The sequence below is a fragment of the Rhinatrema bivittatum genome, unplaced genomic scaffold (assembly GCF_901001135.1).
Source record: "Rhinatrema bivittatum unplaced genomic scaffold, aRhiBiv1.1, whole genome shotgun sequence".
In the NCBI taxonomy this organism is placed as follows: domain Eukaryota; kingdom Metazoa; phylum Chordata; class Amphibia; order Gymnophiona; family Rhinatrematidae; genus Rhinatrema; species Rhinatrema bivittatum.
In genome coordinates this window covers 1-132,015 of record NW_021820939.1, presented here as the reverse complement: position 1 = coordinate 132,015, position 132,015 = coordinate 1, and the positions used below count along the sequence as shown (strand labels likewise).

The 132,015-nt window shown below is 42.5% G+C and overlaps 1 protein-coding gene across 1 annotated transcript; it reads right to left on the bottom strand.

Annotated features, from left to right (window-relative positions):
* Positions 1 to 13,043: 13,043 nt before the first annotated feature.
* Positions 13,044 to 130,168, bottom strand: LOC115082306 (ankyrin-2-like; the record flags this gene model as incomplete). The annotated part of the gene is given in 22 exon segments (XM_029586537.1): positions 13,044 to 15,567; positions 26,400 to 26,491; positions 32,658 to 32,840; positions 37,134 to 37,298; positions 40,592 to 40,675; positions 41,182 to 41,274; positions 43,413 to 43,695; positions 53,991 to 54,270; positions 60,049 to 60,195; positions 61,577 to 61,708; positions 105,543 to 105,617; positions 108,548 to 111,737; positions 111,739 to 111,937; positions 111,939 to 112,968; positions 112,971 to 113,442; positions 114,444 to 114,632; positions 117,967 to 118,133; positions 118,855 to 118,918; positions 121,651 to 121,683; positions 123,566 to 123,688; positions 126,485 to 126,610; positions 129,935 to 130,168. Coding segments are annotated over 22 exon segments (7,545 nt in total), but the record flags the coding sequence as incomplete, so codon positions are not given.
* Between the last annotated feature and the right edge of the window lie 1,847 nt (positions 130,169 to 132,015).

Sequence of the window (132,015 nt, the reverse complement as noted above, 5' to 3'; positions counted from 1 at the left end):
ATACGTTGGAAATCCGATCGTTTAAGCCTCATCTTTTTTTTAAGTTAAAAAAAAAAATAAGTTGCGTTTTCCATTTAAGTTCAAAACGAATGCACACCCTTAGGATTTACACATGGCAAAAAAGGGCAGCATGATGCACCAGTTCAGGAAGACTATTCCAAGCACACGGCACAGCCAGGTGGAAAGCATGGAGTTTGGAATTGGAAGTAGAGGAAAAGGGCCCAGAGGGGAGTGACTTTTCTGACAAACGGAGTGCACGAGGAGGGGTGTAGAAAGAGATAAGAGGAGAGGTAGTGAGGTGTGGGTGCTGCAGAGTGAAAGCATTTGTAGGTGAGAAAGGAGCTTGAACTGTATGCAGGAGCAAATAGGGAGCCAATGTGAATGATTTTAGAAGAAGGGTTATGTGAGCGTAGCGACTTTGGCAAAAGCTAGGTAATGCAGCTATTTAGGACAGATTGCAGTGTAGAAAGATGGCGAAGCTCAGCTGAGTCAGATACTTGGACATTCAATCTAGAGCTTACATCATGTGATGCTATCAGATAAATAGTTCAGATGGGATTTTCAACTTGAAGTTTACAGGACACTTGTACATTGAATCTGAATCTGTTGAACTGTGCTTTTCCAGATGAACTATCTTGTTTGGATTTCTAGTCTGGAATATAACGTTGCCCTTGAGATAAAACTTTTGTCATATTTATATATACTATTTTGAGTTTGTATTACAACTTGGATTTTGGTTTGACTTTGCACTAATCATTTGATACAATTTGGGATCTTTATATGTAGGTTGCTATACATACAGAAAATTTTCTTCTAAACATTCACCCTGTGAGAGCTATGTTTATAAATTGCAATGTCATTGAGAATACATTGCCTTCCCAAGCAAGTCATTATATATATGTGTGTTTTCTTCTACATAACATAATTGAAGATTTCTTTTGAGCACTGAGACATACAGTTTAGTCATTCAGTATATTTTTGTATAAATTAACTTGTCTGGTGATCCATCTGTTTTCTTAGATACATATTTCAGGGGGATAGTGCTTGGACTATAGTGTGCTTTGAAGTTGAAATCATATATAGCCCTGCTCTGGGAATGCTGTATAACCCTGAAAACATTCCAGCTGTCCCAGCAGAGAATGTGCAGGAAGGAAAGAAATCTTGGATGATCTGGTCTATGAAGCTGAATTTAATGCACACAGGAAATAATTCCTATTGCACATAAGACTAGCACATAAGCAATTCATAACCAGACACGGGAGACAATGAAGGGCAAAACACAAAGAAACAGTATGTAAATCAAAGAGATACCTCTTGTTTCAGACTGCTTGGAAATAAGCAAGACTTTTGGTTCATTGCTCCTGGTACTTGTATATGCTTTCCATTGTTGTGAGTGAACAATTTAGTGGACCCTTGGTCCGACTGTGAGAGACAGGGGAGAGGTGTACTATAGTCTCTGGAGAGTGACAGGTCGGGAGGCGGACACCAGGCAAGAGCTGGAGGTGAGGTTCACCCTGGAAGCCGGTACTCCCCCCCCCCCCCCCCACCGGGAGGAGCCCGTAGGAGTCCAGCCGCTGGGACTTAGGTGGTTCACCCTGGAAGCAGGTACTCCCCCGGGAGGAGCCGGTAGGAGCCCGGCCACTGGGACTTAGGAGATAATGGAAGCTGGAGCAGGCAGGCAGGGATCAGGAGACAGGCAGGAACTAAAGCAGGCTAGGACTGAAGCAAGCAGGAACTGAAGCAGAACTGGTTACTAGGGATGTGAATCGTTTTTTTACGATTTAAAATATCATCTGATATATTTTAAATCGTGAAAAATCGTTAGAGCCGCGCGATACAATAACAATTCCCCCGATTTATCGTCAAAAAATCGTAAATCGGGGGAAGGGGAGGGGAAGGGGAGGGCGGGAAAACCGGCACACTAAAACAACCCTAAAACCCACCCCGACCCTTTAAAATAAATCCCCCACTGGACTTTTGGCAAGTCTTGTGGGGGTCAGGAGGCCCCCCCAAGCTGGCCAAAAATCCCTGGGGGTCCAGCGGGGGTCCGGAACGACCTCCTGCAGTCGAATCGTTTTTCCGTACGGAAAAACGATTCGACTGCAGGAGATCGCTCCCGGACCCCCGCTGGACTTTGGCAAGTCTTGTGGGGGTCAGGAGGCCCCCCCAAGCTGGCCAAAAGTCCCTAGGGGTCCAGCGGGGGTCCGGGAGCGACCTCCTACGCTCCTGACGTCGGGGGACAAAAAAACAAAATGGCGCCGGCGCTACCTTTGACCTGTCTATGACAGGTCAAAGGTAGCGCCGGCGCCATTTCTACAATGCACGGAGGTCCGAGAGTAAAATATCACACCGGGACCCTTCCTCTGGACCCCAGGTAATTTAAGGCATTTTGGGGGAGTTCGGGAGGGTGGGGGATTTATTTTAAAGGGTCGGGGTGGGATTTAGGGTTGTTTTAGTGTGCCAGTTTTCCCGCCCTCCCCCTTCCCCTCCCCCCACTGGACCCCAGGTAATTTAAGGCATTTGGGGGGGTTCGGGAGGGTGGGTTATTTATTTTAAAGGGTCGGGGTGGGTTTTAGGGATGTTTTAGTGTGCCGGTTTTCGATTTACACGATTTACATGATTTACACGATATTTAAAAAACCCAAACTGAGACGATCCGATTCCCTCCCCCTCCCAGCCGAAATTGATCGTTAAGATGATCGATCACACGATTCACATCTCTACTGGCTACTGGAACCAGACAGGAGCTGAAGCTGGACTGGCTACTGGAACCAGACTGGAGCTGAAGCAGGACTGGCTCTGGAACCAAGCTGGAACTGAAGCAGAACAGGTTACTACAAGCAAGCCAGACAGAAGCAAGACTTGGGCACGGAGCGAAGCAAATCTCAGGCAGGAACGGAGTTGCTAACGCAATAGCACACTCCGGGGCACGGAGCAACAGAGAACCGCAAGGAACCCCGTTGCAAGGCAAAGTCCTGGGCTCCGCGGCGGCCTTACATAGGCCGCGGCGTCTGACGTCATGGATAGGGTGGAGCTTCCAGTGGCGGGAAACGGCCTTCATAAGCGCGGATTGCGCACGCACGTGCGCCTAGGGAGAAGGCATCCAGGCAGGGCTTCTCGGTGGCGTCTCCCCCTCAGGGGATGCTGTGAAACAGGCCGCAGACCCTCGGAGATGGGCCGGGACCAAGGAGGTAAGGGCCTAGTCGCGGCTGCCGCGACTGGGACCGCAACATTCCATAGTTTGGTTTTGTATTCTAGAACAAGATTTTAAGCTGGTAATGCCTAAGCAGTTATTTATTTTATTTTAAAAAAACAACACTGTAACAGAATAAAAATGGTTTACAAAATAACACACCCAATAAAAACACAAGCTAAAAAATATACACAATCAGCCTGCTGACTGCCAACCACACAAATACCCCCAGCTTGCAAAACCACTCTTCTTCATCAACCACTCCTACAACAGACTTTATAATAATAAATGCTAAGAGTTCTGTGATGCCTTCACTACTATCACTAGGTCTATACTTCTTCCAGCAGAAGACATATGGAGACTGGAAGAGTAGTGTCTTGTACTAAACCATTTGCTCTGGCATTTCCCTCTAGGCATGCCTACAGCGGTGCAGTCCTTATTTCAGGTGAGGCAGCCTGAGGAATTTTTATTCAGAAGAGATGGAGCTGGGAGTGAGAAAAGTCCACTCTCTCATCTCTCTGGAGTGTGGGAAGGGGCACATTTTGCCTTTGTCCTTGTGGTTTCATATGTTGGAGTGAATACCGAGCTCCTCCTGCTGTTCATCACAACCCGCTTGAGATTTAACTACTCTGCATAATTTTGTGGCATCCGCAAATCTGATCACCGCAAATCTGATCATACCCCTTTCCAGATCATTTATAAATAGATTAAAAAGCACTGGTCTAAGTACAGATCCTTAATACACTCTACTGTTTACCTTTTTCCATTGTGAAATCTGACCCTTTAATCCTATTCTCTGTTTCCTGTCTTTTAACCAGTTTGTAATCCACAAAAGGACATCACCTGCTATCGCATGACTTCTTAGTTTTCTTAGAAGTCTCTCATGAAGGACTTTGCAGAACGCCTTCTGAAAATACAAACTTGTAGAAAGATTTTCTTGTTAAAAAAAACCCTGAGAGCTTTGGCATTAGGTGCTATCTTGTTGCTGAAGTTCCCAGGCAAATGCTTAATTAAATATGTGGATGCCAACTATGTCTTCTCTGACCCCATACAGTTGGAAATTTTTCTTCAAAATAAGTCAGGTTCCAGCGCATGTTGATGCTGTCAGTTAAGTTATTTAGGGTCTGCTAATGTTGATTGACTGAAAGTATTGTTCTCTTGACATTTTCTTTCTTGTTAACTCTCCCTTTGTTGTGGCTCAGTTATTTTAGCAGTTGTGCTTTTGTATGTTTTTCTTTTTCTTTGTTTTATTGATATGGTTTCTTCAAAGTCACTGTAAATTTACCTAAGTTAAGGTATATCTTGAATGTAAATTGTTGTGCGCCCTGTCCGCGCTCAGCCCATGCACGGGCCTGCTCACCTCGCTAGCTCCTCTGCAGGTCACGGGTCGGCCTCCCCAGAGGCAGCCGAAAGCTCCTCCAGGACTCGGAGTCCCGTGGTGGCGGTCGCCGGGCCTTCCACTGCCGCACCAGGCCTCACGCCAGGAGTTTGGCGTCCCCAGTAGCGTTGGCCATGTTCCCTACTTGTGCACGCGGTCCGCCCGGCCCTCTTGTAGGACCGGGGTGGGTCCTAGCTCCACAGCACACCCTGATTGAACGTACGATATAAGAAAGTCCCTGCCTGCACTTCCTTGTCTTGGCAATAGGGTCAGCACTGTAAGTGTACTAGTTTGCCTCCGCGTTCACAGTCTTGTTCCAGCCTTGTCCCAGTCTTGTTCCAGCGACCTACTGTTCCAGCCTTGTCCAGCGTCTGTCTGTCCTGTCTCCCCAGGTAGTACCCTTGGACTGTCTCTCTGGTACTGACCTCGGCCTGCTCCTTGACCATTCTGTTCGCTGCCTGGATCCTGACCTCTGCCTGCCTTGTGACCTCGTCTTTGTGCTGAACCATCTACTACCTGTACTTAACCTTGAGGCCCGCCTAAGTCCTGCCGGCCCCGGCACCTGAAGGCTCAACCCAAGGGGAATGTGGGCTGGTATAGGTGAAGCTCCAGTGGCTTCCAGATTCAGCCCACTCCTCCTGATGACGGTGGGGACCCATAGGCCCTTGCCTATGGGTTGCGTCAACCCCACCTCAGCCCAATGTTCCACCTCCTATGCAACAGGATGGACCCAAAAGCTGTATGTGAACCCCTGCAGATAGTTTTCTGCAGATCAGCCTTCTAGAACTGCAAGCCATCCATTTTGCTCTAAGAACTTTCTCTCACCTTTTTTGGGTCAAGAGTGTATTGATCTATACAGACAACTAAGTTTCTATTTTCTACATAAACCAGCAGTGAAGCACAGGCTCATATACTATCAGTGAGGAAGCCCTCCGGATCTTGTTGTGGGACAGTCACCACAATGCTCATCTCCTAGTGACCAGCCTTCTGGGAATCCAGAACATGCTGGTGGACCACTTCAGCAAAGTGTGGAAACCACATAGTGGTCCTTAGATTACAGATGATTTGTTCAGTCACTTGCTTAGGGTTGTGGATGATGTGTTCAGTCACTGAGGAATGCTGGTGTTTTAATCTGTTTATCTCAGAGGACAGTAGAATGTTCAAGAGGTTCTACTCCATGCTTCCAAGCAGCCTCAGATCAGTTGCCAATACTTTTGTGATAGGCTGAAGAACTAGTTTATTCTATGTATCTCCTCAAATTCCTCTAATTGCCAGAACTGTCATGAAGGCCCTTCCAAACAAGGTGAGGCTAATTATGATGGCACCAGCTTGGCAGGCAAAATATGGTATGCATATCTTGTCTTTCAATTTGATCTCTGATTCCATTGGGGAGCTCTTAGATTCTAATCATACAGAAGGACAGCAGACTCTGCCATTCCATCTTGCCATCGTTGGCCAACATAGCATGGATGTTGAATGCGGTTTCCTCCTTTTTCCTTCCTAAAGAAGGAAGAATGTGCTGATTTTGGAATAGCCTAGTGGTTAGAGCAGTGGACTATGAACCAGGAGATGAGGGTTCGAGTCCTGCTGTCGCTCCTTGTGACCATGGGCAAGTCACTTTACCCTCAATTGCCTCAAGTACAAAAACTTAGATTGTAAGCCCTCTGGGGATCAGTGGTGTAGCCACGGGTGGGCCTGGGTGGGCAGCTGCCACCCAATTTAGACCCAGGTCCACCCAACTGGCACCGGAACTGCAAGGCTGTCGTGGGATCCCATCCCCGCGACAGTGAAGAGGAGGACCCAAGCCTGGCGCGCCATCACGGCACACATGGGGAAGCAGTCCTGCAGCCATAGGGCTGACCAATCTTCCTGTTTGGGGGGGGGGGGAGCCATGCACAGCTTCCACTACCTCTTCCTCCCCCCAAAGCAGGAAGATCAGATGGCCTCTCCTGCTGCCACCGGCCTCCTGCTCTCTTCGGGCCTTACGGCTGACCAGCAGGAAGATCGGTCGGCCGTATGACCCGAAGAGAGCAGGAGGCCGGTAGCAGCAGGAGAGGCCAACTGATCTTCCTGCTCGGGGGGGGGGGGGGGAGGAAGCAGAAACTGTGCACAGGCTTGAATGTGTATGTGTGGATGAGAATGGGAGCCTTGTTGTTGTGTGTGGGTGAAAATCGGAGCCTGGGTGTGTATGGGAGTGAGAATGGAGTCTTGAATGTGTGTGTGGGTGAGAATGGGTGCTTGAATGTGTGTGTGTGTGGGGGGGTGAGAATGGGACCTTAAATGTGTATATGTGTGGGTGTCTGGGTTTGTGTGTGTGGGTAAGAATGGCTGCTTGGATGTGCGTCTGTGTGTGCATAAGAATATAAGCCTGGGGAGGGGTGAGAAAGTGAGAGCTTGTATGTATGTCTGCAGAGAATGTGAGCTTGGGGCGGGGGGAGAGCATATGAGAGTGAGAGCTTGAGTGTCTGAGGGAGTCTGTGAGAGAAAGTGTGTGTGTGTGGAAGGGAAGAAGACAGTAGTAGAAGAAAGACACTGAAAAGGAATTAGGAAATGAGTGACAAGGGAAAAAATGGGAAAAAGAGACCAGGACCAACTGATTAAAAAAATACAAAGATCAGACAACAAAGGTAAAAATATATATATATATATATTTTGAGATGTTAGCAATTTAAATATAATCAAACATACACAATATGTGAGGATTAATTATGTCTTAACATTTCATCCGTTTGTTTTTCACCTTCAGAAATTGGTATCAGACTGCGTGCTCAATCGCTTAGGCTCTTGCCCTATACAGAGCTACAACCTCTTTCATGATGGCAATGGCACTAGAATAGTAACTTCATTTACCAATTTCACTAATGTACTCTTTTTATTATATATGCCAATTTTTTAACTTTTTAATCGTTTTAAAAGTTTTTTACTTATCAAATTCATGACAACCTCTCCGCACCGTTGTATGAACTTGTCCCATAAATATCCAAATCAACTGCCTGACAGGCAGTGCTATCAACCAATATGTGTGTGTGACTGCTAAAATTCTACCCTCCCGACATTGCAATGTTTCGGCGGCACAGCTCGCCTGCTTCAGGGGATTCCTCCTGATAAGAGAATATGAAATACCATTTTCATTAGTACACTATTCACATTTACTGATATTTTTTGCAAACATTGTACTATTAAACATAGAACGCACATCCCTTTACTATCCATTGCCAGTTTTTTTAGCACAAAACTTACAGCGCACATGCGCTCAATATACATTCACCACCACTTCCTTATTTTTAAACCTCCCCCTGTGTGAGGACAGTAGCCCTTCAATTTTATTTTTAAACCTCCCCCTGAGTGAGGACAGTAGCCCTTCAATTTTGTTATTTGAGCAATTTAATTATGTCATCTTTAGGAATGTGCATTTCTTATATTTTTGAATTTTGCTCTTTCTTAAGTATTCAACCGTTCAGACATTTTAGTTTCTCAGGCTTTGTATTTTGGCTTTATCTGCATGTTTCTGTTTCTAATTTATAGTCTCTTATTTCTATATTAGGCAAGGGTCGATCTCAGTTTTGTCTGTGTGTGACAGAAATGCAGTATTTCTAGCATATAGTTTCTCTGTAGTAGTAGTCCAGCTTGTTCTATTATTCCAGTAGGTGATGTATTAATGTTCTAGGGCCTGGTGTAGTTATTTGCATTGCTGCTTTTTCATAAGGTTGCTGTTTGAATGCTGAGAGTCAGTGCTGTGATTGTATGGCAAGGTTCTAGATGCAAGAGTATGTGTTACTTCACAAAATAGCAGTGGAGGGTTATTTTTTTGCTGAGATGACACCAGAATTTGAATCTTTTTTTTCATGTTAGCTATAATGTGAATTGCCCTAGCTCTGCACTGCACCTGTTCTGATGATTAATTATATTTTATTGTATTTATGAAGATTTCTGGGTTTCTGCAAAGACGGTTCATGAAAGAATACATTAATTTTTGTTTTATTACATGATTGGATCTGATTGTTTTCTATACTTGAAATAATTGAAGTAAATTATTTTAAAGTTTCATACATGACACATAATGGATGTTGCAAATTACTTAGAAAGCCATTCTAGGGTGCAGTATATGGCATTATTTATCAATAAGAAAACAACTAGTAGGTCTCAGACCTGCAAGCCTACAGCCCACCCATGTTAACCTTGTGCCCACCCAAAAAATCAATTCTGGCTACGCCACTGCCGGGGATAGAGTTATACCTACAGTACCTGAATGTAAACCGATGTGATATCCCGATTGAGATCAAATGTCGGTACATAAAAATAATAAATAAATAAAAATAAAATAAATAAATAGAAAGCCTTCAGTCAGAAGATCCTACAGTTTCAAATGGAAGAGATCCTCAACTTAGTGTGGGTCTAGCCAGCTGTATCCTTTCACCTGTGGCCTGAGGAACGTGCTTCAATATCTGTTCCTTCTCTTGCCCTTAGGCCTCAGCACCTCTTCAGTTAAGGCAAATCTCAGTGCATTTGCAGCACATCACCAGCAGGATGAAAGGGCTCTGATCTTCCTCCACTCATTAGTATTGAAACTCATGAAAGGACTGTGGCATTCCAAGCCTCAAGTCAGTAGTAAACCCCCAGTGCCTTGCGACCTCAATGTAGTCCTTGCTCAATTTATGAAATATCTCTTTGTTGTACTCTATTTTGTGGATGACGTTTCTCACCTAGAATGTATTGTTTCATGTTGCTGTCACTTTGGCATAAAGAGTAAGCAAATTACAGGTTTTAGTTTCATATCCACGATACCTGCAGTTCTTTCATAACGGGGTGGTTCTATGCTCTCACCTTGTTCTTTCCAAAAATGTTATGTGCATTTTGCATTAACCAAATTATAGGTTGCTTACTTTTTTTTCCGAGACCACATGCACTCAGAGGAGAAGGGACTCTTCATTCCTTGGTCTGCAAGAACTCAGACTCACCGTCCAGCTGTTTGTGTCCTTTGATTCCAATAAATTGGGGCAGACGGTTGCTAAAATATTTCTGTCTTATTGGCTAGCGGACTGTATCATGCATTTTTATGCACTAGCTGGCTTACAGATTTCATACTTTGTCAAGGATAATCAAGGAAGAGCCATGGCAACTTCAGTGGCTCACTTCAGGGCCACTTCCATTGAAAAAATATGCAAAGCTGCTACTTAGTTGTTAGTTTATACCTTTAGATCCCATTACTACCTGGACAACATGTTCCAAAGAAACAGTAACTTGGGACAAGCAATTTTGCATAACCTGTTTACTCGGTAGTCCACTCTCCACTGGTGGGGTCTGGGTAGCCTCTTTCAGTAGTTGCACTGCTATGGAAACCCTCAGTTTAGGACTCCCCATGTGTAATGGCTGATTCATGTCTGCTTGTCGATAGAGAAAGCAAGATTGCTTACTTATGAACAGGGTTCTTCTTAGACAGCAGGATGAATCAGCCATACTTAATACCAGCCCACCTCCCTGGAGAGCCAACTACCTCGCTAAAGTTTAAGTCTTGAAGAGACTGAAGGGCTCTCGAGGCAGCATATGCATGCAGGAATTCCTGTGCGTGCTCAGTAAACTTTTATTGAGTTCTGAGAGTCGAGTCCATGTTGATGCCGTTGGCTGATGTCAGCCATGTGTAATGGTTGATTCATCCTCCTGTCTATGGAGAACCCTGATTACAGGTAAGCAAATTTACTGTCCTGTTTGTCTGTCTTGAATATATTGTAAGCTCCAACGAACACAAACTGTCTCTTATGTTTATTTCTACAGTGCTGTGTATGTCTAGTAAGGCTATGGAGTGGAAGAGTAGTCTAGTGGACTGTAAACTAGGGAAGCCAGGGTTCAGATCCTACAAATTTAGGTACAAATTTAGGGGTATAGGTAATAAACTGTAATAAGGGTATAATGTGTGATTGTGTGATATACCCAATTCTTGGGATATATATAGACTTAAATCCCCTCCCCCATTAAAATGAGCTGCTTTGCATGCATACAATTTTCAAATGCAAGCAAAGAAACTCATACCTATCTAATTCTATGCTAATCGAATAACACAACTTACCAGAGCCATGTTATTTGCCGAAAAGTTAGCTACAAATCAAAAGATATAGCTAACTTTTTCCCAGAAGATTGGAACATTAACGCATGTCCCAATGCTGCAGGGCTTCTATTTAAAGGACCACCAGCAGCGCCCCCTTCCATAGTGCAAATCCCCACCCCGGGGTTCTTATTAGACTGTGGCCTACCATCCTTTCACCTCTAAAGACGGCCCAGCAGAGCTAAAAGTCCAAAAAAAGATTTTACATTTGCGCGTCAATGCTTCGCCCCCTTCCCAAACCTCTCCCCTTTCCAAAAAATATCACCCCTCAGTTTAACCCCCCCAGAAGGCATCCCACCTCTCCCAGCCTACCCCCAAACACCTTGCTTCCTTAAAATAAGTCCCTGGTAGTCTAGTGGCTACCCTCACACTAGCTCACCCTCCGCACCAGAGATCTTCCAGGCTTCAGGCCAGTCACATCTTGAAAAATGTTGCCAATTGGCCTTTGTCTGATAGGGCCGGTTGGCACCATTTTTCAAGATGGTGGTGACTGGGCAGTGATTTAGGGGGTGCTCTGGGCTCTATGAGACACCAGGGAACTCTTCTAATGTATGGAGAGAGGTTCTGGAGGGTGGGGGGGAGGGCCACTAGACTATCACAGACTTAAGAAAGCAGGGGTTTCTGGGGGCTGGGCTGGGGGATGTGAGGGGCTTGGTTGCCTTCAAAAGGGGGAGGGGTTGGAAAGAGGAGGGGTGCAGGGTGTCACTGTGCAACTTTAAAATCTTTTTTTGTAACATGGCCCTGCTGGGAATCTGTCATGGTGGGAGGAGGGTCGTTTTTTGGCCTTTTAAGATGATGGCTGCCCCATGTGAAGAAGACTGCCATCATGTGTATCCTGTTTCCTCATGATATTTTTTCTCATGGAGTTTTTCTGTGAGAAAAAATAATGCAGGGAACAGATGTGATATTTTTTCGTGGATGAGGAAATATTCCACGGGAATACCCTACCACGGTGTTTTATCCCTTCCCATAATGAAATTTCACAGTTTAGTAAATGACTCCCTTAGATTGTAAGCCCTCTGGGGATAGGGAAATACCTACATTACCTGAAACTGCTTTGAAGTGCCTGAAAGAAAGCAAAATATCAATAAATAATTAATTTGTTAAATCATTATAGAAATATTAAATATTAGTAGAGGTGCCTAACATTGGCTTGGGTGATTTTTTTTTCCTGATCTGATATATTTGTTTCTCATAGGGAAGAGGAGGAGGAGGAAGACTGCGACTGTGGTCTGCCACTCCAATCTTTCTGGGTGAAGTAAGGAAATATGACAAAGGTGTCATCCCCACTGCTCTGATTCTCTTCAGGGATAGGAGTAACACTTGTCCCCGCCCTTCAAAAGACAGCTTTATTTTAAGATGTGAAGGACTCCCTTGTTGGAACATCATATTCTTTTCTTTTGAGGGGAGAGTGAGAGATGTGAAGGACTCCCTTGTTGGTGAAAAGCACTGTAAGCCGGATTTCAATAGATACGCGCGTAGCCGCACGTATCTTTTAAAATCCGGGGTTGGCATGCGCAAGGGGGTGCACATTTGTGCACCTTGCGCGTGCCGAGCCCTGCGTGTGCTGCCCGTTCCCTCTGAGGCCGCTCCGAAATCGGAGCGGCCTCAGAGGGAACTTTCCTTTCGCCTCCCCCCACCTTCCCCTCCCTTCCCCTATCTAACCCACCCCCCAGCCCTACCTAAATCCCCCTCCTAACCTTTATCCTGGAAGTTACGCCTGCCTCCGGGCAGTCGTAACTTGCGCGCGCAGAATGTCTGCTGGCGCGGCAGGCCCCGACACAGGCCGCTGTATCGGGACACTCGGCCATGCCCCTGGACCGCCCCGGACCGCCGCCAAGGCCCCAAACACGCTCCCGAGCCGAACCACGCCCCTGGCCATGCCCCTTTTTGCAAGCCCCGGGACATACGCGCGTCCTGGGGCTTGTGCGCGCCGCCGAGCCTATGCAAAATAGGCTCGGCGCGCGCAGAGGCAGATATCCTCAGGTTATGCGCGTAGCCTTTGAAAATCTGCCCAATAGTGATTTTTGGGGTGACGGGCAATCCAGAGAACAAGTCTACCCACGTGCAGATCACTAAATCTGGTTCAATTCATCATTAGTAATTAGTGACATTATTCCAAGCATGGCTATTTCTAAGGACCCTGTGAGCTACGTACACCAAATAAAATAAATAAAAGGGAACTGCAGGTGAACTGTGAAGAGATTTTCCAGTCACAGCAACTTTAGGCAAGATTTATTATTTATTAAAGGATGTGCATTACTGCTGCCCATATAGATATATGGAAAATTATCCAGTGCACAACAGGCATTGCTTTCTTTTGAAGACATACCTGAGCTGTTAGATGCTAACTCTTAATAAAAAAATGCTATAATATTTAGTTTAAAAAGGGTTGCATGTCTGCATTCTAACAGAACAAACCAAAAGCTTGCTTTGTTCAAGGATCATATGCTACTTCCTTTATATCCAAATCACCAACACATCCCTGTAACCACTTCCATCTTCATATTCTTCAACAGTAAAATAAATACCCAAAGCAATACTACAACATTTAACACATGTACATTTTATTTAATTAAATCAGCCATTGTACACATTGCAGCTATGTATTGTTAGTGTTGTATTTTTAAGTTTGTTTTTAACTAATACATGCCCTCATAGATATATTCAATTAGTGTTATCACCATGGGAACATGATGCTGATTCATCAACTTAAAATTCACTTTCTCACAGTACTCAAGTTCTTTTGATAACACAGCAAATTAAAAAAAAAAAAGAAAGAAATCAAAACCTGAAAATGGTGAATAACCATTTATGCTGTTACACAGACATCATCTGCACTGCAAATTACACAACAGAAAGGCTTTTTCTTGAGCCCGATCCAAGGCCAACCAAGGCTGTTCCTTGAGCTATGCTACGTCCTGAACGATCCATCATGGGGCCTCTCTCATTTTGGCAGCTAAAAAATTATTTTGTCACCTTTTTCAGCCAACACCACCAGCTCAGCATCTTGATTTGTTTTTCTTGCAGAAAACTCAAACCCAAGACATCCTCAGTCGGGACATTTTAAAAGAGCAAGTTCCATTGTTTTATTTTCCACATTTTGTTTTTTTAAATCGAAGCACTGAGTGAGTCATTTCTGTATAAGAGCAAAAGGCCAGATAGTTTTGAAAAATATCAACTTCTGAAGGACTGATTAGGCTTTCCCACCCCACCCTTCTCTTTAGATATACTATTCTTTATAACAAATAAAGTGGTTTAAAATTTATATTGTTTATATGTATTTATATATATATTTATATATATATATATATATATGGTATAAAGCTACACCGGGCCTACAACAAGTAGAATAAGGTATAGAAGACAGAAAATATTTCCTATTTTTTATATTTCCTTCTTTTGGAAAACAAAGTGCAGAAATGCTATTACAGTTGTCAAAGAATTAGTTTATGAACCATAAACAAACAACATAAAAGAACCTCAGAAAAGTGTAAGTTTTAGCCCTGACAAAAATAATACAAATAAAAAAAAAAAAATGGTAAGAAGTTGAAAACTGCTCGCTCAGTGCTAAGAAGGTTAACAAGCTGTTCATAAGATTACAAGAGCTTTCGCATTTTAATGCCACATGCATGTATCAGAAAAGAGACAATCCTGATGAACACAGTGAATTAGTTTCAGTGCTGAAGGTAGCTGACCGACCCTTTCTCCCATGTGGATAAAGTACACTGCAGTGGCCAGCAGAAAGTGTGTGGTTTGCTAAAGCAGTGATGAAAACCGGAAACTACTGTAGTTATAGCTGTTTAAGATACCCGGCCACATGTCCCATCTAACAGTTTATTATGCAAATGTACCATAATATAGCTGCTAGCAAGTTGGTTACCTAATTGCTGAACTGGAGTTTTATTTAGTTTTTGTTTTCTTCAGAAAATCTATAAGGGGCTGTTAAAGAGTCCATTAAAAAGCATGGATGGCTACAGTCTGCTGTCACTTCACTTTAATGGTTGTACACTTTGAAGTTATTCACCTGCCTCCTGGAGCCTAGAACTGTGATAGATCACAACACTGGAAGTCCTGTGGCCATTGTGGGCTTGTAGTGCACCTTTTCACTGGATCTGTACTTGAAGTCGATTGTGTTAGCAATAAGAATATATATATCTATATAGATATAGATATACAAATCTACATCTATATATTATATTTATATATTTAATTAATCACCATTCAGCCATTTCGCTATATCTTGCGTTCCGTGATGCTGGGTGTAGCCATGATAGACAGCATCTGCAGTCGTGTAAGTCCACGCACTTTAGCTATATACAGTTTACATCTGGAGATCCCTTTCACATTGTTGATGTATACAGTCATTTGAAGAGGCCTGTGGATGAAGTTGGCTTTTATAAATGCAGGTTCCCATTAGCTGGTGCAGAAGGAGAAGAACAACATGTGGCAATGTTAACAAGTTCCCAGTACATCACAAAGACAAAGATTTAGTGGATAAACCATCCAGATTAATGGATGCTATCTTTGGTCACAAATTAGCTAACAGTTAAAAATAAAAATAAGGAAAATCGATGAATTCATTGTATATGCAAAATTAGGAACGTCAATATCTTCCTGCGATTATATTAGATTTTTCGTTCTAGAGAAGAAAGTGAGCATTGCATAATGAATGGATATGTGTTTGTCTCGTGGAGGGATATAGCAGTTATTCATTTGGCATCTTGCTTCCAGTCCTCTTTGCAGAAATGACTAAGCAGCTGCTGTAGGTCATGCTGTAGGTCATCCTGTTGTAGGGCTTCTGGGACATCCTCCAGCTGTTCCACATGAACATGTTTTCCATGCTGGTCCTTCACCACAGTCCTCTTCTGTGTACTGGCCTTATTCATTATCGTCCTGAGGCAAGACAACATGGAAACAATCACTAGTCAGTTTTAAGACAGAAAATTGACTTTTGTCCAATCAAATATTAAGTAAATGTCCACAAAACCATTTCTTTATTGTACCCATTTCTAATTCTAAAATTAGGGAACACAATTACAGTATGATTAAATACTAGAGATGTGATTCGGCTGAACCTTTTGGTTCGGCCTTTGTTATCGGCCCACCGTGGGAAATTTTGTTTCCCACGGTTCGGGCTGTTTTTTTTTTCAGCTGTCCCGAACCGAAAAAAAAAAAACTGCCTCAACCCTTCAGATTTAATTAATTACAACTCCCCACCCTCCCGACCCCTCCAAAACTTGCCAAAAGTCCCTGGTGGTCCAGCGGGGATCCCGGGAGCGATCTCCCACTCTTGGGTTGTCAGCTGCCAGTAAACAAAATGGTGCTGGTGGCCCTTTGTCCTTACCATGTGACAGGGGCTTTCAGTGCCATTGGCCGGCCTCTATCACATGGTAGGAGCAATGGATGGCTGGTGCCATCTTAAAAAATGGTGCAGGCCATCCATTGCTCCTACCATGTGACAAGGGATGACCAATGGCAGCAATAGCCCTGTCACATGATAAGGGCAAAGGACCATCAGCGCCATTTTGATTAGTGGCAGCTAATGGCCCGAGAGGGGGAGAATGCTCCTGGGACCCCGCTGGATCACCAAGGACTTTCAGTAAGCCTTGGGGGGGGGGGGGGGGTCGGGGGGGGGAGGGGTTGCAATTAATTAAATTTGAAGGGTTGGGGTAGGTTTGGGTTTTTTTTTCCTTTAATGTGCCCTTTCTCCCCCTCCAAAAAAAAACGATAAGAAAACCACACGAAATTTCGTGGGTTTCCCTATCATTTCGTTGACCTTCCGAACCGCAATGAAATAAGAAATATCATCTATATTTCCTATTTCATTGCAAACGAATGCACATCCCTATTAAATACCTAATTGACCTATTTCGTAATGGATGAGCCACCTTGTCTAGCGACAGTCGTTAAACTGAAATCTCACACCTCCTACAACTATAGTGACATCCAAGAAGATAATTCCAGTTTGCTAAATATGAAGTTCATTATTTTAAGTAACGGAGCACCATTAAAACTATTTCAGTTTCTCTAGAGACTGTGCATGTTTGTTCCACAATGAGATTATTGTAATTATCAATATGTTTGGAGATATTTCCCTCTTTGGTCTGAGTCCTTTACTGGGGTAGTTTGGGCTGTCTGATACTTGCCTTCCCTTAATCTGGCTAAAAGTCTGGATGCAAGGAGCCCCACAGCACACCCACTTTTAGCTGGATTAGGGGTGTGCATTTCCAGGGATGTTTTTTGGATAGTTTCAAATCTACGCACTAGGAGGTGACTTTCAAACAACTATGCGTTGCAACATATATGCACATACCATACATGGCCACGCAAAGATCTATGAGAGTATTCTATAACTCGTACGTATTATAAAATACATGTATCTTTACCCTAGAACATATGCCCATATGTATGCTTATGTGTGAATTCATGCAATGCATTAAACACATGCACTTTTCCTACCTATTTTTTAAAAATATGCACACATATTACACATGCAAAAATAAGGCAGGTCTTATTTGCATAAAACCTGATTTATATGCGTAAACTGGCATACATTAAAACATGTGCATGAATAGGAAATTACCAGTTTACCAATTACACCACCAGTTCATCCATTCCTTCTCCAAATTACTGAGTCCCTCCTGGTTCTTCAGTGCCCTAACTCCCCCACCCCAGTTCACCCAGATCTCCCATCCAGGCAATACTACACAATAACCCAGCTTGATATCAATTCCACCAGATAATTAGCATGTGTAAAATTATGAAAGTAAGCTGCTAAATATATGCAGAAAATAGCAACTTACGTGCATTAAGAGAGAGAGATTTTAAAAGCCTTGTGCACGCAAAAACACATATGAGGCGGGGGGGGAGACATCTTTAAAGAATTTTAGTCCTTATAAGCGATGAAAAGGAGTTGATTTGTACAATGCAGCTATTTTATTTATTTTATTTAAAAGTTTTATATACCGACATTCATCAATGATATCAATGATAGCTAGCAGAGAATACAGTGCAAAATCAACTCGTTAGAATTTTCATCGCTTATAAGGTCTAAAATTCTTTAGTGATGTCAATTTTACAATGAATATCTCTGAATGTGTCTGTAACACCCCCCCCCAAACCCCAACCAGCCTCCCGAAAATTCACCCCAATTCAAAGTGCCCCCCCTTACAATGGTGCATATATTGAGTGTCAGGATGAGCCCTATAAAGAGGCTCTCTCCTCTCCCCATGTGAAAGACTGCAGACATCCACACATGAAGAGTAGTTTAAAACCTATACTTTATAAAATAGCACATTTATGGGCACATGGGCAGCCCTTTACAATCTACCCATTTCTGCTGGCTCCATTCCAGAACGCCCCACTTTTATGCAATTAAATGTAAGCATTGTGACAAGGAGGGTGTCAGGCAGTAGCTAATTTCTGTGTCTTGCAGGAAGCTGTTTGTGTTTTTTTCCCTAGGGGTTTGAAGATCCTTCTATTAGTCCTGCTATTTCCTCTGTGAGTGTGCCAATACCAGGTACAATTGGTCTGGCAGGGTTACCAGGTTTCTGTATTTGGGGGTAGCATGTACAAGGTACCAACAGAGGGGCTGATTGGTATCAGGTTTTCTGGTTGAGACTGTAGTTGCTTTGGAGATGCTATGGGCACCAGAATGGCACCACTGCATGCCACAGGTTATTAGGTGGCATAATTTCATACACATACCCCTTTCATGAACCTGCTCCTGATATTTCATTCTATAATCATTAACACCTGGCTTAGCCTGTCATCCACAAAGTGCTAGATTTAATTAAGGAAGCTCATTTGATTATATTAATTTGAATGACAGGAAAAAGGATCAAGGCTGGATATCTGGCAATTTAAATCAGTCAGATGCACCTACGCTACATCACTGTGCAAAAACTATAATTTCTTAATTACAAACCACATGGACTTTCTTCCTCGGCTCTTTTTGCCTGTTCTTTCACTCCATCTATTTATGCCTATTTTTGTTGTCTTTTGATGTGTATAATATCCCAATCTCTCTCTCTCTCTCTCTCTACAGCCCACTTCTATCCAGCCCATTATTTTTCCTATTGTTCCCTCTCTTCTTCACTCTTAGTTGTAGCTCCCCTCATTTTTACCCTTGCATCCCATGCCCACCATATCTTCTCTCACTTAACCCTTTCTCCCCTTTATGCTTCTCTATCCCCATCTAAACTTAATTCAGTTATGGCCTGGAGATTCTACTTCTGACCGTAGCTCTCCTATTTAAGGTCAGCAGCTCAAAAGGAACCTTAAAAGAGGAAAAGTTGCCACTTGTGTATGCACTGCTGTCCCTCCCACCCCCATCACAGTCCAGGAGAGGATGGAAGTGCATAAAAGAGAGAATCAACTATCCTGCTGCTTTTACATTTCTATTATAATATGTAATCTCACTTCTAAATGATAAAGGTAGGGGAAGATTTTAGAATTGGCGCGCGCAGGGTACATTTGTGTGTGCTACCCGACGCGCACAAATGTACACCCGATTTTATAACATCCGCGCGCATGTTAAAAAATCCGGGGTCAGCACGCGCAAGGGGGTGCACACTTGTGCACCTTGTGTGCGCTGAGCCCTAGGGGAGCCCCAATGGTTTTCCCCATTCCCTCCGAGGCTGCTCCAAAATCGAAATCGGAGCGGCCTTGGAGGGAACGTTTCTTCTGCTCCCCCCCACCTTCTCCTCCCTTCCCCTATCTAACCCACCCCTATCTAAATCCCCCCCCCCCCCCACCTTGTTTTCCATAGTTATGCCTGCCTCTGGCAGGCGTAACTTGTGCGCGCCGGCCGGCTGCTGCTGTGCCATCCCCCGGCACTGCCGCTGTGTCGGAGGCCTCTGTCCCGCCCCCGGACCGCCCCCGGACCAGCGCCCCCACCCACGACCCCGCCACCTTCCCGCCCCTTCTTCAAAGCCCCGGGACATACGCATGTCCTGGGGCTTGCGCCCGTCGCCGAGCCTGTGCAAAATAGGTTTGGCACGCACAGGGGCAGGTTTTCAGGGTTACGCATGTACGTTACACACGTAACCCTTTGAAAATCTGCCCCGTAATGTTTATCTTATGAAAAGGACCATCATATTCAGCACAGACGATCATCTTAGGTGATCCCTGAAGAAGGAAGATTTCTTCTGAAATCCTGCAGTGTCGGGTTGCCCATGGGTCTCTATACCAGATATATTCATTGCAGATATCTTGAAAACCCAACTGGCAGGGATCTTCCAGGCTAGCTTTGGGAACCCTGCATTACATGGAATTAATGTGTGTCAGTTCTATGGCTAAGGTTGCAACACTGCCCACGCTGGTGAAGGTGGTCAGACTTGGGTGCACTGTCTAGGTATTCTTGGGCCCGGGAATGAAGAAGTTGTCTGCTACCATTGCAGCCCCTGCCAAGAAACTGGCAGCACCAAGGATGCCCCATTGGAGGAGGAGTCCCTCCTGCCTTGGGCTGGTGTGAGGGTTCAAGGAGCCCACAGACATGCCAGGGATAGAAGATAGAAGACATAAATGGCAAGAAGGAAAACAAATTAAATGATAAGCTAGCGCTCTTTAAATATAAATTGCCTCTACACAGTGGAGATTAAGGGGCCTGATTTATATGGAGTTTCTCCTGTTTTGTAGCTATTTCATAGGTAAAAAAAAAATCTTTTATAAATCATGCCCTAAGGAAGGAGGAGGACTTTTGTGGTACTCTCATATTTTTGTTGTGAACAGCATTAGAAAATGTCTACACTGAAGGATCAGTTGCAAGCCTGTAATGAGATGTAGTTCAAGTACTCTTTATTTCTGTTTCTCTTCATCCAGATAGAACATTAACAATCCTGCATGTGTCTATGTCTAAGGGCAAGCAAGAGAGTTTTCCTTATCATCATTTATTGTATCTGATATACCACTTGTATATGAAAAAAAATCCAGTCAATTTACACAACTAGATTACATACACACACACACATATATATATATATATATTTTTTTTTAATGAAACATAAAAATATAAAAGGTAAATTTTAAAAGCCCAATACACCAAAACAGGGAGATATGCCCATGTCAGGATTTTAAAAGCCTCCTGGATATGTGCATACTTGCGACTACAGACACAAAAGTCTCAAAAAAGGGGCAGGGAATGGGCATGGTCTGGGCAGGGCATGGTCAATTCTGGATTTTAACTTGAAATTAGCACGTGAATACATGCACAGGCGCTTGCCAGGGTCCTCTGCCAAGTAACTTTACTTCTGCTATGGTTGACATGCAAGTTATAAAATAAGCACGCCCTTTCCACAGCTGGTCCTCACCTTTGGAACTCGCTCCCGCCGGACCTCCGCCAAGAACCCTGCCCTCTGGTTTTCAAAAAGAAATTGAAAACATAGCTCTTTAGCCAGGCCTTCCTGGAGAGATAACTCCTCTCACTAAGGCTCCCCTGGTTCATGTCAACTATAGACTAGATTCGTGACTCTAAGCCCTCTTATCCATACCGGCACTCCACATATCCCCCAGATCTTGGACTACTCCGGGAGACAAAGACTACAGGAATTTCCAATCTAACCACGGACCGTCACACAGCTACAAGTCACTTAGTCCCCCTATGACTCCTTTTAAGTTAAACACCTCAATGCACTCTGTAATCTTCCTCCCTCTTATCCTGCTCGCTGCTAAGTTAGTTCTCTCCTGGCATCCATCAGTTATGCCACCTTTCCCGTCCCGATGGCATTTTCCTTAACCTGCCCACTTGCTAAGTTAGTTCTCTCCTGTTATCCATCAGTCACCCCTCCTTTCCTGTCCCGATAGCATCTTCCTAAAGATTATTTAGAAGCTCCATTAGGCATAGCCCTTTGTTGCTATTGTTTATTGTTTATTATCGTTGTTACTGTTATTATATTATTACTTTATTTTTACTATTTTACGTCTAGTATTATTATATTGTTATACTATAGTGTATTCCTAATGTTCCACATGTCCTTTGTTTCCGCATCTTCATTGTAACTCATTTTTCATTGTATCCGCCGTTCAGTTTCATGTAAACCGGTGCGATATGTATCCTATACAGGAACATCGGTATATAAAAATTAAAAATAAATTAATTAATAAATTAATAAAATGTAGACAACTATTTTAAAATTCAATACATTCAAACCTTTTATCTTTAAACACTGGTAACAATTATATTTTTTCTCATAGGTATTTAAGCCAAAACTACTAAGTCAAATAAGTATTGTCTTTATATTCTCTTTATTTTATTCTATTTTATTCACAGCTAGTATTTTCAAGAAATTGAATCTTTGTATTAAACTTCTTTTAGGATTTTGTGGTACAGAGTCCTTTCAGATAAGTATCCTTTTTTTCTGTGTCTCTTTGTTTTCCTCTTATAGATTTTCTCTTTTTATGTTGTTTGCTATTTAGTTCTCAAAACACTGTTAATCTGGCCAGATCTAGTATGTCTTAGATGGTCCTTCTTTGTCAAAGCTCTAGGATGATGGTCTCTGTTGCAACAAGCATCTAAATGATTTGTTACGGTGGCAGTGGATGTAGGTCCTTTTTTCTGTGCATTCTCTTCTCCATGGTTACTGACTCCCAACTGTACAAAATCAATGCAAAGCCTAACTTCCTGATTTACTATGAAAAATAAAAAAGATAATCAGAAATTCTTGTCTTAAGTTTTACTTTACAGGAATAGTCCTTGTATTTCCACTCATTCCTTCTCACAATCTTCCTCAAATTTCCCTCTATTAAGGACAGGTATAATATTCTGCAGAAAATGTAACTGTGTTTAGTGGTAGTGCTGGCTTCTCCCATCTTCTGTAAAGCTGTTTCCTTAAAATTATATTACAGTCCTTGCAGAATTAGTTTATGATGGTTGCTTAAGTGAACTTCAACCTTAAGGTTAACTTTGAATGTACCGATTGTACCGCAGCTTAGATATTTTAAGCTTTTAGAAATATAGGGGCAGATATTCAAATGCTACTTAGCTGGATAAATTAGATTTATCAGGCTAAGTGGCTACCGCTGAATATCCGGATAAGTGGACTTAACTGCTAAATAGTTAGCTATAAAATAAGTGGGCAGTCAGTGAGCATAATTGGAAGGTGCTATTCTATTCCGGCTAACTTTACGGCTGGATTTCTAAGATCGCACCGGTTGTGAATCATGCGGTAATGTGGAGCGGGGGCGAAGCGGGGGGGCGGTGCCTGCGAAAGCCAGCAGCAATCACACCACCAGCGGTGTTATCACTGCGGCTTTTGCACCCAATAGCACCACCATGAAAGGTGGTGCAATTGGGCGTGCTACTCGTGGTGATAAGGGGTCTTAACCTTTTCACCACCAGCAAAGTTTCTGCAGATCGGCCCTGATACCGCCCCAACTCCTCCTCTTCCATGTCCCGGCGCTGCCCCCACTCCGCCCCTATCTAGCTATCGCATGCAAAAAGGGACTTTTCGCGTGTAAAAAGTCCCTTTCGCGTGCGATAGGGATAGAAAATGACCCTTCAGCCAGATAAGTAGCAATATTGAGCCTTATCCAGTTAAATTAACCGAGATAAGTTAGACATCACCACATAGCAGATCTAAATTAGCCAGATAAGCTTATCCGGCTAACTTAAATACTTATCTGGGTATTTTCAGCGGCCTTTGCTATGCTGCTGCATATCCTGGGTTATGTTAGCCAGATAAGCTTTATCTGGTTCACGTATATATAGCTGGATATATTTTAATATTGGGCCTTTATTGCTTTATGTTCTTTATTTGTTGTAATGTATTTTATATTTCATTAATGTTTAGGGTTTTTAAAATATGTTTGACTGTTATTTATTATTAACCACTCTGATGTTGTTTTAGAAAGGTGTGTTAGAGAAATAATAATAGTAAACTAGTTTAAATGTGATTAGTCAAGGCATCTTGCACAGTTGGATTTAAAAGCTGTTTGAGCAAAGCTCCTGGAGGACCAGACCATGAACAATTAATAGCTAAGTGGGCACAGGAGAAAGCCACTGCTGTTCCCTGGCATGCTCTAATCTATGGGATCTGTTGGGAACTTCTCAATTACCCAAACTTGTCATTGTGAGAGACAGGATTTGGGGCGCAATGGGACCTTTTGGTCTGGCCCAGCATGACACATCTTATGTTCTTATGGCTAAATTTGAATTTCTTGTTAATATATATTAACACATGGCAGTACGTTTGTCTGCCATGGGCAGAATATGAGCTTTATAAATAAATAAATAAACATGTTAAGACTATATCTCTCTGTCTTTCCTGTCTTTCCTATTCTCGAATTAAAGAAAATGAAAATTTAATAGCTGTACAGAAAGATAGGAGGAGTCAAACGCTACCACCAAAATACATTTTTATGCTCTGCTCTTTCTGTCAATGGTGCACCTCAACTTTAAAACCTGAATTTATTATTATTTTTTTTTTCCTCCTGCTCCTTGAACTTCCAGCTCAATTAAAAACTGGCCACTGTTGAGAGACAGATTAAGTTTTAAGATTTAGTATCATGCTTAATATATTTATTCGGGGGTGCTCAGTTCCATTGGACCATGGCACTATCAGAAGGGCATGGTCTCATGAATAGACCGGTGAACTCTGGCACTATAAGTTCATCTCTCTTTTGCCACTGATATGGTGTGGTCTTGGGCAAGTATATTTTTTCCATTGGTTCTAATTTCCCTAACTGGCTGTACTCTCATGCAGTCTGAAAGGCAGAAAAGTATAGCCAGGACATCCTTTCCAGAGTTATTCCTGAAGCGTTCAGTTGTCGTTTGTTGAGATTCATTTTGAACATGTCTACATCTATCTAAAACTGAGTTGATATTCAGTGCCACTTAGCTGGATAAATTTGGACTTATCTGGCAAGTGGTGCTGTTTCAATAATTTGTGCTGTGTTTTAGCAGCCACTATTTAGCTGGATAATTATTTACTGTATCATGGCTAAAATAACAGGCAGGATGAGGGTGTGTGCAAGGTGGCGCTACTTATCCAGCTAACTTACTGGGTCATTCATCAAGCCACGTTAGTGCTCTAACATGCGTTATATATCGCGCATATCGTGCAATATACACAATGTTTTGTATGTCCCCACACAGATACCTTTGCTCTATTACAATGGACCGTCTTTGCATGTGGATTTGCGATGCATGAATAATGCAAATTCACACAAAGAAGGTCATCACTAGGCAATTTAATGCAATATTTTATCGCAGCCGACCGAGAAGGTGGTCAGCCATGATAAAATAACAACATCTCCCTAGTAAGCGTTAGATGTGCAGCGGGAGGAGCCCGGGACCCTAATGTGGGTCCTGAGGCTCTGACGCACATTTAACGCCGCTGGGGAAAAAAAGGTGGCCCAAACGGGGATGTTGAGCTGGGGTCCGTGGTGACTAGAGATGTGAATCGTGTGATCGATCATCTTAACGATCGATTTCGGCTGGGGGGGAGGGAATCGGATCGTCGCGGTTTTGTTTTTTTAAATATCGTTGTAAATCGTAAATCGGGGAGGTCGGGAAAACCGGCACACTAAAACCTCCCTAAACCCACCCCGACCCTTTAAATAAACCCCCACCCTCCCGAACCCCCCAAATGTCCTTAAATTACCTGGGGTCCAGTGGGGGGTTCCCGTTGTGATCTTCCACTCTCTGGGCAATGGGTGTTGTTGATAGAAATGGCAACCGGCGCCATTTTGCTTCCTGTCCCCCGACGTCACGAGCGTAGGAGATCGCTCCCGGACCCCCGCTGGACCCCCAGGGACTTTTGGCCAGTTTGGGGGGGCCTCCTGACCCCCACAAGACTTGCCAAAAGTCCAGCGGGGGGTCCGGGAATGACCTCCTGCACTCGAATCGGTGTTGCGTACGGCCGGCGCCATTTTTGCAAAATATCAACACACCCGTGGCCCGAGAGTGGAAGATCACAATGGGACCCTCCCACTGGACCCCAGGTAATTTAAGACATTTTGGGGGGGTTCGGGAGGACGGGAGATTTATTTTAAATGGTCGGGGTGGGTTTTAGGCATGTTTTAGTGTGCCGGTTTCGCCCTCCCCCTTCCCCTTTCCCCGATTTACGATTTTTGACGATAAATCGGGGGAATTCCTATTAAATATCGCCTCTAACGATTTTTGCCGATTTAAAATATATCGGACGATATTTTAAATCGTCAAAAAACGATTCACATCCTTAGTGGTGACCCCCATTTCAACCTGGGGCTGCTGGTTAAGGCGGCCCTGACTCCCCTAAAATAAAAACAAAGTTTTAAGTATATGAACAACAGTGGCCCCCCTGATGTCCAAGACTCCCTCCCCTAGTCCCCCCAGCCTCCCCGACAGATCAAGACCCCTCCCCTTCTCCAGTCACCCTGCTAGCACAGAGTCCCCTGACAGATCGCCGGTTATATTCAGTGGAGTGGCTGCGCCACTAAATAAACTAACTAAGCTAGCCAGATATGTATATCTGGCTAACTTGCTCAGCCACATAGTGGCTAAATATAGACCCCACTGTGCTCTGGAGAAAGGTGCTATGCAAACAAGACAAAATGCTAAATTGTTCTTCGGGAAAAGAAGTTTTTCAAAGTAGGGCTCATCTTGATTCCTAGCATCCAGTCCAATATATTCAGGGATTTTATTTTAGATATCACCTAGCATCATTCTTTAAGCAATATACGTTTCTTTCCACATGCGTGTTAGTTAATTTTCCACTGCAGAAACAAACAGTCATGCCAATGCAAACCTTTTGAAAACTGATCCATCCTCTTTTTGAACCTCCTTCTCTATTAAATTGGGAAGGCTCACTTTCATATGACTGCCTGTATAACTCAAAGCCTACAGCAAAAAAAGTAACCAAAAGAAAGGATTACTGTGCTCAAACATTTTCACTGCAATTGTAATGAAAAGTACTGCTAAAAATTACATAAATTGAGGGTTTTATCATAGTTTGGCCTGGATTCACTAAGCTGCGATATCACGAGTTAAACAGCGTGTTAAATGCCGTCTATCGTTGTGATATCTTCATATCATGGCACTATCGCATGATTACAGCAGATGATGTCCTCCCACTATGGAAAAATTGCCTAATGCATGCAAAGCAGCTAATGCATAGGCAAACCTATAGTGGTAAAATGTCAGCCCCCCTTATTTTAGCACATTAAAGGGAGGTGTACTTATTTTCCTGAGGAAGCATCGGGCCACTAACTTGGGTCCCTGACGCTCCCACAGGAAAATTGAAAGTGCCAAAGTTTCCAATGCATACCTCCCCATACAGACAAAAAAGATCATGCTAGGGTCTTCAAAGACCCCCACCCACCCCCACATCACATTATGATGTGGCACTGCCCCTCCCCCAAATAAAAAAGATTTCAGCGATTCCAACTGCACAGTGATGGCTTCCTTCCTTCCCCACCCCCTCTCCATACAATGGAAAAATGCACCGTAGTTAAATGATCTTTCCCCCCCAACAGCCTCCAATCCAAAAAAATTACAATCCCTGGTGTCACGTGATGGGGCAAGGTCTGGTCACCATCAAATATCTCTTTTTGCATTGGGGGTGGGGGGTGGAGGAACTCCTAGATACCAGGGACTATGAGTTATTGGGATATGGGGGAGGAACGAGCTGGGATGGGGGGGGGGAAGGTCTTTTTTCCATTGTATGGGGAGGAGGTGGGGAAGGGAGGGCGCCATCACTGTGTGATTGGAATTGCTGAATTCTTTTTATTTAAGGGACCAGTGCCACCTGAGAAGGCAGTGGAGGGGTGGGCGAGGGTCTCAGGGTGATTTTTTTTGTGCCTTTGGGCCTCGGGCTCTTTAAGCGATGGCAGCCCCGGCCAAGTTGGGCTGTCATTGCATGAGAAGGCCCCTTACTGCAGCATAATTTTTTGATTTGTTTGTGCTGCAATAAAAAAAAAAGAAAATCGCACCATCTTAATGTGGAGTGGTCAAATATCACGGAGATGTCCTTCCTGCAATATTTGGCCTGTCCCTCCAGACACTATCAGGGTGCAATGAATCTCCTTCTTTGTTTGAAACTAATGATCTTGTGCCTTATGATATATGCAGTGGGAATATTACCTTAATAAGAATATGCCTGAAATATCCTAGTACAAATGTAATGGCACTGCAGATTTTCTTCCAAGCAAAAGCATTTGAAATAATCTGATGCCAGTTTAAACCTACAAAGAGGTCTGTTTTTAGCTCATCTTGGAATGGAGATCAAATACATTGTGGAAAAGCTCAGCACAGGTTAGGTATCAAATAAATAAAGGTATCCATGTGAAGTGCAAGAGCAGTCAGCTAAAGCAAAAGGAACCATTGTAACAGAAGGACAACTAATCTTTATATTAAGAAAGAAAGTTACAATAATAATAATAATAAAGAGGCCTGCAAAGTTTTACAAGATCAACATTCAAACGGTAAAAGATCTCAGAAAAAGGAGGACAAAGTAAAGTATCTGGAAAATCTGAACGAAGCTGAATACCCCCACAGAGGAAGTGCAGGGCAGGACTGAAGCTCGACTTCTGCCTATCCAAGTCCATTCTCTGCAGGTTGAGCACTTGCATTCTGGGGGCTGGTAGGGCCCCAAGCTGTGAGCTGGATACAGGCGCTAGTTGGAAGCTGAACACAGGTACTGGTTAGGAACTGGAGACAGGTACTAGCTGGAAGCTGGACACACACTACGGGCAGGGGCTGGATACAGACAGACTGAATGCAGGGACTTGATGGGGCTGGATACAGGATACATGGCAAAGACAGGAAGCAAGACAGGACTGGGACAAGGACAGGACAGGACAGGACAGCACAAGACTGGACTAGGCAGAACAGGCAACAGTAAACAGGGAAACCCAATAGGGCACAAGACTGGCTAGGAGAACCTAGCAGGCCCGGAGACTGCAAGGCAAGCAAGACAAGGCCCACACAGCAAGGCAAGGAGGCCTGGGAAGTCACAGAGCAAAGCAAGAGGCCACAAAGCAAGGCAGGATAGTAAGGACAGGATGGCCAGGTGAGGGAGCCAAGATGACTTGATGACAAGGCACCGAGGTATCGAGCAGACTGCATTAATTAGGACTGAGGTTGAAGCATGGTGTGACCAGTGAGGATGTGACTGGCAAAACTGTGCGTAAAGCTTGCTGGAGGCCTCTGCTGGTGCAGAGGTGTCAAAGCAGGTAAAACCAGGGCATGGTGAGGCTGCACAGCAGGCAAAACCGTGACAGAAGCAGGGAAGGTAGTCAGGACATCATAGACACAAATGGAGATAAAAATAGCTATGGCAATAAACCAAGGTTACACAACTTTATTATTTTTAAATTCAGTGCTGAGAAAAAAGTTTGTGAACCCCCTAAGATGGTTTGTATTTCAGTACAATTTACACACAAAATATGATTAGATCATAATCTACTGTTAACCCTGTCAGGGGAGAAAGATAACCTTATTGAATAAATAACTCAGACAAAAAGGATGTATTTTAATTATTTATTCAGCACAAAGATTCAACCATAAGTATCCTTGTGTGAAAAAGTATCTGAACCCTGCATTTGGCTACTTGTAGTGTATCCTTGAGCAGTTAAACATTTCCTGTAACTGTTCATCAGTCTCTCACATCATCCTTGAGGAATTTTGGCCCATTCTTCCATACAGAATTTTCGATTCTGGAACATTTGAGGGCTTCCTTGCATGAACAGCTCAGCTTCAGTTCATGGCTGGATGACTTGAAATAATACACTAGAATTTTTTTACTTAAAGTAGAATTCATGCTTTAATCAGTGATAGCAAGCAGTCCCACACCATGATACCTCCACCACCATGCTTGACATTTGGGATGAGGATCTTATTTTGGAGGGCTCTGTATGTTTTTCGCCAATTTAAACGCTTGTTATTATGACCAAAAAGTTCAATTTTTACTCATCTGTCCAGAGAACATTGTTCCAGAATTCTTGTGCATCATCCAGATGCTCTTTGGTATACCTGAGGTGGTCTTCAAGATTCTTTGCAGAGAGCAGTGTTCTCTTCCTAGCTATCCTCCCATGAACGCAATTCCATTCAGATTTTTCCTGATGGTTGATGCATGAACCCTCACATATGCCACAGTGAGAAAGGCCTGTAGATCTTTAGATGTTAGTCTGTGGTTCTTTGTGACTTCATGGATGATTTTCTGATTTGCTCTTGGAGTGATCTTGGCAGCACGATCATTCCAGGCTACAGTTGCTATAGTTTTCAGCTTTTTCCATCTGTAGACTATCTGTCTGACAGTGGATGGATGGAGCCCCAAATTTTTTAGAAATGGTCTTGTAACTTTGTGCAGACAGATGATCATCAACTACTCTTTTTGTAGCTCCTCTAAAATTTCTTTTGATTGTGATATGATGGGTTCCCATTAACGTCTATGGTGAGCACCAAACTCAAAATCTTTTGGAACTTTATAAAGGACAGGATGCCCAAACTCAGTTGTGCAGATTTACTCTGTAGGGTAGTTTGTTTGTCACTCTGTTATTTAAGCACCTGACTTTAACTAGCCAATTAATTGTGCTAAGGAAACTAGGGGTTCACCTATTATTTCACACACATGATGATTCTTAATTAATCTTATTGTTTCTACTTTGTACATTATTGTGTCTCAAGAAATTGATATGCTTTTTACTGCACAAGACTGAATTCAATTAAACAAGGGTATAAGAGTAAGAACTTGTAATTCCCATTATTAAACTTGGGGTTTACAAACTTATTTACAGATATCTGGGAAATAAGGAAATACAAATAAGGGATTGAAAGCATGAGAAGAAAAGATGAGGAATGGGTAGAGGGTGACAAAGAAAAAGCAGAAATGCTAAATACTTTTATCCAGTATTCACTGAAGAAGGATTGAAGAGGGATCATACATAGATGCCACGAGTACCTATGGTGACAGATAGGTACTACTTCATTTACAGAGTCAAGGGTTTGCATGGAATTAGTGAAATTGATAGTGGACAAGCCAATGGGGCAAAATGGGAAGCCTAAACAGCTTTTGCTTGTTCTACTGACAGTTCTGTTCAGTCTTTGGAGACAGGAGGTAGTTCCAGAGGACCGGAGGTGAGCAGACATTACCTCACTTCATAAAAGCGGAAACAGGAAGGAAGCTGACAACTACAGGCCAGACAGCCTACCTCTGTGGTAAGTACATTTATGGAATCATTACTAAAGGAAAAGACAGAAGAATATCTCGCATGCAAGAACTAGATTGTGATAAATACTGCTTGAGGTATTCAAATGTTTCAGTAAAATTTTTGACACTATTCCACCCAAAGGCTCATAAAGACACTGAGCCACCTGGGTATGGGTTTTTAACAGAGATAAATGGAATTAATTCTATAGAGAAGAGAATTATCAATGGAGTGTCTCAGAGATCAGTCCTAGATCCAGTTCTGTTGAAAATGTTTATACTGCAGACAGGGTTGGCTTCAAGGGTGCCATCACTTCAGGAGAGTGATGGTGATTTTAAAGCATGGCATCACCACTTAAGACGTACTGCAAAAGGGGATGCTGTCATCTGAGGTGCTCCGGGGGATCCTTTCTAGTCAGGGAGTGTGTTCTTCCTGCTGTTTGCACAAAACGCTATCAGTTCTAAAGCCAGCCCTGACTGCAAGGGGGTTGGTAGAAAAAGTTTGATTTTTGTAGATGATACAAAAATCTACAACAAAATGGACACTCTAGGCAAAATCTAAGAAAGAGTTAGAAGTGGTGAAGAATTTGACAACTAAGATTTATTGAAAAGAAAAGCATAGGCAGGTTCTTGTGGCCTGGTTTTGGCCTCTGTTGGAAACAGGATGCTTGGTCTGACCCAGCATGGCAATTTCTTATGTTCTTATAAAAGAATCTTTAAAAAAGGAATAATAAGAGCAGGAGACTCCATCCGCATCTCTACAATCACTGGACCAGGACAGGCTGGGTGTCTGAGAAGATGTTTAAAGGAAGGATTTTTCAGTAAAGTTGGGGACACCTCTACTAGGATTCCTGCACAGACGCTGGGAGCATTTATACAATTAAGATCACCATGGGCTCTACCCGGAAGTCTGGTAAAAGGACACCTACCTACCCAGAAAACCAGATGTAAATTCACACTTCTGGATAATGGACTTTAATTTATGAGCATTAATTAGTAAACTTTATTTTAACACCCGGATCTGGTCCTGTCTGAGTTCTAAAGCCTCTCACCTCATAGGAAACATCAAATGACTACACACACACTGGTGACCTTTTCCCATCGTCTGGGCCATGTGAGAGCTTCCACCCCATAAAACCCCATAAAAAAAGAGTCCCCCCCAGGGATTAAGAGTCAGAGTGGGATGGAATGGTTAGGCAGAACAGCCCCTGAAGAAATAAATTAGTTATGTGCCTTTAGGAGCAACAATCCTCCAGAAAAGGGATTACATATAAATAAATATTTCTTCATCAAAACGGTGAGAAAGATAAGGAATAGCATCCCAGTGGAGGTGATAAAGGCCAAAACAGTAACTGAATTTAAGAAAACATGGGATCCTTTGTTGCAAAGATGTGAGGGTAAAATCTTAGATTGGGTAGGCTCTGAGTTGGTGCATCAGGAAAGGGGCAGACAAGATCAGCCTCATATTGTATGTTGTATATTGCATTTGCCATCATATTGTATGTTTCTATGAAGGTGACAAACAACAAGGACAATTAAAAAACAGCAATTATATTAACCCATGCCCATATGCAGAATACAAAACAAAATAAAGTAGTGAGCTCTCCTTGGGGAAGAGGTGAGCGTTTTAACACAGGCAAACATTAGCTCCTTCAGCAGAAAGTTCCAGAGAATGCCTTGCTGGCATTTGGAACCAACCTGATTCCAGAAGCAACGAGCAGATCAGATCTCAGGAGGCAGGAGATATGAGCCAGATTCAAGTCTTTGCATATCAAGTATAAAATACAAACAGTGGCAGGTAGTTTTAGTAGTTCAATTAAATATTCAAAGCACAGGCACAAGACAGGGAAGGCATTTTACCTCTTCAAAGTCATCTTTGGCTGATGGAAGGTCCGTGACTAAGCTGGGGTCTCCCAGATGCTTTTCTGTTCTGTCTCCATACACCACAGTTTTCTTTATAACTTTACTGACTTTCCGTCCTTCTACTGGTTCAGAATGAAATTCTACATTTTCTGATAAAACCTTGGATTCAGAGAAAGTTACCTGGTAATAAAAGAATTTGATATTACAATACTTCAAACTGGGACATTCTGTAGTTTTTAGAAGTTTACAAATTTTTCTTAAATTACCTGCTATACCGAGTACTTCAGAAAATGCATACTGGCCATTTTGAATATTCAAAAAATGTTTTTTTTTACATCTTGTAATGCAACACGATGAATGTACCTTAAGGGTATTTTGCACCCACCTGCCTTTTGTAATGTTTGCTAGTTGCGGGGTGATCACGCAACTGGCAGCACTCACCCCAGGATGCCGATGGCCCTCAAAGAGGCAGGATTGCCGCTATGATGCCGTCTGCAACACTGCTTCCTGGGCTCCCTTAGGAATGTGTACCCGCAGCGTGGCACCTCATGAAGTCTCCGCGGCAGGAAACCCGGCTGCTGGCACTCATTGATGACGTCATGCAGCTGGGTATAAAAGAGCCAGCTATGCTCCACAGGATTGCCTCTGCAACAGGTCTCCCTGCTCAGATGCAGTGCATGTTGCTCCTGCTTTGGTTCCTGATCCTGCTTTAGTGCCTTGTCCAGCCTGCTCTGTGGCTTCCCTTCATCCCAGTCCTTCTTCAGTCTATTTGGCACTGACCTCTGCCTTGGACCTGGATCTCCCTCTTACCTGATGCCAGCCTCTGACCTCAGCTATGAACTGTTTCTATGTCCCGCTTGCGGCCTGCCTCAACCTCCAGCTAGCTCCTGGTAATTTTCTCACTGCAGCCTATCCAGACCTTGGCCTTGCCCCAGACTCTCTCTCTGTCCTGCCGGCCCCTGGAACCCAAAGGCTCAACCCACGGGGAACGGGACTGGTATAGGTGAAGCTCCAGTCTTGTCCCAGTCCAGGGCATTTTCGCCAGCTGTTAGCATGGGTCTAGAAGGTTCACCTACTAGGCTTCGTCAATCGTGCTGCAGCATAAGGGTCCACAGTATCCTTACAACTTTTCAATCTAATAAATATTTGAAATTATTCATGGATGCCTCTAGAGGAAAATATTTTGGTGCTTACTTCAAGGATACATGGTATACTGAGCCTTGGTATACTGAGCCTTGGCTTTCCTCCTTGAGGGGAAAGCTGAGATAACCAGAGAAATTACTTTCCTTGAATTATTGCCTATAATAGTAACTTTGACAGTCTGAAGCTCTGAGATAAGACATTCAGTAATATAAAAGTGGTGCTTAGATCTGACAACATGTCTTCTGTAGAAATTATTAACTGATTATTCACCAGAACATATGTGATAGTTAACCTACAAGGGAAATTCCACTGTTGTATCATAACCTTGTGCTGTTCTTGTGCCACTTTATTTATTTATTTATTTATTTATTTATTTATTTATTAGGTTTTATATACCGGGGTTCCTGTATGGGATACAGATCACCTCGGTTTACAGTAAACGTTAACTTTGCTCATGGGCTGTACATAGAACAATAGAAAACAAGAACAGTAGAAAACTTCGCTCGTAGGCGATACCAATACAGAAGATAACGGGAATTGGCACAAACTGATACAACGGGTACATTAACTTTGCTCATGGGCTATACATAGAGCAATAGAAGCCAAAACAGTAGAAAACTTCGCTCGCAGGTGGAGCAGATAACAGAAGAAACAAGAATTGACAAAAGCTGGTATAACGGGTACAATTGGTGCCACTGATAGGGAGGAATACAAGAACTGGTCCAGTTAGTATCTAGAAAGAGATAAATAAAGCAGGGGGCAGGTATTAGCGTAGGGGCAGGTATTAGAGTTGGATGTAAAGTAAGGAAAACAAAGGTGGGACCAGACTGGGGAAGCCCAACGAGGAAATGGAGGAGGGGTTACTACAAGAGAACGGCAACAGAACATTGCAAGAACATTGTTGACAAGCGGTCTTATTTCAGGTTGCTTGCTCCCAAGGCAATTATTTCATAATCCTCTGTTCCCAAAAAAGTTTGAAGGAATCTGATTTTTAATTCAATTTCTGATAATAGACTGAGGGGTAGATATTTTTTTAAAATGGACGTGGTTATTTTATAACATGCGCGCGTCGGTACACGCAGGCATGTTAAACTCGGCCTGTGAGGCTTTACCACACAGTATAGCTGACTTCATTCAGTATTGTGAAAATCAGGGGAGGAGCTGGAATGGCCCATCTCCAGTCTGGCTTGTGGCAGATTTCATACTAGCACAAAAAGTAAGGGATCTCATATACAAGTAGTTCCTCTCGACTATCTAGTATCGTATTTTTCTCAAAGATATTTGGGGGAAGGACCCAACTAAGCTATCTGCAATATTCAAAATTATTGGAGGGAGAGGAGAGGAAAAATCAAAGGTGCAAAGGGCTAATCACAGGCAACCAATCATACAATAGATTTTGGTGGACTTCTTTGTTACCCTTCCCAGTAGAGATTTGAATCGGAACCGGAATTGGTTCCGATTCTGGTTCCGATTCACATCGTGAATTATTTTTCGTGCAGCCCGATCGGGTTTTTTTTTATCAGCTGCGCCCGAGCCGATAAACAAAAAACCCACCCCGACACTTCAAAACAGCTCCCTTAGCTTCCCCTACCCTCCCGACCCCCCCAAAACGTCTTAAATTACCTGGTGGTCCAGTGACATTTAAGAGGTCCCGTGACATTTAAGAGGTCCCAGGAGCGATCTCCTGCTCTCGGGCCGTCGGCTGCCACTAATAAAAATGGCGCCAATGGCCCTTTGCCCTTACCATGTGACAGGGTATCCATGCCATTGACCAGTCCCTGTCACATGGTAGGAGCACTGGATGGCCTTCACCATTTTTAAAGATGGCGCTGGCCGTCCATTACTCCTACCATGTGACAGGGGCCAGCCAATGGCACGGATACCCTGTCACATGGTAAGGGCAAAGGGCCATTGGCATCATTTTTATTATTGGCAGCCGATGGCCCGAGAGTGGGAGATCGCTCCCGGGACCATCACTGGACAACCAGGTAATTTAAAACGTTTTTTTTTTGGGGGGGGGGTCGGTAGGGTGGGGGAAGCTAAGGGAGATGTTTTAAAGGGTCGGGGTGGGTTTAGGGTTTGTTTTTATGTGCCGTTTTTCCTGCCCTCCCCCGAAACGATAAGAGAACCCCATGAACAATTTTGTGGGGTTTTCCTATCGGTTTCGGGGAGCCCCTGATTTCTGATGACTTTGAAAATATCATACGATATTTTCAATCATCAAAAATACAATTCACATCCCTATTTCCCAGAATGTGCTTTAATGATTATGAAACAGCTCTGCTCCGTAATGTGGCCAGGCTGGCATTTGTGGGTGCATTCCACATAAGTGAGCTAGCTACTATTCCACACATGTAGCTGTGGCAACAAGCCTCCAGAAAGAATATGTAAACTTAAGTGCAGATCACGTGAGGATCCAGCTCCACATATCAAAAATAGATCAGCAAGAAAAAGGGATGGCTGAGGGGGGATATGATAGAGGTGTTTAAAACATGAGAGGTCTAGAACAGGTAGATGTGAATCTGTTATTTACTCTTTCGGTTAATAGAAGGACTAGAGGGCATTCCTTGAAGTTAGCATGTGGCACATTTAAAACTAATCGGAGAAAGTTCTTTTTTACTCAACGCACAATTAAACGCTGTAATTTGTTGCCAAAGGATGTGGTTAGTGCAGTTAGTATAGCTGTGTTTAAAAAAGGATTGGATAAGTTCTTGGAGGAGAAGTCCATTACCTGCTATTAATTAAGTTGACTTAGAAAATAGCCACTGCTATTACTAGCAACGGTAACATGGAATAGACTTAGTTTTTGGGTACTTGCCAGGTTCTTATGGCCTGGATTGGCCACTGTTGGAAACAGGATGCTGGGCTTGATGGACCCTTGGTCTGACCCAGAATGGCATGTTCTTATGTTCTTTAAATCATGGTAAATGGCTAATCTTGTGCACGGTCAGAAGCTTTAAGCTATTCATATTAATGAGACCCATGGTAGGCTCATGTTTCCTGGTGCATGCAGACAGGTTCCCTTTTGATTGATGAAATTTCAGTTTTAGCGGGTACTCAAGATGGGATCATGCCATCTTGAGCTATGAATATGACAGCATTCATAGGTCTGGGGATTACTGTCACAAAGAGGATAGGGCATTGGCAATCCAGCAGATTTATGACATATATTTGGAAGGGCAAGTAAGAAGGAAAAGTTTTTGGAGGGGAGAGACGCCAAAATTGCAATACAGTGGGCAGGATCTGGGGCATGGAGGGAGGTGGGGGCATCTAACATTTCCGCCTCAATTTTCTATTGTGGGTAAGGCTCAGGCTGTAGGAATACATCACCTCAGACTGCTCGCTGTTGCTCTTTAGCACTGTGCGCTTCAAGACTTTGGAGAATGCATCTCCTTCTTCAATAGTGATGGGTTCCTGTGGGGCTCCGTGTACAATGACGTCCTCTTTCTCTGTGCCATCTGGTGAAACATATCTTCTGACAATCTTCCTTGTGATCTTAGTGGGCAAAATGAGGGAAAATAAAATGCACTTTTCTCAATAAGTGTTTCAGGAACTGAAAACACCTATTTTATAAAACAAAGTGTTAATAAGTTTGGCAATTTGCACGGACATTGGCTAGACTGCCCCTCATTAAATGGACATTAACCTGTATGTACCTGGTCGTTTGTGCAGTCATTGCACACTTTTTGAATCCTCTTCATCTTGCCTATTTTATCACCCTGCCTGCTTCAGTACAACACTGTATAAAATGATTATGTTGTCTAAATAAACTATATACCTTTTCTAATGTATAAATTACTGTTCCAGGGTTTTTATTATTGTATTTTTTGACCTGGCAATCTCCTCCTGCAACTCTGGGCATCAAGCTCAAATAGAACTGGCTTCTATTAGCAACAGTGCCATAAGCCCTCCTTTGCAACTATCCAGGGCCTGTCCCTACTTTTCTTTATCCTTAATTAGCCCAGCCATTATAGTGATGGTCCTTGGCTGGCAGCTACAATTCATGATTTCTTCCACAATCTGGTGGTTACGACCAGTAGGTGTCCCCAAAGAGTGTTCCTATATTTGGGTGAATCAGTATTTGTGGGCATGACTGAGAGGTGTGAAGAGTTTCGATGGAGCATTTTTACTTTTTTTAGGCTGCGGTGAGAGGTTGTTTTTTTTTTTTTTTTTTGCTGAATATTTCCTGAATATCTTCTTTTCCAACCGTTGCGATTCAGATTGTTTTTTCCAATATTCCCCTCTATGGGTGAAAAGGTTTTTGAGCGATTTGAGTCCATGGTTGGTTGATTTGTAAAAACATCAGAGATTCAATCAATCAAATCCCATAAGGGTTTGAGGGGTAAAGGGAGAAACCCTTAACAAAGAATTAGGAAGGTCTACCTTAAACAGGAACCTGTTGACTCACTGTGAAAGCTCTACAGCTTAAAATAGACCAAGAGAAAGAAGGAAGTGTATGACAGTGGGATAGACAGCAAATAGCTGAAGAGTCCTTGGGTAAGGAGTCCAGGGAGTTAGCCCAAGCTAACTAAATCCCCATTTCCAAAGAAGCAATCCTGGCTGAGGAGAAGCCCAAACTCTACAGTTTAAGCTGTTAAGAAAAGCTGGTGCTTGATTGTAAACCAATAACTAGAACTGTTTGGGCTTGCTTACTGTTAAATGTTTTGTGGTCATGTGAGAGCTGGACTGTCACCTTTTGACAGGACACAGAGTGAACAAAATGCACAAACAAACCTGTTCAAACTGAAGACTGCTGTCTGAAAAGGCAACCTTTAAAATAGGAAAAACCTAAACTGGATTTCCATAAAGAAGGAAAAACTACCTAATAGCTATGTCTATGTAGTATTTCAGAGGAAAATAAAAAAAAAGCACCAAGCTCCTCGAGTCAATTGGGTAGCAGAATGAAAACAAAAATGTTCCTGATCCCATACATGCATCAGTTTTTCTTCTGACCTAAATCTGTTTCAATTTTCTTTTGAAAAGTGTTATTGTTGTTCTCATGAGCATCTCTGTTCTTGGAGTTTATGAGCTAAATATTTTATATTAAAAGTCAAAGGTAAGGAGTAAATTATTATTATTTTAATGCAAAGCTCTTTCCATAGAGCTATATATACCAACCCTAAAAATAAACTTTACACATATTCACAACAGTGCAAGTGGATCTGTTTCAGTTATTAAGGGACCAACATACATGTGATTAAGTGGGCCTTACAATTTTTTATTCAAAGAAAAGAAAGGGGCGGATTTTAAAAGCCCTGCTCGCGTAAATCCGCCCGGATTTACGCGAGGAGGGCCTTGTGCGCCGGCGCGCCTATTTTCGATAGGCCGCCGGCACGCGCAGATCCCCGGGACTCGCGTAAGTCCCAGGGTTTTCAGTCAGGGGGTTGTCGGGGGCGTGTGGGGCGGGGCCGATCGGCGCGGCGTTTTGGGGGCAGGACACGGCGTTTCGGGGGCGGGCCCGGGGGCGTGGTTTCGGCCCAGGGCGGTCCTGGGCGTGGCCGCACCCTACGGAACCGCCCCCAGGTCGCGTCTCGGCACGCTAGCGGCCTGCTGGCACGCGGGGATTTACTTCTCCCTCCAGAAGGCATAAATCCCTGGAGAAAGGTAGGGGAGGGGTTTAGATAGGGCCGGGGGGGTGGGTTAGATAGAGGAAGGGAGGGGAAGGTGAGGGGAGGGCGAAAGCGAGTTCCCTCCGAGGCCGCTCCGATTTCGGAGCGGCCTTGGAGGGAACGGAGGCAGGCTGCGCGGCTCGGCGCGTGCCGGCTGCACAAAATCGGCAGCCTTGTGCACGCCGATCCTGGATTTTAGCAGATACGCGCGGCTACGCGCGTATCTACTAAAATCCAGCGTACTTTTGTTTGCAACTAGTGCGCCAACAAAAGTACGCGAACGCGCCGTTTTTAAATATCTACCCCAAAATGAATATGTTTGCACAAAATATTTAGTGCTAGATGAAAAAAAATATTTTGCAAATATCATCTCTGAAAATAAACATTTTTACAAATTATTGGAACATGGAACTTTTAATCCAAATAGTATCTCGAGAATAGAAAACGTGAATATTTTCCAGTCAGAACTAGCTGTGCATTACCTTCTAGACAACAACCCCCCCCCCCCCCCCCCAAGATATTTTCAGCAAGGTGTCCCTATGAGCAGTGTCAGAATATAATTAATTTTGAATATAACATTTTTGTTGATTTCAAGTACAATTTCACATTTTGAAGTAATATAATAACGACAGTACCCAACTTTCAGCAAGCATCATTAAAAACTAGACACAACAACAGAGACATTTTACATCATCCATAATATTTGTTGTATTTTCAAGTTCATTACATGTTATTCTTGCACTTGAAAATTTAGCTTTAAGTAGCATGCATAACCAACCATCCAGTTTGTTACAGAAAAAGATGTAAAGAAAAAAAATTCTTGATAGATATGTTTGTCAACATGTTAAACTATGCTACACTTTGATACCCCAAAAGCTGGAAAATAATCAATTCTGATTACTTTATTTCTTAAGGCCCTTATGGTTGACGGAAACAACTTTCTCTTGATCTTTTCTCTATAGCATTCAAAGTTTTCCTTTTATTAAAAATAAATGTTAAAATGACTTCTTAAAGTAAAATAAATATAAAATTATATACATATATATAAGCACATCTAAATGAGTTCTCCTGGGAAAGGATGATCCCTATAGTTACAGCACTTTGTATGTGTGTATAGATTTAGAAAAGTTCCCCAGGAGATTTATAAAAGAATAATCTTTTGGATGTAGATTACGATACCTTCTTTACAACAGTGTGTCCATGTTCATCTGTATACTCTTCTTCTGTCACAGTCTCTGGTGGAATTTCAGGCATATCATCTCCCTGCAGAGAAGGAAGACATGCCACCAAACAGTGGTTTTGTGTAAATAAATGACTGTTTAAATGAGGAATATTAGATTGTTAATGAAACAAGTTTTGTCAAGGGGAGATGGTACTACAATGCAAGGCTACATAAGCAGGTCTACATACAAAGTGTCAAAAGTGTGCGCTATCAAGCCATATCATAGGTAAAATGGGAAATAAACATTAGTTGATCTCACAGTGCTGCAAAAACAAATAATGCATTTGGCCATTCTCTTTGAGTTAAGTTCTATACATATGCTGTGGTTGACAGTAGTGTAGCAAAGCACTACTGCACGGCGCATACTCTTCCACAAACATCCATAGAATAATATATTTCTAGTTAATAAATGGCCATGCAATCTCAAGTGAGCATGCTGACTTTGCAACTCCACTACCAGCCAGGTGACTGCCTGACAAATCTGATAGGTTTATTACAGGGGATCTAGGGCGCAATGGCCCCTGGCACAGGGACGTGCAGTGGGTACCTGAATAATCACCCGACGGCGAATGACCCTGGTGGTTACCATCTCATCCTCATCGGAGCTGGCCTCCAGCTCACCTAGTTCCTCTGCCAGCTCCTAGTGGAAGCATGGAAGCAGTGCACTGTTTATCATTGGCAGCTGTTACACTGTGTGAGAAAAGTACTTGCATGCCTTTCTTATTGATCACTAAGCAATGTACTTGGCTGTGAGAGGTGCCAATTATTTTTCTACAATAAGTAATAGGTTCCTATTCACAACAGTGTTTTCTAAAGCACAGTGGGACTTCTCCACTGCTGAGCTAATAAAGGGTATTGTTTTAAAATTCTCCTTATAAAACGGTAACCTCCCACCAAAACTATTTCATTTGCTTTCTTGTCTGGCTCATTCATAAATCTGTTTCATATAAAAAGAATTCCCCAATATAATCAGGCTTAATATTCTAGACTAACCAGTTGATTTCCAAAGCCCTACGCATGCCAAAGCCAGGAGATATGCGCGTGACTCGGCCCAGCATACGCCGCACGAGTTTTAGAAATCACGCAAGTGCGCGCGTATCTCCCGGGACGCACATAAAAAGAAATTTTCACAAAAAGCGGCAGGGCGTGCTGGGCCGGGACTGCACCATGAAGTCAACTCGTAAGCAGTTACGCGCACAAGCTGTGCCGGGGTCTCCTACTGCGTAACTTTACTTCTTTTATGGATGGCGTGTAAGTCATGTAATAAAAAAAATAGGCTAGTCAGCGAGGTTTTAAAGGTCAGGGTAATAGGGTAAAAGGGAGGCAAGTTAGCTAGGATTAGGCTTAGGAGTCCTCTCCTTAACTGGGGAGAACTGTGAGTGAACTGGGGAAAAGGGCTATTGTTCTGGTGAGTGTACCTACTAAAATATCCCCCGCATGCTTGTGAGGTAGAATTTGCATGCACATGTACGCGCGCTTATGTTATAAAACTGCCGCATCCATGTGTGCGCGCCGGCAAACGCACGCACGTGTGTGCCTGCACGCGGATCTTAATATCGACTTCTAAGGATGTGCAAAATCAGAATTTTTGGCTCACAGTTCCATACATTTGAAAAACTGTGGATATATTTGCAAACCCAATATGAGGCAGCTTTCATGATAATGCTGCAATTTATGACAAAATCTGCTGCGGGTCATGGAACCCATTGGTGAAAATCTGCTGCAGGCCTGCAGCACAACCTGTTGACCTGTAGCAGATTTTTACCGCAAAACTAAGCAAAATTTGTTGCAAATTCTTTACTACAAACTATGATAAAATCCACATGGGATTTCCACAGATGCCAATAGGGCAGAACTGTAACTAGTTTACTGCCTTTGCAAATTCATTTGTACGTTCATATTCTGGACAACAGAAATGCTGCTAGCTGAAAAAACCTTGTTGGAGACGAGCAATCTTCAGTGACAGGCACTGGAAATGTATCTCATTTCACCATTAACTTCCATATTCTGAGATGCTTAATCCTGATGTGCATCATGGGATCAAATATTTACTGGAACTGCACAGAACCATTGGTAGCATAGTCAGAAGAAAACTGTCAGCTGTATCATATTTATGCTGCTGATGTGCCTATTTAAAGGGGCACAGAAGGCTGTGTGTTTGGATTTTTGACATTGCAGGATAGATGTGAGAATTACTAACCTAACATGTATCAGCACTTAAACAGATTATTTTCTGTCCTGAAGAAAGCAAGAGAGAAAACTCAAGCATGTACTTGCTACATCAAACTATAAAATGCCACTGGACAGCTGATGGTACAGTTATGGAAGAGAGTGGAATGAGGTTCAGGTGGTCAGAATTAAGCATCATTGGATTATGATACTTATCAAACTGCAGTCCTAGTGAGTGACAGTAACAAAGTACTAATGCTTTCTAAACAGACTAGGCAGTTTCTGGTGGCCTATCCTAAGTGTAAACTTTTATGCCTTATTAAATAGTCCCTAAGTGGTTATGACAACCCAAAACTTGCCACAGATAAAGTAGCTTAATAAAACTGCATTGCATTCAGCTGTTGCTACCTGACTGGAGATTTTGGGATATGTCCTGCTTTTTTTTTTTTCCCCCAAGTGCCACTGCATCATGGTCTTCCATTGGAAGTGATTCAAAATGCCTAGATGGAGACAGGATTTGTTGTGGACCAATGCCAAGCTGTTTTAAAGATACTTGGAAGAATTTAAAATTAGACATAAAAAGTACATTTCTGCTGTTTTTATCTTTACCTTTTCAAATGATTCATCTTCATAATATCTCTCTGGATGTTCGTCAGCTGACTCTTCTATTAGAAGGTCACGTCCACTTGCAGACAAACCTTCCTGCTGGAAATTCAACACCTCAGGATCTTGTACAATGGGAGATGAGTCCTGGTCATCGGATGGGGTGTGAACATAAGGCCTCTCGTATTCTTCATGTCTTGATTTGAATTCTGCATGCTGTTCATTATGAAAGTCTGTTGCTTGCCTTGGCGCTGATGACTCTGATAATTTTCTATCTGGAGTTGTGGCCCTATGAAGAACAGATTCATGTCAGCTGACTGCTGTGGACACAGCTTCAGATATTTCATTTTCTCCTATATGAACCTCCTATCTCTAGAATAAATACTATAGCTAATCCTGAATGGCCACAATAGCAGGCAACAGCTTAAATGGAGTTGGCTGCAATATACTAGTATGTCTAGTCATGATAATGATACCCTGTGGCCTTGCTCACATGAGCTGTAAGCAGTAATTCTGTCGTTTCTTTTGTGCAAACCAAGCCAGGAGCGCTATGTTACCAGGATAGTTTGTTCTGATAAAGCTGAAACAAGTTTACATGTACGAATATCTGTGGTTTTATATTTATGCACTACAGATGGATCATTCCACAATAAATAAGCAACGTGTAATACTATATTTTACTTTGGACTAATTGCAGCACTGAATACAAGTAAGCTTCAAGAAACTCGGTAATTTTTGCAAGCTTCCCTACCTCATAAGTTAGCCCAGTAGGTACAACACTAGTTATCTACTACTCCTTTTCTCTTATTTATGATCAGCTGAATATAGTTAGAGCTTGTCTGTCAATGCAAACATTTTGTAAATTAACTCTGAAAACAGCCAAACCAACATTTTCAACATACTCTGTTGTATGTGTTGTCAGTGAATTAGTAACTTCAGAGGATTGATTCTAATAGGTGTTGGGCTTACCTAAAGGGAAAACTAATTGTTGTGCTCGTGCCTCTTCTCGCCCCTCGCTCCACCCTCTCTGCCTTGGATGCGACTCCCTTCGGCTCTGACGAAGAATGTAGCCGCGGCTTCTCTCCGCCTCTTGGTCCCAGTACCCCCCGGGCTGGCCTGACTCTACGGATCCGCCATGTTCTCGATGATGTAAGGGCGCGTGCGCGTGCGCGCGCTTCAGACTTTGTACCAGGAAGGGCGTGAACCTCGGGGGCGTCCCCCCGTAGTGACATCATCCATTTGCACTTTAAAAGGTCTTTGCTAACCTCTAACAAGTTAACAAAGAACTCCAACGGGACTTGCTTTGGCAGTCCACGATACTTGCAACAACGATCCGAGTCAGCCGGGGAACCCGTCCCCATTGCTCGGCCTTTTCAAACTTACCAGGAGTACCCGCTCCACGGGGGCTCCACTCTCTCTTCTTGATTTCAGATTGCCAGAACACTCAGAAGACTCCTCATTTCCTGGAAGCGATCGCGGACGTGAACACAGTGAGTTCTATTACATAGGAATCAGTACTCGCTCCACAAGGGCCTACATTCCTATTGCTCTGAAGACTCCCTTCCATCCAAGATGTTATCGCAGATACAGAGATCAAGAGTTACATTGGCAAGATTACAGATAAGAACCGGTACTTGCTCCACGAGGGCCCGTGTTCCTAGAATCTTATACAGACTCTCTTCTGCTCTAGAAGCCATTTCATATACAGAAATTGTGAGTTCTTATTACAGACTGTTTGTGGGAACTAGTGCTCACCTACAGCTCCTGTTCCTGAATGTACTAAAGACTCTCTGTGGCATAGAGACCATTGCAGACATCTACTATTGTGAGTGTACCATCTTGTATCCAGTATACCCTGTCTACTCACTACTTCTAGTCTCTCTCTACAGCTCAGCAACCCAGAGATTATATTTGAGTATCAGAAGGACTTCAGCCTTGCCGGACACAGCAACTCACTACTGCCACCCCTGGTGGTCCAGCTTCCAGTCTAATAAAGAACTATTGTGTATATCTCATATTCTAGCCTAGCCGGTGGTTCATCTCAGGATCTCCTCCTGGGGGAACTGTCATCTGCCATCAGCCCAGGGATTCACCATTTCCTTCAAGTGGTCATTCCTTTCACTATTGTCACCTTGTGGGAGCCAATCACTACAGACCACTGACTCCGTTCACGGAAGTATTATATAGACAGCTACTCCTCTTTCTCTGAGGCTTGCCAGCAGCTTATACACACACACAGATTGCTACTCCGTAGTGGGGGGCATGATAGATTGCTATCTCAGTAGTGAAGTACTATATACCTATTGCCAACTCCTCTTCCGTGGAGAGTTGATCCATAACAGATTGCTACTCCTTAGCAGATTGGTAACAGCTAGCTACTTCCTTTCCTTACAGGAGCATCTAACAGCAGTTCGCTAACAGATCTACAGATCCCCTCTGGAGGAGCAGGTCATGACATATCGCTACTCCTTCCCCTTTCAGGAGTACAGCAGAACAGCTTGCCAACTCCGCTCTCCTGGTGGAGTGAGCGACAGCAGATTGCTAACTCCTCCCCTCTGGAGGAGGCGAGCGTAACAGATTGCTAGCTCCTCCCCTTTTGGAGAAGGAGAGCGTAACACTAATTGGTTTGGAAAAATTGCTAAACCATCTTAGAAATAATTCTTTGAGTAATGTATTCATTTCAACAATCAAACAACAATAAAAGTTAACAGATAACAGACCCATAAAATGAAAGTTGAGAACTTGAGGCTCTCTCTTGCCTTAGGAGATAGCATGTTGCGTTAGCAGTATTGGCAACCAGGAGACGGAGATGCTGTAAATGTGTGCACTTAAGCAAAATGATACTGATTGCTAAGTGCTTGCAAAATTAATGTGGTATAACTCCTTTCTAGTAAGAAGATAACAATGGAGGTCAATAAGAGATGCACGGCACTATTTTAAATGCTCTTATATGTTAGACCGCAAACCCTAGAGTAGTAACAAACCTAACAAAACTCTGGCAGAATGTCTCCAGGTGAGATGCTTGTTAGGAATCTTCCTCTCTTTGATCTCAAGGAGCACATGGATTACCAGTCTCTTTACCCCTTAAACTAGGTAGTCAAGATACATTTCTGAGCCACATAAATAGCTTCAGCCTGAGGCATTTCTTTTTCATGCTGCCAAAAAGTTCATTATGCTTGCTGAATAGATATTCAACTCAGGCCCATAGGCATTGTGTGTGTGTTTGGGATGGGGGAGGGGGCAGTGCCCCCATCTAATGCTCCAGGCTGGTGCTAAGTTCGCCTCCCTTTTCCCCAACAGTAGCCTTAACCATTTCCTCCCAAACTAAACAAACTACAACTATGCTCTGGTTTTTAGCGCATGATTATTTGCACACCTTCCAACTTTGAAGAAGAGAGATCACAGTAAATTGCTGCACCAGAATTCATTTTGCACTGAAGTCCAATTTATTATTTCTCAACGAGAAGAGCCAGTAAGGGAATGAGTGACTGATAGAATGAATGAATGAATGAGAAGGGTGGCGGGGGGGGGATGTGATACAGGGCGAGTGAGATGATGCAATGGAGGTGGAGAAGGATAAAGACAGAAGAAGAGGCAGAAGGCTAAGAAAGTCAAGGCAAACGAGAGGGGGGTGATGAAAGAGAGACAGAGAAGGAAACATGAAGGGGTAAGTGCTGGAAGATGAGAAGGTATCAGACATATGTGGAACAAAGGAAGAATTAAAAAGAGGACACAACAGGAGAGGCTGTAAGCTATACGAAGATCCTGAGGGAAAGAGGGGGCAGTGAGAAACTGATGGGAGTAGAAGGAATGGGGGGGGGGGGGGGGGCAGAGACTTGGAGTCTCATCTGAGGAGGGAGGGGTCAAGATTGAAAAGGTTAAGAACTCCTGTCCTAAATAATATTCTATACCTCTCACATTTTATAAAGTTTGCACAAAACCTTGTGTTAGAAAATAAATGTAGCAGTAGTGGATTTCTTGGGGGGTAGGGAGAGGCACAAAGGCAACTGTATTGCACCAAATAGAAAATAACAAGACATTTCCCCAAATATAATGATTTCTTATTTGCCTTGAAGTTATTCTCATTAGTATGCACAGATATGGGAACAGTGAGATCCATCCAAGAAAATTCTAAAACTACGAATGAAATAGATGTCAGATCATATTAATACCCCTCATTGTCAAATCCTGCCAGCTGACTTTGCCCTGTTTCTTTAGCTCAGCTTCCTCTTCATGTGATGTGCAGCACAGGGCATTAGACTGCAGTGCAACTAGCCTGAACCCCGCCTTGTGCGACCTTGAGCAAGGCCCTAACAGTCGGTTTCCCATAAACAGAAAGGCTACAAATTTCAAAACTCTGCAGGTAGGAGAAATGTCTGTAGGCACTTTTACCTGGAGATTTTGCACCAGTCTTTGAAGGGAAAGCGCACATACATCCTTTTCTCTTTGAAAACTGCCCAAAGTGCCCACAGATCCTTGCACCTAAAATATGTACCTGTGCCCACATACAGGGTGGGCAGTTTTCAAATAGCCCTTTTATAAACATCCATCCAGACGGGTAAATAGCTTTAAAAAAAAATCACCCTCAAAACAGGAAATCCCTTTAATACATCTGGCCCTAAACCACCACTGGCTCAGTAGTGCAGCTGCGCGCTGAATATCTTGGCCAAGTTAAGCCAGAGAAGTTTATACAGCTAACTTGTGCAGCCAGATAGCAGCAGAATATCTGGCCCACTATCAGGCCGATACAGTACAGTGCGCTCCGACGGAGCGCCTGTGTGCACGCCGGGAGAGCGGGTATTCGCCCGCTCTCCCGCCGACTTTACTGAATCGGCCTGTATGTCTGGGAGACGGCCTCCCGCCTCTGATTTTAAGTTCCATTTAACTGCATGAATAGTCATGTTACATTTTATCTCTACCACACATCAAAGGAGATGCAAAAAATAAATACGGCAACTATTAAGCGAACTTAAAAATTAAAATGTATTTCATTAGAATAATATGGACTGCGTTTATTCTTCGCATCTCCTTTGATGTGTGGAGGACTATTTGGAGTGCAACTTTCCCTCTCCATTTTTCTGTGTTTTGGACATTTCATTTCTGTACATGACTCTCAGATGAAAAAAAATCTTGCCAATGGGTGTATTACTCTTCATAGCACTGACTTTTAAGGTTCAGCATCTCTGGGTTTATAGTTTTTTTTTTTTTTTTCATTCTTTATTTATCATTTTCAAATTACAATTAAGAATCATTGCTTTAGGCAGTTTACAAGACTTTGGATATAAATAAAATAAATTCAGGTAAAGAGTTCCACAAAAAAAAATAATTCAATATCCAATTCCTCTGGTGAAAAAAATATATATAATATAATGATTGTAAACTCTACCTATTAATTTCTAAGTACTATTCCAAGAAAATCAAAGCTAGAGTTAAGGGCATTGGAAAACAAAGTGAGAGTTTCTTAGGAATCAAATAATCAAAATTGGCATTAACATAGAACAAACTGGAACCAATCCTAAATACCCCTTAGTCAGCCGGGGAAGATGTAATAGGTCTACGGGCATCCAGAAAATGCCGGAGCTGCTCTGTTTGAAAAAAAATAAAGGATTTGTCTCCTTTTCTTAGACAACATTTACACGATACCGAAGTGTGAAAACATATCCTAGAGATACAACATCCTGCCTTAAAGAAAGAAATTCTTTCCTTCTAATTTGTGTGATTTGAGTTAGATCCGGATATATTCTTACGGCTTGTCCATGAAACATCAAAGGAAATTTTCTGAAGAAATTTCGCATCACACCATTCAAATCTTGGACAGTAATAAATGCTACAAGTAAAGTGTTTCGTTCTAGGACATCCATTTCAGAATTTTCTAGGAAGCTGGTTAGGTTCATTGGAATAGATGGAACTGGAACAGTCCCTGTAGTGGAAGGTCTGGTATTCAAAAACCTACAGAAATTTATTGAAGGCATATCTTCTTCAGTATATCCCAGGCCTTCCCTAAAGAGTCTCTTCAAGGTAATAAAAGGAATTTTGCCAGCTACCTTGGGGAAATTTAAAATACGTAAGTTAAGATGCCTGATGTTGTTTTCTAAGATTTCCAAGCGTCGGGAACAGGCCATCTGTTCTCTTACTACAGCTGCGTTAACAGCCTGGAGAGACTGAATTTTACTTTCAGCCTCTGAAACTTTATTATTAGTCTCTGTGGCCTGTTCCTGTATTCCAAGTATCTTTTGTTGGAAATTATAATTTAAGGAGTCCATTTTCTTTTCCAGCCTTTTCATAGACTGCCCCTGTCCTACCATCAAGTCCCACAGTGACTCCAATGTCACTGCCTCCGGTCTAGTAGGTGGACTAAGGGACTCACCAGAATCGCCGAATGCCGTTGTTACCGGGGATCCATCTACCGGCGCCTCCTCCTGCTCTCCTTCACCTCGGGAGGCTTCCAGGCTCGAGGTCCCCGAAGCTATCGCACCGGCAAAGCTCTCTCCTGCCTGCGCGTGCTCCTCTGCTCTCGGTGTTCTCCCCGAGTCACTTTCCACCCCCCCCCTTCGCACTGGCCGCGTCATCAGCCTGCGCCTGGGGAGCGACTCGGTCGGGGTCTCGCTGTGCCGGAGGCGGTCTGACGTCGGGGCTGAGAGACGCCTCGTCTGTTGGAGCACCCTGCTCTCCCCCGCAGGGGCTCAAGTCTGATTCATCGGTTCCCTCCTCCTGTTCCAGCTGGCGCATGAACCGTACGATGTCTAACTGCCCCGGAGGAGGTAAGGAGTCTGGTGGAAAGATCCTCACCTTCCCTTTTCTTTTGGAAGGCATAACTTGTAATAAATCACGAAAAAAGGGAAAACTTCGGGGAAGCAGTGTTCAGCGACGTGTTCAGCGACGTGTCTATGCCGCCATCTTCCCCAACTCCTGGGTTTATAGTTTTACCAACATTTAACATCATCAGTTGTATTCTGCAGAGCCCAAACCTGTTGCAGCATGCTTTGAATTCTTCTCCTGGAAAAGTGTGATTATAAATTAATGATGATAATGATGGTATGATTTGATATGCTGATACAATAACATCTAAAAAAAAAATCTGAACATATCTCAGTCCTTGAAATGCTGACTTTTGTTTTTATGAGAACTGAAGCCAAGACATTATTAAAGAGATGTTTTAATCTGGCCTCCTTACAATCTGGATTATTTCAAATGCTTCCCACCTTTTGTGGGTATAAAGTGGTAAAATATAGTGCTAGATCAGCTGCAAACTAAAAATTAATTGCAGCAAAGGAGTCAGCCGGACGACGAAGGGGTAATTCTGTAACATTGCGCATAAGTTAGCCAGTATAAATGCACATAAATAACACCAATTTTCAAACAGAACTTAAGGGGTCGATTTTAAGACCCACGCACGCACGTCCATGTGTGTGCTTTTCCCGGTGCGCACATATGGACACGCTGAATTTATAACATGCATGTTATAAAATCCGATGGCCATGCACGCATGCATGCCAGATTTTAAAATCCGTGCACGCATATGCGGTTGGCCCACGACATGCGCACGCAGGGGTGAGAAATTTTATAAGCTACACATGGAAATGCGATTGGTTGGTCCCCAGTTCCCTTCCAGTCCGCTCCAATTAAGGAGTGACTGGGAGGGAATTCCCTAACCCTACCCTTCCTACCTTTTCCCCTCTCCTCCCCAACCTCTAACCTAACCCTACCCAGCCCCTAATTTTTTATTTAATACCTACTGCTCCTCCAGAGCAGAAGTATCTTCCGGCGCATGCTTCCCTGGGACAGCGGCTAATAGCCCTGTCCCGGCCTACCCCTCCCCCCCCGCCCCACCCCTCCCTGCCAAGATCACGCTCCCTGGGCCACCCCTTTCAGCAAGCCCGGCACTTTGGGCGTAATGGGGGTTAACCGCGTGGCTGGGCCCATTGTAAAATATGCGCAGCATTTGCAAGGCCCGGCCATGCCCATAACGCCCAAATGTACGCGCGTGACTCTTAAAATCGGACTATATGCACCTAAATCTGCTTAAAAAAATTATCTGGGTAAAACTATGCATACACAATTGCACCTGCTAATTTGTGTGTGGAATTTTACTGAGAAGCTTTCCATGCGTATTTTTAAACATCTGCCCTGACTATGGGCCTCATTTTCTAAAGTATTGCAGGCCCCGCCTCCGGACCGTCCCGCCCCCAGACCACCCCTTTAGTAAAGCCCCGGGACTTACACGCGTCCCAGGGCTTTACGCACATCACCGGGCCTTTTTAAAATAGGCCCAGCTCGCGTAACCCTTTTAACATCTGGCCCAATATTTCTTTACAGAGAATGTGATGAATGCATGGAATGGCCTCACAGTGTAGGTGGTGGAGACAAATACAGTATCTGAATTCATGGGATAAATACAGGGGATCTCTAAGTAAGTGATGGGAATTATAATGCTAAATTAATTGGATGGATGGGCAGACTAGATGAACCATACAATCTTTTCTGTTGTCATATTTTTGTATTTCTAAGAATAAAACAGAGAATATCATAATACCTCTGTATTGCTCCATGGTGCACCTCCATATGTGCAATTCTGGTTGCTGTAGCTCATAAAAAAGATAGCAGAACTAGAAAAGGTACAGAGAAGGACGATCAAAATGATAAAGAGGATGGAATGCCTCCCCTATAAGGAAAGGCTAAAGAGTTTAGGGCTCTTCAGCATGGAGAAGAAACAGCTGAGGGAGGATATGAAAGTGGTCTATAAAATCATGAGTGGAGTGGAACAGATCAATACATATTGTTTGTTTTATTCTTTAAAAACTAAAAAGACTAGGGAACACTCCATGAATTTATTAAGTAGTACATTTAACACAAAGCAGAGAAAATATGTTTTCATTCAATGCACAATTAAGCTCTGGAATTAGTGCTGGAAGATACGGTAAAGGCAATTCACGAAGCTGGGTTTAAAAAAAGGATTGGACAAGTTCCTGGAGGAAAAGTCCATAAACCGTTATTAACCAAGTAGACTTGGGGAAAGCCACCGATTATCCCTGAGTGTAAGCAGTATTGACTCTATCTTCTATTTGGGATACTATAAGGTATTTTTGATCTGGATTGGCCACTGCCGGAAACAGGATTCTGGGCATGATGGACCCTTGGTCTGACCCAGTATGCTGTTCTTAAATATGTTTCTAGAGGATGAGCCCAATAGCCATTATTTAGCTGAATAGCCACATGTATCACCACCTCCCACTTCTGGCAGTGTGCAGTATGGAATTGGATTTCCTATTTCAGACTGACCACTGTCATTGACAGGATGCTGGATATGATGGACAATTATTATGACCCAGATTCTTAAAATCACTTTTTTTTTTTTCTACACATTTGCCGCTGTACCGGGGAAGCGAATCCTGGTGCGCGCAAGTTGCTACTGCTCTGTTGGAGCAGTAAGCAATAAAATAAGAAAAAAAAAAGGCAAGCGAAAGGGTTAAGGGTAGGGATTCCCAAACCTGTCCTGGGGACCACACAACCAATCGGGTTTTCATGATATCCACCATGAATATGCATGAGATAAATTTGCATATACTGAGTCTCCAAGGTATGCAAATGTATTTCATGCTTATTCATGGTGGATATCCTGAAAACCTGACTGGCAGTGGGATCCCCAGGACAGGTTTGGGAAGCCCTGGTTTAGGGGGTGGGGAGGAGAGGGGAAGGGGATGGGAGATTAGGGTAGGGAACTGGGGAAGGCCGCAATGCGTCACCGTGCAAAACTTGCATAATTCCTCCACCCCTTGTGCGCGCGGCCCAACGATTTTATAACGTGCTCGCCGGCACATGCACATGGACGCACACGCGCATGTATTAAAATCTACCCAATTGTGCATAAACAATATAAAACTCTTTGAAGTCCCCAGTAGAGGGCTGAACCATCCCAAGGCAAGGAACGAGACGTTTTCCTTCGCACATGAATACATGTGTGGGTATGCAACATTCAATTGTACCATTATGCACCTTTGGGAAGCAGGTCAAATTGTTCGATTTTTGAGTTGCCCAAGTTGAAATGACTCTATTAAAGCAATAGCACTAGCAAAACATTTTTGGGATATTTAAATCCATGGTTAAACAGACAAAATCATTACAATCCCCATTTCATTCTGTTTCAGGTTCTATATCTGATGAGATCTCAATGTACAAAAATTCTCAAAGCTCCTCCAGGTTAGGCACTCCCACCAATACAAATTTAAACAAATCAGAACTCTATACAGGAATCACACTGATAACATTTATGAAAAGAGCACATATAGCTTGAGAATAAATGCCTAGAAGAATATTGCTCAAAACAAATAGTGTGACCATAATAAAGGTGCCCATTCTTCCAAAAAAGCATGTGAATAAAAATAAAATATTCTAAGACAAGAAGAAAAAAAGCCAAGTTTAGAATTAAGACATGGGCAAGTGGATGCTTTGAAGAATTTTGCTGCTTCAACGCCCACAGCAATTTCAACTATACTGCCAAACACCTTATTTTTTTCTCTAAAACCATAGTCCTTGAAGAAACATGAGATAAACAATGCAAGGGCTTGCTTATAGTTTGAAACTTACAGACATTTCTGTTGTCCAGTTGATGAGCCTTCTGACATAGCTCGTGGCTTCCCCGAGTGCTGCACTGCTATCCTCTCCCTCTGTACTTGACGAGAGAAGTCGGACAATGACACATCTGCCTCAGTTCTTGGCATGTTCTCTGGCAAAGTGTAACTAACTGATATGTCCTCCTCAGAGACAATGGGAGGGTGATCAGGTGTCTCACAATCTTTAGACTCTGGACAAACCCCATCAGCCCTGTGTCTTGAGATGTTCAGCTCCTCCGTAAGTACAGAAAATCCTACAGATGAGAAATGACACAGTTTAATAACATCTTATATTTATATAGATGATGTTGGCAAATAAGTATCACTTGTTACACCTACCTGTATTTGTAGTACCTATCTACTGTGCTGCCACAGATGCTTCTAGATCTCTGATCATCCCCCTCACTTGCTCTGCCACTTTGAATCTGTTCTAAGTAAGCTTGAATTTTGTAATTGTTTTGTCTCTTATTACCTATGCTAAAAGTCTGTTCAAGATCTCCTCCAACCTCTCAGTAAAAAAAAACATCCCTACCCCTCACAAAAGTGGGTCCCACTGACCATCATACTGAGTCCTTTGGCTTTGCCAACATATTACTCTGTTTATAATTATCTTCCCATCTCTCAGACTGACTTGCTTGGTCACCAATCTTCTATATAGATCAGCATGGAAGGCCTTGCTGAAATACATATGTCACATTTAGTGAATCTCTTTGTCTATCAGTATGGGAGCCTCATCAAATAATTCAATCAGTTGTGTGGCAAGATCTCCCACTTTGTGTTAACTGTGTTGCCTAAAATCCCATAACTCACTGGCTTCAAATTGTTACATTATCCTATACTTAGTGATTCCATATTTCTGCTTACTGCTGATGTCAGCCTAACAGGTCTGTAATTGTCTGTTTCTTCTTTATTCCCATTCTAGTACAGCAGTACTACATCTGCTCTATTCTAGTGTATTGCAACCTTCCTTGTTTCTAGAGAGACGTTTAGTAGAGCTCTGAGGGGCCTAGCCAATACCTCCTTGAGCTTTCAGCACTGTAGAATGTACCCCAACAGGTTCCATTGCCTTGTCTGCTTTCAACATTGCCAGTACTTTGAATACTACCTCATAAAATGGTAGTATGTACAACCATGTGATGAAGTGGCTCCCTTACTTTGGTTTGAAAGATATTCCCAGAGGAAGGACTATAAAATGACAATAATAAGACCATATTATAGGCCACAAAAACCCAGGGCAAGGAAGAATTCTCTATGGACTATATCTCCCAGAAAGACCAGGGAGGCTATAGAACAGTTGAGCTTTCTGATGGTGGAGTTCCTTACTGTTGGAAGAGTGAGAACTCCAATCTTCCTGGAAGCATAGCAGAAGTATATAGGGAGAGAACCAGAGAAGAAATGGAGGAGGGGTGAAATTTCCCTAGGGAGAAGAGTGGTAAAACCCTCCTTGAGGATGAGGAAGGAGAAATAAAAGAGGAGCCAGAGGAGATGGAGGTGGAAGGGATAGGTGAACCCAAGGACATGGAGATAGAGACCAACTGAGGTCAGTATTGTTTGAAATTGAAGAATTTTCTTCATTTAGCCTACAGACTCAGAGGGAAAGAGAGTGTGGCTCAGAAACCTTAGAACAGTGTTTACAATGTTTGGCAATGTTCTTATTGAGTCGAGGGCAACAGCAGCCTCTAAAGAAAGAGGAGACCATGGAAAGCCAGAAGAGAAGTGAATTTTGTGGTTGGCAACTGCAATGTGGAATTGACAATAAGACTCTGTTTTGGCACTGTCTAGCTTCCCAGAGGGAGGATCATGACAAATGCATACTCCCTTTTATTCTCGGTCCATCACCCTCTCCTAGTATGGTATTGTGAATACTGACCAAAAGAATTGGTTCCAGAAACCTGCTTTTTTTCGTCATCTTCATTTTCATTAAACCTGTCCTTGCCCTTAATTCTGACTTTTAGTCTCTATCTTTTCACATATATCTCAAATGTCATCTCCTGTCAGATTGAGCAATGCACTCCTCCATTTCAGCTTTTGCCAAGCTATCTTCTAATCATGTTATATGTTGACTAGTCATACAAGGAACCCTGCAAAAATTATGCTTGGAGGTTCAACAAATTAACAACAATGCAAAGATTTTTACCATTGATAATATAAAGTTTAGTAAATAGAAAAGCACTGAGTGCTTGACAGCCTTTTCATCTATTGCATAACACAAGAACTGACTATGGCAGGATTCTAAATCATATTAGCAGGGTTGCTAAATCATATGAAACTCTAAAAGGTCAAAGAGGGGAAAACACAAGCCAATGGGCAAAGAGTGAGGTACAATGGTATCGGGTTTGGTTACATCTCTAACAGCAGCGATACAACTATGTTAGGCTGCCATGGTTATAACTCTAACTAATCTGGGATAAACTTACAAGGAGCAGTGGTTACAACTGAATAGAAGTGGTAAGACTATATCAGGTTTCCAAGAAGACTGGGTAACCTACATGGAGCAGAGGTTACTAACCTAACAGTGGTGATATTGTGCATCACGCTTCCAAAAAGATGGGGTAATCTATGAAGTGACCATTTTAAAACATCAATGAGCATATGGAAGCCAGATATTTTTGGACCATGACCGTGCTACTTTTGGTGGCTGGGAGGATGTTACAAAACTTGTTGGCAAGACATGGAAGGGGGGCTGGGTGCTAGATTAAGAACAGAAATTTCAACAAGTTCTGAAATAGTGCTTTTTCTTCTACTTCTCCTGGTAAGCTAACAGAATGTGGACATGCTTAAGAAACTTACGACATACTTCCATGTCTTATGGAAGATAATGGTAGGAACAGAGATGAGAGATCTAGTAAAAGATATGGGTAAGGGGCTGTTGCTATTGGTTTAACTATGTGAATCTATTGATTTAGGTTTTGGTTAGCTCACAGCAGCAAAATGTTGTTATTGTCAAGTTCCAATGTATATCATCATGTCTTCCATGTAGGCAGCCATTTTTTACTGGGTTTCTAAATATATCATCAGTTTCTGATACTTGGAACGATTCTCTTTTGTTATCCCGTCTCTGTAAGTTGGGCATTACATCAACTGTCTTTGCCTGGTTTACATCTTATCTAGGCAACTGCTGTTAGCAGGAAACTTTACAACAGGATAGGGATGTGAATCGTTTTAGGACGATTAAAATTATCGTCCGATAATTTTAATATCGTCTTAAACCGTTATGGAACACAATACAATACAGATTCTAACGATTTATCGTTATAAATCGTTAGAATCGTGAGCCGGCACACTAAAACCCCCTAAAACCCACCCCCGACCCTTTAAATTAAATCCCCCACCCTCCCGAACCCCCCCCAAATAACTTAAATAACCTGCGGGTCCAGCGGCGGTCCGGAACGGCAGCGGTCCGGAACGGGCTCCTGCTCCTGCATCTTGTCGTCTTCGGCCGGCGCCATTTTCCAAAATGGCGCCGAAAAATGGCGGCGGCCATAGACGAAAAAGATTGGACGGCAGGAGGTCCTTCCGGACCCCCGCTGGACTTTTGGCAAGTCTCGTGGGGGTCAGGAGGCCCCCCACAAGCTGGCCAAAAGTTCCTGGAGGTCCAGCGGGGGTCAGGGAGCGATTTCCCGCCGCGAATCGTTTTCGTACGGAAAATGGCGCCGGCAGGAGATCGACTGCAGGAGGTCGTTCAGCGAGGGTTCCGGCGCCTCGCTGAACGACCTCCTGCAGTCGATCTCCTGCCGGCGCCATTTTCCGTACGGAAAATGGCGCCGGCCATACGCGTATGGCCGGCGCCCTTTTCCGTACGAAAACGATTCGCGGCGGGAAATCGCTCCCTGACCCCCGCTGGACCTCCAGGAACTTTTGGCCAGCTTGTGGGGGGCCTCCTGACCCCCACGAGACTTGCCAAAAGTCCAGCGGGGGTCCGGAAGGACCTCCTGCCGTCCAATCTTTTTCGTCTATGGCCGCCGCCATTTTTCGGCGCCATTTTGGAAAATGGCGCCGGCCGAAGACGACAAGATGCAGGAGCAGGAGCCCGTTCCGGACCGCTGCCGTTCCGGACCGCCGCTGGACCCGCAGGTTATTTAAGTTATTTGGGGGTGGGGGATTTAATTTAAAGGGTTGGGGGTGGGTTTTAGGGGGTTTTAATGTGCCGGTTTTTCGATTTTTCGATTTTTTAACGATTTTTCACGATTTTTCACGATATTTTACCCCCCCAAACGGCAACAATACGATTCCCTCCCCCTCCCAGCCGAAATCGATCGTTAAGACGATCGAGGACACGATTCACATCCCTACAACAGGATTCCTCTTCACTTTTTTGCTCAAGACAGGAACTCCAGAGGGCTCCACCTTATCTGCCAACTTATTTAATATTTATATTTGTCCAATTTGCAAATTGTTAGCAGAGTTAGGGGTTGGCTACTGTCTTTAAAATGACATTCATTTTTCGTTCTAGTTGTATCCTCTATAAGTGATGACTTGATGACAGTATCAAAATGCTTAACTATAGTCTTTTTTGTCAATTGATGACTTCAGGATGATCTTGCAGACCCTTGTACTTTTGGGCATTAAGTATTACAACTCTTTGCATCTTGGCTTACCTAGACAACCTTGAAAGCTTTGTGAGTGGTTAAACTTAGTGATCATATTTCTCTGATACTCATGCTCTGTGCTGGCTACTGGTGTTATGGAGGCTAGAATTTAAAGTTATGATTCTTATATACAAAGCATTGAGTGGTGATATTCCAATGTTTTTGAACTGTATTAAAAATCTATAAGTCTTCTAGTTGTTTAAGATTTTCTGGGAGAAAAACCTTGCCTGTGCCTGTGCCCATGGTAAGACTGTCTGAGACATGAGCTCTAGGATGTATGTGGTGGCCAAGTCCAAGCTCTAGAATTTGAACCCTGATGAAATGAGATCTGAAACATGTTTACAAACTTTTAGGAAATGGCTTAAAGCTTTTTTTTTTACTCAGGCATTTGGTCTGAATAACATGAGGCTTGGGCAGGATTTAATAATTATCTTTAAAATTTGTTAAGCATTTCAGACACATGCTCAACCAGTCTAGATGCTGCTGCGGCTAGTCTATATAAATATGGCATAAGGTTTAATACATTTCAACTTTTTTTTATTTTATTGTACTGTGGTGAACAATACATGCAGTTTTTGCTTGGTAATCATCTCGCAGCATCAATGTAGTTTTGTTTATATGATGCCTGATGTTTAGTTTGTTGAATTTGTGGCACTGTATGAATGCTGAATTGTCATCTGCCTAGAACTGTAGATACATGGGTTACAAATCTTTTAAAATAAGATAAATGAAAATAAATGTGTTCATCTACCCAATCTGGCAGAGAACCAGAGAAAAGATATCTAGATGGGGCAGACTAGCTGAGCCAATTGGTTTTTGGCACCAGATTTCAACAATGTCAACGCTAACAGGTCAGTAGTGGTCAGGTTTTGTCCAACAAATTGATAAGTAAAGTTTGACTTAGCAGGCCATGGAGTAGCTGGAATGCAAGCAATAGAATACAACTCCCCAGAAACCAACCAAGTTTATGCTGACAGAAACACTACTGGACTTAGGTAGACTGATGTTTGGGTAACAGTTTCAGTTCTTGCAACTGTTCAGGATTATTACAAAGCTTGTGGTAAGACACTGGGAGGAGGAGATGGATGCTGGATTAAATATGGACTGTCTATGCTCATCTACTCAGGATGGTAGAGAACCAAAAAGATAGCTAATATAACTGACTTTGATAAGGAGCAATATCCTACCAGTAGTCAAGTTTTTACAGCTGGCAGCTGAGATATATAACTGGGTACACTGATTGGGCTAATTGGTCTTTATATGCTGTTATCTACGTTGTTGCTATGCATTTCCTTTCCCTTGCATCTGCAATCATATGTACTGTTCCCATCTAATAATATCAGCAGCTACACTTTCCAATTCTCAGGCTTAGTATGTTGAAATATACTGCCACATAGATGGCATAAGTAATGACAAGTGAATTAAATCATTTATTGTGCTTACCTTCACTATGATCTAGTACTACTGTTTGCTCAAGATCTGCATAGGTGCGATCAGCGTGCTTTTCGATGAGCTCCATGGCATATGTTTCCATTAGGTGAACAATATCCATTCGGTTAATCTTCGTAAGACATTGGATAAGACCTGTGTCTGTGATGTCACAAAGAGACAGTTGATCAGAATAGAGTTTCTCTGGCTGGTTTTATCCTTCCTGAAAAATGGACCAGCCATACTGTATGGGTGCCTGCTTTATCCCTGTACATGTTTACATTGGTATGCATGAGTGAACTTGCACGCCTAGGTTCAACAAAACCGTATATTAGTAATGGAAATTGTGCTTTTCAATAGAATGTTTTGATGTAAAATTCAAAGTTTTAAAGCTGATACACTTATAAGATTGTAAGATTGTCTAACACAGGAGTCAGCCATGTTTTCTAGGCAAGGAGATAGTGACATGCTGAGCCCCGCCTCCTTTATGGGGTGAGGGAGGCCTGCTTCTTTTGCAGTGGAGGGCTGCTGCTGAAATCTTTTAGCTCCTGTGGCCCTGTGCAGCTGAAGTGGGTGTTTTTTCAGTGAAATTCATATGCATGGGGAGAAGGGGGACAACAAAATCCTTGCTCCTCCTGCTATCCAGCATGCTGCTCATCTGGCACACTACCCCCCCCCCCCCCTCCCTCCGATGGCACTGCATTTTCAAAGCTCACAGGCTGGCACTGCAAATCATGCACACTGTAAAAAAACAAATGTGTGCAGTGCAGTCATCAAAGACAGAATGATGTCCCGGAAGGGAGGTCCTTGAGATTTTGCCAACCCCTGTTCTAAAACTTTGTGAGACAAGGAAATTTAACAGGAAGGTAACTTTGCTTAGCTTTGAATTACAGCGATTGTTCTTTCTCTTTCTTGTTTTGTTTTTTTTTTTTACTTAATCTATCTGGAGATATATCAACAGTGTAACTACCAGATGGTACTGGGAGTTATCAAATCGAGTCCTGCTGGATGGCGGAACTAATCTTCAACAAATTACCTTGGATTGGTGCTTTTACGTGATGCCGAAGGTATACAAATCCGAGCTTGCATTGTAGGAGATACTCCCATGATGGCACTTGCACATATCCTTCACTAACAGCTTTAATGAACAGGAGAATGTAGCTTTTCTGGAAAGTAGACTAGAAATTTTATGATGTTCTTTCCTTCTACCACCAGAGTCTGGATCTAGCAGATGTTACGTCTGTTTTGACTAGCTAATGGGCTGGCTGTGTGGCTCTGTTTGCAGTGCTGTGTGCTAGGCTAGGAGAGGGTCAGGCACACTGCAGAGGCAGAGCTCTTGGATTCCAGGGACCTTGACTAGTTGAAGAAGCGCTATTGAGGGTAAGTGGAGATCTCTCCCCCCCTCCCCCCGATCCTTCTTGGCTGGCAAGAGAATGTTTTTCCCAGGGGAATGCCCACAAAATGAGGGGAGAAAAACAGTGGATAAAAAGTGACTTGTTTGTTTCTCTGAGCCCCAGTGATGCATATCATGTACTGGTCTTACCCGTAGCATGTTTCCCATCCCTTTCTAGCCAGTACTTCAACAATGCGTGACTCTGGTCCTGCAAGGAGTTGGGATTCTCAATTCGGATCTGATGAATCTGTTCTTCCGTGAAATCCAGTTCCCGTGCTAATTCTGTTAAAGAAAATCCATTATTGGTAAAGTTTTCTTGATGTTATTTATCCTTTTGGAGAATAGGGGAAAGGAGACTTTATAGTAGAAATTCAGAAGTAGCTTAAACTTTCTGTGGTGCGTCAGACTGGATTACACTGGATCAGGCCAGTTTTTTGTAGTCATGTGGTACTGATTTCCATTTCTCTGCATATCTGTCAGCAAGGCACGCTTTCTAAGTACATTGTCAAATATGAAGCTTTGATTTTAAAGGTACCATTATTGACTATTTTAACACATACAAATACCATATATCAGTGGTGCTTAACTCCTTTGCCTGGGCCCCCTCTCTGTCTCCCCTGCTCAACAGGTTTGGTTTTCAGGATCACCAATATAGTTTGTGAATATTCATTTAAGAGATCCTGAAAAGCAGTCGGGAGGCCCATGGTCAAAGAACTAACAGTAAAATCTGCGTTTTGAAGGCACATCATCGTGGAACGAGGTAGGCACCCTTGCACCAGCCTCCGGTAGCTGGTTTTCACTGGAGACAGCGACATGTACTTCTATTTTCACAGGCAGACTGCTGCTAGTGCAAGAAGCTGGCAATCAGAAGTAGGTAGGGCTCCTGACTTGTGGATCTGATGACATGATTGAGATAGAGTGGACAATATAAGCAGAGATATATATATATATATGATTATTCTAATAAATAATAAATTATTCTTTACGGTAGCAACTCATATTAATTGTAAAATTAATTGTCACTATATTATGACAGGATTGGCATAATACAGTGTGATTAAAAATTGCCAGATGACAGAGCTTCATATATACAGCTAGATGAGAACCTGACTATGAAAAAGCACCTGTGAGGACTTCCGTGCTGTATTACAAACTCTAATCTTCTCCAACCTGGACTACTGTAACTCCTTATTACTCGGTCTCCCTGCAAGTATCCTAAAACCATTACAATTATTGAAAAATGCATCAGCAAGACTTCTGTTAGGAACTAGAAAATGTGATCACATTACACCCTCACTGATTTCTCTGCGCTGGCTGCCAGTTTACTCTTGAATCTATTTTAAAGTACTAACGTTAATATTCAAAACCACCCATTCAACACCTGTATGATCGGCATGACATTACAGCCACACACACCTCAGTGAACATTATACCTCACTGTCAAAAGACCAAGCAGCAACTGTACCAATAAAAAGAATAATTCAACACAATTAACAAATAGAATAACAGAAAATGGTTAAAAACTCATACAAAAATACTCCAAACACCCATAAAATATTTCAAAACAGACACATCAATTAATACCCAATAATTAAAACTACTAAGGATTTTTAAAAATTCCCTGCTCTCCATACCTGGGAACTTTTGATTTCCAGAAGCCTCAAAATTGTCATGGATTAGCAGGCAGAGACACACACACATAGACACACACACACACCAGGCAAGCTCCCATTCATCCTCACACTCCGCGGCCAGCCCTACTCACCCCCGCCAAGGCCATGTACCTGATCCCGTAGACGCAGCTGAGGAGGCCGCCGCCACCGCCCTCCTCTGCAGCAATCTGACGCTGATGCACCTTCCCCCACGGGATCCCTTAGGTGTGTGCGCGGCTCGCCCCAACCTTTAAAGGGGCCGCGGCGGGAAACTCACCTGTGGTCCCATCTGATGACATCAGCAGAAGGCCCTAAATAAAAGCAGCTCAGTCCTCTCAGAAACGCCTCAGCAATGGCTCAGCTCCGCTTGGATAGTGTGTTACTCCTGCTTCAGTTTCTGATCCGGCTCCGCTTCAGTTCCTGATCCAGCTCCCACTTCAGTTCCTGATTCCACTCCTGCTTCAGTTCTTGATCCAGCTCCTGCTCCAGCTCCCCTTCGGTTTGTCTCCTGGATTCTCCTGTCTGCTACCTGACCTGACTTCGGTTTGTCCCCTGGATTCCTTTGCTTGCTACCAGCCCTGATCTCGACTAGTCTCCTGGATTCTTCTGCTTGCTGCCTGCCCTGACTCTGGCCCATCCGAATTTGCATTCGCCCAACGTTCGCCTGGAACCTTCTCATTGAGACCTGTGCCTAAGTCCAGCCGGTCCCGGCACCCAAGGGCTCAGCCCGCGGGGAACAAGGGCTGGTAGTGGTGAAGGTCCGGTAGGGTGTCCGCATCACCCCGGACCACTTGCCAACAGCGAGGACCTACAGCGGTCTCCGCTCCCTGTAGGAAGCATCAAGCCCGCTTTGGCCCAAGGGTCCACATCGCAACATTATTACACACACACACACACAGCCCCCCCCCCCCCCCCCCCCAGGCAGGCACTCGTTTATTCTCAGCAGTTTTGGAACATGGAGGAAGGCTGACAGTTGCTCAGCAGTGCATTGTTTGGAGGGAGATAGCTGCTAAGAGTACTCACAAACCAAGGTAGTTGGAATGTCCCAATAGAGAGGTGGTTGTAAAATCTGAAAAAACCCAGATGAATTTAAATACAAAGCTCGGAGTGACTCCAAACAGCCTGTATCATCTGATAATAAACAGGTTGCGAGTGTATATAAAAACAGAAATACAAATAAAACTACTTTAAAATGAATGCAAATGCCAGAAATATGAAAAATAAGACTGGAGACTGATAGGAGGAGGATAACCAGCGAATAAATTATATCGGCATGACAGGACAGATTAAATTGATGGACGAAAATGTTAAGCAAGGCATAGAGTCAAGCAGGATAAAAGTTTTTCAGGAAACAAACTGCACTCTGGAAGCCTTATGGATCGAAATCTCAAGGGTAAAAGGGGAAGCACACAATAGTGCAGATATAATACCACCTGCCTGGCCAGGATGAAGAAAGAGATTGTAAAATGCTAACAGAGATTGGACTGGCTAGCAAAAATTTGCAACACAATCATAATGGGAGACTTCAATTGCCCGAGCATTGATTGAGAAAATGTCACGTCAGGTCATGCAAGGGATAGATGCCATCAGTGTCTGCTTCATACAGTAGCTGGTCATGGAACCGATGAGAGGGGGAACTATATTAGATCTAGTTCTCAGTGGAACGCATGGCCTGGCACAAGAGATAAAGATGCTGGATCTGCTTGGAAGCAGTGACCATAATGTAATAAAATTTGACATAATCACTGGGGAATGAATACTAAGGAAAACGACCGCAGTAGCATTTAACTATGATAAAAATGAGCATAAGAACATAAGAAATTGCCATGCTGGGTCAGACCAAGGTTTTTAGTGTTAGCTAAAAACTGAAAGGAGCAATTCATAAGGTTAAAAAAGGTGTGGACGTTGTTTAAAATTACCATCCTTGAGGCCTAGACATAACATATTGCGTGCATTAAAAAAGGCCGAAGGAAAACCAAACAACAGCTGGCATGGTTTAATACTGAGGTGAAAGACGCAATTAAAGCTAAACGGGCATCAATCAAAAATATGGAAAACAGACCCAAATGAGGGAAGTTAGATGTAAAAAAAAATAATTAAGCAGGCTAAGAGAGAATTTGAAAAGAACTTACTGTTACGGTTGGCCGGCCGTGGGTCAGCACTGCGACCAGTCTCACTCACCCCCGGATGCTGCCAGCCTCCTTTGCTGTCGATCTCGGTGTTGCCAAACCAGCACGCAACGCCATCATGCAACCCTTCCCCCAAGCTCCTCTAGGCACACACATGCCTGATGCTCTCACTTTTAAAGGGCCCATAACAGGAATTCAGCCTTGACCCTTTTTGATGACATCAGCAGCTCCCATATATTTAAAGGCCAGTTTGCAGGACAGCAACACCTCAGCATCAGGTCCACCTGCCTTGCAGTGCCTGTTGCTACCTCTGTGCCTTGTCTCTCTGTTCCTGCACCTCATCTTTCTGTCCAGTTCCTGTTTCGTTTTCCTGCCATCTTGCCTTGCTGTGCCTCCTTGCCCTCATGCCTTGCCTCGTCTCTCTGTTGACTTGCCCAGTCCACCCTGCCTTATCTTGTTTCCCGGTGTGCTGCTTTCCCTATCTCACATGTCTTGGTCTGATTCTCTGGTTTTGACCTCTGCTTTGGATTCAGAACTCACTCCTGGATTGCCACCTGCCCTGGCCCTGTACCCAAATACCATCTGCTCACTCCCTGCCCTGACCCTTGGCTGGACCTGAATACCATCTGCTTACTTCCTGCTCTGAGCATCACCAGTACCTGGATTCTCTCTGACTGCCCTGTAAGGGGCACTCACCTGCTGGCCCCTGAAATCCAAAGGCTCAACCCATGGGGAATGGAGCTGGTACAGGTGAAGTTGCAGTTCCAGTCTCTGTAAGGGTGTGCCCGCCAGTTGTTGGCATGGGCCTAGTAGGTTCATCTACTAGGCTGTGTCAACCATACCTCAGTCTAAGGGCTTACATCCGTGACACTTACATAGAGGTAAAAAGAAGTAATACAAACTTTTTCAAGTACATTTGAAGTATAAAGCCTATGAGGGAGTCAGCTGGGATGCTAGATGACCGAGGGTTAAAAGGGTTGGTCAGGGAGAATAAGGAAATAACTGAAAAATGAAATTAATTTGTTGCCTTTGTCTTTACAGAGGAGGATGTTAGGGTCATATCCACAACAGAAACATTTTTTAATGGTGATGACTCTGAGAGACTAAATGGAATCACTGTGAAACTGGACGACATAATAACTTAGTTTGACAAACTAAAGATTAACAAATCACCAGGAATGGATAGTTTTCACCCAGAGTTCTGAAGAGACTCAAAAATTAAATTGCTGGTGATTTGCAACTTCTCATTTAAAACAGCCATGGTACGAGAACACTGGAGAGTGACCAATGTGACACCAAGTTTTAAAAAGGTTTCTAGGGGTGATCCGGAAAACTATCGATTGGTGAGCTTGATTTCAGTGCTGGATAAAATAATTGAAACTATTCTTAAAAACAAAATTACTGACCACATAAACAGACATGGTTTAATGGGCTAGAGTCAACATGATTTTTACAAAGGGAAATCTTGTCTTACCAGTTTACTAATTTTTTGAGGCTGTAAAACATGCAGATAAAGGTGAGTCAGTTGATATAGTGTATTTGGATTTCCAGAAGGCATTTGGCAAAGTTCCTCATGAGAGACTCCTCAGGAAATTGTAAGGTTACTCGACTGGAGGCAGTGTTGTATCATGGATTGGTAATTTTTATTTATTTATTTATTTATTTATCGATTCTTATATACCGCGGTACGTATAATCATACATCACCTCGGTTCACAGTGAAACAATAAATTAGCAACAGGCTTTACATATAACAGGTTAAACAGTAGAACATAAAACGGCTACAGGCTTTACAAATATAACGGGTTATTATTATAATTATTTGGAAAAAATATATAATTGGATAAAAGACAGGAAACAGAAGGTAGGATAAATGGTCAGTTTTCTAAATGGAGAAAATTTGTTAGCAGAATGCCCCACAGGTCTGTACTAGGACTTTAGCTTATTCATAAATGATCTTGGAGAAAGGAACAACGAGTAAGGGGACCAAAATTGCAGATAACACAAAATTGTTTTGAGTTGTTAAAATGGCAGCGGATTGTGAAGAACAGCAGTGGATGTGAAGAGCTGGGTTGCCAAATGGCAGAGACAATTTAATGTGGATAAGTGCAAAGTAATGAATGCATTTAGGAACGATAATCCCAACTACAGGTACACGATTCTGGGTTCCATTTTAGGAGTCACCATCTAGGAAAAGGCCCTCAGAGTCCTTGTGACAAACATTTTGAAATCTGTGTTCAGTGTGCGGCGGTAGTCAAAAAGGCAAATATAATGTTAGGAATTATTTGGAAAGAAATAGAGAACAAATTAAGCTCTGGAATTCATTGCCGGAGGATGTAGTTTAGGGCAGTTAGTATAGCTAGATTTAAAAAAGGTTTGGATAACTTCCTGGAGGAAAAGTCCATAAATTGCTATTAATCAAGCTGACTTAGGGAACAGCCACTGCTATTACTGGCATTAGTAGCAGTAGTACTAGGAACTTGTAGCCTGGATTGACCACTGTTGGAGACAGGATGCTGGGTTTGATGGACCCTCAGTCTGACTCAGTATGGCAACTTCTTATGTTCTTATGCTCATAATGCCCTTGAATAGATCCATGGTATGACCACATCATGAATACTGCATGTTCTGGTCGCCCCCATCTCAAAAAGGCATAGTGGACACGGAAAAGGTACCGAGAAGGGCAACAAGAATGATAAAGGGGATGGAAAAGCTCCTTTATGGAGAGAGGCTAAATAGATTAGGGCTCTTTAGCTTGGAAAAGAGATGACTGAGAGGGGATCTGATTGAAATTTATAAAATCCTGAGTGGGGTGGAACGGATAAATAGGGAATGGTTATTTACCCTTTCAAACAACACTAGGACTAGGGGGACCCTCCATGAAACTAGCAACCAGCAAATTTAAAACAAATCGTAGGAAATATGTTTTCACAGTACACAATCAAGCTACGGAATATGTTGCTGGAAGATGTGGTCAAAGCAGCTAACATTGTGGGATTCAAAAGAGGATTGGACAAGTTCCTGAAGGAAAAGTCCACAACCCGTTATTAGCCAGGTAGGCATGAGGAAAGCAAGCGCTTATCCCTGGGAGTGCAATATAAGAAACTGATCAACTACTGGGGATCTGCTGGGTACTTGTGACCCGGACTGGCCACTGTCGGAGACAGGATGCTGGGCTCGATGGACCTTGGTCTGACCCAGCATGGCACTTTTTATGTTCTTGTGTTAAAATCCCTGATTATAGTTATCCAGCTAAATGTAGCCAGATAACTTTAAACCTAACCGGGCAGATTTGGAATATCGCTGGTTTGATATAAAGTTACCCAGTTATAATTAGCCGACTAACTTTAGTCTTAATTGGCTATGTTCAAAACAATACAGCTGGTCAAGTAGCAATGTGAGGCTTAAAAAAAAAAGAAAAGATTGCAGGCCTCCTGGCCTTAACAGGTACCCCCTCCTACCCAAGATCCAAATCCTGAGCCTGCTGTCCCTCCCCTCCAAACCCCATTCATCTAATATTGTGAAAAATATATGCTCCGGGACCAGTATCAGTCTCTCCCCCTTCCCTTCTCCTATTCCCAGGACCAGTTGAAATTAAAAAAAAAAAAAATTGCCTTTGAAATTTGCTACAATATATGCTATTGAATTGTCAAGAGGTTTTACCTGCGTTAAGTGCACTCAGTACGGATAAATGGGCATTGAATACTGCTACAATAGTATATTATAATTACACTTTCCTCTGAAAATTGTCTCCACTGCATTTAAAAGAAATGCTTTTACAGTGAAAAAAATACTTTTCATTTAAAAAAAGAATCTCACTATGACCTCTCCAGTTAAATCCTGAATCTTAAAAAAGGCAGAATACCTAGAGATAATTGGTCCATGGTATATTTTCTCATGCATAAAAAAAACCATACCCGGGCCAGCTGATGGGACATTTAATTCTGGCTTGTGGATATTTATGCTTATGCAGGCTTGTTCTCTTTTACCTTTGGGTTTACCTATACTACCTGTTTGTTTTGTGGTCATATGTTTTCTGCAAATCCATAATCCGGAAACTGGTAGTGCAGTTCCAGTTTTTCATGGAGAAAGAGAAGCAGGGAGAATAAAACCCTCGCCAGCATGGGTGCTGAAATTTTGGCAAGCTAGTGAGTTTCCCACCAGGCTGGAAAACAAATAAACCATGGTTTCCTCCTCAAAGACCTAGAAACTCAGCAGTGCCAATTGCTAGTTTCAGCAAATTTTTCAGGCATGTGTAGAATGAAAGCAGCTGCTGCCTGGTTTTATTTTTTTTCTGAAGTAATCTGTACATGAACTGCGAGGAGAAAGAGGGAAGTTACAGGAATGAGGAGCCGTGAGTGAGGGAAACTGCCCAACAAGATATGCTCCATCTCAACCCCAATATAATAAGTTACACCCCATGTGTGCGCATATTATCACACGATTATGTGCACAATTTTGTGCTTACAACTTTACTGCCAATTTAACAAGGAATTCAGCACAAACAAAATGTGAAGATAAATGAGCAAAAATGTGCAGACTTTAGTACTCCTCCATGCAAATCCCAGGTTAATCGAATCATTAGCTATTACTCCTCAATGCAGACAGCTGTGTAGGCTGAACCCATATATTCTTAACGCTGGAAATTTAACTCCTGATCAGAGGTGGAGTAGTAGTCTATGGGGCTGAACCTACAGTCTGTGGTGCAGGTGTCCTGAACTCAGGATTTATGAGCATAGAGCACAATTTATATACATAACACATTGTCTGTGCAGAAAACATGGTTTATGCATACAAATTATGTTTTATTTAGGCATACCTTAGGGGTAATGTGCTTTTTTAAAACTCCCAATGCATTAGCATTAACGCTAGCAGCCGCCACTCTCACCCACTTGGCTGTCTTCTCTACCTCCATGTACCTTAGATCACAATTACGCATTCACTTTTATAAAATGGAAAACACAGAAACTGGCAATGGTAGAATAAGGCCACAGTTTTTATTTTAACATATCAAATACTCCAAAACTCAGCCGCAAGAGTATTGACAGGAAAAAGAAAAAGAGATCATATAACTGAAACACTAGCTGAACTACACTGGCTGCCAATTGAATACAGGATAAAATATAAAACCCTTTGCATTATACATAAACTAATCCATGACGAAAAAGCAGAATGGCTAAACACAGCACTCCGCGTCCACGTCCCTAACAGAAACCTGAGATCCGCCAACAAAGCCCTCATAACCATCCCCTCAGTAAAAACTGAAAAACTAACTCAAGTCAGAGAAAGAGCACTATCATTGGCTGGACCGTTACTATGGAACACCATGCCCATAGAGATAAGACTACAGAGAGATTTCAAGACTTTCAAAAAGAGTTTAAAGACATGGCTCTTTAGAGAAGCCTTTCCACAAAGAGAGCGAGAGAGAAAAAAACGCTGAAAGCTGTACACATGAAATCTTCATACAGCACTAGCACATTATATGTATGTATGTCATGGTCTGTCTATTGCACCTTCTAAATTAAATGTATAATTTAACAGTCTTTATCTTAGTCACAGGTCAGATTAATCATCACTAAACTCTTAGCCACTACTATGAAACGATGTTACCGAGATCATCAGACACCTCCATTACTAATAATAGGAACAATTGCATATACAATGTACTATATGTGCCTATATGTGAACCGTTGTGACAGTATTCTACTAAAAGACGGTATAGAAAAGATTGTAAATAAATAAATAAATAAATGACAAAACTTCCCTGGGTACCTGAGCTGGTAAGCTGTCTCCACCACTGCCCGCCGTAGGGACCAAGCAAGGCAGCATTACTCCATGGGCCCCCCCCCGCCTTGTCCTTGAGGAAGGGGGCCCCGAACATCGGTGCCTTCCGCGCCCCCACCTTTTTTGCGCCTCCCCCAGTGCTGATCTGCTACCACACCTCCCTGTGATGCCACCGGTACCACTTGCTGTATGCCCAACCGGCCTGGGTAACCGCCAAGACATGAGGTAGGGAGGAACCTTGCCTCGAATCCCCCCAACTAAATAATAAGCTGTGGCCTTTGTCCTCTGTGTCTGTCATGCCATGCCTCCATGGCATCCTGTATCGCGTTATTAAATGTGTCGTAACCCACATCTGAACAGGCCTGGACACGTATCATCAGCCCACTGGTGTTTGATCTGTTGGCCACCTCTCTCTTGTGTCCATAACCCGATTTGATGGTTCACTTTCTTTGAACCCTTGACTCAATAATTTAGAATCCTTCCACTTGGGATGTGGGATGATGTCCAACCAGAATAGTGTGGCATTCGGGTATAAGTCAGCTATCCTGGCAAGGTCGCTTTTTGCCTTTTTTATCAATTGCTTGCATGTCGATGAATACAGGTCATTGCTCCCCAGATGTATTATTTTATTACATCCGGAGCAGCCCTCGAATCCCTCAGGCGCCATAGTAGGTGCAATAACTGTTCCATCGCATGCCAGGCTTTCCCATCCATGATATGACCCACCACTGTGGTGCCTGTCCTAGGTGTTGTCCATATGGTTGTTCCTTTGCTCTCTTAGCAGCCCAACGTATATATGAATTTATTTACTTACTTATTTATTTGATGAGTTTTATATACCGTCATTCGGTAGAGCTATCATAACGGTTTACAAAGTGTGTATTTTCTTAGTAGTTGTGCTGAGTGTTGAACCCATTGCTGATCTGTAAGATATAATCAAGATTTTTGGTTATCTGTGATGACTTTGTCTAAACGAACATAGGTATTGACCGCATTGGACCGCCATCATCAAATTCTCTTTATTGTGGCTGTTTGAAGCCCTGCTAGCGCCACACTTGTAACCGCCCCAATTCTGAAAGAGTGTGTGGTGAATCTTTTTGTGTCCAAATTCATTTTTTTAACTGATGCTTTCATCACTGCTGCAAATTTGTATCTGGTTAATGGAGTACCATCTGCATGAATTAGAAGGTGTACTCCCCATCTGGCCGCAGTTCCAAATACTTCCTTGCATTATTTATCGGGCAAGTGTCACACCCTGCCACCTGTTTAAGTGACAGTGTGGCTCCTCTTCCATCTTGATCCATTTTTGACTTGTGTACTGTGATAGTTAATGTCTCTGGCATCCATATCACATTCTTCCTAAGTAATCCGCTATCTCCAGAGTCCTCCTTGTTGGCGGCTGTCATTTCACTCACTCGCAATGCTCCAAAGAATGCGAGTGAGAAGGCCAGACGAAATAGCTCCATTTTGAACTTTGATGAACAGATTGATGATAAAATTGTCCAGAGAGACTTTAATATGTCGTGTGTAATGTGATGCCTGATGTCACTGGTAGGACCAAATTTTCTTGCCCATCCTGTCATCATTTTCTTCAGAATGAAGGACTTAGTGGGGTTGCCCCACCCCCATGCCTTAAAAAAGAACGACAGTCCTGCCAAGTGTTTCGTAACAGTGTTCCTTGATACACCGTTTTCCTTTGCCATGGCGACGTATTTGATGATCAATTCGTTGCTGACTGAGCCTTGCCTCCATCCGTTCTCCCTCAGGAAGTTAGTCACGCATAGCTCTCTGCTTCAACGGCAGGGGAGAAAGACTGATACTTCATGCATTTCCAGCATAGCTCTCTGCTTCAACAGCAGGAGAGAAAGACTGATACTTCATGCATTTCCAGCATAGCTCTCTGCTTCAACGGCAGGGGAAAAAGTCTGATACTTCACTTTCAATGCATATCCAGCATAACTCTCTGCTTCAACGGCAAAGGGAATGAAGAAAAGTGGATCTATATACAGACAACAACCAACAAGGACTGAATTACATAGTCTGGGTAAACAAATAAGCATGGGTGTAGCTTGCTTATTGAAATGGTTACTACCCCTAACTAATTAAGCTAGATATTTCACTTAGATGCAATTCCAATACTGCTCTCTACATTAATGGTGGGGGTGGAAGGGAAATAGAACCAAAAGGTTACTAAGAGCCAAGAGTAACAGATAAGTATGAGAAAAAAAAAAGTGCAAAGCTTGCTGGGCAGACTGGATGGGCCATTTGATCTTCTTCTGCCGTCATTTCTATGTTTCTATATGTACTCGTAGCCCCGGCAGTATGACTTCCATGTAGATGGAGTGACCGATCTGTTTACTAACTCAAAGGTGGTGACAGTCCAATTTTCCATAGGTGTGCTGGCATTGTTGTCCCCGCTTCATCCACTGCTGGTACTTGCTTACAAAACAAATGCCATTTAGCACGCGATAAAGCATCCACCATGCCATTACATATCCCTGGCACATGCCTAGCTCGCAATGTTGTATTGTTTCGCAATGCCGCTAACACTATCTCCCTGAGGAGATTGACAACTTTTGGGCACTTGCCGATTGCAAGTTCAAATACCTGTACCACTTGGTTGTCACACCAAAAAATTACATGCTTACTCCTGAGCCTGTCATTCCATAATACTAGCGTCACCCAGATAGGGAAGAGCTCCAAAAATGTTATGATTTTCATGAGCCCCTTAGAAATCCATTCCCCTGGTCATGGTTCAGCACACCATGCACTTTGGCAAATTGCCCCAAAACCCCAACATCCTGATGCACCTGTGTGAATATTCAGATCCTTGCTGGAAAGTGGTGCCCCCTTGTATAACAGCTACACCATTGAAGTCATCGAGGAACGCTCTCCATATCTTGAAATCCACATGTATCTCTTTTGAGACTCTTAGGAAATGATGAGGTCATTGTATCCTAACAGTTGCCGCTGCTAGTCTTCGCATGAATGCCCTTCCCATGGGGATAACCCTACATACAAAGTTCAATGTTCCCAGAATGGATTGTGCAACCCGCAGAGTTATTTTCTTTGCTGATGCCACTTGTATTATCTTGCGGAGTTTTTCAACATTTTCTTCGCGGAGTCTGGCTAACATCCTGTTGGAATCCAATTCAATGCCCAGGAATGATATTATTGTTGCTGGACCTTCAGTTTTTTTGTGTGCCAATGGAACTCTGAGATCCCCAGCTATCTTCTAGAATTCTGTTAGCAAGTTGTAGCATGTAATTGAATCTCTTGGCCTCATGAATAGGAAGTCGTCCAAGTAGTGAATAATGTTGTCCGAAGCTGTCTTTTTTGCTGTTACCCAATGCAGGAATGAGCTGAACAGCTCGAAGTAAGCACATGAGACTGAACATCCCATTGGCATGCATTTATCAAAGAAAAATTTATTATTGAATGTGAACCCCAGTAACGGAAAACTCTCTGGATGTACCGGAAGAAGCCTGAAAGCCGATTCTATATCGGTCTTTGCCATTAATGCCCCCACTCTGCATATTCAGAGTAGTGCTACCGCTGAATCAAAAGGTGCGTATTGCACCGTGCATTCTTCTTGTGGCAATTGATCATTCACTGACTCTCCTAGGGGGTATGACAAATTCTGAATGAGTCGGTATTTTCCTCTCTCCTTTTTAGGAATGACTGCCAATGGTGAAAGGCACATGTTCTGAAATGGTTGTTTTTGGAAAGGACCAGCCATTTGGCTGAGTGCCAATTTAATCTCCAACTTCTCTTGCACAATGTTCCCATGCCATGTTGCTGATGGTACATTGCCAGTCTTTGCACTCTTTATCTGGTCTTGAACTGGAATTATGAATCATTCGTGAAATCCTTGCATTATCTTCAGGGTTTTCTGTCGGTTTGGGTATAATTCCAGCCATGGTCTCATTTTTTCCAGGTTGATGAGTGAATGCACTTTCTCGAACTGCCAAGTCTCAGATTGCTTTAGCCTTACTTGGTTGCTGTTTGCTGGTCACTGCCGCTTGCAGAGTCTGACGATGATGTGGGAGAAGAACTGTCCTGCGCTTGCACTTCGCCTTGTGCTTTCTTTCCACTGACACGTGCGTAGTTTGTCTATGGGGCTGAACCTGCAGCCTGTGGTGCAGGCGTCCTGAACTCAGAATTTATGAGCATAGAACACAATTTGTATACATAACACGTTGTCTGTGCAGAAAACATGGTTTATGCATAAAAATCATGTTTTATTTATGCACACCTTAGGGTTAATGTGCTTTTTTAAAACTCCCAAATGCATTAGCATATCATTAGCTTACTGCATTGGAAGCTAACTCATTTTTTAATGCATGAGGGAAACAAATGTGCATTTTTTACTCACAGCTTATTGAATCAAGACCTTAGTTAGTTTTCTTTACACATTGCGCCTCACCAATGATTTGAAACACTAATTTGGCCAGATTGGCTATAGTATAAGTGCTTCACCACGAACAGGCAGTATTTTCATTCTTTCAGCTACTCTTACTTTTCTCATCTGGGCTCCCTCACAGACTGAAAGTGCTTACAGTGCACTACGGAAATTACTTTTTACCACTTTTCTTAGTGTGCCTTCAGACCTTATCAGCTGTGCCACGGAAAACACATCACTCCTTGATGCTCAGATCAGGCCAGCAACTGGGCACTGCTCTCAGCAGTAGCTCTTAAATGGGAAGGGGCTGTTTTCTGAGAACATGTGTAATCATGCATGCCTCTTCTTCCCATTTCCAGCATGAGCACAGGAGTGTGGAAATTAATGGGCAGCATGTTGAGCCTTGCTTTGTGCAGTACACACACACTGCACACTTCACCTCCTCCTCAGCTGCCTCCTCTGAGGCTGAATGAGACAGGGAGAGTGATAGCAAAAGGGGTGTGTTTTATAGAGATGTGAATCGTGTCCTCGATCGTCTTAACAATCGATTTCGGCTGGGAGGGGGAGGGAATCGTATTGTTGCCGTTTGGGTTTTAAAAATATCGTGAAAAATCGTTAAAATCGTGAGCCAGCGCAGCTGTAGCCCGGATTGAGAGCCAGTGGGTGAGGAACCTCCCGCTAATATCATCTTACCTCCTCCGCTCAACCCTGACAACGTCACCAGGCGGGGCCTACGCGCCATAAAAGCGGCGCGAAAGCGGAGTTTATTCGCAGCTGTAGCCCGGATTGAGAGCCAGTGGGTGAGGAACCTCCCGCTAATATCATCTTACCTCCTCCGCTCAACCCTGACGACGTCACCAGGCGGGGCCTACGCGCCATAAAAGCGGCGCGAAAGCGGAGTTTATTCGCAGCTGTAGCCCGGATTGAGAGCCAGTGGGTGAGGAACCTCCCGCTAATATCATCTTACCTCCTCCGCTCAACCCTGACGACGTCACCAGGCGGGGCCTACGCGCCATAAAAGCGGCGCGAAAGCGGAGTTTATTCGCAGCTGTAGCCCGGATTGAGAGCCAGTGGGTGAGGAACCTCCCGCTAATATCATCTTACCTCCTCCGCTCAACCCTGACGACGTCACCAGGCGGGGCCTACGCGCCATAAAAGCGGCGCGAAAGCGGCGCGCCACTGCCGCCGGCGCGCGCGGCTTTGTCCGGCTTAGTCCGGAATAGACGGAGTAGGCGTGAAACTCTCGCCCGCCTTCAGTTGCCATAGAGGAGAAGGGAAAAGAAAAAAGAAGTTACACCGCTTTAGTGGCTTGGCTTGCTCGAGAACCTCGGGAGGTTTACAATATCTATGCCTCCAAAGAGAAAAGGTCGAGTGAGGGTATTTCCCTCAACACCCTCCCTCCCACCCAGGCAAAAAACTATCCCCCAACTCACTACTATTTACCAAGAAGGAGGAGCCAAAGTCCCCATTGATGATGCGCTGTTGGGAGCATCGCGTTTGTCCGGGGAAACATCATTGAGCCCTCCAGATCTGAGGATACCACTTGCTCCAGGTCAGTCTCCGTCGCTTGCGACCACAAATTTGCACACAGTACCGGTGAGTCCAGTGAACAAATTGGAGGGTGTGGACGCAGTGAATCAGGAACTGGGTACAACTGCCGAGCATGTGAGTTCAATACTGCACCACGGGGGGGTCCCCTATAATGCAAAACCTTATTCAAGGTAGAGAAAGACCACAACTAATATCTGGTGGATCTATAGTAAAGGAAGATCTAATAGGGGCACAAGGTGAAGCTGCGGTTATTGATCCAATTAAAGAAGGCCCGGTGACGTTAGACTCTCTCTGGGAATTAGTAGCCTTATATAGCCCACGTTTTCAAGGGCTTACGAGGCAGCTTAATTCAATGTCTGAGAAATTGGATAAAGTAGCCCAGGAACACGATGTAAGAATTAATGAAAATTCAAGCAGGATTGTGGAATTACAAAATGCAGTAAAATCGTCTCAAGATATATGTCAAGTGTTAATACAAGATAAACAAATAACTAACAGAAGAATGGAATTCATCGAGAACAAACTTAGAAGGTTGAACTTAAGACTTTTGAATTTCCCAAAAGTAATAGGGGAATCTCCCCGAATGACTTTAAGGAGATATATTTTAGAAGTCTTGAAGATGCCATCTGATCAGGTTCCATGTATAAATAAAATCTATTTTCTTCCATTTAATAGAAATAGGGAAGGTAATCCACCACAAGTTGATTTAAATAACTTGACAGAATTACTAGAATCTTCTACAGAAATATATGAAAGGGCGACCTTACTGATATCCTTTGTTATAGAAATGGAAGTTAGCTTGTTTATGAAGTGTTATTTTCAACATATTAATGAAATTTTTATGGGTCAAAAAATCCAAATATTCCCAGACCTATCCAAAACTTCTCAGGAAAGGAGAAAGGCCTTCCTTACTATGAGACAAGAAGTGAATACTCTTGGGGCAAAGTTGCTTCTAAGATACCCCTGCAAAGGGGTGGTTACCTTGAATAGAGATGTATATATTTTTTATGCCCCGGAACAACTTAGAGTTTTCATAGACTCTAGGAAGGTGGCCTTTACAACCTCCTCTCCCAACCAGGGAACGGGCTAGATATCCAGATCATATGAAAGTGTGGTAAATATTTAGGAGTGACTTATTATTTGATTAGATATCTTGATATCCTTTCTATGTAACTCCCAATGACCCTGTTCTCCTCTATTATTTTTTATTATTTTTTCAAAATGTTAGTGGTCTGAATACTAGATGATGCCTTAAATTGTATTTCTAGGTTGAAAATAATGTTACAGAATTTCTGTGCAAAGTCTTTTCTTTGTAATGATTTAAAAAATTCAATAAAGAATAAATTAAAAAAAAAAAATCGTGAGCCAACCCCCTAAAACCCACCCCCGACCCTTTAAATTAAATCCCCCACCCTCCCGAAACCCCCCAAATGCTTTAAATTACCTGGGGATCCAGCGGTGGTCCAGAACGGCGGCGGTCCGGAACGGCCCCCTCAATTGAATCCTTTTGTCTTCAGCCGGCGCCATTTTGCAAAATGGCTGCCGCAAAATGGCGGCGGCCATAGACAAAAACGATTCGACGCAGGAGGTCGTTCCGGACCCCCGCTGGACTTTTGGCAAGTCTTGTGGGGGTCAGGAGGCCCCCCCAAGCTGGCCAAAAGTTTCTGGGAGTCCAGCAGGGTTCAGGAAGCGATTTCTTGCCGCAAATCGTTTTCCGTACGGAAAATGGCGCCGGCAGGAGATCGACTGCAGGAGGTCGTTCAGCGGGGGTTCCGGGCCGCCGGTATGTAAAAATGGCAATGGCTGGGCCCTATAGCTGGTACCATTTTGTTGTACAGAAAAACATGCACTGCTGTGGTGCCACCCAGAAAACCCTGCAAAAAAAGACACTTAGAACACATACGGTATTAGGCCTATTGTAATGTGTGATAGGTGTGGATTTAGCCTACAAAAACTCTTGAGTAAACTGAATGTCAATAATGACATAGTAAACTTCCCATACCAAAACAGTATTAACTGCCAGCACTCAAACAAGGCCAGGCATCACTGCAAATATTACACCAGGCCCTAAAACACCATTACACTTCCTATTAGGAAAGCAGAACAAATCAGCTGCTTTAAATCCCTACATAGAAATTACATGCTAGTTGAACATTTCACCTCAGTCACACATGCAGAACACAGATGAACCCTAACCAAATACAGAATAAAGTATAAATACAAAGATGTAGAAAGAAACCAAACTGGAAATTGCAACAAAACAGACTCTGTATGCAATGCATCAACAGAAAAACAGAAACATCCCAAGTCCTCATTTATTTATTTATTTTGATTTTTTCTATACCGGCATTCGTGATAACATCACGAATAAATCCTCATAAATCAAACATAAAAAAACCACAATAATAAAAAGAATATTGCCAAAGAGTTGATAACAGAATAACACTAAATAATTAAGAACACATATTAAAAGTTTAACAAATTTTCCAAACAGCATTAAAATATTTCAAAGTAGCAGACAAAAACATTCAATAATTAAAACTTATAAGGATGGAAAAATCCTCTGCTCCTCATAAGTGGAAACTTTTCATATTCAGTAACCCTGAACTTGTCATGCATTAGTGGAGGTGGCACAAACTTTCTTCACACACACACACACCAGGCTGGTAGGGTTTAATTCACTTATAGACACATCCCTAGGATTGTAGGGTGCCATTCATACACACATCCCGCTGGCAGGCTGCCATTCACACACATACACTCACACACACACACACACACTCCAGATTGGTAGGCCTGCCATTCACACACATATACACACACACACTCCAGATTGGCAGGCTGCCATTCTCACTCACTAAAACACACCACCCAGGCTGGCAGGTTGCCATTCACTAACACACATACAACCCAGGCTAGCAGGCTGCCATTCTCACTCACACACACACACTCACCCACACACCCCACTGGCAGGCTGCCATTCACACACACACATACACAAAAACCCAGCTAGCAGTCTGTCATTCACACACACACACACACACACACACACACACACACCCCTTGCTGGCAAGCTGGCATTCACACACACACACCCCTTGCTGGCAAGCTGGCATTCACACACACACACCCCATGCAGGCAGACACAGTACACTGGCACACCTCTGCCTCCATTCCTCTTCTTATGGGCTCCCTACGTTGCCCAGAGCTTCTGATGCTGCTCCTAAAGTATTTTCCCTTTTGGGCCAGCCCCGCACAGTTCAACCACTTCCGGCGGGTCCCTGGCCAAAAGCAATTCTGCCTCCCTGAGTCCCCATCTGATGCAGTCCCTGCTGCTCTTAGTCATTGGCTGAAGGGTGGGCTGGTGCCAGCGGCGCAGACTAGGAATTGGCTACAGATGAAAAAAAGATAGCTGCTTGGAGGGTTCCATGTCTCTACTAGTTTAAGCAGGGAGCTATCAGGGAAAGCCAATCTTAAGGGATAAAAAAAGATACTGGCTTCAGTGAGCAGCATTGTAGGGGAGTGGTCAAGGGTGGAAGCTGCACACGCATGTTCCCTGAATCTATAGCTTCTGCTTTGGTTGGCACTATACTGCCTTGCTGGGACTTGTGAGGAAGAGAACACCTTGACTCCACCCTCTTCCACTGCTCCCTGGGTGTGTTGCCCTGTGTAATTTCATGGTATGCACACCCAGTTGTGCTGGGCCTGTGAGTCCTCTCCATGTGCGTACTGCCTGCTTCGTGGAAGTAAGTGTGCTAAACAACATTTTTGTTAATGTAGATGCAATTTGGGCTTGAAAAGCCCAAATTGCGAAATACTAATCTACAGGGTGGCCAGTTTTCCCATGGACCTTAACACCCAACAGTTACCTTGAGTTGAGATGCCAAGAATCAGAGTCCTTGACCACAATCAAAGCATGTTGAAATAGGTCTTAAAATGCTTTCTGAAAGTCTGTGTGCAAATTAGAGTCCGATGGTACTCTGGAAGAGTATTCCAGAAATGTGGGCCTGCAATTGGTCGCAGCAAGATGTGACAATTTCAAAGAGGGCATATCTAAAAGGAGTGGAATGATGGACCCTTGAAGGTGTATAAATGGGATACCTTATATGAATCCATGGCGAGTAGTTAAGATTCAACAGTTGTGAATGAGCATTGCAACTTTGAATTTTTTTCTGCCATTGCATTGGAAACCATTTGTATATCGAACTGCAGTAACCCAAACCAGATGGAATCATAGCTTGAGGTACAATGCAGAACTCATATGGATCTAAAAGCATTCTCCCCGGTCTGTGCTAAACTAGCCAATCAGCAAATTCGGTTTGCGCTTCAGTTTTCTGTGAAACTAAAAATACTATATCGCAATAAAACTTATGTTTATGAAATGCCTGAGGAGGCAAAAACTTTTGACCAAAATTTGGAAGACAGCTAGTAGTTGCTGGTAGTTAGCAGTCAGCAACAAGAGGAGATGGAAACTGTACCTTACTTTTGTTGAAGGCCAAGACTCTCAAAGGGGAAACTTCGGCTCAGACTGAAGAAGACTGAATAATTCCTGCTGAAGAAGACTTTCAGTTGTATAGCCTCAAAATTTCAAAATATGCAGGGGGGCAGCTCTTATTTATTTATCTTTTTTCTTTTTCATTTTTTCTGGATCTTAGCTTTGGTGACTTTCCTTTTTGATAGGTGTCCCTTAAAATACCCACCACTTTTGGTGGATTTTATTTTGGCGGATTTTAGTGGTTATAATCTTCATTATATACTGTTATGACATTGCTAGGAAACCTGATATCAATTTCTCCTATTATCCCTAACTAAATGTTCTAGGGATATATTTATTGTGAGTGTATGTATGCTTGTTGACAGGTACCTATGCCTAAATGTGAGCCTATTTCTTCTGATGGATATCTATATCGATGGGACTTTTTTTTTCTTTGTTATCTTTATTTTATTTTCTTTCAAGAATAGGTTATATATAAGCAGAAATATACATTATTGGCTCGATGGGAGAGATGTGTGTGTGGTAGGAGGGAGTGGGGTTCTCCACATGTGACACTGTTCAGTTACCCATAGTGGGGCAAAGGATATTTGGGGTGTTTTGGAGGTTTAAAGAAGGATATAGGAAAAGAAACCGGGAGGAAGGAGGGGGAAAGGGAGGGGATGAGAAAAGAAAGGAAGGGGAAGGGGAAGGATTTGGTTATGCAGTACTATATGGGTGAATTAGCAATGAGAGAGTACAAGATTGTTTTTAAGAGAGTCACAACTTCTGGAAATCATGGCTGGCTAGGGCTTAGGCTGAGGAGCCCTGGCTGTTGGCATGTCTATGTCATTTGGGAATTTGTTTATTTTATGACAGAGACATGACAGTAGCTTTGGTGAAATGTATAATCTAGAATATAGGGGGCATTGTTTCGGTTACTAAGCACTACAAAGTGTTGCAGAACCTACAGCATTAAAAGGCTTACATTGCCATGCTACAGGATACATACTCAACTACAGCAGAGCATCAAAACTTACGTCACCAATGGCTGGGCAAGTTTTTTCTGCTACATTAGGCACCTGTAAAGTGGGAGTGGCAATTTTAATTGGCAAGAGTGTCCCTTTTCAAGAAACTAACCAAACTAAATTATATATCCGGAGGGGAGATATTTAACTTTGGAAGGCACGTTATATGGTAAGCCCACAGTATTTTGTGCAGTCTATGCTGCTAATAATTACAGCCACACTTTCTTCATGAAGCTAGTTAGAATGCTGCTCCCATATGTCCGAACCACTTTAATGATTGGGGGTGATTTTAATTTTATCCATGATGATCAACTAGATAAACTGCTTCCAGCTATGAAATCTAGCAATTCTCAGTATAAAGGTATTGCTTATCTCAGCAAGAGCTTAGATGTGATTGATATTTGGAGAACTCTCCATCCTAGTGAGAAAGAATTCACTCTCATATTATAAGCGCATAATACACAATCTCATATTGACTACTTATTAACATGGTGGGAAGATTTTTCTAGGATTGTCGATACCCAAATCAGTTCCTTAATGATATCAGATCACGTGCTGATATGGCTGGATCTGGAAGGGCACCAGCCTCTAGATTCAACTAAGGTTTGGCAATTTCCCAAGTATCTTTATACAGATCTAAATTATAGAATATTTACAAAAGAAATGGGATGATTTCTTATTGCATAATGGGGTGCACTAGGACTCCCCAGTTTTGTTTTGGGAAATGGGACATTATATCTTATATAGCCAAATATAGGAAGAAAGACAAAGCTGTGATATTGGCTTTAGAGAAACAACTGCACTTAGACAAGCAATGATGGAAAGTTCCCAACTGGCCAGAACAAAACATTGTTTTTAGCTACACAAAATAATCTAAATACATTTCTTCATCAGAGTGCGGAAAGGCCAAATGTATTATAAAAGTAAATTTTTCCAACATGGGAATAAAATTGGTAAAACCTTGGCAAATGTTACTAAAACATGGGGGGACCCAAATATAGTCTGGCCATAAGAGGTAATGCCAACAGGGTTGTTAATTCTGGAAAGGAGATTGCAGATATCTTCTGTAAATATTATCAACGGGTATATACAGATATACCCAAAGAGAAGGATAATATCAGAGAATATCTTCATTTGGCAAAACTTTCTAAACCTTTGTTGTCACAATTGGAAAGCTTGAACTTGCTAAATTGATGAAGGCTCCTGGACCTGTTGGGCTCTTGGCAGAATTTTACAAGTTACTGACTTTAAAAATATGTCTCCCACTGGGAAAAGTGTTTGAGCATCTAATTAATTTAGGCCACTTTCCTTATGCGCCCAATAGAAGACTGGAGGATAGCAAATGTAACCCCAATATTTAAAAAGGGCTCCAGGGGCGATCCGGGAAACTACAGACCGGTTAGCCTGACTTCAGTGCCAGGAAAAATAGTGGAAAGTGTTCTAAACATCAAAATCACAGAACATATAGAAAGACATGGTTTAATGGAACAAAGTCAGCATGGCTTTACCCAAGGTAAGTCTTGCCTCACAAATCTGCTTCACTTTTTTGAAGAAGTTAATAAACATGTGAACCGGTAGATGTAGTATATTTGGATTTTCAGAAGGCGTTTGACAAAGTTCCTCATGAGAGGCTTCTAGGAAAAGTAAAAAGTCATGGGACAGATGGCGATGTCCTTTCATGGATTGCAAACTGGCTAAAAGACAGGAAACAGAGAGTAGGATTAAATGGACAATTTTCTCAGTGGAAGGGAGTGGGCAGTGGAGTGCCTCAGGGATCTGTATTGGGACCCTTACTTTTCAATATATTTATAAATGATCTGGAAAGAAATACGAGTTAGATAATCAAATTTGCAAATGATACAAAATTGTTCAGAGTAGTTAAATCACAAGCAGATTGTGATAAATTGCAGGAAGACCTTGTGAGACTAGAAAATTGGACATCAAAATGGCAGATGAAATTTAATGTGGATAATTGCAAAGTGATGCATATAGGGAAAAATAACCCATGCTATAGTTACCCAATGTTAGGTTCCATATTAGGTGCTACAACCCAAGAAAGAGATCTAGGCGTCATAGTGGATAATACATTGAAATCGTCAGTTCAGTGTGCTGCGGCAGTCAAAAAAGCAAACACAATGTTGGGAATTATTAGAAAGGGATTGCTGAATAAAATGGAAAATATCATAATGCCTCTGTATCGCTCCATGGTGAGACCGCACCTTGAATACTGTGTACAATTCTGGTCGCCGCATCTCAAAAAAGATATAATTGCGATGGAGAAAGTACAGAGAAGGGCTACCAAAATGATAAGGGGAATGGAACAGCTCCCCTATGAGGAAAGCCTAAAGAGGTTAGGACTTTTCAGTTTGGAGAAGAGACGGTTGAGGGGGGATATGATATAGATGTTTAAAATCATGAGAGGTCTAGAATGGGTAGATGTGAATCAGTTATTTACTCTTTCGGATAATAGAAAGACTAGGGGGCATTCCATGAAGTTAGCATGTGGCACATTTAAAACTAATCTGAGAAAGTTCTTTTTTACTCAATGCACAATTAAACTCTGGAATTTAAAGATGGCGCTGGCCATCCAGTGCTCCTACCATGTGACAGGGGCCGGCCAATGGCATGGATACCCTGTCATATGGTAAGGGCAAAGGGCCATCGGCGCCATTTTTATTAGCACATCCAACGGACCGATACTGGGAGATCGCTCCTGGGACTTCCGCTAGATCACCAGGTATTTGTAAAATGTTTTGGGGGGTTCGGGAGGGTGGGGGAAGCTAAGGGGTCAGTTTTAAAGGGTCAGGGTGGGGTTTTTTTTATTGGGCAATTGGCGCCATTTTTATTAGTGGCAGCCGATGGCCCGAGATGGGAGATCAGTCCTTGGGCTTCCACTGGACCACCAGGTACATGTAAAAAGTTTATTTTGGGGGGGGGGGGGTGTTTGGGAGGGTGGGGAAAGGTAAGGGATTAGTTTTAAAGGGTCGGGGTGGGTTTAGGGGTTGTTTTGGTGTGCCGGTTTGCCTGCCCTCCCCCCAAATAACTCCCGTTAGTGGACACTAACCAGATTAACGATTTCTTCATGATAAATCGGGGGAATTTCTATTGTATCGCACTCTTAACGATTATTGACGATTTAAAAAAATATCAGACAATATTTTAAATCGTAAAAAAAAGATTCACATCCCTAGGCAAGACACTCCATTGCCTTAGGTACAAACCTAGAGGGTCATTTACTAAGCTGCATAGGGACAGTAAATTTAAAACTGGCGCGCGGATGCATATATGCACACGTTCATCACTCTGAGACCAGTATTACAAGTTCATCTCCAGTTCACCCAGTAAAGAGATAGGTTTTACAAATCTCCCTGGTTTAATAGCCTTCATTCCCCCCCCAGTTATGCCTGACCCTTAAAACTCCACTGATCTGCTTATTTATCTTTATTTTAGAACTTACACAGCATCCTTAACAGAAGTAAAGTAACGCATCAGGGGGCATCTGCGTGCGCTGGATCACGTAGTATTTACGGGCACATCTCAGTTTCACGCCCATGCCCCACTCCTTTCTGAAAACATATGAGAAGTGCATGCTACGTCATCTATGTGCATATCCAGGAGTTTTTAAAATCCACTCGGCGTGCGCGAGCCCGACATATTCATGTTTCTCCTAATTAAATTATATATCAAGCTTTTAAAATTCACCTTTAAATGTTTATCACACATTAAACAGTGTTTACCATGCAGTAAATGCTGTTTAACGCACAATAAATGCCTAACGCAGCAATAACACTTATGTGATAACTTGAGTGGTAGTGGCTGGAGAACAGCCAGAGGTAAAAGGAGACCGACTCTTGATGTTCCTTAAGTGCCGTTTATTTACAGTGAAATAGAGGGAAGTGTGCAGCAAAACCAACAAATCAGACAGCTCACCTTGAAGTTTAGGTCTCTCACAAATATCAAAAGGGGCAGTTAAAGCAAAAAAAAACAAACAAAGTAGGCAGCTCACCTTGGCTTCAGGGAAGTCCCAATCTTAAACATAGCAGGTCTTAACTTAATGTCACTCTCAAACTTTAAAAGTAGCAGTTCTTCTCATATGGTGGATCTCTGTCTTTCCTCAGGGCCCGCTTAATGCTTCTAGGCCCTGTTGAAAGGTTCCTCCCGTCACCCAGGATTCCCTGTGAGTCTTAACCTTAAGATGAACTAGGTGAAACTGCTGTGCCTGGACTCTTAAAGTTGTCTGAGGAAGTTTTCTGTATACTCCCTCACATACCCTCTTCCTCAGCTCAGCCTTGCTGGGATAAGCATCTTTCTGTACAAAGCATATCTCTCTTGACAGAGAATATGAGAACATAAAAACATAAGAGCATGCCATACTGGGTCAGACCAAGGGTCCATCAAGCCCAGCATCCTGTTTCCAACATTGCCCAATCCAGGCCATAAGAACTTGGCAAGTACCCAAAAACTAAGTCTATTCCATGTTACCGTTGCTAATAATAGCAGTGGCTATTTTCTAAGTCAACTTAACTAATAGCAGGTAATGGACTTCTCCTACAAGAACTTATCCAATCCTTTTTTAAACACAGCTATACTAACTGCACTAACCACATTCCCTGGCAACAAATTCCAGAGTTTAATTGTGCATTGAGTGAAAAAGAACTTTCTCCGATTAGTTATAAAAGTGCCACATGCTAACTTCATGGAGTGCCCCCAGTCTTTCTGTTATCTGAAAGAGTAAATAACAGATTCACATTTACCCGTTCTAGACCTCTCATGATTTTGTACACCTCTATAATATCCCCCCTCAGCCGTTTCTTCTCCAAGCTGAAAATTCCTAGCCTCTTTAGTCCTTCCTCATAGGGGAGCTGTTCCATCCCCTTTATCATTTTGGTCGCCCTTCTCTGTACCTTCTCCATCGCAATTATATCTGTTTTGAGATACGGCGATCAGGTATTCAAGGTGCTGTCTCAGCATGGAGCAATACAGAGGCATTATGACATTTTCTGTTTTATTTGCCATTCACTTTCTAATAATTCCCAACATTCTGTTTGCTTTTTTGACTGCTGCAGCACACTGAACCGATGATTTCAATGTGTTATCCACTATGACGCCTAGATTTCTTTCTTGAGTGGTAGCTCCTAATATGGACCCTAACATTGTGAAACTATAGCATGGGTTATTTTTCCTTATATGCATCACCTTGCACTTATCCACATTAAATTTCATCTGCCATTTCGATGCCCAATTTTCCAGTCTCATAAGATCTTCTTGCAATTTATCACAATCTGCTTGTGATTTAACTACTCTGAACAATTTTGTATCATCTACAAATTTGATTGCCTCACTCGTATTTCTTTCCAGATCATTAATAAATATATTGAAAAGTTCGGGTCCCAATACAGATCCCTGAGGCACTCCACTGTCCACTCCCTTCCACTGAGAAAATTATCCATTTAATCCTACTCTCTGTTTCCTGTCTTTTAGCCAGTTTGTAATCCATGAAAGGACATCGCCACCAATCCCATGACTTTTTACTTTTACTAGAAGCCTCTCATGAGGATTTTCTGAAAATCCAAATACACTATTTATTTATTTATTTTAAACATTTTTATATACCGGCATTAGTTGTGGACATCATGCCGGTTTACATCAAATGGGTTAAGCTAGGAAATTACATTTTAACAGGGAAATCAAAACTGGGAGGGGAGGTAACAAGAAGTATAAAAGAATAGAAATAATAACAATAACATGGTTCCTCAATATGAGATAAGAGAGGATAACAAAATATGATTCCTCAGTATGAGGAGAGAGAGAGTAGACGCAAAGTTGTCTATTTTTGGGAAACGGTGTGGTAGCTTTTTATTCTGGGTAAGCTTGTCTTTTATTCTGGGTAAGCTTGCTTGAACAACCATGTTTTCAATTTCTTTTTGAAGTTGTTCATACATGGTTCGAGGCATAGGTCAGGTGGCAGTGTGTTCCAATGAGTTGGACCTGCTATGGAGAATGCACGGTCACGTGTAGAGGAGAGATGGGCTGTTTTCAGGGAAGGCACAACTAGGGTGCCTTTTTTGGTCGTTCTAATGGGTCGATTGGACTGGTGGATTGTGAAAGGGAAATCTAGCCAGTTGGAGTTGTGGGTGTTAATTGCTTTATGCATTATGGTAAGGGTTTTGTAGACAATATGAGAGGCTATGGGGAGCCAATGCAGGTCTCTAAGGATGGGGTTGATGTGGTCATATTTACGGGAGTTTGCGATGAGTCTCGCTGTCGCATGTTGTAACATTTGTAGTGGTTTAATGGAAGAGTACGGGAGTCCTAGGAATAGAGCATTACAGTAGTCTAATTTGGACGAGATGGTGGCCTGGATAACTGTACGGAAGTCTTGGGTGTGTAGAAGGGGTCTGAGTTTTTTAAGCACATTAAGTTTGAAAAAGCAGGTTTTGAGAATGGAATTTATGTAGTTCTTCATGCTTAGTTGGTGGTCAAGAGAACTCCAAGGTCCCTCACAGATGGTTGTGTTGAAAGGAGGTGGAGTTTGGTAGTATCAGCTGGCGGAGAGGAGGAAGATGCGTGAGGGGAGATGAGAAGAAGTTCAGTTTTGTTCGTATTGAGGGTGAGATGGAGGTTAGTAAGCAGGGAGTTAATGGCTGTGAGGCATTTCTCCCAATGTTCTAGGGCGTTGGAAATGGAGTTCTGGATAGGGATGATGATCTGAACATCATCAGCGTAAAGGTAGAACTTAAGATTGAGATCAGAGAGGAGTTGGCAGAGGGGGGTGATGTAAATGTTGAAGAGGGTGGAGGAGAGAGATGAGCCTTGGGGTACTCCCTGATGGAAGGGCTGTGGGGTGGACGTGGAGTTCCCAATTTTAACAAAGAACTTTCTGTTTGAGAGGAAGGATTTGAACCAGGTGAGAGCCAGGTCTGAGATGCCAATGTGCTCCAGGCGTGTTAGTAGATGATGGTGACTAATAGTGTCAAAGGCTGATGAAATGTCGAGGAGGGCAAGGAGGTAGCTGTGGCCTTGACCCATGCCCTGGAGGAGATGGTCTGAGAGGGAGAGTAGTAGGGATTCAGTGTTGAAGTGTTTCCGGAAACCAAATTGGGATGGGTGGAGGATCAGATGGTCTTCCAGATAGTTAATGAGTTGGGAGTTGACAACTCTTTCCAATAGCTTGGCAATGAAGGCGAGGTTGGAGATTGGGCGGAAATTAGCGGGATCTTTAGGGTCAAGTGAGGGTTTCTTGAGGAGGGGTCTGACTACTGCGTGCTTGAGTGCATCTGGGACCGATCCATGCGCAATCGAGCAGTTGATGATATCGGTTAAGGCTTTGACTATTGCGTTGGGTATAGCTAGTAGTGCTTTGGAGGGTATGAGGTCTTCAGGATGGGAGGAGGGTTTGAGCTTTTTGAATATGGTTTGGATTTCTATGGTGGAGGCAAAGTCAAGAGCGGGCATTGAGGGTTGGGTGGGGGAGGAGGGACCAGGCAGGGTGGGTGAGAGACAGTTCGAAGAAGGGGGGAATCTCTTAAAGAGATAATATTCAGAATGGATGAAGGCATCATAGTCAGGTGTAGTAGGAGGGATAGGAGTGGTAAGACCTGAGACGTAGGAAAAGAGTATTTTGGGGTTGAATCTGTAGTCATGGAATTTTTTTGCGTAATAATCTCGTTTATGTTTTTGGGTGGAGAGTCTGTAGTTGTGCAGAGCTGATTTGTAAATGGCGGAGTTCTGAGGGGTCTGGTCTCTGCGCCATTGTCTCTCTTTTTGCCTAACAGTGGTTTTTAGGGTTCTCACTTCTGGAGTGTACCATGGGTTGGTGGATTTTGAGGAGTTCCTTATAACTTTTTTGGAGACTGGACAGAGTTTATTGGCAAAGTCTCCTATAATGTTATTCCAGGACGCTAGAGCTGAATCTGGATCTGAGCAATTTAAATTGGATAGTGATGTGGCTAGAGCATCCGCTAGGTCGGCACTAGGGCAGGGTTTTCTGAATGTTATGGTCTTATTGTTGTTGTTGTTGTTAGGGGGAGGTGTGTTGATAGAGAAGAGGCCTTCTATCAGAAAGTGGTCGGACCATGGTATAGGGGTGGAGGAGGGTTGGTTAGTGGCATGGACAGCCGAATTGACAAACATTAGATCTAAAATGTGTCCGGCTTTGTGTGTGTGGGATGTTATGATTTGTTGGAAACCTAAAGCGTGTAGAGATTGTAATAAGGATTCGCATTACGCAGATTGAGGAAGAGAGTCAACATGGAGGTTAAAGTCTCCAAGGATGAAGGTGGGGGTGTCGGGTTTTATCCAATCAACAATGAATTCTATTAGGGGAGAAGGATTAGCTTCTAGGCATGTGGGAGGGGCATATATCAAACAGATTTGCAGGGTGGTTGACCTGAAGAGGCTTATTTCTAGCCTGGGAGGAGTGGCTATGGGAATGGGTTTGAGCTTTAGATATTTCTTGGCCACTAGCAAGAGGCCTCCTCCTCTTTTTTTGGGTCTGTTGATGGAGAAGAATTTGTAGGAGGAGGTGGGGAGTTGGTTAATGAGGACGGTATCTGATTCTTTAAGCCATGTCTCTGTAACTGCGCAGATGTCAGGCTTGCAGTCGATGAGGAGGTCATTAAGAATGGGTGTTTTTTTGGATAGGGATTGAGCATTGAAAAAAATTATGGAGAGAGTGGTAAGGCCGAGAATTTGAGTCAGAGGGGAGATTAGAATGGGGATTAGGGATTTGCGGAGTGGGGGGGATAATGTATGTTGAGGGGACGGTGTCTGGAGAGTGGAAAGTGAATGCATGGGATGGAGAATGCTTCCATGGTAGTATCTAGACGTAGATGAGGAGAAGTTACTGGGGGGGAGAGATAGGGGTGAGCCAAGTGAGAGATTTAGTTCGGGTGCACAAGGAATGCTAATGATAGTAAGCAGTAGGGGTGACAACTAAAGTGCTGATGGGAGAGGAGGAGGAGTGAACACAGGGGTAGGAGATAGCAGATATCAGCAGTATTATCAGTAGTATTATCAGCAGTATTATCAGCAGTATTATCAGCAAGATTATCAGCAAGATTATCAGCAGAGTAAGTAAGTAGTAGAAAAATAGTTACAATTTATGAAAAAGGGTAGACCTGTAGTGAGTCCAGCCAGTCTTTTGGTGGGATCTGGGTGGATTAGACAGGGCGAGCCCTTGACTGTGGTAGGTCTGCGTCTGCGGCGTAGGGTTCGGTGGGATATGGTTGGATAGTCACCACTGAGATGTGTTGGGGGACCCCACAGGCACAGGTTCGCACGAAGGGGCGCACAAAGGGGCATACCCCTTTGTCGCGCTCCTTCGGCGCGCGGCACCTGGGAGCGGGTCGGCCCTTTAAGTGTAGATCGGTCGCTCTCCCGTGATGTCACCGGCGCGACTCCGAGGGGTGGACGCGGCATCGGACGTTCAGGCCTGCCGGGTCAGAAGGAGGGGGCCTGGATCGCGTCGATATGGCGAGGAGGGCTGGAGCAAGGCGGCTAAGAAGCTCCCACGTGGCCGGTGCGGGGACCCAAGGAGGTAGGGCGAGAGTTAATGGCCTTACCCCGATGGGTTCTAGCGCCGGCTGCACGGGCCTCTCTCCCAGCTCCTACGAAGAAACAGGAAGCCTCCTGACTGGTCGAGCGGTCGGATTCAATAGGGCGCCTCAACTACATCTACTGGTTCACCTTTATCTACATGTTTATTAACTCCTTAAAAAAAGTGAAGCAGATTTTTGAGGCAAGACTTGCCTTGGGTAAAGCCATGCTGATTTTGTTCCATTAAACCATGTCTTTCTATATGTTCTGTGATTTTGATATTTAGAACACTTTCCACTATTTTTCCTGGCACTGAAATCAGGCTTACTGGTCTGTAGTTTCCTGGATTGCCCCAGAGCCCTTTTTAAATATTGGGGTTACATTAGCCACCCTCCAGTCTTCAGGTACAATGGATGATTTCAATGATAGGGTTACAAATTTTTACTAATAGGTCTGAAATCTCATTTTTTAGTTCCTTCAGAACCCTGGGGTTATACCATCCGGTCCAGGTGATTTACTACTCTTCAGTTTGTCAATCAGGCCTACCACATCTTCTAGGTTCACTGTGATTTGGTTCAATTCATCTGAATCATTACTCATGAAAACCTTCTCCGGTACAGGTATCTCCCCAACATTCTCTTCAGTAAACACCGAAGCAGAGAAATCATTTAATCTTTCCACGATGGTCTTATCTTCTCTAAGTGCCCCTTTAACCCCTCGATCATCTAACGGTCCAACTGACTTCCTCACAGGCTTTCTGCTTTGGATATATTTTAAAAAGTTTTTATTGCGAGTTTTTGCCTCTACGGCCAACTTCTTTTCAAATTCTTTCTTAGCCTGTCTTATCAATGTCTTACATTTAACTTGCCAACGCTTATGCTTTATCTTATTTTCTTCTGTTGGATCCTTCTTCCAATGAAGGATCCAACAGAAGATCTACCAACAGAAGATCTTTTGGCTAAAATAGCTTCTTTCACCTCCCCTTTTAACCATGCCGGTAAACGTTTTGCCTTCCTTTCACCTTTCTTAACGTGTGGAATACATCTGGATTGTGCTTCTAGGTTGGTATTTTTTAACAATGACCATGCCTCTTGCACACTTTTTACCTTTGTAGCTGCTCCTTTCAGTGTTTTTCTAACTATTTTTCTCATTCTATCAAAGTTTCCCTTTTGAAAGTTTAGCACAAGAGCCGTGGATTTACTTACTGTCCCCCTTCCAGTCATTAATTCAAATTTGATCATATGTTGATCACTATTGCCAAGCAGCCCCACCACCTTTTCTTCTTTCACCAAATCCTGTGCTCCACTAAGAATTAGATCCAAAATTGCCCCCTCTCTTGTCGGTTCCTGAACCAATTGCTCCATAAAACTTTATTCCATCCAGGAACTTTATCTCTCTAGCATGTCCCGATGAAACATTTACCCAGTCAATATTGGAGTAATTGAAATCTCCATTACCGCTCTACCAATTTGGTTAGCTTCCCTAATTTTTCTTAGCATTTCACTGTCCATCTCACCATCTTGACCAGGTGGACAGTAGTATACTCCTATCACTATAGTCTTCTCAAACACACAAGGGATTTCTATCCATGCATTGGTATTCTCTCTTCCTGTCCTATGTCAGATTTTATAGTTGAATAGTTGTAGGGCCAGGAACCATCTCATAGCCCTTGCGCTGGACTTCTTGTCTCTATTCATCCATAGAAGTGGTTAGTGGTCTGTTATTAGTGTGAACTGCCGTCCCAGCAAGAAATAACGTAAGGTCTCTAAGGCCCATTTGACTGCCAAGACCTCTTTTTCTACTGTTGAATATCACCTTTTTTGTAGTATCAACTTCCGACTAATGTATGTCACTGGATGTTCTTGACCATCCCTCTCTTGAACTAAGATGGCTCCCAAGCCAACTTCAGAGGCATCAGTCTGCACCATAAAGGGTTCGGTGAAGTTCAGGCTTACCAGGACTGGTTCGGAGTATATTGCCTCTTTCTTGGCTCTAAAGGTCTTCTCTGCTTCCTCTGACCACTGTATCTTCTCTGGTGCTTTCTTTATCAAGAGCCTTGTGAAAGGCTCCGCCATTTCTGAGTAATTGGGGATAAACCTTCTGTAGTATCTCGTAAGGCTTAGGAAAGCGCTCACTTTCACTTTTGTTTGTGGAACTGGCACCTGGTGATTGTCTCCATATTCTGGGACTGTGAATGGACCTTGCCCTTCCCCAGAGTGTAGTCAAAATATTGGACTTCTTGTCCCCACGCAAGTACTTCTTTGGGTTAGCCTTTAGTCTTGTTTTCTTCAAACTGGTTAGGACAGCCTGCAGTTGGCTGAGATGTGTCTTACAATCTGGGCTTTAGACCACAATGTCATCCAAGTAGGCAACTGCGTATCCTTGATATGGGCTGGCCAATCGTTGAAATGTTGTGGGGGCACCATTAAGGCCAAAATGGAGTACAGTGAACTGGAAATGTCCACCGGGCATCGAGAACGCAGTCTTCTTTTTCATTGAGGACATGAGAGGCACCTTCCAATACCCTTTGGTAAACTCAAGGGTAGAGATGAACTGGGCCAATCCCATATGCTCAAGCATCAGATAAGTGTCGAGTTTTGAGAATTCCTTGACCTTTTTAAAGTCGACACGGAACATTATGCTCCCATATGGCTTGGGCACCAATACTATGGGTGAGGACCAATTACTGTTAGAGTCCTCTATTACCCCGAGTTGGAGCATCTCCTTCACTTTGATCTCAATGATGTGGTTCCTGGTCTCGGGAGTCTGATAGGATCATTGCCATACCACGTCATGAGATGTAATGATTTCATTTTCCACCAGGAGGGTATGATTGGGCAGGTTCAAGAAGATCTCCTTGTTTTTCTCTATTAGCTGTCTGTGTAGTGGACAGTTGTTCTCCGAAAGGGACATGATCTCGATCCACTTCAGGTCCGACCTCTGGGCCAAATTCTCCTTTCTTGTACCTCACTGCACTTCTTCAGGAGGTTTATGTGGTAAATTTGAGGGCTTTATTTCATTTATCTGGTTGAGCTATTTTCTAATCTCTGTGCCCTGCTTTCTCCAAAACTTCAAAGGATCCTTTTAAATGGGCTATCAGCTTGCATTCCAAAGATAGGAGGAGGACAAGGCCTGGCTGGAATACTTGTTGGCCTGAGGGATGACTGCAAGCTCGGACTTGGGAACACTGAGCCTTTTCCAGACATAGGTGGGCCTCTTCCCAGCCTTTTTAAAGTGATCCTGCACTTGGAGCACATAGTTAACGAGGTTCTGTCAGGGTTCACTTTGTCTTTCCAGTTCTCATGAACTAAGTCCAAGATTCCTTTTGGGCTCCTCCCGTAGAGCAACTCAAATGGGGAAAACTCTATCGAGCTGTGTGGTACTTTGAGAATTGCGAACAGCATATATGGTAGCAATGTGTCCCAGTTCTTGCCATCTTCATCCACAAATTTCCTCAGCATTTGCATTTGACTGAAGCACTTGACTAGACCATTGGTTTGCAGATGATACACCGTAGTCTGTAGAGTATTTATCTTGAGCAAGATGCGGAGTTGTTTCATGATCTTGGAGATTAAAGGGGTACCCTAATCTGTCAGGATCTCCTTGGGCAGCATAAATCATGAAAAAAACCTTCATTAGGGCAGTCACCACTGACAGGGTCTTCATATTCCATAGTGGCACTGCTTCTAGATATCTGGTGGCACAGTCTAGTATGACAAGAATGTATTTATTTCCTCAAGTCGATCTCTCTAGTGGCCCCACAAGATCCATGCTCACTCATTCAAAAGGGATCTCTTTGATAAGCATTGGTATTTATTTATTTTATTTATTTGTTTTTATATACCATTGTTTGGAGCTGGCCTTCACAATGGTTTACAATTGAAACAAACATTACATAAAATGTAAAACATGTGCACTGAACGAACATAAAGAAAATTACAGTTTGTGATAACAATTTGTGATCAATACAGTAATATACAGGTATGCTGTATTGGGAGTTTACATAGTGTGGAAGTATTAATAAGAACAATAGAACAGTTAGCAGATCATTTAATGAGCATTGATTTACTATATACAATGGTAGCTAGACTAGTTAAACGGACTGTGGATTGAGCGTGTATTGGGAGGTAAATGATCATTCAGCTTATCCAAAACCGTCTTTATAGGTTTGTTGGAATAGACAGGTTTTGAGCAGTTTTTTGAAAACTTTCATATTACTCTGGAGTCTTATGTTTTCGGGGAGTGTATTCCAGAGGGTCGGGCCTGCCAGTGAGAATGCTCTTTCCTGAACTGTAGTGAGTTTGGCAGCTGCAACTGTGGGAATTCCAAGTAGTGCTTTATTTGCAGATCTCGTGTTATGCTGTGGTATGTGTGTGTGGATTATGTCATTTAGCCATTTGGCTTCCTTCCCGTATATAGTTTTGTGGAAGAAGTATGAAAAGTGCCGCCCATACTCTAGCAGACTTTGTGAGATGGCAGGTAGGACAGGACTGGCAAAACTACTGAACCTGTTTATGAAGGCATAGCCAATAGAATTGTGCCAGTATCTTTTCCCATGTCTTTTCTTCTCCAAGATGACTCCCTAGAAGTTGGCTGTGTCCTAACTGCATGACCTTCTGACAATAGGGTTTGCAAACTAGGAGTTGTTCTATTACTTTCCCTTCCACACTTTCCTTTCTGACTGGGTAAAGAAAATCCCCTTTCATCACAAAATAGGGAGAAACCGAGTCTGTAAGCTGAGCTCCAGGAACTTTCTGTCCACTTAAATTATTCATCCTCCCTCTGAGCCCTACTAAAGCTCCCCAGGTCACCCCCATTTTCTCACTCCAAGGGGCCAGGGTAAGACATTTTGGGTGGGTGGCTGTTCTTCCTCCGATTTCGAACCCCCTCTCCTGCTATCTCTAAATTAGCAGCATAGGTGTATTTGTCCTGTCAGTGTTGTGTCCGAGAATTAGGAGTCTTAAGAGTCTTTATGAAAAATATCAGTGATATCCAATGGGAAGAATTCTGGAAAATCCAACTCTTCATGGTTATGGCTGGACAAACTTGTAAGTTGGTTGCAGAGACATTTGATGTTTGGACAGTCCCGTCCTATGATCACAGAGTAGGGTAGCCAAGGGTGTATGCTTACCTCAATCATATCTTGGCTGTCCGGGATCTTCAGTTGCACCTGGTTTGTTGGATATTGTTAATGATCCTGGTGAATGCATGCCAGGATCATCACTTTGTATTAGTCAATTTGGATTTGCTTCACTGAGTCTCTCCGAACTAGCATTTTCACACATCCAGAGTCCACTAATGCTTGCATTGGAAAGCCATGTAGCTCAACAGAGATCACAAAAGTAGAAACTCTCTGGCTGGAGACATCCACAAAGTTACAAAAGTGTGGGGTCATAGCATTAATGTCCATTGGCTGCTCTCCCTTGCAAGGACAATCTCAGGCAAAATAGCCCCTTCCTCCACAGTTGAAACATGGTGGTCTGGCTGAGGTTTTCGCTTGAGGTGTAAAGTCCATGGCTGCTCTCCCTTGCAAGGACAATCTCAGGCAAAATAGCCCCTTCCCTCCACAGCTGAAACATGGTGGTCTGGCTGAGGTTTTCGCTTGAGGTGTAAAGTCCAGCCAGGTCTGCAATACTGGTTGTCGGGGCCTCTGGTTCTTAGAATTCTGTCATCTTCTCCCTTGGTCAGGTGGTTCTCTGGGAACCATGGTGCCTCAGGCATGATCTGGGCCTGGTAATAGTCCTCCACCACTTTCAGAACCTTTTCTAGCGTAAGGTTTGGGTGTCGACAAACCCACTGTTGCATCAGCCAGTCTAGGCTATCCTAGAATTGTTCCAGTAGAACCATTTTGGCTACCTCCACCCTGGTGTTCCCTTCTGGGAGCAACCACTTCCAAGTGACAACTTTTAGTCTGTGGAAGAGATTCCTAGGGTTTTCACCAGCCTGAAGAATTCCCTGCTAAAACCACTGTTAGTTACGGGGTGAGTCCTGCTCACTCAAGAATGGCCACCTTGAATTCCTGGTAGGTGGCCCTCCCTTCCAGATTAGCTGTTTTGTAGGCATCTTGACTAACCCCAGTGAGTAGATTCCCTTTATAGGTAGCCCACCTATCCTTTGGCCAACCTGCCAGTAATACTATGCACTCAAAACCTTTCAAGAATCCATCTGGTCTTTTCAAAGAGTCATCTTAAGAAGTGTCAGTGACACTGAAGATAGACTGGTTATAGCCATTTGCACAGCTTGGGCTATCTGCTTTAGCACTGTTTACTGGCCACACCACCTGCTCTTGCAATGTCTGCTGCCGATCAATTTGCATTTACAGGCGATTTGTAATTGTTGCTGCCCTGTTGAAAGGAATTGGATCACCTGTTTCATCTCTCCTGCTTACTAAGCTGCCTCCAAACTATATACCTCTCCGTGGATAGGAGAGGGGGTATAAACAAAAAATCCTGCTGACCAGTCCAGTCCTTACTCACTGCTTGACCTCTGAATATACAAGAGTCCTGTTATACAACAGTTGGGTGAGTAGAACTGGAGGTCTCAGGAAAAAGAAAAAAAAACCTCTGCAGTTTTTTCTTCTTCTTCTTCTCTTGCTGTGGCTGTGAGCTTGTCAGTGCTTCCCACTTAGGCAAGATACCCCACTGCTACCATCATATGTTGAGAGCAGCCAGAGGAAAAAGGAGGCAGACTCTGGCTGTTCCTTAAGTTCAGCTTATTTACAGTGAAACAGAGGAAAGTGCACAACAAAACCAAGAAATCAGGCAGCTCACCTTGAAGCTCAGGCCTCTCACAAATAACAAGAGACTGTACACACAAAACAATGTAGGCAGCTCATCTTGACTTCAGCAAGTAGCAATCTTAAACATAGCAGGTCTTAATGTAATGTCTCTCTCAAATCTTAAACATAGCAGATCTTCTCATATGGTGGGCCAATGTCTGTTCCTCGGGACCCACTTAATGCATCTAGGCCCCGTATATTTTGGTGAGAACTGGGTGATATTGCTGTGCCCAGTCCCTTAAGGTGGTCTAAGGGAGTTTTCTGTATACTCCCTCACAGCTTGGAATTTTAAATACAACACGTCATTTAACCTAATGAAATATGGTAATGAGCTACTTTGCATATAAAGTAGCTTGTATATATAAGGCAAGAATTAAAAAGGCCTGTGCATTCAAAAATCGGGCTTTAGGCGTATGGCTGGGCCTTGTTTGAGCTGTCCTTATTTTCTAAAAGGCCCGGCAAGGCGCGTAAAGCCCAATATGCGCACAAGTGGCAGGTCCTGAAAAAGGGGCAGGCCGGGGGTGTGGCCTGCATGGAGAGGGGCGGGGCAGGGTAGGACGGAGGCTGGCCAGGACAGCGGCCATAGGCTGCTGTCCCAGAGAAGCGCACGCGGCAACTGGCCGGCGCGCGCAAACTACTTCTGCTCCAGGGGAGCAGTAAGTAATAAAACTGGGTAGTAAATATAAGAACATATGAACATAAAAAATTGCCATGCTGGGTCAGACCAAGGGTCCATCAAGCCCAGCATCCTGTTTCCAACAGAGGCCAAACCAGGCCACAAGAACCTGCAATTACCCAAACACTAAGAAGATCCCATGCCACTGATGCAATTAATAGCAGTGGCTATTCCCTAAGGGGCGGATTTTCAGAGCCCTGCTCGCCTACATCCGCCCAAACCGGGCGGATTTAGGCGAGCAGGGCCCTGCGCGCCGGTGAGCCTATTTTACATAGGCCTACCGGCGCGCGCAGAGCCCCAGGACTCGCGTAAGTCCCGGGGTTCTCCGAGGGGGACGTGTCGGGGGCGGGCCCGGTCGCCGCAGCGTTTAGGGGGCGTGTCGGCAGCGTTTTGGGGGCGGGTACGGGAGCGTGGCTACGGCCCGGGGCGGTCCGGGGGCGTGGCCGTGCCCTCCGTACCCGCCCCCAGGTCGCGTCCCGGCGCGCAACAGGCCCGCTGGCGCGCGGGGATTTACTTCTCCCTCCGGGAGGCGTAAATCCCCGGAGAAAGGTAAGGGGGGGGGTGTAGACAGGGCCGGGCGGGTGGGTTAGGTAGAGGAAGGGAGGGGAAGGTGAGGGGAGGGCGTTAGAGGATTCCCTCCAAGGCCGCTCCGATTTCGGAGTGGCCTTGGAGGGAACGGGGGTAGGCTGCGCGTATCTACTAAAATCCCGCGTACTTTTGTTTGCGCCTGGAGCGCCAACAAAAGTACGCCAACGCGCCTTGTTTGAAAATCTACCCCTAAGTAAATTTGATTAATAGCCGTTAAAGAACTTCTCCTCCAAGAACTTATCCAAACCTTTTTTGAAACCAGCTATACTAACTGCACTAACCACATCCTCTGGCAACAAATTCCAGAGCTTTATTGTGCGTTGTGAAAAAGAATTTTCTCCATTTAGTCTTAAATGTGCTACTTGCTAACTTCATGGAATGCCCCCTAGTCCTTCTATTATTCGAAAGTGTAAATAACCGATTCACATCTACCCGTTCAAGACCTCTCATGATCTTAAAAACCTCTATCATATCCCCCCTCAGCTGTCTCTTCTCCAAGCTGAACAGCCCTAACCTCTTCAGCCTTTCCTCATAGGGGAGCTGTTCCATCCCCCCTTTATCATTTTGGTTGCCTTTCTCTGTACCTTCTCCATCGCAACTATATCTTTTTTAAGATGTGGCAACCAGAATTGTATGCAGTATTCCAGGTGCGGTCTCACCATGGAGCGATATAGAGGCATTATGACATTTTCCGTTTTATTAACCATTCCCTTCCTAATAATTTTTAACATTCTGTTTGCTTTTTTGACTGCTGCAGCACACTGAGCCGACGATTTTAAAGTATTATCCACTATGATGCCTAGATCTTTTTCCTGAGTGGTAGCTCCTAATATGGAACCTAACATCGTGTAACTACAGCAAGGGTTATTTTTCCCTATATGCAACACCTTGCACTTGTCCACATTAAATTTCATCTGTCATTTGGATGCCCAATCTTCCAGTCTTGCAAGGTCCTCTTGTAATATATCACAATCCACTTGTGATTTAACTACTCTGAATAATTTTGTATCATCCGCAAATTTGATAACCTCACTCATCGTATTCCTTTCCAGATCATTTATATATATATTGAAAAGCACTGATCCAAGTACAGATCCCTGAGGCACTCCACTGTTTTCCCTTTTCCACTGGGAAAATTGACCATTTAATCCTACTCTCTGTTTCCTGTCTTTTAACCAGTTTGTAATCCACGAAAGGACATCACCTCCTATCCCATGACCTTTTAATTTTCTTAGAAGCCTCTCATGAGGGTCTTTGTCAAACACCTTCTGAAAATCCAAATACACTACATCTACCGGTTCACCTTTATCCACATGTTTATTAACCCCTTCAAAAAAATGAAGCAGATTTGTTAGGTAAGACTTCCCTTGGCTAAATCCATGTTCACTGTGTTACATTAAACCATGTCTTTCTATATGCTCTACGATTTTGATCTTGAGAATAGTTTCCATTATTTTTCCCGGCACTGAAGTCAGGCTCACTGGTCTATAGTTACCCGGATTGCCCCTGGAGCCTTTTTTAAATATTGGGGTTACATTGGCCACCGTCCAGTCTTCAGGTACAATGGATGATTTTAATGATAGGTTACAAATTTTAACTAATAGATCAGAAATTTCATTTTTGAGTTCCTTCAGTACCCTAGCATGCATACCATCCATCCAGGTGATTTGCTACTCTTTAGTTTGTCAATCTGGCCTACTACATCTTCCAGATTCACAGTAATTTCGTTCAGTTCATCTGACTCATCACCCCTGAAAACCATCTCCAGAACTGGTATCTCCCCAACATCCTCATTAGTAAACATGGAAGCAAAGAATGTATTTAGTCTTTCTGCAATGGCCTTATCTTCCCTAAGAGCCCCTTTAACCCCTCTGTCATCTAATGGTCCAAACGACTCCCTCACAGGTTTCTTGCTTCGGATATATTTAAAAAAAATTTTATTATGAGTTTTTTGCCTCTATGGCCAACTTCAATTCAAATTCTCTCTTCACCTGCCTTATCAATGTTTTACATTTAACTTGACAATGCTTATGTTTTATCCTATTTTCTTCAGATGGATCCTTCTTCCAATTTTTGAAGGATGTTTTTTGGCTAAAATAGCCTCTTTCACCTCACCTTTTAACCATGACGGTAATCGTTTTGCCTTCCTTCCACCTTTCTTAATGTGTGGAATACATATGGACTGTGCCTCTAGGATTGTATTTCTAAACAATGTCCATGCCTGTTGAACACTTTTAACCTTTGCAGCTGCACTTTTCAGTTTTTTTCTAACTATTTTCCTCATTTTATCAAAGTTTCCCTTTTGAAAGTTTAGTGTTTGAGCTGCAGATTTACTTATTGTCCCCCTTCCAGTTATTAGTTTAAATTTGATCATGTTATGATCACTGTTGCCAAGTGTCCCCACCACCATTACCTCTCTCACCAAATCCTGTGTTCCACTAAGAATTAAATCTAGAATAGCTCCCTCTCTTGTTGGTTCCTGTACCAATTGCTCCATGAAGCAGTCATTTATTACATCTAGGAACTTTATATCTCTAGCAAATCCTGATGTTACATTTACCCAGTCAATATTGGGGTAATTGAAATCTCCCATTATTATTGCATTGCCAAATTGGTTAGCTTCCCTGATTTCTCTAAACATTTCATCATCTGTCTGACCATTTTGTCCAGGTGGACGGTAGTATACTCCTATCATTATACTCTTACCCAACACACATGGGATTTCTACCCATATAGATTCTACTGAGCATTTAGTCTTTTGTATGATCTTTATCCTGTTGGACTCTATACCCTCCCGGACATAAAGTGCCACACCCCCACCAAGTTGATCCTCCCTATCATTGAGATATAATTTGTACCCTGATATAGCACTGTCCCATTGGTTATCCTCCTTCTACCAAGTCTCTGTGATGCCAATTATGTCAATCTCATCATTTGCTGCTATACACTCTAACTCTCCCATCTTATTTCTTAGACTTCTGGCATTGGCATACAGACATTTCAAAGTGTGTTTTTTGTTTGTATTATCAACCTGCTTTTCAGTTGTTAGGGGTAATTTGGAAATCATTAGCTTCGGTGATTTTTTACATATAGGCACATGGACTATGTTTGCTTTTAATGGAACCTCTCTGTTGGGATGCCCAAACTCTCCTGTTTCATTAGTATCCTTCAAGGATACATTTCTCCGAACCATGCACTTAGTTTGAATAACATCAAATCAGAACTTAGAAAATTTCATGTGCATAAGTTATTTATTAAGTTTTTCAAATAAAAATGACATCCTAGGTAACCTCCCTCCTCCTCGAGAGTTCATATGCTATGTTTGTAAGCTGCACTTCAAAAGCCAGATAAATTGCATAAACCCCCTTTTACATGTGTTTTTTGACTTGGAATCACATAATATGCTGTTTTATTACAATATGCAAGACCCTCTAAATCTGTTTCATGATATGCACTTGCTTGCCAGATACTACCTGTATCTTCATTTGGGTGGATGAAGCTAAATGAACATCCCACTCTAGTGATGTCAACTTTGCTAAAGACAAGAATCTCAAAATCTTTGTCTTCATTTTATTCACTAAACTGCCTCATTTAAATTTACTCAAAGTAAATAAAACAGTCCTACTCCATAGGAATGAATGAGGAAAAAAACTGCAAGAAAAATACAAATCTCCCATTCTTTTATATTTATACTTCTATTTTTTATATGAGTTTATATTTTTATATTTTTTATATGAGTTTCCTCCTACTTCTTTGGCCTTTAGCTAAATCAGAACCACCTCTACTGTTCTATGGCACTGCAAGTTTTTTTCCATTGTCCCTTTTATCCTAACAAGTGCCTCAGTCCCTTCCGATGAGAAACATCCCCATAACTTGATGCTGCCACCATCATGCTTCACAGTTGAGATGATATTCTCTGGGTGATGCACTGTGTTGGGTCTGCGCACATGGAACCCTTTGAATTTAGGCAAAAATAGTTCTATTTTAGTTTTGTCAAATCACAAAAGTTTTTGCCACTGATTTGCCCAAATGCTTCTTTGCATACTTCAAATGGCATTCAAGGAGGACCTTCTTGCCGCCTTACAATACAGGCCATATTTGTGCAGTACTTGGAATACTGTTGCTACATTAATACATTAACTAGTCTTAGACATGGAAAACTTGTAGCTCTTTCAATGCTGCTATCAGTTCTTGGTTGCCTCCCCGATCAATCTGCTTCTTGCTTGGTCATCCAGTTTGATGGGATGGCCTGACCTAGGCAGGATCTTAGTAGCACTATGCATCTTCCACTGCTTAATAATCATTTTAACCATGCTCTGATGTATATTTGTGGACTTTGTAATTCTTTTATAGTCATTCCTAGATCTGTGCCTTTCTAAAACTTTGTCCTTGAGTTCTTTTGGCAGTTCCTTGGTGCTCATGGTTGGGTCTTTGTTTGAAATGTACTATTCAACAGAGAGATCCATCAAAAACTGAATTTATCCTATCATATGAATCAGTAAAACTGAACACATATGGGGACAATTTACTTTTGAAGGTGGTGGATTACACCAGAGCTTTAAGTATTTAGGATTATTTCAGACGTTCAATGGAGTGGAGACACCCATCTAAGCAATTCCATTTTTTTTAATTTCTACATCATTTTCTTACAAATTCTGGAATATATTTTTCACTTGGCTGTTGTGGGATAGGATGTGTGGATACACTGAATGTACATTTTACTTCCAGACTATAAAACATTAAAAGAGAAACATTTTGGAAGGGGATGTAGACTTTCCCTAGCCACTGCATCTTGTTTGATTTGTTCTCATCAAGGAGGAGATAGTATCCACAGCACACATTCCTGCTTTAGCACATGAAGAAACTTCATTTTCTACTCCACCTCACCTACAATAGGAAATTCTACAGCTCAGAACTACATCCTACAAAGCAAACTAGTAAGAAAAGGTAGGGCTAGGGAAAGGAATGATCAATTGCTTCATGAAACCACCACATAGCTTTCCATACTAACCTGAAATAGAAAACAAACCAGCTGTACATATGAATTGCAAAGCTATAGCAGCACACAAATGTGCTAATGTCCATTCTGCACAACTTCGCACCTACCTTTTAGGACTTAGTTGAATTACTGAATCACAATCTAAACTCTCAGATGTCACTACAGAACTTATAGGTTCTACCTCCTCCTCTGCTTTCTGAAGTTGCTGTATCTTAATCTCTATAGTCTCTTTCTCTCGCCACAGCAGACAATGCCAGATACATGTTGTGAAGCATATAGCACACCGCAAATGGTTTGTACACTTTGACAGAAGGCAGAGGCAGAAAGTCTCCAACCCAGACATAATTAAAAATAGCTTTGCTTGTTAGAAGAGGTCTGATCAAAACTACGACAGCTTGTCATTCAACATCTTTCTCATTCTCTTCAAAAAGTCACCCACTAAATGTCATTAGCCCCCAATACGTTCAAGATTCATTTAGAGAGAGAACACAGTTCAGAAATATATTTTGCATTATATTATACCTGTCCAGCTGAAGCCAAGATGATCAGCAATGTGAGCCAGCCTCTCCTCTGTCTTTTCTTGGTCTTCCTGTGGATCTAAAGACGGTCAAAACAAAACAGCCACAGATTGTCCATAAAATACAGAAGCAAGGCTGATAAAAGAGTGCAATGCCCTGAGAGTAAAGCAATACCACTTTTGCGGCGGTCATACAGCTCAGAAAACATGAGCTACCCTGGGAGCTTTTCATGAGCAAAGGGCTGCGTCAAGGCAATTCTAAAGCCAGAAAAAAGAAAAGAATAAAGCTGGTTTCAGAAATGAAAGCCGTCTGTTCCCATACCTCTGTAATCATCTTCAAGAAAGGTCAAGTTCAGCAGTGCTACCACTAAAAGTGTACATAATTGGGTTCTCCACAGGGACAGACTTTTCGTTATTAGAATTTTTAAGATATGCGTATTTATCATTGACTTCAGATATAATAGAAACTGCAGCATATTGTGCCTGCTATAATACTATATATCTAAATGCTTGAGGGTAAATTTGAATACCAATTTCCTGTTGCTTTAAGTAAATGCTTAGGACCAGATTAGATTAACCAAGAATTTAGAAGAGGCATGGGAAAAGTAAAAGAACCCCTTTCGAAAACCTATTGGCTTCCTACTTTATTTCAGAGTGTTACAGTGGCTGCCCAGGTTTTTTCGAGCCGGCTTACCACAGTATGCCGACAGCACTGTCAAGCAGAGCCATGGTTCCCATGGAAAGAACTCTGGAAATGCTGGATCTGACAACTTGTGTTATCCTGGCAGAGTGCTGTAGGTAACACAAGTCACCACTGTAACATGGAATGAGGGGTGAGGTGGGGGGAACCCTCAACCTGCTTGTCAGGGGCCTGGGGAGTCTGAGCTTTCATCTTTGCCACTGTTACAGATTTGCTGCCTTTGTGCAAGTGCTTTGAAAGCTTATTATGGAAACACAGATTACGTTTTGTTTTTTTTTAGTTCCAGTGGTGTTCTAGGCATTTATTTTCGGTGCTGGAAGAATTAGTACTTTTTTTTTTTTAAAGGGAAACTCTCATGCACACATACAAAAAGGACATTTTCTTCTTTTCTGGGTAAATAGCTATTTTTGGCTTTTTCAGCTATAAAAAGAATTTTAAAAGATATTTTGTTAAACAACCACGCTATGTAGAGCGGTCTAGTAAATCAATGATTTATACAGAAAATTAGAAGAATGCATTCAAGTACATTAGATTATGCTCTCTGTACTAAATTTTCAGTCCTTGTTTACCATGTTTTTGAATTCCTAGAATATTCTAAAATAATGTGGACAAGCAATCATAACTGTTAACATACTGGACGAATTTTATTGGATGAATCAACTACGTCAATTCTGTATTCTTTTAAGTTGATTTTGACTTGATACATCATATCTTAAAATAAATACTAAATAGCCATTTTATATCTGCTTCAGAGCAGTAAAATTCAGTTATGAATAGGACATGATGATATCATCATAGCAGAATATGAAAAACAAGAGAAATGGTTACTGCAGTTCCTCAGTTTCTCTTGAAAACTTATGAATGTGTGCAGTGGTTGTACCATGGTTTATAATGACACACACTCCTATTGTTACTGCTTTTTTGCTACAAACAATATTTGTTGTTTTAAATAATAATTCATCTTTTCCTCTTGTTTACAACACTTGATTGTAAAGTTTTCCCCTATTCTTGTCTTCTGCTCTGGAGGTAATTATATTTATAGTATAGACTGCTAAAAAGTTGAAGCTCTCTCAGGAAATTTGTTGACATAGGCCCCCATGTTACACAATAGAATTTTCTCTAAAACTCTCTGGTCATTCACAAATTGCCCATAGATTGCATGTCATAACCTCTAATATTTTAGAAGTTTTTAATGTATGTAGTTTATGGCAATAACATGATTAAACAGTAAAATTAAAATTTTAGTTTTCAAGATTTTATATTTTATTATCTAGTCAACTTTACATGGAGGTAGCCATTTCGCTTGATTGGAATGTCATCACCAAAATACATTATGGGTCTTATTCAAAAAGACTATTCTCCATTCTATACTTATGGAAGAATTTTTATTGAATAAGGCCCAGTGTTCTACCTCAACCCTTCGAAACAACAGTATTTACTTTTTTTTTTTAATTCTTGCTTTTATTCCTTTAATGGAGCTGTGGATAGGCATCACAGTAGAAAAAACAGTAAAAAGTTGGGCTTTGGTTGAAACGAGATGTGATTATGTCATAACTAGTAAATAATATTACTGACTATGTCACCCTGATTACATATTCAAGTAATCAAGTATTGAAGTAACATCAAAATCTTGAAGAATGGGAAATATATTTAGTCTGATTGAACTATTCCCTTCAACAATGAACATTATTACAGATATAGAAGCACATTATTAAACAAATCTTATTTAAGTGTCATGACAATTTCCCTTTAAAGAAAAGCTCCATATAAAGCCAACAAGTCATCATTTACTAGTAGGAAACTCTTTAGCAAATCTGTGGCAAATCTATAAAATAGTGTGTCAACAAATTTAAAAGTTTAAAATAACAGGACTGTTCTGTGATATTGAAAAGAACAATGGCTTGGCAATGCACAATTGTCAATATTAACAATTCTGTGCAGATCACTAATTTATTGAAGCATCACTGGATAAAGTAATGCACTACAGTAATAAATCCAAGGAAAACCATAATTCAGAACTCCTGCAGCCCTTAAAAGCCAGGTGAGCCAAAAGCAAAGGCTCATGTGTTTTTATTGTCAATGCTTTCCACAAGCATTCACAATATACAATCTTGAGATTGTTTTATAGACAAGAAAATTCAGAGACACAAAAAAGCAAAAAAACAAAAACAAAAACAACAACAAACAAACACAGCTTGCACAAACACATTAACGTTCACAAAAAAGCTTAAATAAAATGAAACACAAATCACTACATATGTAAAATCTATGACATGCATAGCACAGGGATTCCCCATAGATGACAAATACCTTCATCATGGTCATGGACATTATCATCAGGAATACGCTCTATCTGAGTCTCAATAGACTCATCCCAAATAGGCCTTGTGTCAAAGATGTCTTCAGGAACTGACTGCTGTGTTTCAACAGGTGGCACATTTTCAATAACTGAAACTTCTAGGGCACTACTTTCATCATCAGAAACTAGCTCTTGTTCTTTTTCGGACTGTGTAATTCTATCCACTAACTTTGATGCTTCATCACTAATCTCTTCAAAGAAATCAATTGAATTTTTATAAAGTTCAAAAAATTGTTCTTTGTCTTTTGTGGGACTGGTAGAGCTATGGGAAGATGAAGAGCTTTTCATCTTAACTGGCAATCTTGAAGAAAATATCTTTGGTTTAGTCACCTCATCTGATTCTGTTTCGAGCAGTACCTGACTGGACTGTTCTCTGGTCTCCATTTCTACCTCAGTACAACTTCTAGTTTTTCCTGAGTGCTTTGTTTTGGAGTCTGAGGAAGAACTTGCATCTGATTCAGACTTGCTTCGATGATCTTGTTTTAAAGGTAGTTTGCATGCTACTTCGGGGGCTCTGAAGGACTCTGATAAACAGACTGACGTCTCTGTGAATGTAAAATGTTGCTCAGCTCGTTGGAAAGTTGCTTTGACAGGAATTTTAGACTTTGGTTTTTGCTCATCTTCATCAAGAATGCCATCTGATAGTGCACACCCATCTTCTTCTAAATATGACTGAGGTACTGTTGAAAGAGAAGCACTAGCTCTTACAGGAATTTTGGATTTACTTTCTATGTGAGGCACATTCTCCATGATGGCAGTAGGGATTTCAATCACAGATCTCTGTTCCTCTGGTGAAGAGTCTGGAGACTCCTCATCTTGTTCAGGAAACACAGATCTAGCAACTGTGGAAAAATCTAACTGAACATCTGTTAGCAACTGCTCAGGAGATGAAGGGCAAGGTACCTGAGTGGTGTCAAATACATCCCCAGTATCAGTTATGGAGAAAGAATATATATCTGAACTTTCTTGCCCAGTGGTTTCTTTCTTTGGTGATACAGGTGAAGCTGAAATGCCCATTTTAATTGGTATTCTAGATTTCTGTTCTGGTTTTGTGACTTCTGAACTAACACTTGTGGTTTTTGTTTCCTCTGCTTTTTCTGTAGTCCTTTGCTGATCAAGTTCAGTCAATGCTACCACACCCTCATCTGATCCATGCATTTCAGTGGTTGTCTCACATAATTCTGAAGGACCAAATGTTTGAGATGAGCTTGTGGTTTTGGGAACTTCAGCCTCTGTAATCTCTTCTTTGATTTCTGCAGATGATACTTCTTCTGTTAATTCTGTACATTCTTCTCCAATCTGGAAAAAGTGAAAGCTTTCATCTGCATAGGTCCTCTTGGTCATATCAATAGCTCCACTTCGGGTCATTTCAAAAAGCTTCCCTTCATGAAATAGAAAAGGATTTTGTTCATTTGTGGGTGTCCCCTCCTCTGTGGGTGTTCGTGCTGGGGTAGTATCTGGTGTTGTACCCTGGGATTGTCTGTCTACCATCAAACCAAATATCTTTTGCTCTTCTTCTTTCACTCGAGCTGCAAAAGCTGCATCATCTTCTCGTACTGCACTCCATGAGTCAATGTCTGTTTCTGATTTTGTAATAATCAATTTACTGATTGGCTCCTCTTCACTATCCCTTGACAACATGTCCTTTTCAGCAGACCTGTCAAGTCCCTTGATATCTGAAGGCCAAGAAGTTGTGGAGGATTTTTCTGTATCTAACTGCATGATTCCAAAAACATCTACTTGTTCTGATCCTATTTCTGAATATACTGATAATTCACTATCATCTTCAAATAATTTCTCTTTACATGAAGCCTGTGTGCTAATAGGACTTGCCAGTAATGTATCCTCAAGCAGTGGAGTGAATACTGGGGAAGATATCTGTTCTTCATTAATTTCAGCTCTATTGTCAGTATCAGGAAAAAAATGTTCTGAAGGGACATTTTCATAGGGACTTGTTATCTGTGGAACTTCACTTACACCATCAGTGTCAGTATAGTTTACAACCATAGCATGTGTTGTGTCAAATGTATCTTTGTCAATGATAAAAGCTGAGCATTCTTCTGTAGAATGTTCACTATAATCAGCTTTTTTGAATATTCTGACTGCCTTATCAATTTCCGTATGATCACCATCCAAAAATGGACTAGAAACCATATCAGATTCCAGTTCCTGAACTGTTTTGTCCACCCCATTAAATTCTGATTCAGTATATTGGGAGTCATAATGTATATGGGGGCCATCTACTTTGTGAGATTTAGTTTCAATAACAGTAAAACTTTTATACATAAACATCTCTGAATCATCAGTATCTTTTTGTGATAGGACATCATGGTGTATAGCCTGTGTATCTGTCATTCTATTAGTATCACTAATCACATGGTGGAATCCCTCACTTAAGTGTGTCAATGGGCCATTAGGGCTTACTATATCACTTTCATTTGTACTATAAAGCTCTGTTTCATCCAATTCTGTTATGTCAGTGTCAGCGTGATGAACATCTGGTCCCTCAGCAGACGTTTTATGCTTTATACCTTTTATAAGTAGTTTTCCTTCCGTCTCATCTAGTGGCTCATCAGATTCTAATTTTTCCTTTTGCAATCCAGAAGTATGTTGCCTGGAAACAATAGGTTGAAATGCCATTTCTTCAGGGCTTGAACTAGAATCTATACTGGGTGGGAGAGGGGATGGAGGTTGTACCCGGATTACGGGCTCCATCAAGAGACCAGAGTCAGCTTCTTTCTTTAGCTGAGTTAACTCAGGTTCGCTTTCTGAAGAGGAAGAACTTTTTCGACTTTCAACAGACATGACTACAATTTGTACATCTTCGACATGCAAAACTTTTACTTTTTCCTCCTCCGATTCAGCTTCCTGTGCACTGCTTGCGTCTGGCACAAGTACAGATTCTTCTTGCTTTGATTCTTTTTTATATTCCCTTTTCTGCTTTGCTTCTTGTTCAAGTTCATCAAACATTTTTATTTTTGTTACCATCTTAAACATCTCTTCCTCAGGTGTAAATCTCTTCCTTGGCTCACTTTCTGAATCATCATCCTCCGGTTCTTCAGTAACTTCAGGAATTATGCTTGGTTTAGCTAGTGACTGTGTATCTGATGTTTTGGGTGTGATTTCATAACTAATTTCTTCAAGAGCTAGGGGTTTCAGGGGATAGAGGACTCTTTCCTGAACTTTCCATGAGAGATATTTGTTCTAAGCTGTCATCCTCAGCACTTCCATCAGGATCTCGAAGAATTCTAGAACGTATAGAGACCAGTTCTGATGAAAGATCTGCTTTGACAGAGCTAATCTGGGCAACTTGCTCCATGAATATTTTAGTCTTGCATTTGCTCCACAGGACTGTTTTCAAGGGAGTCACGACAAGGTGACTCTTTTGTAGGGCTTGGTTCAATGGAATCTGGGGTTTTGTGTGAGGAGTTATCTTCTATCACTGGACTTGCTTCCAAAGAATCTTTATGACTGATAGCAATTGATTCATCTGCTACTGGACTGCTACTTTCAACGTCAAGACTAGGAAGTGAAAGTTCTAATCCCTGTGGACTTTTAATAGCCACTGGAAATTCATATTCTAAATGTTCATCTGTTTTTAAAGAGACATTGTTTTCTGCTGATTCCGAGAGATCTTTGGTAAAAATATTAGTCTCACTACTAACATCTTTTGTGACAGAGATTGATTTACTAATCAACAGTTCATCTGCCTTTTCCTTAGGGCTTGTAGAAATACTTATATCTGCATCATATTGTTCAGAAGTAACTGGACCTGAATCACTAGAAGTAGTTTTAATAGAGCACACCTCAGCTGTTTTGTCTTGTAGTGGTGTATCACAATACTGGGCATCACTATCATGCGCTAGGGATGCAGATTCACCTTTAATGAGATGCACGCCCACCTCCTCCGACAAATCATCAGCAGAAGGCTTGCAGATGTTGGAGTCCTTAAGTACAGCAATATTTTTCACACCACTAACTGGTGAAGGTGCTCCTGGTGAATGTGGCTCTGTTTCCCTGTGCACTGAGCTAGTTTTGGAGTCATTGTCAGGAGGTTCAGTTTTCTGGTCAGGTTTCTTTGGTGAGAAAGAAAGGCTTTCAGGACTTGTTTCTGGAGTCTCTGCCAATCCTTCATGCTTATAACTCTCTTCAGAGCTGACTTGAGGTGTTCCATCAAGCAAGAGACTACCACTAGGAGAATCTGCAACACCTTCATGCTTCAGGCTATCAGAACTGCCATCAAAAGCCCCACTTTGCAGAGACAGAGCAGGAAAAAATCCATCTTTTACACATTCTGTAGGGAAGGCAATGTTGAAAGGGCTTGTTAATATTTGTTCTAATTGAAATTGTGCTGCTTCGGTATCTGAAATCTTCGGAACTGTTGATATTTGTCATTGTCCTCAAGTTCTTCTTTAATGACATCAGAAAAGTCTGTTGATGTTTTTCTGTCAGGGCTAATCTGGAGGTCGGAATCTCTATGCTCATCAGTCATTCTTCTCTTCATGATTGGAACCTCCTTTGTGCATTCTTCATCAAATACAGGATAGAAAGATTCTTTTGCTTTATGGCTGTGATCTGTGTGTTCATCTACAGGGGGTGATATGGAACAAACAATTTCTATACCTTTTTTCCTAAGCTCATCAGAAACCTGTACCTCTTCTGTTGGCTCTAAATCCCCATATACCTGAAATTGTTGGCACTCTTGGTCTGTCTGTCTGTCTGTTATGTCTGCTTTTCTATGTGAAAGTACCTGCCTTGTTTCACTTTCTGAATAAACTACTTCTGCTTGAGCTTCCTCCTTTCTGGTGACCTTTCTGACAGGAGTCAATTCAGACTCTGCTGCTGACTTATTTCTTCAGAGAGCTGCTTTGTTTTGTACCTTTTACGGACTTGTGTTCAAAAAGTCCTGATTTTTCCTTGGATGGATCCTGTCCTGATTGGAATGCTTTCATCAAGCTCTCGAACTGACATAGTCTCTTCCAGTCGTTCTGTTTTAGTAGAGGGGGAAAATAGGTGGCTGATGTAACTGTAATGGTTTTTTGGCAGACTCCTCACCAACGAATCCCTTACCTGGTGTTTAATAGGTTTTTGGTAAACATTTTTGCTCCTCTTCTACTCGCTTTTGAAGAGCCTTAACTTTCTCTTTTATTGAGCCAATGGGAGTCTCTTCTATGACAGGTGACACAGAAGAAACATCTGAAGCAGGTGCTAGAATTAAATGTGATTCTTCATCTAATGACTCTTCTGAACTAAACTTGGTAAGGACTAGCTTGATCTTCATTGCCTTGAAACCATTCTTCCTTTTGTTGTTCTCTCTCTTTTAATTTCCTTCTAACAGGTTTTTTAATTTCAAAAACTGCTTTGCTCTGTTCTTGTAAAAGTCTGTATCTCAGTTAAACTGGAGTCTTGTGGTTCTTTTCAGATCCCCTGCTGATAACAACAGCTTCAAATCTTTCTTGGATAAATCTTCTTCGAATGTCTTAGAAACTTCATGAAGTGGCAAATAGGTATTCAGATCCTCTGAAAAGGTAGTTCACTATTCCTGTCATGTCTTTTGACACTTCCTCCTTTGGGCCTTTGTCAATCCTAATTTCCACACACAGAGGTTCACTGACTTCCGAAAGTGTTCTCTGTCTGGCTTCTTCAACTCCTCGTCACTACAACAATCCACTCTTCTTCTTCAATGCATGGTTTATCCGAATGGATTCTCTTGGGCTCTGGCTCTTCTCTTGCATATGTTCCACTTCTCAGAATCTCATTGACTTTTCTAAGTCCTCCTTCACCCTTCCGACAATTTCAAATGGTTTCTCCTGGTTCTTCTTCTGCTCCTTTCACAAGATCCTTCACTTTGATGGGTCTTGTCTTCTCAGTAGAATCAGTGGTCAAGATTGCAGTCATTTTGATTAATTCTTGCTTCATCTCAGTCACTTCCGAAAGCAAATCAGGACTTGCTAATATGGGGTCTTCATTAACCAAGTGGCTTTTCAGGATAGATGTTTCTGTAGATTTCTGTCTCTTCATCATCTTTGAGGTGAACTGAAAAACATTAAAGTAAAATGGAAATCAAAAATAGAGATTGGAAAATGTAATCAGGACTGAAACGACACAAGAGTCTTTGTTTGAAGTAGAAAGGAAGTCAACACAATGGGCTGGGAATGGCTGGTGCATCCAGAGGGTCTTGGGACACAAGAGCGAAGCAAAGCTAAAGGAAAATAAAACTGGAAAGGAAAATGGGCAGGAAATAACTTGCTTAGATTTCACACTTGAGCACATTCACACATACAACACCAAAGCAATAACAAACCAAATACCCAGGGAAACAAGTAAATAAAGACGTAACAATCAACAGATACAGGAACAAATATTCAACAAACAGGAAACAGTAATAAATAATCAACAAACAGAAACAAAGTGGGAACATAGCGGAATCACACAGATAAGCATCTCAAGATTGTTCAGATGTTATAGATCAATGTCCAAAGGGGGGAAAAAAAAAAAAGAAATAAAGTTTTACAACAGACTAAAACTGACTGGAGGTTGATTTCCTCTAAGAGAAAGCCAGTGGTAGCAAACTTTCAGAGCCACAACTAATAACTGTAGTATGGGTATTTCTCTTAATAAACAAAATCAAAAGATTTACAATCATGTGTGGAGTTCATAGTAATCTATAAAAAAATCAGCTGCAAACCGGCATTTCACCTAAAGGAATTTCACAACTAAACAATGACACAATTTCTTGCTTTTAAGAGGTATGGTCCTTTCCTTGGAGCCATCCTCGTTATCTGGACAAATAATGAATAGACAAGAAGGGAAAAATAAGAAAAGAAAATTAAGAATTAATTGTGAATCAACGTAAAGATGAATTTAAAAGATTAAAAATGTAATGTACAGCAACCAAAGAATCAGAGGACATTCAAACTGAACACGCACACACACACACGCACACACACACAGTATAGCATATGCAAGCCAAGTTATTTCCATGCAAAGCAAAGGTGTAGCAAACAATGGGGACGCAACTTTATGTCAAGGCACTAAAAGGCATGGTTATAAATAAATTAAGATTACATGAAATCATTATGCAACATACCATGGTGAAGTATTTTTTTATCCCTTTTTATAATTCCAAGTACAAAGTACTAGTTATATGCAGCATGCATATAACTATGCATGCTCCATAGTTTATCCCTTTTTATAATTCCAAGTACAAAGTACTAGTTATATGCAGCATTCAATGCAAAATAGATCTTAAAGCAGTTCACCAGACTGGCGGGGACTGTCAGAGAAATAATGGTCAATTAGAAACGATGGCAAAAAAAAAAAAAAAGACCTTATGGCCTATATAGACTGTCCTATCCACACGAGCTATTTGGCTTTACATTTCCTATCAGTCCCTCAGAGATCCCCTGTGTTCATCCCGTGATTTCTTGAATTCAGATAATATCCTTGTCTCCAGCATGTTAAAAAGGAGGCTGTTCTGCCACCCTCCCTGGAAAGAAATATTTCCTTAGAACATTACAGGATCTGCTTACTGTACGACAGCACTGTTACACCTTATTAACAGGTGCAAAGATTTTTTTCCCCATTGGCAAAATAATAACTAATGGTACTTTGAAACATCCAGGCCCCAAAGAACAAGTCATTTTTACATACTAATTAAATTTGTTACAATTTTTGCATTTATAAGGGCCAGTTTCTAACGAACCTCACTGATACAAGGTCCATGGGTTCTTTTTACCTGCAGTCTTTGCTCCAATTTTCAAAGGGGAAGTATGTGCAGACTTCCACTCTGAAACATGCCACTAGCAGAAAGCAGCTCTGGTCACTTGCATCTGCCTTTCCCTGTGGACAGGAGCTGTCATGAAAAAAAAGCACATGCCCAGATCTGAAAATGTTGTCTATACGCCTACTTCTCCTCCCTCCACCAAAGACACCACCCCATGAACACCTCCCTGTCAACGTGGCTGACAGCAGGGAAGCTGCAGAACCAATGCACAGACATTTAAGGTGCCATAAGGGCAGGGTATTTTCGGACAGCAGGTTACACGGGTGAATCGCTTTGGAAGGTGCCTTCCATGGGCGGGGGGTAATTTTCAAACACAGGTTCATGTGCATCCATGTATGCACATAACCAGATTTCCCCCATTCTTCTCTCCGCACCAAAAATAGTCATTCTAGGGGTGGGGGTGGGGGGAGCGAGGGGGCAGTGGTGCAGGAATTAATGTGCACACTTTTGATTTAAGAAAGTAGGCAGATAAATTAACCCTTGCAGGTTACGTGCTGCAGACAGCAGGGGTGATGTCGTGCGGGTTAGTTTGCATTGTCTTCTTTCGGGCAATTCTCAAAGTGAACTTATGGGCGTAAATTTGCTTTGAAAATTGGCACAACGTGTGCAGGGCGGAATTTAGGCGAGCTGACCTAAAAGGATTCTCTGCATGTGCCTAAGGAATATATTCTCATCACGTTGGATTTCATATACAGTGCACTGTGCAGTCGACTGCTTCATGCTAATTCATGGCAACTGGTGTTTCAACCAGAAAATGAGCCACTCGGAATTCATCAATTAATTTAATTACAGTGCGGAAAAAATTCAATACGGAATGTGCTGCATACTATAGAATATAGCACAGCACATAGTGAGGCTTTTTAAAGCATTTTCCATTTCAGAGATACTTTTTTCAAAAGCAAAACATATTATTTTGTCCAATTCTGTAGGTGCATTTGGCTTCTTAAAGTCCCATTTTTCTGAAGACGTGTTTAGAGTGAAAAATGATCCATTTCCCCAAACTACCAGACTAAACCAGTATTGGCATAAGAAAACACCTTTGCCAAATTAAATACATCCTAGTTAAGAATAATGGCTTTGGAACTAGGATCTCTGGCATTATGATACAAATTTCTTTTTTGTTTCTAGTTGACTGTAAACCTAGCAAATTAAGGACCTGGTCTTACTATGGCTTTTCTCCCATTCTGTGTCTATGGGGAAAATGCTTAGTAAATGGGGCTCTAATTTAGAAATGACTACAAAACCAGATTAGGGGGGGAAACAAAACTATATAATACAAATCTGCATTAAATTTAAAAAAAAAAAGAATTGTAATATATTTTGAAATGCTCTCTGAATGTGGTTAATGGTAGTTAAAATTTCTTGCAGTTTATATTGTGGAAGAAAACAACACTGCATTAAGTTCTGGACTTTCAACTGATTTTTATGGCATAGTGCTTGTATCAGCTGGGCAAACGTGAAACAATGTCTGCCCTTTGCTGTCACAGGGCCTGATTTGTCAAGTGTTTTTTTTTCAGCTGACACAGAACAGGAGAAGACCTCTGAAGGCTCAGCCCAGAGGGCTGTGTGAAATCCGGGAAATACCACGGTACGTTCACAATGCTTACAAGGCTGTTTTGTCACCAGGGTAGAAGACTTAACAAGTCGCAGATTTCTGTGAAGCTCCGTATACATCCCCTGGAGTTTTCCGCTACTTCCCTCCGAGTGAGTGCCCATAGAAATCTGAGACTTTCTAGTGGTCTGCAATGTACCTAAAGTGCATATTTTTGCAAAAATAAAAAAATTAAAGAAAAGAGACTGTAGTTTCTTCAAGCAGAAACCTGTGATGGGGAAAAGTGCTCATGAAGGGTCCTGAAAGTCACTGAAAAGTGTGAAAATTTCGCTTGGGGGGAAGAAAAGGTTTAAATGTTTACGACTCAAATAATTCCTACAAATACATTTTCTACTAAGTGATAGAATGCAATTGACTCTACTGGAAATCTGCTACATGTAGGCATATTCAGACTTCACCATGGTAATGATGGCAGGGCACTTAGACATTGTGGACAGTATCCCTTTTGGAAATACGCGTCTAATGCGAGCAGATCAATAATCCGCTAGACAGACAATTTACGGGTGCGGTTCTTCAAAAGCGATACTGACCCTTTTTTGGATAAAAATGGGATGGCAAAGGTTATGTCAACAAAGAGAGAGAAAACAGAAATGTGGAATGGGCATCTAAACAAGCACAACAGCGTAGAGCAGGAACATTGGGGGTGCCAAGGAAAGTGAGAGGGTTGACTAGTCTAAGCATTTTTAGAACCACAATTAGCTGACAGGTTTAGCTGCAAATTACTCAACTGAACAGTGGCGGTCACTGTAAGTATGCATATTTTTATTATTGCATTTATCATTATATTATACTATGACTGTTAGTAGTCTTAAGAAATGATGGCATTTAGCTTGCAGTCTCTCTCATGCTCATCTCTATACTTAGCTGAATTCCATACAGCTGAATAATAAGGAGAGTCTTACGTTTTTCTGACATCACATCGGCCTACAAGAAGAATACATATGAATAAATTGTTACCAACAAAGCCTGTGTTTTACAGAGGACATGCATTTCAGCCTCATGCTATTCACCATGAAGGTCTGCAGACCAGCCATACCCTGCATCTCAACACTAAGGGCACGGTTAATTGCTCAAGTTCGTAACCAATGTCCTCTACCCTACACTCAACTTTACTTATTATTTATCCCATTATGCTTTATTTTCCTCTTACTGCTTCTGCTTCTATCTGAATATGTGGGGTCTTGAAAACTCATGCCATTGTCATCTCTGGATAACATTTATTTATTCATGTTTTTTACCCACTAGGTGCTCATAATTCTTACAATGGTGCAATAAAAGCAATAAGTTTTCTGCAGGCCCACCTCTGACACCAGAACGTCTGCACCTGGAAATTAGTAGTTCACTTTGAAAAATGATGCAGTTCAGCCACAAATACAAGCTTGCAGTTGAAGTTTCTATTGAATTTTCTTACACTTGGTAAAATTTCTTTTAAAAAAGGCAACACTAATCTGACTGAGTGCCCCACCTTCAAATGCTCATATTGTTCTCTTTTTATGATTAAAAAAAAAGTCTTTGGTATATATATATTTGTGCAGTGCTTGACAGTGGGAGTTTTTATAAGCCAGGACATGGAGATAAATTTGGAAGCTCTGAGATCTGAGTGTCCAGCCTTGAGGGTACTTCATTTGAATCTAGCCTAATCCCAGATAAATGCTTCTCAGTGGCATGTATGTTAGCATACAGCTAAAAGCAACAGAAACATGAACTCAACCCTGCCATATAGTCGGGTTATGAAGGGTATCCGGTAACAGGTATGCAGTGTATCCGTAACTTGGGGTGGAGTACAGCCTTTTAGGATATATGCAGTGAGTCTTCTTATAGCACACAAATCAATAACACATTTTGCTCTCATTAACCAGTTTCATAAACATTTTAATGAGACCAGCTGCTTTTTTTTTTTTTTTAAAGGGGGAGGAAACCTTTTCACAGACAAATCCAATGGGCAGAAGACACTTGTACTGTCCTACAAATAAACCTGGCTTCAGGTTTTTGCATTGGTGGGGTAGCAAAATATGAATGGGGGATGAGTGAAGCAAGATATGATTCATCGGGTAAACTCCCTCCTTCTGCCTGGCTAAAAGGTAGGTGCGGGCTTCCACAGTGGGACAGGAGTGAGGCACTCCCAGGGCCAGGGTGAGGGTGGGTGACTGAAACAATGTGAGCGATCTGCACATGAAAGTTTTGCCAGCACGGAAGGCAGGTGCAAAGCCTGTGGGCTCTTTTCGTAGCCCAGGTCCCGCAGGCACATTTTGAAATACCAGCCACGAGGGCTTTGGGTAAAAAGTACCTGTGGGACTTTCAGCTCTGTGGGCTGTTTGAGAAGCACCCCAAAATGCAGGTTTACCATTAGTGCACTGTCATCATGCTGGTCAAACAAAATCTTTTAAATAATGATCCAGAACAATATTGTTTGTGATTATGTATGCATGCGTGCATATACAGTATATACTGTATATATATGAAACAAAGCTTAATATTTAAAACTATGAAATCAAATTGTGTGCCTCTACAGGATTGGATCCCGATTTGGACAGTTTGAAAATCAACCCCCCCCCCTCTTACATGGTTTTATAACCTAAGTAGAACCTGTGCATAATAAATATGGATCAACAAAATAATTTTTCATTATTATGGGTTAAATGCCACTCCCTCCTCCTTGCAGTTGAATCAGCTGAAGTGGATTACGTTTTTTCAAACACAAACCATGTTTCAAGGCCCAGGGGACGCAACTGTGGATGTGCAAACAATTCACATTCAAGTTGGATCTGGGCACATTTGGAAGTTGGTTTGAGTTCAATGGAATTTACAGTTTTTGTCCAGATCCGCTATGGAAATCCATAAAGTGTTTCTTGGCGGATTTGGATAAAATTAGAAAGAAATCTGAAAAATCCAAAGTAGATCAGAAACTTCGGATTTTCTGGAATTCCAAAATGTAAATCCAATGATTGGACAAAATCAACTTCAGATTTTTCTGAATGTTTCCTGAAAAATGATTTCACAAATCTATTTTGAAGAAGTCTGCTTTTTTCCAGTGACCACCCTCAAGAAACTAATGAGTGTGTAAGAACAGTAAAAACAAGTCCACAAAAGCTTTTATGGAATAAATGGCGCTGTTCCTAAAATAAGATAGGATTTTTTCCCCCCAGTGAATATCTCCCATTTTACTTTTTTTTTACCCTCATAAAAAGAACAATAAAAAGATATAACAGACTCCTAGGTAACCAATACATGGGCATTACAGGTAGGTTCTGCTGTTCACCAATTTCCTCGTGCAACGCAGTGCTCAAGGAACAAAGAACCAGATAATACTGAGGGAGAAAATACACAACTGCTGCCCATAATTGTTGCCTTTAATTGGCACATGCTGAGAATGTAGCATGCACATAATTCATATGGAGCAAAAAAAAAAATGTCATTTCCTATTGGTAAATACATAACTAAGAAATTACATTTCAGTGTTTCCCGCAGCACCCTATCTGCTGTTTGCTTTTCTGGACATGCTCTTATTGTTTGCGTTTGCTGTGGACACACTGGAGTAGTGGTTAGCACGTGGCCTATTTTAACACAGAGAAATCTGAAGGTCAGCCTGACTGCGTGTGAAGAGAAGTGAGCAGCAGCAGGCTCATGAGTAAGTGGTATTAGCAGAGCAGAATTACCTCATCGTCGTGCTCTTGATCTGACTCTGATTCCTTTCAGCCCCAGGGTATCATGCAAAGGGAGAAAAAAAAAAAAAAAGAGAGAGAAGCCAGAGCATCGAATGTTTAGAAAAACAGAAAGAACAGGACAAGGGCAGCAGTTCGTTCAGCATGTTCAGCGGACAAGGAAATAGCTTCAAGTGCATCAAAGGTGCAATCAAACGGTTTTCAGAGGGCTAGGTAGACAGATGCAAGGGCAAATAGCTGAAATGCAAAAGCCAGTAGGCTCAAGGATAGCAGACAATAGTGCTACAGTGGCCAGTAACAGTACTGTGTGAGCCCATTCAAGAGACTGGACATTCATACTGACATTCTAGCTAAAGGACATTACCCTTCAAACAATAAAATCTTCTTTTTGCCCTGTGTGATTTATAGGTTACAAACAGTGGCATCTCTAGGCATCATTGCTGCTATTTCAACCCCCACCCTAAGTTTAGACAGCAGGGATCCAAAGGTCTAAGGTACAGCCTCACAGATTCTGCAGCAGGACTTAGAAAATTCTGAATCACACTGACTAACATTTTTATTTTACATTACAAAAATAAAGTCGTTTTCCAAACTAGCTATTGTCTGTATAATTTAATGCTCCTTTTACTGAGTGAGGGAAAGGCAATCTCAAGTGATTCTTGAGATCACTGGGATGGGGAGAGGAGGAGAGCGTGGGGGGGACCAGGGATGAAAAAGGAAAGGAATGATTGGAGATTGGGGGAGGAGAGGGAGAAGGGCTGGAAAAGGGATGAGGAGAAGTTGAGAGGACTAGGGGGGGGGCAGGGGATGACAAGAAATGGAGAAGATTGAGAAGGAGGAGGGCATAATAGAGAGTAGATCAGGAGTCTGGGATGGGGAAGATATGTGATGGAAGGGAGGAGGAGGGAGTAAGAGGGGGATCAGAGGGGGTAGGATCTAGGATCAGAGGTTGGAGGAGTTCCAGAATCAGGAAGTAAAGAAAGGCTCCAGGACCTGGGGGATAGAATCTGAGATCAAAGGGGGAGGGTCTGAATTGCAGAGAAGGAAGGGTGTCCCTACTGTGCTCCATTCCTGCTCCCCCCTTGCTTCACTTCCCTAACCTCCCCCCAATCATAAACACACACTCCCAGCCTCAATCCCTTATCTCTCACACATACACTACACTGCCCCTCTTCCCCGTTCCTCTCTCTCTTTCTCTCACACACATAGACTCGCCCCCACCAAGTCCCTCACCTCCTAAGCTCCCTCAAATGATCCGCCTTTGCTCTGTCATCTCTAGGGCTCACCACCTCCCCCTTTTGTCCCTGAATGACAGGAGGGGAGGGGATGCACGGGGGGGGGGGGGGGGGGAATACAGTAGCTCTTCTCTGGTCCGCTATGCCTGCTCCAGGTTTACCCCCCCTGCATGCTACCTAGGAAGGGAAGGACAGGGTCAGGAATCAGAGGGTTGTTTTCTGCTGAATGAGATTCAGCACAGCTGAAAAGCAGCAAAACCTCCGTCAGCCTGCTACTTTCAGATTTTGCTACCCTAGGCAAAGGCCTAGTGTGCCTATGGACAAGTCCAGGCCTGGTTATAAGGATGCATAATAACTGAGCATCTCTCTCTCTCTTAGCTCACCATTCTCTAGTACTGCAATCAGAACTAAGAAGGGTGAGATACAACATAAGAAGTCTGAAAAATGAGAATTCTAGGCAGAACACCATGTTCCTGAGAGCCACTTCCTATCATTGCACTCTTCAAGCCCTGAGTCACTTCTCCAGCCCCTCTCCAATCTCAGCATTTACCAGTACAGTAAGTACATTGTTTTTCCCATTGCAAATGATTTAGCAAATAGCAACTGCAATGGAAAGAATCTATCAGAGGAAGACAAAGATTCATTTGACAAGCTGCAACGCTGCAGTATATTACCTTTGTGTAAACTGGCAACATGATATTTAGGTTGCAAATGGCGTGATGCACCAGGCCTCGTGTAGATTTTGGCTCTTTCATAAAAGACAGCCGCCCACAAGGTTCCTGAGTGGTGTCCCGTACCTAACGACGATAAAGAGCCTTAATCCATATTTCACCCATTGAGAAAGAATATTCAGAGGCATTCATTAAAGCTGTTTAGGGAGATTAAGTTTTCATGAATAGAGCTGTAAAATCTGCCTACCAGGATGGCTTTTACTTTCCTGAGATTACAAAACTGTAGCAAAATAACAGTTGCAATTAGTAACAAGTAGTCACAGTTTTGTCTTACAAAATCTCTCCAGAAATCCACCCACACGTATAGAAGGGGTTAGTATTATTTCGAAAATTATATTTAGAGTCCTGGTCCCGCCTCATATGAACGTCTGTTCCACTGTTTATGTCTGGTGTGCTTGGGACCTCTGCTGGTGACACGTAAGAGTGACACAGTCTGAAAGGCTGGCTCTGATCTTCAGCATCCTGGGATTCTGTACCTGCTACTTGCACAGCCGGAGATCAACTCATACTACAAGAAATCCTCACCGAAAATGCCCTGTGCATTTGCAAACCTACTTGCGAATTTACGTTTTCATCTGCCACTGTAGACGATAATGCATTCAAGTAATCTTCAATATATTTTACCAAACTGTCCATGGCAGAAAGAAACAAGAGGGGGCTGGGCAGCAGAGAAGTAAAATTGCTCATAAATTATCAGTGTGATTAAGAAGAAGGAAGAGTGGGATAACGTGAGTGCTCTCCAGCATGATCTTAGATTCGCTAGAAAGTTGTGAGTGGCAAGTTTCTTAGAGGACCTAGAGACAAAGGTGACATTCTTGCACAGCCTCACAAGTCTTGTGCACATCCTTTACAATTTACTGGAAGGCACTGTATAACAACTTTCATAAAAAGATTATGGCTGAATTTTGGCAAGGAAACTCATAAGATTTTTTGTTTTTTCCTAAGTTTCTACATCCTGTCTTTTTGTCCACAGTGTCATTATATAACTGCAGATCTCAAGCCAACATATGGCTAGTTAAAGCATGTTCCTCTATTTTTTTTTTAATATATCTTTATTCAAGAGACAGCATATAAAGCTTGTTTTTTGTCTTCCTTTCATATTCAACATAACATAAGAACATAAGATATGCCATACTGGGTCAGACCAAAAGTCCATCAAGCCCAGTATCCTGTTTCTAACAGTGGCCAATCCAAGTCACAAGCACCTGGCAAGTATCCAAACATTAGATAGATCACAAGCTACTATTACCTATTAATTACTGTCATAGCAGTTTATGGATTTATCCTCTAGGAACTTATCCAAACCTTTTTTTAAACCCAGTTACAATAACTGCTGTAACCTCATCCTCTGGCAATGAATTCCAGAGCTTAACTATGCACTGAGTGAAAAAGAATTTTCCTCGATTTGTTTTAAATGAGCTACTTGTAACTTCATGGAGTGCCCCCTAGTCCTTCTATTATCTGAGAGAGTAAATAACTGACTTACATTAACTTGTTCAAGTCATTTCATGATTTTGTAGACGTCTATCATACCCCTCTCAGTTGTCTCTTCTCTAAGCTGAACAGCCCTAACTTCTTTAGCCTTTCCTCAAAGGGCAGCTGTTCCATGCCCCTTTATCATTTTGGTCGCCCTTCTCTGCACTTTCTCCAGTATAACTATTTCCTTTTTGAGATGCAGTGACCAGAACTGCACACAGCATTCAAGGTGTGGTCTCACCATGGAGAGATACACAAGCATTAGGACATCCTTCATTTTATTTTCCATTCCCTTCTGAATAATTTCTAATATTCTGTTTGCTTTTTTGATTGCCACAGCACACTGAGCCGATGATTTCTTACCACCCAGGAAAGAGATGCCTTACCACCCAGGAAAGAGATCTAGGCATCTCTTTCCTGGGTGGTAACTCCTAAGATAGAACCTAACATTGTGTAACTACAGCATGGGTTATTTTTCCCTATATGCTTCACTTTGCAGTTTTCCACATTCAATTTCATCTGCCATTTGGAAGCCCAATCTTCCAGTCTCACAAGATCCTCCTGCAATTTATCACAATCCGCTTGAGATTTAACTACTCTGCATAATTTTGTATCATCCGCAAATTTGATCACCTCACTCGTTGTACCCCTTTCCAGATCATTTATATATATATTAAAAAGCACAGGCCAAGTACAGATCCCTGAGGCACTCCACTGTTTACTTTTTCCACTGTGAAAACAGACCATTTAATCCTACTCTCTGTTTTCTGTCTTTTAAGCAACTTGCAATCCATAAAAGGACATCACATCCCCTAGAAGCCTCTCATGTGGGACTTTGTCAAACACCTTCTGAAAATCCAATTTGTTTTCCGGCCAACAGACATTTCTTTTTTTTTCCTGATTTTTGACGAGTTTTGAAACTAGAAAAAACAATCTTGCAATGTTGTGAACCCTCAGAAAATACAGCAAATGGTCTGGCCCAGTGGCTCACTGGCAATTCAATATGGAGGACTTGAATTCGATTTCTGGGTCAGGTCTTTTGCTCCCCAGGTCAGCGGGAGCTAGAGATTGCCATGGAGGAAGTCACAGTCACCAGGCAATGCTGATGTCAAGTGGCTGGATTCAGGGCCCATGGATTCCAAAAGGAGTCCCGGTGCATGTCCCCGGTCAACGACTGCCACTGCAATGGTTGGGTCAGGTGGCTTGGGAGGGGATAGAAAATAGGGTGGAAAAATCCCCAGATAGTTGTGAATGCAGTTTTGTGGTGCCCCTGTTCCAACCCAGCTGGAAGCTCTAGAAGCAGGAGGAAATTCATGAGCCCACCCCCATCTCTACCAAAAAAAACAAAACAAAAGGGAAAGAAAACACTGCAAGTGACAACATTACCTTGACAAACAGTGGGAGCCTGTTTTCTTTGAAGGCAAAAAAACTGAATATGTGATGCTGACCACTCTTGGTTAATGGTACCAGATTGCCAAAGCAATCTACATAGATGGGTTTTCCTTCCAGCACCTATGATAAATTAAAAATAATAATAAACATCTCTTTATGGATTTATTTTTGCTGTCATTTTCTTAAGCTGCTAATATGAAGAGAAAAAGGAAAACAGTGCTTCTGTTCTCTTGCATGACAATCTGGAATTTTCTGAGAAATATCTCTGGTATACAACCTTTAGCTTGCAATCTACATATTTTCTTTGTCAAAAAAAATCTCAAACAAATATATTTTAAGAGTTCTCAGAAAAAAAAAAGAGATGGTTTATCTTCTAAGTGAAACCCAGGGCCAGAATTCTTCCTCTGGACCAGGTGTGACCAACTCCAGACCTCAAGAGCCACAAATAGGCCGGGTTTTCAGGGTATCCACAATGAATATGCATGAGGGGGATTTGCATGCACTGCCTCCATTGTATTCAAATCTGTCTTGGGCATATTCATTGTGGATACCCTGAAAACCAGGTCTGCTTGCAGCTCTTGAGGACTAGAGTTGGCCACCCCTGCTCTCAAGACCACGAGCCTGATGGTTGGGAAAAATACTTGGTGGTTCAGGCCCTGGCTGGCCGTTTCTATGGAAGGAGTTTTAGGCTGCACTAGTGGCCGGCGGTAATGCTATGTACTGCCATGTAGGGCATCCAGGTTTGATGCTCAGGCATTAACAGCCCACGTCAGCTGGAAATGGGAACTCTGCAGAAAAGGGGACTTTCCTGGGAGACGGAAGTAAGGAGCAATTCTCACTTGATGACAAATGGGTGCACGTACATACCGGGATCTGAATAGAGCCATGGCTTGTGTCCCTTATAGCGGAGCTTGCAAAACCTGTCCCGGGGATTCCAACAGCCAGTCAGGTCTTCAGAATATCCACAATGAGGATGCATGAAATAAATTTGCAAATACTGAGCCTCCAAGTTTATGCAGATGTATCTCATGGCGATCCTGAAGACTAACTTGACTGACTGAGGGTTCCCAAAGCAACTTTGGGGAAGCCCTGCTTACAAGATTGTCAGGGCAGTATCTAGGCTTGCAGAAGATTGGGCATTAGGGGTGGGGTGGGAGAGGGAAGAGTTGAGGAAAACCCTTCCTCTCTACGAGCTCCAAGATAAATTTAATTACATGTCTGGGTTACACTGCAGTTCTCTGTTAGTAGGTAGAGACTCAGACAATCCTTTTTTTATCCATCTATTGCAATTTCTGTTTCTTCTGAGACTGGAATTGCAAGTCAGTGAATAAAAATGAGACTATCTCATCCTCTCCCGACTGATATACAGTTTTGTGGTAACCTTATCCAGACCTCCCGCATCAATATGGCACTAGGGCTTGGGCAAATAGGCTGCCACCCCCACTTTTGAGAAGGTTTGTCAGCCAAAAGATACTAATGGCTTAAAACAGCATAAGAGCTTTAAAATTGCTTGAAAGACTGAAGTTATTAATACAACAATATTGTATTATGATTAACTATCTTCTGAATGTTGTAGCCACTTGACTTTGTGGATATATTTATTTCATTTCTGAAATTAATTTTCCATAGACATCTTTGATTTGACTTATATCCGCCGGAGGTCAGATGTGCCACGGATATTTACAGAGTAGTGTGTGTTCAGCTATCAAATTAATATCTAAATAAAGCAGGCAGGCAGCTAATACATAAGAAAATAAGAATTGCCATACTGGGTCAGACCAAGGTCCATTGAGCCCAGTGTCCTGTCTCTGACAGTGGCCAATCCAAGTCATAAGTACCTGGCAGATCCCATGAAGTACAGCTATTTCTTGTCACTCTCTCCCAGGGATACTATTTTTTTGTTTTTAGTTGCAGCTTTAAATTGTACTGGCAGACTTGAGAGATCATGTTTATATCATCCGATCCAATCATCACTTCGGGTCAAATTTCTGTTTGAGGAAGGGGTATACATAACATAACATATAGCAGTGTTTCCCAATCAGTGTGACTTCTGGCCTGATCAGGTGTGCACAGATAAGTCCCCACTGCCTGATGCTTAGATCCAGACCAGCTCCTGGATTCTGTTCCTTGTGGCTCTTAAACCTATAGGAGAACGTGTAATCATGTATGTCTCTTCTTCCTAGATACAGCACAGGCCCTGGAATGTGGTAATTAATGGGCAGCAGGCAGGGCAGATACCCCAGCTCACACAGCACCTTCTCATCTTCCCCCTCCTGAGTTCCTCCTTTGAGCCCTTCTAGGCTCCTTCTTATCCCCAGGCTGAGTTAGTTGGGGAGAGATTGTGCACTGAGCACTGGATGTGATTCATTCTGAGTGTTGGGAGCAAATTCTGGCAGCCACATGAGGCAGCCAAGGAAACTAAATGAGCCGGTTGCTCGCACCATATACTAACTTCCCCGTTCTGATGCACTGGTGTAGAGAGGGAACTGGCCCATTGTGATGAGTTCATGTGTATCTCCACCCCCTCTCTCCCTTTGGGGCCGATGCAATAATCTTCGCGGAAAGTGGGTGCTGACTTTTCAGCGCCCGCTTTCTTAACGCACACATGGCGCCTGCAAGGGAGGCGCCATGCAATATGTAAATTAGGGGGTCATGCTAGGAAGGAGCCGCTAGGGTCGCTTGTGCGACCTTAGCGCCTCCTTGCTAACGCGACCCTCCGTGGCTGCTGGTTATGAAGACTGATGCCGGAAAACTCGGCCTCGGTTTTCATAACCTGCCTGTCTGCCAGGCAGGCGTTAATATCTGAGCGATAAATGTGTGTCTGAGACGCACATTTATCTTTTTGCGTTTGGAGTGAATGAGTAATAGCCTCATTCACTTGCATTTGCATGTGATGAGCGCTATCCCATTCACTCCGCGTCAGACGCACGTTAAATAGGCGCTAATCCCCCTATTGCATTAGGGGGTGGATTAGCTCCTATTTAACCCGCGTCCGACAGCGGGTTAAACAGTGCGCTCATGTGAGCCCACTGTATTGCATCTGCCCCTTTGTTGTAAAATTTGGAAGAGAGACCGGTGGGGCTGATAATGCTTCCCCAACTCCACTGCCGCTCAGTGGAGGTTGTTGTGGCACAGAACATTTTGGTTACTGTAGGTTTGCCTTGGGCTTGAAAAGGTAAGGAAACATTGACATATGTTCACTGTGGCTGCCGTGTCAGTCCTGAGGAAGGGAGTACTACTTCCTGAAAGCTAGTCAAGAAATGTACTAAGTTGGTCCAGTAAAAAATATCACAATATGTATTTTTGATTTTTATTTGTTAACTTTTATTTCCATGCATTTCCAGAGAGGGGGCAGCAACTGCAGTTTTCAGATGCTACTTGATTTGATTTTAAATATACAGACACCTCATTTTGTTGTCCACGTCAGCATGGCGCGTATCGTACCTCAACATCCCTGCTCCTGGCAACTTCAGCAAAGTTTTCCTGTTGCTCTAGCGTCTTGTCCACCTTATCGTCTGTCATGCAGAAGCATCGCAACCGGGCTTCAATGGGGTCATGGGATTTGGCAAAGACGACGAATTTGGCCATGTAGGGCACACAAATGATCTCCCTGTATACTTGGCTGGCAAAAGTAACAGACTCCTGGATCTGTCGACAATCTATCAACCAGAATCTGAGGAAGAAAATGTAGGGAAAAAATTAGAGTGGGTCAGACAGGTCATGCTAGTGCAGCATTTCCGGCAGCGTGCTAAAACATATGTAACACAGAGGTACTATCCATCATTATCATTACAGAGGTCTGCAAGCCAATACTGAAACGGAAACTCCCCGGGGGGCATATCGGACATGGGACTTCACCAGTCCTACCTCCCCCTCCAGTGCCACCAATTCACCAATTCACCATGATTCAACCACATGGCTTTCACTCATTTCTTTGCTTCGACCACAGACCCTGGTGATGAAAGCCTCGGTAAATCAGCTGTCTTCACCAGCAAAAGGGTATAATTTCATTAAGGTCCCTAACAAAAAACAGTGCTAATGCACTTTTCAGCCTGCACAAACTAACCTATATGCAAATAGAAAGTGCCCACATAATTTGAAGATTTGGTTGTTATCTGGGTAAAGAGAATGCGTGTACTTCCAGTCATCTCAATAAGGTTGTAAAGTACGCTGTACGCACATATACAGTTTTCTCCCCTGACCAAATTATGCTCCTCAGAATGCTTTTACTTATTTATTTTTGCTGCAGCTAATAGTGCAGATGTTGTGAAACTGTGCATGTGCTTTTAGACAGACGACAATTCTCTTAGACATATTCAGCTATTGCACAGGTATCAATCCCGCTTTTACCCATGTAGATCCCCACTAAGCCTCTGAAAATTAACCTTCTAGGAAGTAATTTTAACAGCCATCTGCAAGGGGGGGAATAGAAATTTGCTCACAGAACTCAGCTTTCTGAAAATTGTGCACCTGATATGCATAGAAGCCTGTGGGCACCTACTTTTACCTGCGGTATTAAGAAACATTCTTGTGTGTAGGTCCAGGGAGGGTTTTGGACTTATGCGCATGCTTTTGCATTTTCAAAAGGATGCATAGAAGTTTTCCTGAAACACCCCTCCCCCCAAAAAATCTATCCAGACAAATTAGCTGGTATAAACGTGTGCAAGCAGTTGTTCTAGATTAATTTTCAAAGTGAAAGTGCACGTGTAACTTTCAAGTTGAAAATTAGTGCAAAGTCCGAGGCTAAAAATGACCAGCAGATTTTGCACTGATGCGGGCAGCCTTAAAATTACCCCCCTGACGTATGATAGCTGTCTGAGACCCATTTTATTTCTTAATTAAAAGCAAGCAGACTGTCAGTGGATGTTTCAGACGTCTCAAGGAAACACTGGGAGTACAAAATGCTAAAATCATTCTCATTTTTCTAAAGATTTTGCAGATTTTCTCCTGCCACAAGCAGCAGAACGTAATGCCTCACGTCATCTATTTGCATATGCTGTAGCACTAGCCCTGGCAGCACTGTATAATGGCGCTTTTATTGGAGGTCTAGGAAAGAGCCGGAACGGTGTGTCGCTGCACCTAGCAAAAGGTGCTAAAAGCTTTTCATGTGGGTTTAAGGCCCTTCACAAAAAAATCAAAAATAGGAAAGAGGATTATAAATTATTTTAAACACCCACCATCACATTTAAGGTGTAAAAACTGTAAAAAATAAAATAAAATAAATAAAAGTGCTATGCTGGGATTCCCATATGGAAGTCATTTTATTAAAGCTACCAAATGGATGTTTTGGAAATCCTGTACTAGTACTAGTGAAGCTCGATGAGATACTATTGTATACATCACTGGAGGGCTCATTTGCCTGGTTTATTGCTACAAAAAAAATAATGTCTGCATAAAATAAAGATGCCTGAGCTCTACGACAGGGCCCCAGTGAGCACTATTAATACACACCAGTAGAATATGGACAGGGTGAGTTGGTTGTCATAGTGTATCTGAATTTTCAAAAGGCATTTAACAAAGCTCCT